This window comes from Phocoena sinus, chromosome 5 (assembly GCF_008692025.1).
Source record: "Phocoena sinus isolate mPhoSin1 chromosome 5, mPhoSin1.pri, whole genome shotgun sequence".
NCBI lineage: Eukaryota > Metazoa > Chordata > Mammalia > Artiodactyla > Phocoenidae > Phocoena > Phocoena sinus.
This window is the reverse complement of record NC_045767.1, coordinates 73634276-73778454: the sequence shown is the minus strand read 5'-3', so window position 1 is coordinate 73778454 and position 144179 is coordinate 73634276. Positions and strand designations below refer to the sequence as shown.

The 144179-nt window shown below is 43.2% G+C and overlaps 1 protein-coding gene, 2 long non-coding RNA genes and 2 other non-coding genes across 7 annotated transcripts; 3 read left to right on the top strand and 2 right to left on the bottom strand.

The window, feature by feature from the left end:
- The first annotated feature begins 1032 nt into the window (after nucleotides 1–1032).
- LOC116754062 lies at nucleotides 1033–15796 on the top strand. The gene is made up of 4 exons (XR_004349935.1): nucleotides 1033–1185; nucleotides 2181–2292; nucleotides 6172–6233; nucleotides 14866–15796. It is a non-coding gene; the product is annotated as an uncharacterized LOC116754062 (long non-coding RNA).
- Nucleotides 9993–10114, top strand: LOC116754839. The gene has a single exon (XR_004350176.1). It is a non-coding gene; the product is annotated as a small nucleolar RNA SNORA26 (small nucleolar RNA).
- A 20008-nt stretch (nucleotides 15797–35804) lies between the features above and the next one.
- Nucleotides 35805–39560, bottom strand: LOC116754061. Of its 2 annotated transcripts, XR_004349934.1 has the most exons (4): nucleotides 39501–39560; nucleotides 39066–39203; nucleotides 38298–38346; nucleotides 35805–37363 (listed from the first exon to the last, which is right to left on the bottom strand). It is a non-coding gene; the product is annotated as an uncharacterized LOC116754061 (long non-coding RNA). The 2 variants fall into 2 exon arrangements; XR_004349933.1 differs by having other exon boundaries at nucleotides 35805–38346.
- On the bottom strand, nucleotides 38678–38799 carry LOC116754838. Its single transcript, XR_004350175.1, has one exon. It is a non-coding gene; the product is annotated as a small nucleolar RNA SNORA26 (small nucleolar RNA).
- Nucleotides 39561–60545: 20985 nt separating the features above from the next.
- USP46 (ubiquitin specific peptidase 46) lies at nucleotides 60546–122610 on the top strand. 2 transcript variants are annotated; one of them, XM_032632158.1, is made up of 9 exons: nucleotides 60546–60722; nucleotides 86607–86687; nucleotides 89184–89397; nucleotides 90785–91014; nucleotides 105149–105225; nucleotides 112782–112865; nucleotides 114911–115108; nucleotides 118316–118394; nucleotides 119244–122610. In XM_032632158.1, the coding sequence occupies exons 1-9, from the start codon at nucleotides 60687–60689 to the stop codon at nucleotides 119343–119345; spliced, it is 1101 nt and encodes a 366-aa protein (XP_032488049.1). In that variant the 5' UTR covers nucleotides 60546–60686; the 3' UTR covers nucleotides 119346–122610. The 2 variants fall into 2 exon arrangements, with proteins under 2 accessions (XP_032488049.1, XP_032488050.1); XM_032632159.1 differs by lacking the exon at nucleotides 60546–60722 and adding an exon at nucleotides 63234–63291.
- Nucleotides 122611–144179: the final 21569 nt, after the last annotated feature.

Below are 144179 nucleotides of genomic sequence, written 5' to 3'. Positions count from 1 at the left end.
GACACACAACATTCAGGAAGAGGAACAGACCGTGTGCCAATGGTTCTGTCACCTATAGAGATTCTTTCACCTGGATGAGCAATTGGTTTTTAGGTAGAGGGAATACACCGCATTGAGGCTGTGTCACCAAGAGAGATTCCCTCTCCTTAACGAGCCGTTTATTTGTACTCTCTGGCTCCTGAATCTCATAATAGCGTGGCTATTCCTTCTTTCCCATTGCCAGTGGGCCAAGGCTCCTATGCAGGTGATCAGGACTGTAAAGGCAAGTCCCTGGAGATTCCTGACAGGCTGGCGATCGGCAAGGTCTGGTAAGTGATGGAAACTGTTCTGGGTGGCTGAGGGGAGGAAGAGTTGGTTTTCCTTAGGGACCATGTAAAACAGATGTTTGAGACGACAAGGAAAAGAATGAGGGGATCCCAAATTAGAGCGGTCTGGCCAAAAAGTGGTGTATGGAACTGCTGGAAGTCCTCACAAATATAACAGATTGGGTGTTTGGGGCGGCCATCAGCCTGACCTATCCACAGAAGCTCCTTCGAGTCTCAGAAGAGGAAAAAAGGGCCCCGAAATGAAAGTGGGAAAAAGACCTCCCAGAGTCCCACTGTTGATCTCGGTTCCAGTCAGTGACAGAAAAAATGATTAGGAGGTCTAGTAAGCTGAGCCAGAGAGAGGTGTGAAGCCTTCTCTATAGCCGTGATTCAAGGAAGCTGATCAGGGAGGTCGATTTGACAGGAGAGGTGTAAACACTTAACAGAGTCAGAAGGTGGCAATTCGTCCACCGTTGCTGCCGGCAGTGGTGAAGGACGCAAGTGAGAGGCCGGGAAGGAGAGTTGTAGGAAAATAAAACAGCATTAGGGCCATTTCACGTTAGCAGCGACAGAGTAGTCCTTTCTCAGGTGAATGAGGCAAGGAGCAGAGGCATGTAAGACAGGCGAGGCAACTGACATGCAAATGGACGAAACCCCGGGAAGGTGCTACTCAGCCGGCGGGCGCAATCCTACCTTTTTCGAACATGAAAGCGGGGAAAGCCGTAAAGCAGGCTGCGGGAAGCTGCAAAGCAGGCGCGGGGAAGCCGCAAAGTAGGCATGGGGAAGCCGCAAAGTAGGCGTCGCAAACATACCTCTGATCAGGAAGCCGGGGGAGCTACTAGGCCGTGGCCCAAACGTACCGTTGCGGATTCGACTCACGGTAAGAGCAGTGTCACGGGGTGGACGGTAAGAGCAGTGTCACGGGGTGGACGTACGTTATAACAAAATAGCTTGAGCCGAGGAGGTCAACGGAAGGCCCAGACCAGCAATCTCGGTTCACGATAGTAAGCAAAGAATTGCAAACTACCCCGTTAAGCTTAAGCACAAAGCAAAGTTTATTTAAGCATAGGTACACTCTGGGAGGGGGGCGAGAGAAGGCGGGAGGAGGAGGGGGAGGAGGGGAGAGAGAGACAGAGAGAGACAGAGAAGGCTGTTTCTGAGAGCGGGCTGTTTCAGCGAAGTGAAGCAAGGCCAAAGCAAATTTTATCGACCCAGAGGTACACTCTCAGAGGGAGAGAGAGCGGGCTGTTTCTGCGAATGGAAAACAGCATTCCTATACACGCTTAAGGGTGCTTTTAAGGAGCATTTTGCAGGAAGGCGGGGGTGAGTGACAGGGGATCATTATTTGATTGACAGTCGCGAGCTATGTAACAAGTTTACTGCTGCGCATACTCTCACCCTTGAATCGCTAAGAAACGCCCACGGGGTGGGGGTGGGGCGGCAAAACCACATGTAGATTTTTTTATAATTATGGTATAATGAGTTTGGGTTTACTATAGGTTATACGCCTATCTGGTCTGGGCATGCGCAGCCGGGGGACCTCCCCTTGTGTTACTGTGCCCCTCTATTATAAGGATAAACTGCCCACCACACGACCATAGTTTTACCTGTCTGGGTGGTGTCAAGGGAGAGTCCCCAGATGACTGCGTGTGTGACTTGATTTCGTCTTGGTTTTCTCACCACTGTCACCTCCTTGCTGCTAATGTCTAACTACCTAACAAAAGTACTACTTCCACCTAGGTATATCAGGTTATAAATTAAGCAGAGGATAATATTTGTAAGAGACAGCCAGATATAACCAGAACTCATCGATGCTTGTGTTAATACAACATATGGAATAATTGTAGTTATGTGTGTGAATAAATTGGTCCTCAGGTTCTCTACCAGGTTTCATCCATATCCTTTGATGAATCCTCTCTGGCATCTTCAGCATCCATGGCAACAATGAAACACATAAGCCAATATCATACCATGAAGAGCTGGCAAGGTAGGGCATTTGGGGGCATTTAGTACACTTAAAATTCATACCATATCCTTTAAGACATCAGTTAAAATTTTGAGAAATGACTGTTTTGCTCAAGATCGACATATCTACCATTTTGAGCATGCACTTATATATTAGGCACCTTAACTATGTAATTGCAGTTAATCCTAACAGCAATATTATCTCCATTTTATTTATGAGGAAGCTGAGAAGATGTAATTTGCTTGAAGGCACACAGCTAGCAAATAACAGAGCCAGGATTCAAAGCTGAGCCTGTCCGGCTCCAAAACTCAGTCAGATTCACATCCTTATACACTCCCACTCCAACTGTACTAAAGCAAGTGTCCCCCCCATCCCCCCACCAACCTTTTTATTTTTTCTTTGCCATCTTGATACATTCATTTGCAGTGTGTTAAACTGGCTTTTTACGTAGACTTTGTTTGTTAATGGATGTTAATACTTCTATTCTAGAACCAGCTTTCCCTCCAGGGGGCCCAGGAACATTTCAAAGCCACATTGAGCAGTAACAAATATTTTCCTTAACAAATTTCTCACCTAGTCATAAAGTGATTGTGGATGTTGCCAGTGTATATTTGTGTTTACATCCTGACTGTGAGCATTAGGGCAGGAAAACATCAAAGTTTTGTGGGTGACAAAGAATCACCTCTGATCTTCACTTCAAAGACAACCAAACAAACAAAAAAAAGCCCTTCCCATCAACACCTTTGGGATTAATGTCAATTAAGCTTTCTCCTCAACTTGTTTATACAAGTATGCACGTTATAATGAATGAAGCTTTTTAAGAAACCATAAACCTCCTCTAAAATGGCAGTAAAATACCTAAAGCACACACATAATTTTTCCTGATGTATTATAAGAATTTTAGTAAATGGACCCTTTTTATGCCTTAGCCCTGATTCTCTAACCCCAATTTTAAAAAAGTGCCAATAAGGCCCCATCAAAAAGAGGGATGAGTGCTGTTTCTAAGCCCCCAAATCTAAACTGACATTTTCTGTAACGTCTGCAGAACTTTCCTTTCCTTCCTCTGCTGAGCCCACATCTAACTATTCCTCTTCGTCTGAGCACAAACTCAGCTTCACAAAGCCTTTTGTTCTGGATCTGGAACTTGTTCAAAATTCTCAAGTCTCAAGTCAGAATGGCCATCATCAAAAAATCTACAAACAATAAATGCTGAAGAGGGTGTGGAGAAAAGGGAACTCTCCTACACTATTGGTAGGAATGTAAATTGGTATAGCCACTATGGAGAACAGTATGGAGACTCCTTAAAAAACTAAAAATAGAGCTACCATATGATCCAGCAATACCACTCCTGGGCATATATCCAGAGAAAACCATGGTTCAAAAGGATACATGCACCCCAATGTTCATTGCAGCACTGTTTACAATAGCCAACACATGGAAGCAACCTAAATGTCCATTGACAGAGGAATGGATAAAGAAGATGTGGTACATATACACAATGGAATACTACTCAGCCATTAAAAAGAATGAAATAATGCCATTTGCAGCAACATAGGTGGACCTGGAGATTATCATACTAAATGAAGCAAATCAGAGAAAGACAAAGATCATATGATATTGCTAATATGTGGAATCTAAAAAAAAAGTTATACAAGTGAACTTATTTACAAAATAGAAGCAGACTTAGAGAACCAACTTACGGTTACTTATGGTTACCGGGGTGGGGAGGGAATAGTGGGGGGGGGAGGGATAGTTAGGGAGCATGGAACTGACATGTACATACTGCTATTTTTTTTTTGGCGGTACGCGGGCCTCTCACTGTTGTGGCCTCTCCCGTTGCGGAGCACAGGCTCCGGACGCGCAGGCTCAGCGGCCATGGCTTACGGGCCCAGCCGCTCTGCAGCATGTGGGATCTTCCCGGACCGGGGCACGAACCCGTATCCCCTGCATCGGCAGGGGGACTCTCAACCACTGCGCCACCAGGGAAGCCCCACACTGCTATTTTTAAAATAGATAACCAACAAGGACCTACTGTAAAAAAAAAAAAAAATAGAAATTAAAAAAAAAAAAATTCTCAAGCCTACCTCCACCTCCATCTCTTCTGGGACATGGCAACCTGAGGAAGGAGGCCCTGCTCCTGGAACTCTTCTGGGGCTGGTTTTGTGTCTCATTTCTGTCTCCACAGTGCCTGGTGCTACCTCGACCACATCACTTACTGTCTGACCATCATCCATGAACTCTTGGAGAACCAGGACTATGTTTGGATCATCTTTGTATCCCAGGCATGTAGCCCGGTGCTCAACACAGCTGGTGCTCAGTTAGTGCCTGTTGCCCAATTAAGTGCATGAATGGAAGTGAGACCACCCTTCACCCATGAGGCTGAAAATGAGAGTCCCCAGGAGTCTGGGGAAGGAGAAGGAGAACCCCTAGCGGGGGTTAATAATAGCATGGCCAGAAGCACAAAGCAAATATGTTACATGGACTCAGTTGCAGTAAACAGAATTCACATCAGCAACTGCAGCTCAGCTGGCCTCAGAGCCCTGGAGGTAGGGAGAGGCTGCCCCTTCCTGCTCTGCTCCTTCTTCAAACTCATCCAGGAGAGAAGCCCTACCTTCCCTGGGGAAGAGGAAGGAAGGGAGCAGAGACAGACAAGCATGTTATTCTACTAGAAATACCTCCACCTGGAACCTATAGGCATAGGGAATTAAGCACTTCCTACTAACCAGCTGTGTATTTTGAAATAGTTGGTTTTGTTCCTTATGATTCTGACTTAGATTCTGTCTTTCAAAAACAAGTAAATCATAATGTGTGTCTGACCTAATTGCTGAAATAAGGACTGCATTCTCCTACAGTGATGTAGACCAGTAACATTGCCTAGGATGGAAAAGATATTCTCTGACTAGTCAGAGCTCTGCAAAAGCACCACGTTTAAGAATTTTTCTTCCTTCATGTACCATCAATCCCAGGCCTGCGGCATCAGTATTGGGATTGATGGAAAGATCTCACAGTGATCAACAATCATTTTAAAGCAGATTATCACAAACTTCTCAACTGGCTTGACATGTAAACACGTGGACCATATCCTGACACGCCAACTTACTTTTGGCATGTTTTTTCCAGCAAGCTAGCCTCATTCAACATGGCTTTAATAATGTATTTCAGTCTTACTAATCTTACTGAAAATAACAGTTTTGAAAAAACAAATAGACCTCAATTTATAAGGCAACCCTTTCACTTCCTACTGTTTTGATTATCACTTGAAAGATTTATCTTATTCTCCTTTTGTTTAAATTTGGATACTGGAATTTTAAAGAGCAGCTGATAAAGTACATATTCCAGACTTTAAAGTTTTAGCCTAATATTAACTCGTCAGGGAAAAAAAAATCCAGATTTTCATTTTTCATGAAAATATAGCAATAAAAAGGCATCTGCAGTTCCAAAACAGGTCAAGGTCATTTGTGGCTCTCATTAATCCTGCCCCTCCTGTGAAAAAGGCTAAAAGCATTGCCTACATTTTGCAGATGGAAAAAAAGCAGGTTCCATCTTGCTCTGGGTATAATAGCAAAGCCTGTGTGTGGTAGAGCCAGAAATAGAAGCTGGAGGGATTTGTGTTCCTTTTCTGATGTAGAACAGGACTCATCTGAAGCAGTCTCATTAAATTGTGCTACTGAAGAAGCAGGTCTAGCTCTTCACTCCATTTTCTTTAATAGAATTAAATAGTCCATTTTTTGCTGTTCTTTCAATTGGATACATTATGCTAATTAGTTTAACTGGCCAAATATAATTTATATACTACTTTCATAGAGTACATTGGATGCTAAGCATAATGGATGTTGACTAAAAATATATATTCACAACCTAAAAGTTGAGAGTTATGTATTATTTGGTGGAACTTTTTAGGACTTCAAGCCCGGGAGGTAGCATCTCAAGTAACCCTGAGAGAACTGCTCCAAGGAGATGAGGTAAGGGCCAGGACATATAGGAGTTTTGCAACAAAGGGCAGGTAGTCTGAATGTCAAAAGATGATTGTAAATTAAAGAAAACCAGATATCTCAAGTTAAGGAATTTAGCGCTTTTCTATGCATAGTAAGATGCAAGAATCTGGGCTCACTGAAATCATTCCTTTGATATGCAGCTCAACTCTCGGGCCAGTATCCAGTGTTTTCACATCGGTGTTTCCTCAGGACTCACCATAGGGAGTGGCTGCAGTCTGATGGCTGCTAGATGGCAGGTATTCTTTTCCTTCTTGAGTTCCCTCGGGGCTCACCAGGTTACCTTCGGCTGCGGCTGCAATCGCTGATGACTGTGACATCCTTTGTTTACTGAAATGGCAGGCAATACTCCATTTCTCATGGATAACATGTAATTATTTTAAAGAGCGCTTTTTTTTTTAAGAAAAAGCAATATTTAAAATCCTGTATAATCAAATACTATAGGACAGCAAGTACCATTGTTCAGGTTCAGCTCGTCAACATGCAACTTCTAATATGGCTATCAACATAATTCTAGATTTTCTCAGAGTTCTAATTGAAATTCCACAATCACTTTTAGGGAAAAGCACGTTCAAAGTTACAGAAATTGAGAATTCCATGCTGCCATCCTGTGCCCACCATTTGGCCATTGCAGCTATGATTTCAGTTTCCTTCCCTAAGGTTATGTTTGTGTACACGTGTTGGGGAGGAACCTGACCCACTGTTTGGATGTGCTCACAATTCCTAATATGTTTACCAGCCACCTAAACTATTAGAGTGGCAGGAGAACAGCTCTCAAAAAATATTAGCAATATGTGGGTCCTCTGGTACAAAATGAGAAATTGTGTACCCGGTAGGTGGCTGAAAGGAGTAAATAAGCTAATCTGTGTAGAGCAGTTTAAGGAGTTCAGAGCATGTAGTAAGTGGGCAATAAAGGTTAGCTCTTACTGTCTTCAACATGCTGGCCTGAACACATGCCAGCCTTGCAAACATCAACTTTTACTGACCTGCATGTATACAACACATTGTTAATGAGCATTAATATATGGGCAATTTTATGGTCTACAAGTTCTGACAGCCACCAGCATCTCCAGATAACCCCGCCCTCCACACCCCAGTCCCCTACCCCCAAGCCCAGTTTATATCATGCCTATCCTGCATCTCTCTCCATCCCCATCCCTTGGCTTTTTGTGCAGAAGTCACAGCAGCCTTCGTACATTCCCATCAATGCACTGAGCTCCTTCCTGGAGCCCACACTCTGCACATGCTCTTCCCTCTACATGGAACTAAACCCCAGGCTCCTCTGCTTTGCCTCATAAACTCATCTTCAATTTTCTGCTTAATCACCCCTTCCTCAACCTCACAGCTGAGTCTCTGACCTCCATCTTAGCTCTTAAGTGGTAATTTCACATTTTAAGAAGGTGATTCTTGTATTAATATGTTTTACCCACTAGACTAAAAGTTCCACATGGGCAAGGTCCATGATTTGTTCTGTTTGTTTTTCTTTTTCTTACTATCTGTGTGCCTCTAGGTCTACCACAGGGCTTGGCATATGGTAGTTCTCAATACACATGAGTTCTATAAATGAATAAACACAGCCCAACAGGAGGCAATTCCTTCCAAGGACTGAGCATTTCTCTCTTTCCACTTTATTTCACAATCACTGTTCCCCTCACCCCTGGCTTTACTCAGCTGTACTGTGAAAACACACATGTTTTGGAAGGTAAAAATAGCTTGGGGAAAATAAAAGGTAATTTAATTTAGAAGGGAGAGGGAGGAAAAGAGACATCAATGAAATAAACAGTTATAAATGGGGCAGTGAATCAGCATAAGCAAAGGGCAGTGTGAATAGTGGTTACACCCATTTCTTGAGCCAGACTGAAGAGCAAAAGAGAAATTTGAAGAGGCAGGAGATAAAAAATAAATAGCCTGGGAGGGCTGAGGAAGCCAATAGGACTGGAGCCCAGACCAGAGCAGTGGGATTGGTGCTGCTCTGGGAGAAGGGTTCCCCCCAGCTGAGAGAACACTGGGAAGGATAAAGCAGGCTGCAGGCCTATTCAGGGCTGAGAGAGGAGACCTGGGAATCTGAAGGGTTTGAAGACCACTATCCCATCCCCATGACAGTTAGCCTCCTTCCCGAGCAGCCTCTCACTAGTGACTGCCACCAGGACTGTGGACCATGTGTCCCGCAGCCCAGGGCCATTGTCCTTGTCCATCTTGGTCCCCTCTGCAATATGGATCCAAATAGGACCCTACTCGGGATCTCTGGTAAAGAGCCTTCCATCATATTCAGTTATTTCTACAGTGAAATATATTTTCCAAAGCAGCACAGTAACGCTAGTCATGATAAGTTTTGCTTCTTTGTTTCTTAGTGCCGTAAGGGGCATTTGTTCACAGCAAAGACTACTGTCTCTATCTTTAGTTTTCCAAGTTGTAATAAAATACTTAGGTTTTTCTCCTTATCACTTATTAACCCTACGACATTTTATTTTTACAACTTGATTCTGTTTTTGTTCTCCACTAGAATATCAAAGGCCTTTGTTTCGCCTTTTTAAAGACTAGAAGGGTGCATGGCACATAGTAGGCACTCAAACTGTGGCATAGGAACGAGCAGCTCAGCATTCTAGGGGGTTGTGTGACCGGGAGCCCTGGACCAGGCGCTAACCTGAGGAGAGGATACAGGAGAAGGCCTCGCTGGGAGAGTTCTTGTGGAAGGAACGTTGGCCTGGGAGAACCAGATGCACGAGGGCTAAGGCCTGGGGAAGCGCCAGATAGATGCGGTTTCCGCGCGCGGACTCCCTGAGGCCCCAAAAAGCACGCTCGGCTCACAGTCAGCTAGCTCTCCCGCCGCAGCCAAAGTCGAAAGGCCGGGGGCCCCGCCCCTCTCGGCCAGAAACTTCCCTGGGATTGGTTGCCTACCCCACGGCCCTCCTCCCGTCCTGCCCCCTCCCCAACCGTCCCGGGGGTTGGCTGCCCGCCCCGCAGCCCTCCTCCAGGTCCCGCCCCACCTGCTGGGTCTCTGCGGGTCTCTTTGTCCCACGGAGTTGGGCGGTGAGTGTTACCCTGGTATGCGGTCTCTTGGCCTCTTGCGGCGGGGAGGATTCCCGGCCGGTCCGCGGGCCCGGGTGGGGCTGGGCTCGCCTCGCGTCCCCTCGAGCTTTGCCCACCCGGAGCTCCGCTGCTCCCGGCGGTCAGAACGCAGGAGTAGAGCAGCCCTCGGCGGTCCAGGGAGGGGTGGGAGGGAGGGGACGGCAGTGCCCGTCCCGGGGCCGCACGAAGCACACACACTGCGCCCAGCCTCCCGGAGGCTTCCCGGCCTGCTGGCCCGCGTGTGGTAACAAGTTTAAGCTTTGCTTCCCCAGGGCGCAGCCGCGGCTACTTTGCAGCGGGTTCGGGCCAGGCCCAGCCTGCGGCGGCAACAGCGGGTCTCGGACCGACTGTGAGCCTGGGGAGTTTGTCTCCAGCGACTGCGGGTGCAGCGGCCTGAGTTCTAAGCGCAGGTATGTGCCTGTCTTTGAGTGAAATGAAATGACGCGGGCTCGAGCACGTGGTCAGTGACCACCGGAGGATTCCCAAGCACGTGTCTCCGGCTCACCTTTAACAAAGGAAACGGACGTTCACAAGCAGAACAGCTGCTTCTAGTGGGTTTTCAGACTCGGTTAAAGAAACTGCTGAGGTCCACGGACATTGACGAGAGAGGAATGCAGGAAATTGTAGAGAACCCTGTGAAAAACCAAATCACCCTTTCCTGTGCCCTTTTAAGGTTGACGCAGTGCCTTAAGAGGCTAACACAGAAGGGTAAAGAAAGTCTCCGTAAAACCCAGAGAAGAGATTGTAGAACTCCTCTTTGGATCCTGTCTGGAGTCACAGCTGAACCAGAAGAAAATTTCCTTTCATTGTGAGCACCTTTGTGATATTTTTACACAGCTCCGAGCAGAAGCGGTGGATTCAAACTTAACCTTAGCATTGATAGTACAAGTGTTGGTATTTGTCATTGAAGGCAGTGACAACCCACTAGAATGATATAAAGACTATAAATTGAGAACATCTAAATGCACCAGCTGACAAAGGTCATAAAACCTCCAGAGTCACACTTCACTGGGTAGAAACAAGAGTTACCTCCTCCTGTCATGAAATATCTCAGGGTATGCAAAAACTCACCCCAAATGCTTTGACTCAATTTTGTCCATCCCTCTCCCAAAGATGAACGATTATGCAAACCTTTGTGGGTAGCTGGCTCTTGCCACCAGTGGATTACCAACTTTGCTGCCCCTGCCAAACCCTTATATGCCTTCCTCCCAGATACACCACAGAATCCTTTACTGAAGCATTGAAATTCACATTGTCCATCTCCTAGCCCTCAGATTACTCAGTTTTGACAAACCTCTCCACCTATATTGCCATGAGAAGAGTGGGATAGATGCAGGTATTCCAGGACAACCTTTTCCCTTTCACATACACCCCATAGAATATTTCTCATGTCAGTTGGACCCTATGGGATCAGACATACCCCTGTGCCTAAGTACATTAACTTGGCTGCCACCCTGATTCACAAGCCAGTAGCCTTACACAAGTTTCCCCTTTTCACCTTTTTGTTCCCATGCTGTATCAGTCCTTCCAAGTCCGTAAAACACAACACCTCTCTACTCAATGACAGACCACCTATGAACAAGCCCGTTAATTACCCCTCCATCATCTTGGACCTCTAATACTCTTAAACCCCTCATGATAAAGAGCCATTCCACATGGTTACCTTACAACCATTGAGATGATTTCTAAACCACAAGAAGACCTCTTGGACGTGTCCTTTAGCAAGCCAGACATGCTCTTCTATGTGATGGTTCTTGTAAACAAAATTTTCAGGGAAGCTGGCTATCCCAGAGCAAACATTTGCTGCATGCTGCCCACGAGAAAATCAGCCCAAGCTACAAAACCCATAGCTCTTCCTAGGGCTGATACATTGGCAAAAGGGAAGGCTACAAACATTTATACCGACTAGATAAGCCTTTAGGGTCTGTCAGGCTGTTAGCACACTTTGGCAGTTCCACAGATTCTTGACCTCTGCAGGTACTGGTACTTATTATTTCCCAGTGTACCACCTATAAATCTTACCAAGTTTCTGGAGGGAACCAGTGTAGCTCAGGAAGTCCTCCAAGACCCACACTGTCCTTTATGGCACTCCAGGTGGACTTTTAGACTTACCTCCAGCCCTAGGCTCTTTTCACTGTTTAGTTATTGTCTGCATGTTTAGTGGATGGTCTGTGCTAGCCAACTAGACATACTGATGCCACAACAGATGTAACAAACTAGTACCTTGGATTATTCCTTGTTTTGGCATTTCTTTATGAATTGAATCTGACGAAGGAACTTTTTTTTTAATTTTTCATACAATTTTTAAAGGTTACAGTCCATTTACAGTTGTTGCAAAATGTTGGCTGTATTCCCCGCGTTGTGCAGTGCATCCTTGCAGCCTACAAACCCAATAGTTTGTACCCTCCAGTCCTCCATCCCTATATTGCCTCCCCCCGCCTCCACTGGTAACCATTAGTTTGTCCAAGGAACTCATTTTACAGCAGAAACAAATCACTTGCTCACAAAGACTCTGAGAGGATATTTGTTAACATTTCATAGTCCCTACCATCCCTTATCCTCAGGGGAAGGAAGACCTTAAAATGTAGACATAAAAAAGAATGCCGAGGGGAAAAAAAAATCTATCTAGAAACTAGACCTATATGGCTAGAAGCATTATCCCTGGCCCTTATACAGATCCAGGATACTTCAAATGGATCCCTTTTGAAATAGTTTTTAGTCACCCCAGTGCCAGCTGGCATCTCTAAACCTTCCATTCCTGGATTGGGCAAGCAACATGGGGACTTGAGTGAACTATTCAGTACTCTGACTAGTTATGTACAAGAACGTCTATACTTGGTGCATCTCATCAACAGGTGGAAAAAAAGCATGGTCCTCACTGACAGGCCTTGCCATCCCTTTCTTCCAGGAGATGAGTATACATCAACATTTTTAGAAGAAAACATACATTGTCACCTTGCTGGGAGAGGCCTTAGGAAGTACTGCTAACCGTCTACCCTGTCATCAGAATAAAAGTCCTCCTGCATTCGCATGCGATACCAAGCTAGATCCATGTCATCACCCCCCCGCCCCGGACAATTAGAAGGCCATCCCTATGCGTGACCTCAAATTGAGGATTTCAAGAGCTTACTCAGGCTCCAGAAGCAGACGACACCACAAAGTAGACAGCTTTACCCAAGATCTCTGATCAAGAATTTTGTTTCCGTTTATCTTCCCTTGCAACCTCTGCCTGACCTGCAAAATTTTCTGACACAGAAATTTAAACAAAACTCTTCCTCTTTCAGTTACAGAAGGACTGACTGGAGGTTGCTTGTCTAAACCTATCCTCCCTCTGTTCCCCCACTGCGGGCTCCCTTTCGGACTATGTCTTGCTTCAGCGAATTCTTACTGCTTTTTCAACAGTTTTAGCATGGCCACAGCACCCACTCACACCAATCTTTCAGACCCTGGCCATCTTAACTAATAAGTCTAATTGCTGGTTATGTCAGCGTCTAAATAACGCACCAGAACCTGAACTAGGTTTTGTCCCTGCCAGTGCAAGCACCTGGTGGACCCATTCTGGACAGCGGATGTATGGAAGGCACTCTGCTTCCTCCTGTGGCAGAGTGACTTGGCATTGGGGAACCCCCATGGAGGCTTGAGGTCTGTCCTTCACTCAGGTGAGGGTATTGGAGGGAAAATTTTCTCTTTGCATTGAAAATAAAAACGGCACTGGACCTTTCCTAGGTAACATACCAAAACAATACTGTAATCAAACACTGGTTTGATTCCACAGATGACACCTTCAAATCCTCCAGAGACGTTATAAATGAGTTCCAGACTGATTATTATAATGATACAAATGTTTGCATAGTCACTGGACAGTATTCCTGGCCTGCAGGCCACAAAAATAGGACCTGGAACAGCTCAGCCGTTCCCCTGGTTGGTCTGCCTGATACCCCAGGCCTCAAATGGGTCGACCAAAATTCTGGAATGACCTTGCTCGGTAGCTGCTAGAACCAGAACCAGAAGGTCTCCTCTTACCCGATATTTCGTAGCCTGTTTTGCTCTTACAGCCTGACAGAGGCACATGGGAAATGGAGATATACAGATGCCAACATAACTAATGACAAAGGCCACCATGGACACCAGACTCCAACCTGGTGGGTCACAGGTTCCACTCTGACCTTGTTTGTGAACACCTCTGGTCTGTTTATTTTATGTGGCAATAAGGTATATCAAGGGTTCCCACCTAAATGGTCAGGGCGTTGTGGACTCAGCTACCTGGTACCTTCCCTCACTAGTTATCCCACTTTAAATGCTAGCCGGATTATAAACCTGGGCTCCTTCAGGCATGAAGTAGCACCACGTAGACGCATCCAACCAGACATTGTAGGCAAGCCACTCATGTATCGCAATACTGATTCAGTAAGGACCCTTTTTCCAAGCTTGAAAACTTCTGATCTAGAAGAAGCAATTCTGAACGTTTCCAAAGTCATGGAACAAGGATTCACTGGCACCCCGCAGACCTTGAAAGCACATCCGTCAGGGGTTAGCAGTTTCGCCTCTGTGCTCTGAAATCGCCGTCTCCTGGCTACACAGGCTGCCCAACAGGGAACACTGTGCCATCATTGGCAGACAGTGCTGCTTGTATGTAAATAAATCGAAAGAAGTACAGGACAGTTTGAACCGTATAAAGGAACGGGTTGACATCCTACATAAAATGAGTGAAGCACCGTTGATTAATTGGACTGACCTCGAGAATAAGAGACTGGTTCAGTGAAAGATGGGGCTGTGTGTTGGGATTTGCTCTTTTATGCGTATTCATCCTTGTTATCTTGTGTTTTTGTTCGCAGATCTCTTACCTCCCGACTTCTAATCCATGTCTCCCCACAGCAATCGCCCCAGCTCCTTGCTTGTGAAACTTCATGATAGGTTATAACAGGGAAATGAAGGGACTAACCTCACCAAAATGGCATAATGACTATTGAAACTGAGGCCATCTGAACAAACAGCAGCTGCTGGAAAAAGAAAAACACCAAAAAAAAAATTTTCTCTGAACTTCCCTTTGATAAGTAAAGCAGGTCTTTCTAAGTATTCAGCTGCTGTAAGCCCTGTCTTGCATCAGGACCTGCCAAGGAACTGTGTAAATACATCCTGGGAGAACCTTCCATACTTTCCCACTGAGGCCTTAATACCTTTCCCCACCCCGCCCCCATCCTATTAAGCTGGTATATAAATCCTTACTCCCTACAGCATGCTTTTGCCTACATGTATAATAATCTTGGCTCCTATTAATCCGTCTGTTAATTCACAGGCCCCCAAGTACTTCACCGTAAGTTGGTAAAGAAAAAGTTTTCGTCCCAGTAACACTTTTTAGACTTTTCTGGATACACCAGAGAATGTGTTCAAATACAAGGGAATTTGGAAACCTTGATTTTGTTGGAAGGTGAAAGAATCCACTGTACATGTACACAGGCTCTGTGGAAATCCTTTTAAATTTGTCTCAGTGTGTTTAATAACTGACTGAAAACTTTCTCTTTATTTCCCTTAGGGAGAAAGCTGTAGACCATTTAATCTGGGATGATCTGCTGTACTCTCCTGATTTCCCGTGAGCATTTAATCTATGGTCTAAAGGGTCGTTTGTCTGGTATGAGTTGTAGCTGTCTTATGATTATGGACAGCAGCAGCGAGGGGGGCTGTAGGAACCAAGTGGAGGTAGCATTTATCGTATTGTACGTGTCACTCCGTTGCTCCTGTCCTTACATTATTCTGTTTAATTCTCACACAGCGTTCTTGCCGTTTTACAGATGAATAAATTGGAAGGGTAGATAACTTGCTAAAGATTATACCATTACTGGGACTTCCTGGTGGTCCAGTGATTAAGACTCCGCACTCCCAATACAGGGGGCATGGGTTCAATCCCTGGTTGGGGAACTAAGACTATACCATTACTGAAAATAAGAGCAAGCTGCAGAACTGGTATCTAGTGTGCAACCTTTCATAGAGCAGAGGAAAGAAGAAAAACTACACAGTCATTCCTTGGAGATATTGCGGGTTTGGTTCCAGACCACTGCAATAAAGGGAGTCGCACAAATATTTTGGTCTCCCTGTGCAAATAAAAGTTACGTTTCCACTATACTGTAGTTTATTAAGTATGCAGTAGCCACATGTCTAAAAAACAATGCACATCCCTTTATTAAAACTAGTTTCTTGCTAGAAAATGCTAACCATCACCTGAGCCTTCATCAAGTCAATCTTTTTTGCAATAGTGATTTCACAGATCACCGTAAGAAATATAATAATAATAATGAAAACGTCTGAAATATTGCGAGAGTTGCCAAAATGTGACACAGATGCGAAGTGAGCAAATGCTGTTGGAAAAACAGAACCAACAGACTTGCTCCACACAGGGTTGCCACAAACCGTCAGTTTGTAAAATATGCAGTATCTTCAAAGTGCAATAAAGTGAAGCAATAAAACGAGGTATGCCTGTATGTATACGTCCATATACTTAGCTTTGCAAAAAGACAACTGAAAGTTGAACATAAACGAACTAATGAACGTTATAGCAAATTGACAACTTCACATAGAGAAAATTATTTCAAAAGTTATTTCAAGCTGTGCCAAAAAATGAACAGGATTCTGGGTACATCCTTAGAGGTGGGTTTATTGTTCATAGTGATATTGGTATCAAAAGAAGATAAAATATGAAAACTGTTCCCGTGATACAGGGCATAGTAAGAGGGGGGCCTCCTGAGCAGAACTCCTCTATTGTTCCTTTCCTGTGTGTGTCAGCAAACAGTAGTTAAACTCTTGCACTGAAGCTAGAGAAACCATTAAAAGATGAGCGTTCCGCTTTCAGTATTGGGTATTTTGTGGTACCTGGATAGATGAGGGTCATGGGATGCTGAATTAGAGTGGCAGGAGTGTTCTAAGCAATTGGGGGAAGTGATCGGAAAAGAAATCTAGATTCTTGACACAATGTCAATTTTCTTCTGTAAAATGGAGAAAAACGGTAAAGGGTTGATAGGCCACCACTGCTTTCTCCGTGGCCTTTTTGACAAAAACTGATATAAAGTTTATTGTTAACGAATTTCCTTTCAGGAGAAGATTGATAGCTACTGACCCTTGGGATTCAGTGCTCAAGGGTCATTTTTAAAGAGGTTTGAGACACACTAGATTATAAACTTATTTGTATACCTGTTGTCTGTTCCCTGGTAGAATGTAAGCTTCACGAGGACAAGCATATTTGTTGAATCACAATGAAGAGGGTTGTGGTGAGGATTAAGTAATGCATGTAAAGCTGACCTTGGGCATTGCTTAACTAAACGTAAGATAGAGCTCACTTACAGCCAATATGAGTAGCAGGTTTGAACTTTGGCACTCGTTGTTGTCAGATGTAAATTTCCGAAAACTTATGAATAAAGGTGATTATATGCCATTTTGGAGTTCTGATCATGGCTTGCTTTGTTTCCCTTTTCAAGTATTCGGGTATTAGAAACCTTATGCATATATGCAAATCTACTTATTCAGCCGTGGTTTCACACCATTGAGTTCTAACAAAGTTAGGAGGAAAAGTGAAATGAGAGTGTAGTAATTGGAATGTTAGAAAAAGTCTCTTGGAAGGATAAGGTCTTACTCTGTCAACTGGCATGAGTGATTTTGAGGTGTGTTTAGCCACACAATATTGCGTTAAAGGATATGCACCTTTTCTGCTTCCTTATGTAAAGTTCGTAGGGCAAGAAAAGTTATAGAAAATAGTTTCAAAATTATTAATGGACACATTTTTGATACTTCGATCTTAAGTTATTTTGTAGGACGGATACTCTCTTTCCATCATTTTGTAACAGATGGAGCACAAGATTAGTTGGCAAAAGAGTTTATTCGCCGACTGAAAAGCCTCAAGATGTTTTAACAATTCATTGAATTATTTATCAACATTTACCAAGACTCAATGAAAGATGCCAGATAGCAGGGGCCATTGTAATCAATTCTGTTAGAATTAAGAGTAATCCTTTGAATGATATTTGTTACAATGATAAATGATTTGAACACCTTAATCTACAAATAGAATTAAGATGGGAGACAGCTTCAAGAAGCACTTGAATTGTGTTCCACCAGACTACCAAATAGGGAAGACTTATTAAGGCAAAAACTGCAAGGTTACAGTTGTTACATAACTTGTTTATCAAGAATTATAATGGGAGCTGGCAGGAAGTAAGGGTGCTTGTTAAATAAGGATTAATTGGGGTCTGAAATGGTTGCACAGTTACACGGGGGAACAACCTTGAGATAAGGTTGCAGCTAGCAGATGGTTTAAAAATGGCTGGTGGGAAAGAAGATACACAGATTGCCAACAAACACATGGAAGGATGCTCAACATCACTAATCATTAGAGAAATGCAAATCAAAACTACAATGAGGACTTCCCTGGTGGCGTAGTGGTTAAGAATCTGCCTGCCAAGGCAGGGGACACAGGTTCGAGCCCTGGTCTGGGAAGGTCCCACATGCCGCGGAGCAACTAAGCCCATGCACCACAACTACTGAGCCTGAACCCTAGAGCCAGAGAGCCACAACTACTGAAGCCTGCGCACCTAGAGCCCATGCTTCACAGCAAGAGAAGCCACTGCAGGGAGAAGCTCACGCAGCACAACAAAGAGTAGCCCCCGCTCGCTGCAACTGGAGAAAGCCTGTGCACCGCAACGAAGACCCAATGCAACTAAAAATAAATAAATAAATAAAAATTAAAAAAAAAAAAACAAAACTACAATGAGGTATCACCTCACACCAGTCAGAATGGCCATCATCAAAAAATCTACAAAAAATAAATGCTGGAGAGGGTGTGGAGAAAAGGGAACCCTCTTGCACTGTTGGTGGGAATGTAAGTTGATACAGCCACTATGGAGAGCAGTATGGAGGTTCCTTAGAAAACTAAAAATAGAACTACCATATGACCCAGCAATCCCACTATTGGGCATATGCCCTGAGAAAACCATAATTTGAAAAGAGTCATGTACCACAATGTTCATTGCAGCACTATTTACAGTAGCTGGGACATGGAAGCAACCTAAGTGTCCATCGACAGATGAATGGATAAAGAAGATGTGGCACATATATACAATGGAATATTACTCAGCCATAAAAAGAAACGAAATTGAGTTATTTGTAGTGAGGTAGATGCACCTAGAGTCTGTCATACAGAGTGAAGTAAGTCAGAAAGAGAAAAACAAATACCGTATGCTAACACATATATATGGAATCTTAAAAAAAAATGGTTCTATATGGAACCTAAAAAAAAATGGTTCTGAAGAATCTAGGGGCAGGACAGGAATAAAGACAGATGTAGAGAATGGACTTGACATGGGGAGGGGGAAGGAGTGAGAGAGTGGCATGGACATATATACACTACCAAGTGTAAAATAGGTAGTTAGTGGGAAGCAGCCACATAGCACAGGGAGATCAGCTCGGTGCTTTGTGACCACCTAGAGGGGTGGGTTAGGGAGGGAGGGAGGGAGACGCAAGAGTGAGGAGGTATGGGGATATATGGATATGTATAGCTGATTCACTTTGTTATAAAGTGAATTCACTTTGTTATAAAATTCACTTTGTTATAAAGTGAATTCACTTTGTTATAAAGTGAATTTGTTATAAAGCAGAAACTAACACATTGTAAAGCAATTATACTCCAATAAAAATGTTGGAAAAAAAAAGAATAAAAGTGACCTTTTGGTTCTCCTGGTCTTTTTTTTTTTCTTATCAAGTTGATTTCTTAATTATTCCCTTATGTACTCATCCATTTGTTCAACAGTCAGGAAACATTAGTTGAGTATTTCCCATGTGCCTGCCATTGTTCTACGAGCTGAACATACCCCAGTGAACAAGGCAGACATAGGTTTACATTCTGTCAAGAGGAGACACAATGTAATGTAATGTGTTTGTTTGTTTGTTTTTATAGTTTGCATGAAAACACACCTTCTGTAGGCAGGGTTTATTACCTTCTCACTGGCTAAAAGCATGAAGTTTTATAGTTTTCATGGACTTTTTTCTTCCCCTTTTAGACATTTCTGAGAAATTAAAAGAGAATTTACAGAAAGGTACAGAAGTTTCTCCAGATGTTTGATGAAAACCAGCACATTTAGTGTTAGTGACAGAGCGAGTCTGGAGCCCACACAGAATCACACTGTGGAAAGTGCTGTAGTGATATGATTGTGAGTAGCTGGCACTACTACTCTGATAAGCTACTTTCTTGCAGTATATTGGGATTTACATACCTTTGCTGGGATTCAGTTTCCTTACTGTAAAATGGGAATGATAATAATAGAGTCTGTCTTGTTGGGTTCTCGTGAGAGTGCTTGAATTTTGCATGTAAAGTGTCCGAAAGTGCCTGACATACAGAGAAACACTTCTCAAATGTTAGTTTTTTATTTTTTACCTTAAACTGGGGACTCAGATAAAGTTTCTTGGAGGAAGACATATTTAAGCTGGACCTAAAGGACAAGAAGGACCCAGCCTCGTGAAGATGGGCTGAGGAGAACAATCTAGGCAGAGGAAACAGCTGGTACAAGACTCAGGTGGGACCGTTCAAGAGCAGAGACTGGGGGGAGGTGAGTGATCACATGCAGCCATGTGAGCCTGACGAGGGATTTAAATTTTAAAAGCCACAGAAAAGCAAGGGAGAGTGTTAAGTGTGAGAGTTGACCAGGTCTTATTAAGATCTTTAAAAAGGATCACTCAGCTTGTCATTGCAGAGAATGGATTTTTAGGAAGGCAAGGGTGGAACCAGAGAGACAAGTTAGAGGAAAGGCTATTTCAGAGGTCAAGGTAAGAGAGACTCTGAGCCAGGATCGCCGAAGTGAAGACTGGGAGAAGTGATGGATTAATTCTGTGTCATACTTGATTTTTAAACTTCCTATTCTGTTATTGTGCTTTTGTTTTCCATTTTACAGATATTTAAAATTCAGATGTCTTTTTTCTATTGAGTTCTTCAAAGAAGAGAGAAATTGACTTTTCTTCCACTGATGTGTTTCAAAAAATCATTCTCTAATAATTCTCCATTAATTTAAGCTTTTACGTTTAAATTCTTATTCTTCACATTTCTATCCAGTTATCAAAATGTATTCATGAGTTTCCTTTATCCCTTTGATTTTGAAAACTCTTACACAGCCAGGTTTTCTGTTTTTTTCTTCTTTAAACTTCTTGGGGTTGTGCCTGTTTCTGAATTCTTCTAAATTGAAGTAGAGTTCTACTATACCATTACTAGTCTGTAATTGCTGCATAATAGGCTATAAAAGCTGGTAATAGCCCTTTTCTTTCACATATATTATGTATAATATATATTATATTTGAATCCATTTATTTTTCCATTTAAATTTATATTTAGTATTCTCTCTATATTTAATTAGAATTATATTAAAATCTAAATGCTATAATTTACACATTTATGCAATTATAAATTAAATAGGGTAAACAGACATATAAATACTTAGTCTCAAGGTTCAGATTTCATTTCTTATGCACCCAGTGATTCATTATTTTCTGTCTTCCTTCATCCTTTATGCTTGTAAACTCACTCTGTTCAAGAATATGCTATAGTTCTCCATCTGTCCAATTCCTTTTTCAAAAGACTGCCAGTAATAAAGTTAAAAGCTAGCACAGAAATGGTACTTACTATGTAGCAGGGACTGTTTAAGCACTTTACATTTTCAAATCGTGTAACCTGTTCAACTCTATGAGGTAGATACTGTTATCATCTCCATTTTACAGATGGTTAGACTAAGACTCAGAGAGGTTAAATAACTTCCCAATTTCTACAACTACTAAGGGTGGAAGCCAGGGTGGGCACCAAGCAGCCTGCTCCAGAGGCTGTTCTCTGTAGCACTACCCAGTATAGTTGATGACTAAACAAATAAATATGTACTATATCTTTTGTTGTTTTAAGTATTATATATTTTTGTGACTGTTTTCAATTGGATCTCTTATTTTTCAGCTGGTTATGACTGGTTATACAAGGATCCTATTGACTTTCTTTTTTTTTCTCACGATTAACCTATTTTTATACCTCCAGGATTTTTTTTTAAACCTAATTCCTTTGGATTTTCTAGGATTATCAATTGCATCACCAGCAAATAATGGTGCTTTTCTCTTTTCATGTGTAATTACATTAGCATGGGATTTCCAAAGCAATATTAAATAATTGTGTAAGTGGGAGCTAATTTTTATGCCTGAAATGAAAGAAAATGTGTCTAGTTTTGTTATTAGATCTAATTGCATAAAAGTTAATTTTTGTATTCTTGAACGTATTCATTTTGTCTGATAGGAGCACACATTTCTGTACTAATGGTAGGTACATCTGAGATTTCCCCCCCACCCACCCCCCTGCCAAACTTAAATTATAAGTGCTCTGGCTAGAAGACCTTAAAAGACCCTAAAAATATAAAGATGAATTTAATTCAGCTAAATTGGATTTGAAAGTATGGGAAATCTAAGTGTGATTTAGATATTGTAGGGAAAGGAAGAATACTTTAGATGAAACAGTGTTTACTAGCTCACTGTTTAGGGCACTAGTTCTCAAACTGGGCTGCACATTGGGATCAACTAGTAAGATTTACAAAAAATACTGATGCCTGCCTCCCACTCCCAGGTAATCGGATGTAATTGGTCTGGGCTGCAGCATGGGCACTGGAAAGTTTTTAAAACACCCCAGGTGATTCTAATGTATGGCCAAATTTTATAACCACTAATTAGGGAAGACTTTAAACCTGTTTCTCACCCTGCACAAATTCTGGTTAAGTAGGTTTGTATAGCCTAGTAGTAAAATATGCCTCTGTTGTATACCAATGTTCCTAGCAGTGTTAGTCACAAGAGCCAAGAGATGGAAACAATCCAATACCCACAGATGGATGTGACTGGATAAACAAAGTGTGGTATATACATATAATGGAGTATTATTCAGCCTTAAAAATGAATGAAATTCTGATAGATGCTGCGACATGTATGGACCCTGAAAACGTCATGCCGAGTTAAATAAGCCAGATCTTGCATGATTCCACTTATATGAAGTTCCTAGAAGAGTCAAATTCATAGAGACAGAGAGTGGAATAGAGGTTACCAGGGGCTGGGAGAAGGGTGCCTGGGGAGGTATTGTTTAAGGGGTATAGAGTTTCAGTTTGGGGATGATGAAAAATGTCTGGAAATGGATAGTGGTGAGGATTGCACAACGTTGTGAATGTTCTTAATGCCACTGAATTGTACACTTAAAAATGGTTAAAACGGTAAATTTTTTCTTATTGTGTGTGTTTTTTGCTGTTTTGTACAATATTTATTTATTTATTTTTGGCTGCCTTGGGTCTTTGTTGCTGCACGTGGGCTTTCTTCAGATGCAGTGAGCGGGTGCTACTCTTCGTTGTGTGCGCAGGCTTCTCATTGCGGTGGCTTCTCTTGTTGCAGAGCACGGCCTCTAGCCGCACGGGCTTCAGTAGTTGTGGCGCACGGGCTTCAGTAGTTGTGGCGCACGGGCTTCAGTAGTTGTGGCACACGGGCTCAGTAGTTGAGGCTCGCAGGCTCTAGAGCGCAGGCTCAGTAGTTGTGGTGCACGGGCTTAGTTGCTCCGCGGCATGTGGGATGTTTCTGGACCAGGGCTCCAACCCGTGTCCCCTGCATTGGCAGGCGGATTCCTAACCACTGTGCCACCAGGGAAGCCCTAAAATGGTAAATTTTATGTTATGTATATTTTATTACAATAAAAAAATTTTAAACAAAAAAGTTGCCGGTGGTGGGCTATGGGCCACCTTTTCCAGCTGGTTTTAGAGTGTTGATGGTAAGGAATGTGATACAGAGTGATTTAGTAATGGCCTTAATAGAGTTTGTTTAGTGGTGGTTTTCTCTCCACACCATTTTTGAAGAAGGTAGCTCTTTTATTTGCCTAACAATTATTAACTGTTATAAAACCTCCGCACGTGTGCAGACAGGTAGAGGCAGTAAAACTGTAATCTGCAATGCAATGCCGTGAAGACTATCGTGTGAGGATCCTTCTGAAGCAAACATCAGAAGGGCCTCTTTCACCCTCACACCTTTGACGTACTCCTGCCTGGACTGCACGTGTACACAGCAAACAAAAAGACATCGAGATCACTATTACGTGAGGCATTTAGCAAGAGAATATAATTTGTACTGGACTTGACGATGTTTCTGGTGTTCCAAAGAGAAAGATGAATTGAAGTAAGTCTCTTTGGTATCAAGTTTCATGACAAAAATGAGGCCATTTATAAACTGTCTTGACTGTTTGAAAGAGGTGGATCACGATGTCAAAGAAAGGCCTTGATTTATGAGTCTGATAATCTGCTTGAGCAGAAGACAGGTGAGCTTTCTTAGCTTGGTTTTCCCATGCAAAGTAATTGTATCAGAAGTTCATCGTGGGTGCCAGGAGCACATTCAGAGTTTCTAAATTCTGAAAGATGTATTGTCCAGGAGATACGCTTCCTCACCAGGCAGAGGATTCTAGAACTGCACTGTCTAGGAGTGTGCTCTTGAAATGAGGCTAGTGCTGCTGAGTATATTAATTTCCTATGGCTGCTGTAACAAATTTCACGAACTTGTTGGCTTAAAGCACACATTTATTATCTTACATTTCTGGAGGCCAGAGTTGGAAGTCAGTTTCACTGGGCCAACATCAAGGTGTCTGTAGGGCCACGCTCCTCTGGAAGGCTGTAAGGAACACTGTTTCTGTGCCTCTCCCAGCTTCTAGAGCTCCATTCCGTGCATAGGTTGGCTCGAGGCCCCTCCCTCCCTCTTCAAAGCCAGCAACATAGCATCTTGCTTCAGCTGTCACATTGTCTTTTTCTTCTGTTCTGCAGTCAAATCTCTCTCTCTCCCCTTCTTATAAGGACACCTGTAATTACATTTAGGGTCCACGTGAATAATCCAGGATAATTTCTCCATCTCAAGATCTTTAGTTTAATCGCATCTGCAAAGTCCATTTTGTTATATAAGGTACAACTAATAGGTGCTGGAAACTAGGATTTGGGTCTATTTGGAGGCCATTGTTCAACCTACCATACTGAGGACTGAATTTTTAATTTAGTTAAATTTAAATATCCGTGTGGCTAGCGGCCACCATATTGTATATATGAAACATGACATATGAAACACAGAACATTTCATCCTCACAGGAAGTTCTGTATACAGCATTGCTTTAGAAGACATCTAGCAGCCAATTCTAGATGCTTCATTTCATAGCTACAGGCCATCTTTTATTTTTCCAATAAATTTATTTATTTAGGCTGTGTTGGGTCTTCCTTGCTGTGCGCGGGCTTTCTCTAGTTATGGTGAGCGAGGGCTACTGTTCGTTACAGTGTGCGGGCTTCTCATCGCAGTGGCTTCTCTTGTTGCGGAGCACGGGCTCTAGGCATGTGGGCTTCAGTAGTTGTGGCACACGGGCTCAGTAGTTGTGGCTTGTGGGCTCTAGAGTGCAGGTCAGGGTTGAGTTGCTCCGCAGCATGTGGGATCTTCCTGGACCAGGGCTCGAACCCGTGTCCCCTGCATTGGCAGGTAGATTCTCAACTACTGCGCTACCAGGGAAGTCCTACAGGCCATCTTAAAGTTAATTGTTGGGCTGCTCTTCAAAGAACAAACAAACGAACAAAATCTATGTAAATCTTTTTTTTAATTTTTTAGAAATTCAGAACACATCTTCCCATAGGTGGGCCAAGGAAAATCCCTGGTGATGCTTCATCATTGAGCAAAGATGTAATGAGTATTTATGATGGGTCAGGCACTGAACTCTAAAAGTAGTTCATAATCTACAACATAATTAATAAACATTGCGATAGCAGGAAGCACTGGGAGCCTGGGATCAGAAGCCAGTCCCAGTGAGGTCAGGGAAGGATTCTGGAGAATGCAAAAACCTAAGTTAAGAAGTTGCCAGGCCAAGAAGGGTGAGAAAGAACACAGGCAGAGTGTAAGAAAGATGTTATCGGCAGAGGGAGAAGCATGCACAGAGGAAAGAGCTTAAGAGAGGGCTTTGGGAGCTAAGTAGTGCCATGTGACTGAGTATGTGGGCTCTAAGGGGGAAGGCGGAAAAGAAGGCAGGGGACACGTCTTACTGGGCCTAGTATGTCATCCTAAGGAGTTTGATCTTTACCCTTAGTATCAGGATTGGTTTTAATGCAAATAACAGAGGCCCAGTAATAGTGCCTAAGGTTCTGATCACCAGTTAAGATGTGGGGGGATTTCCCACACACATCCAAGTAATGCTTGGATACCAGCTAGCTGTCCTGCAGTTCAGCTCTATTCTGACACTGTCTGCCTGGAGGGAGCATCAGATCCCACAGCTGAAGGACTCAGTCCCTCAAGACTGCCCCCACCCCCCATCCAATGCCAACTGTGAGTCTAGGTTGTTACCTGTGCTTTTGACCAGCTGGCTTAAATCAAATGTTCTCACGATCCTAGCCTGGGGTTTGACTGATTAAAGTGGCTCACAGACCTCAGAGAAACATTTTACTTACTAGATTACCAGTTTATTATAAAAGGATATAACTCAGGAACAGCCAGATGGAAGAGATGCAGAGGGCAACATATTAAGAAGGGGGTGGAGTCTCCATGCCCTTGTTGAGGCATTCTCCCAGAATCTCCACGCACTCACCAACCCAGAGCTCTCTGAACCCCGTCCTTTTGGGTTTTTATGGAGGCTTCATTACTTAGGCATGATTGATTAAATCAGTGGCCTTTAGTGATTGAGTCCACCGCCGGCCCCCTTTCCTTACCCCGTGTGTGTGTCGGCGCGGGGGAGGGACTAAAAGCTCCAACCCTCTAACCACAGGGTTGGGTCCTCAGGCAACCAGCCCCCATCCTTAGGTGCTTTCCAAAAGTCACTTCATTAACATAACGAAAGACACTTTTAATTGATCTCACACTTAAGAAATCCCAAGGGTTTTAGGAGCTCTGTGCCAGAAACAGGGACAAAGGCCTGATGTACGTTTCTTATTATAAATCACAGTATCACAGGGCCTTGAACAAGGCAGATGTTTATCAGGACCAAGGCTGATGCGGAAGTTGTGGTCCATACAGTTCTCAGGGGCTCAGATTCCTTATACCTCATTTCTCTGCGGCCTTTAGTGTATTAGTTTCCTAGAGCTGCTGTAACAAAGTACCACAAACTGGGTGGCTTAAAGAACAGAAAAGTATTGTCTCCCAGTTCCGGGGGCTGGAAGTCTGGGATGAAGGAGCCGACAGGGTTGGTTCTTTCTGGGGGCTGGAAGAATGCATCTCATCCAGGCTTCTCCCCTAGTTTCTGGTGGTTTTCTGGCAACCTTGGGCATTCCTTGGCTTGTAGAGTATCTCTTCCTTCATCTTCATATCCATATAGTGTTCTCTGGCTGTGTGTCTCTTTGCCCACATTTCCCCTTTTCATAAGGACACCAGTCATATTGGATTAGGGGCTCCCTCTACTTTAGTATGACCTTCTTACCTAATTACATCTGCAATGACCCTATAACATCACATTCCAAATAAGGTCACGTTCTGAGGGGGTTAGGACTTGGACATGTGAATTTAGGGGAGACACAATCCAACCCATAACATTGAGGGTATGGTCAAAGATAGCAGCTAGAGATCCAGCCATCACATTTACATTCAGGGTCTTCTTAAAGGGCCCATCCTTGCAGGTCCTTTTGCACATTAATTTGAATATTTGCTCTGGAGGGTGTCTCAAAGCAGCCTAGCACAAACAGATTCTGGTTCTGAGGTGGTCATTGGAGAGTTGTTCTCCTAAAGAGGACACTGGCCACTTGTTAGCAATGCCTCCTCTTCAGAAGTGGGGGTCAGAGAAAAGCCTCGCTGAGGATTGAGGAGAGGGAGAGGGAAGCTTGTTGCTTCTCCTCAGATCATTCCAGAAGGACTTCATGGAGGAGAAAGGATTTCAGGAGGCATTTACAAGACCAAGTTGCTAGGGCCATCTGGCTCATTTCCCACAGGTTAGTTTCAACTATGACATCCTACAGACCTGCCAGCAGGATTCATTGCCACCTTTCATTTCTTCTGTGCTTTCACCCCCTCTCCCTTTTGTAGTATCTGTTCTGCTGGGGGTTGTGGTTATTGTGGGCTTGCCTCCTCTATTAGACAATATGTTCCTCAAGAGGAAACAAAGTGCCTTTGAAGTCTGATAGCTCTCGTAGAGGTGGTGGTGGTGGGATTCGTAGCTTCAATCTCAGCTCCAGCACTTATTAGCCATAGGAATCTGACCCCCCAGAACCTTAGTTTTATTATCTGAAAAGTGTGGTAACAGTATTTACCTTACAGTGTCATTATGATCATTAAAAATAACAAATGCAAGTGCTTGGGCTAGAGCAGATGCTCAATGGTAACTATTGGGTTGGGCCAAAAGTTCATTCGGGTTTTCCTTTACAGCTTATGGAAAAACCCGAACGAACTTTTTGGCCAACCCAGCATTATTGGTTGTCAGCGTTTATCTCCAGGGCCCAGCACAGGGCATCTTGTAGAGTAAGCGCTCTATAAATATTTGTTGCCCCAGTGGAAACTTAGATCATGACTATAGCCCTGTGCTATCCTCAGATCTGGAAACGATAATTAAAAAAGCCATCACAGTAACTATAAAACACAAGACGTTGGAAAAGAAAGGTATCAAATGTGGGGAGAAATAAATACATTTAATGTAAAAAGAAACACCCGAAGGACATAATAAGTACACATGTATCATTTACAAGTCAAAAGACTCTGGTGTCACTGATGGAATAAACAGGACAATATGGCTTGAGGAATCCCTTACACACAGGAGCCAGATCTGACTCAGACCTCTGATTGCAGGTCTGAGGGCAAACCCTCAAACACAGCTAGTGACAGCCCAGGAAAGCCCTCTGAAAGAGAATTATTAAGTGTGACCTTGGATGATAGCAGATAATAAACTACAGGTAATGGTACTAGAGTAAGAATCTTTCCCTGTGATTTGGGGCTACAAATTTTATGGTGTCTGATCACAGGAAATGTCTCCCAAAGCATTAAACTCTCCCACACTTGAAATAATATTTTCATTGCTAAAAGTGCAAGGTCAAAAGAGCTGGACACCTTACCGATCTTTGGGAAGATGCATTTTGAATTTCTTTCAAAAAGATATTACACAGATACTGTTGAAGAGCAGCCCAGCCATAACTCAAGATGGCCTGTGGCTATAAAATGAACTATCTGGTATTGGCCTCTAGATGTCTTCTAAAGCAGTGCTGTCAACAGAACTTCCTATGAGGATGTTCTATATCTGCTCTGTCCAACATGGTAGCCACTAGCCACATAGCTATTTAAATTTAAATTAAATTAAAAATTCAGTTCACTGGTACACTATCAAGAATAATCATAAAGCTGTAGTAATGAAGACCATGTGGTATTGGTGCAAAGATAGACAAAACCAACCTATCAAACAGAATAGAGTGGGAAATAGGTCTACACATATGTGGTCACCTGACTTATGATAACTGCAAACGGAGGGAAGTGATCTTTTAAATAACCACGCTGGATTCATTGGATAGCCACATAGAAAAAAGGATGTGTGGACCCAGTTTTATATCCCATCACTCACAACAATCAGTTCAAAATGGATTACAATTCTAAATGGACAAACTAAAGCTTTTGGAGGAAAACAGAGAAGGAATATTCATAACCTGGAGTACGCAGAGATTTCTTAAATAAAACCAGTCACCATCAAAAGTTGATACATTGGAGTATTAAAACTAAGAACTTTTGGGGGGCTTCCCTGGTGGCACAGGGGTTAAGAAACCACCTGCCAATTCAGGGGACACGGGTTCGAGCTCTGGTCCGGGAAGATCCCACATGCCACGGAGCAACTAAGCCCGTGCGCCACAACTGCTGAGCCTGTGCTCTAGAGCCACGAGCCACAACTATGGAGCCCACGTGCCACAACTACTGAAGCCCATGCGCCTAGAGCCCATGTTTCACAACAAGAGAAGCCACTGCAATGAGAAGCCTGCGCACTGCAACGAAGAGTAGCCCCCACTCGCAGCAACTAGAGAAAAGCCTGCGTGCAGCAACGAAGACCCAACGCAGCCAAAAATAAATAAAATTAAAAAAAATACAACTAAGAACTTTTCCCCTCACAGGACATCCTTAAAAGAATGAAAAGGAACTCAGAATTGGAGGAGATATTTGCAACACATACACTTGATAAAGGATGCATATAAAAAAAGTCCTCTTATAATGGATAAACTGGTATACTTATCCAGCGGAATACTACTCAGCAGTAAAAAGAAATGAATTACTGACACATGCAACAACATGGAGGAGTACAGTATGCTGAGTGAAAGAAGTCACAAGAGAGCACATACTGTATGATTCTAGTTATATGAAATTCTGAAACAGGGTAAAGCTAACCTACAGCAGGGAAAAAAATAAATCAGAACTGTCATTGCCCCCAGGAAAGTGGAAATGGAGAATGACTTGGGAGGTGGCATTGAAAAACTCCTTTGCTCAAAACTCAGCAGATCTACACTGAAGATTTGTGCATTTAATGTAAGTTTTACATTACACTAATTTGATGTAAGTTTTACATCAAAACAAACCTTAAATACTGAATTCTAATTAATTACATATATGCTGAAGTGTTTAGAGGACATGTATTGCTATCTGCAATTAACTTTGAAATGCAACAACATGAAGATGGATAAAGAGAAGGATAGAAATGTAATAAAGCAGGTTCTATAGAATATTAATGGTAGAATCTGTGTGGTAGGTTTACTTGTGTTTACTGTAAAATTCCTTAAACTTTGCTAAATACTTGAAAATTTTTTATAATCAAATGTTAGGAAACATCAAATAAAAAACAACTCAGAAAAATGGGCAAAGAATTGAACAGAAATTTCATAAAGGTATTTCTAAATAACCAGTAAACATATGACTAGGTGCTCAAATTCATTAATCAGGGAGATGCAAATTAAAATTACAGGAGACATAATTGTCAGCCACCAAAATGGCCAAAATGAAAAAAGATGGGAAATACCCAGAGTTAATGAGACTGTGGAACGACTGGAACTCTCAGATGTTGCTGATCAGAGTGTAAATCGGTGCCAACACTTTGGAAAACTGCTTTAAGATATCTACTAAATTTGGACCTGGCACAACTATGATCCAACAATTCCATTTCTGGGTATATACCCAACATGGCTTGTGTACTTATCTGTAGGTGTGAATACTTCAATAAATAGCACTGTCTGCCAGAGAGTGGCAATAAGGAGCCACAGAAGGATTTGACATTTCAGAGACTTCAGAAGGATTTGAGAGACATGATCAGATTTGCATTAGGAAGATTAATCCTTGGCTTTGTAGAGGATGGCAAGGAGAGGAGTTAAGGGGCTGTTTGTAGAAGTAATACAGCAATTATGAAGTCCCGAAATAAAGTAAGGGAGCTAGGGATAAAGAGGACAGAGTATAGTTCCTATTTGGAGAGCAAACACAGAACTTGGGCAGGTCACTAAATTCCCCTGTGCTGCTGGTTTCTTCACTTGAAAAATATTAACAGTACCTACTTCACTGATGATTATTTTGATGATTTACTGAGTTACAGGAGGATTAGCGATTGTTAAAAAAAAAAAAGCAATTTAAGTTTAACTCTCACTGCATACTATGCAGAGCAAGACGTAGGTATGGAGATGGAAAGCGTTTAGAGAAATATTTTTATTTGGCAAAGTCCATGGAAGCCTGTTTTCTCCCAAGCACAGGTAAAATCAGCTCTCTGCCCAGGACTGGGTCAGTCTGGGGACACAGGGTAGAATGCTGAGCTTAGGAAATGAGACAGGTCATGTCAGAATCTGGGCGTGAAATGGTCCTAAAATGCCATTTCTAGGGTGAAGAGCTGGGATTCTACTCAGGTAGCCTGAGCTCCTGCACTAGGAACTGGGGGGAAGCGTAGGCATTTCCCCTCCTGCTCCCCACCTCCTCAGCTGAGATACGGGGCCGCTAAATGGGGCGGGGATTCAAGCTGAGGAGGTGAAGTTGGGGCCGGAAAAGATGCCAACGGGACGCGAGCTTTCCCGTGTTTAGCCAATTGGGTGCGCCCAGGACCGCCTCCATCTGGTGATTGGCAGACCGCGTCCCCCAGGGCTCTCGCGGCTTGTGGGGGCTTGTCAGAACTCTCGCGAGGGTGCGGGTCTTTCTCCGGTCCTTGGGCACTTGGTTTCGCTGCCGAGGGGTTTGCCCACTTCCGGTACCTCGGACCCCGCTGGTAGCGTTCGTCCGCTCCCAACCTGGGCCGAGTGGCGTCGAGGGACAGTGGGCGCGGCCAGGGAGTTTGACTAGCCGCAGGCAGGTAGCTGCCTGTCTCGAACCCCGGACCCGCGGTGCCCGAGGCGGAGGTGAGGCGGGGCCCGGGCCGTGGAGTCTCTTAGCCACCCGAGCTCGGGCTTTTCCTCAAGTTCCCATGCCTTCTCCTCCGCCGGGCGGAGATTCGCGGTCCGCGCGGCTCTTCTGCCGCTTAGCAGGAGGAACCCAAGGTAGTAAAGCGCGACCTGATTGGGCCTTGCCGGGTACTGACGCTCGCTCCGTGTTGAACGGTTTGCAACCTTGGAAGGGACATTTGAATTAAAAATAGTGGGCGAGTTTGTGGTTCTATGGTTAACGCACTTTTGAGTGCACGCAGTACGGTGAGATACAGTGAGTGCTTAGAGGAATGAACTGCCTTGCTTAAATGGTCGGTTCTTGTCCCAGCCTGTTTATAGCTCGTGCTTATTCGGCTGCTGTACACATAGTTAAGGGAGGGTAAGGTCACATCTACATTTTGAAGTTCGTTTCTAATGCAGACACTTAAAAGCAGCCCTATTCACCTCCTAAAAAGGTAATGCGGATTCCTCCAGTAAAGGAGCGTGTCAATATGTATTGAATTCTTGCGCATGGCAAACAACAAAGTTATTTTAAAGTAGTTTATACTTAATATTAACTAAAAGTCTTGAGCCTGAGTCTGTATTTTCGCTGAAGAAAAAGCACTGCCAAGAAGGGGGGAGGGGGGAAAGGCAGACGAGGATTGCGAAAATACTTACACCTGTAGATACCTGAATTTTCATGTACCACTGTGAAACTTGGTAGAAAATAACACGTTGGCGAGGAGCTGGAGAAACTGGCACCCTTGTGCGTTGCTGGTGGATGTAAAATGGTGTAGCTGCCATGGAACAGTTTGCTCGTCAAAAAAGTAGTTATCATATGATCCCGGAACTCTGCTTCTTGGTATATAACCAAAATTGAGAGCAGACTGGAGACAACAGCATCCATTCTCTTGTTATATATTTGGGAGTAAACTATTTTGGTATCTTGCATTTGGCCTATCAACTAGAAAAAAGATCATTTTGAACTAGCTCATTCTAAATATACATTCAAGCCAGGTGGCAGCTTCCATGTCATTAGGATGTATTTTTATCTTAGGTTCTTTGGGGGGGGGAAGGGGAGGGGTAAATGCTCCTTGCACATAGTTAATGTAATGTATTTCAAAGATTATTTGCACTCTTCTGTTTTAATTTTGACTAAGTTTTCATGTGTGGCTTTTTACATCAGAGGAGTGATTGCTGCATGGATATTATTATAACACGTTTCAGCTGGCCACAACAGTGCTTTCAAGGTTGCCAGCTATCTTTGTGAGTAGGTATGAGTTTTTTTTCCAACCATAAAAATGAGTGACCGTAATTTAGAGCAAAGAATGCACATTAAACTTTGTGTAAAGTTAAGTAAATCTGCAAGTGAGACACCTGAAATGTTAAATGTAGTTTATGGTGAAGTAATGTCAAGAGCCAATTGTCTTTGGCATAAAAGGTTCAAAGAAGGCAGAGATGATACCCGCGATGATGCAAGAAGTAGCTGGCCAGTCACCACGGGACATATGAAAATTGAGAGGGTCGGAATTTGGTTTGCTCAAATAACTAACTAAGAAAAAAACGGGTAAAAATTTAGACCAACTCATTCTGAAAGAAAACTTGCACCTGAAGAAATTTTCTGGCAAGATGATCTCTCCTGCTGTTGTGGTCAGTGATCCTGTAGAGGCCAAACCAAAATAGAGCTGCACAGGAACCTGCCACTTGGGTGCATATTCAGGGCAGTCCTACAATTATTGGTTTTGGAGAAACTAAAATGAGCTGAGCTTCTTCAGACACTTTTCATTGGCTCTGTAGGTTTAAGCCACTTAACAGTGATTTAAGCAGAGTGAAACCTGTAGAGTAGAGTGAGTGTGCAAGTAGATGGCATGGAGCTAGTTTACTAGGAGGAACCTAGCAAATCATTAGCTCGGAATGAGGAACTCAACATGGGAGCATTTCTATCTTATTTCAAGTTGAGTTCATTTGAATAATCGGGTTACCTGCAGGCTGGGAGTTAAACCTTCAACAGGGAGCTAGAGATCAATGTAACTATGTGGAAACATCTCAAAAAACAGTGGCCACTTTTAGGCAGAAATATTCAGACTTGTAATAATGAAACTTTTTTGTTGTGGGAGACGTTGGAAACAGGTGTTCAAGTCTGTTAGCAAGAAAGAAGCAGAAGAGGCTGCAAGGAACGGTGGGCAGTTTATGACACTTTCCTCCTCTACCCCCCCTCCCCCAAGCCCCCAGTCAGGACCTGATTTTGGTCAAAAGTTAATGAAACCTCCTATTCGTTATGTAAATTCCAATTTTAAATAAATTTTCAGATATAAACTGTTCAGGTCTGCAACTTGGTATGAAAGGTAGACAAACAGGGCTCAGTTTTGATCCTAACTTCTTTCATCAGAATGAGATTCCATAGGTTGAGAAGAGTTTCAAAAGGCAATACTGTAAATAGCAACATGTAAACAACACACAATCTTTTCAACAAGGACTGAGTTTTGACCTTCAGGTTTTCCATGTTTTATTTGACTGAGTGTGATGGTCCCATAAGAATACTGAGTTCAACAAGTGTGAATTTCTGATTCAGAAACTTGGGTCTTTGCCCTAGTTTCCTTACCAGTCTCTAGCATGAAGCTGCCATTATTCAGTATCAGTACTGTTGTAACCTAGATACTCAGTACATCAAAATTCCAATGTATGGATGACAAGTCATAGCCCTGTGGTAGTGACCCTGAGAAAACTAGTTCTATTAGTTAATACTGTTTTTTTTAAACCTCCCAGAAATTCAGTTTTACATTTTGTGGAAACATGAGACAAGTCTGTGTTACCTCTGGGACGCTGCTAGCCAAAGCTGTATGGCCTACAAGGCAAAAATTATATAACCAACATAATTTTTTCCTATTGTTTTAGTTTCGTTACCAGATTTTTACAACTTGAACTTTGGATGGTGTTTTGTACTGTGTAATGAAATTTATTAAAAGTATACATAAAGTGACACTCCAATAAATCATACATTGATTTCTTATACTTGTTTTGATAATCTGTATTTTATTATGAAGTATTTGCTAACCCTCCATATTTTAGCTACATGCTGATAACTCCTGGGATTCAAATCTAAGTAAATTTTAACTTAATTGCCATACCTCTGAAAATTTTTAAATTGACCAACAGTTAAGATCTACCCTCACCTACCCACCAGTAAGGTACTAGTGAAAACACAGCATAGGAGGTGGTGTGGTGTGGTGTGGTGTGGTGTGGTGTGGTGTGGTGTGGTGTGGTGTGGTGAGGTTCCAGCTCTGGCTGTATTTGTGATCTTAAGCTTTCCATCAGTATTAGATACCTGAGGCTGCTGTAACAGATTACCGCCAACTTGGTGGCTTACTGAGACAACAGAAATGTATTCTCTCACAATTCTGTGGGCCAGAAGTAAGAAATCAACTCCACTGGATCAAATCAAGTGTATGCTCCCCCAGGAGGCTCTGGGGGGCCGGGAATCAACATGTTCCTCACACCTTCCAGCTTCTGGTGGCTGCCAGCACCCCCCAGCTAGAAGCTGCATCACTCCAATCTCAAGGCCAACATTAAATCTGCTTCTTCACATGGCCTCCTCCTCTGTTCACGGAATCTCCTGCCTGCCCACAGAGGTGATCAAGGACAGTTTCCCCATCTCAAGACCCTTAACCTAATCACATCTGCAGCGACCCTCTTTCCAATACGGTAACATTTACAGGTTCGAGAATCTGATCTCTTTGGGGCCGTTAGCCTACTACACCATCTCTCTAGGTTTTCCTTCTGTCTTCACCATATAACCTCTAGAACAGTACTGCCAATAAACTTTCTGTAGCAATGGAAATGTCCTGTATCTGCTGTCCAGTACCGTAGCCCCTAGCCACAGGTGGGCCAGGGGCTTGAAACGGGGCTAATGCAACTGGGGGCCTGATTTTTTAATTTTAGTTTTGCCTTAAATAGCCACGTGTGACTAAGAGCTGTCCTACTGGGCAGCGCAGTTCTAGTGTTTCTATAGTTCTAAACTCTGGACTCCGAAGCAACTAAAAAGGTGTTCTGTCTTTCCTCCAAAGTTTTACCCCTGGCTATAAAACTGCTCACATCTTTCACCTGCTATTGTTTAGTCTAGTGGACTTCAAGCTTTTTAGCCAGAAGCCTTGTTACTAAAAAAAAAAAAAAAAAAATTATTTGGAAAACCAAAGTATGAACAAGACTGTAACTGGCTGAAGTTGGTTAGTGGGAGGGGGAGGATCTGTGGCAGACCCAGGGTCTCCACCTGTCTACCCAGCCCAAGGAACTCCTCAAGGGGCAAAGAACCAACACCAGGACTCAGTGGAGTGGAGCCATTTGTGAAACCAGTGGTCATCCTTGGGATCTTTGCTAGAGCCTTCAGACTTTTGTAGTTAGCATTTGAAGTCACCTCATCTAGGCTTTTAGCCTACCGAATACCCTCTCGGCCACCACACTGCTAACTAGTCACAGCACTCAATTAAGGAAGCATCACAAGCCTTTACACTGGAGGCCTCCGTCAATGGACCAGTCGCAATCACATCCACTGATCTGCTTTGTTCATGGATGTGTTCACCTAGAATAGTACCTGGCCCTAGTAGGTGCTCTGTTGTTTTTTATGAACATTAAAGCCAGCATTTTAGTACCATATAAATATCAAATATCAGTATTTTCATTTTGATTCAGTATTAACAGTGATCATACGGTATTGTCAAAATGGCCCTATAGCACTACTAAGTGCTTACTACTCACCAGGGTTTTCTTAGGAACTGTCATGATTATCAACTTACAGATAAAGAAACTGAAGTTAAGAAGTAACTGGTCTAAGATCATACAGGGTGGGGATCTGAATCTAGCTCTTATGCCACTTCTAAGTAAGCCACCCACTTGAATGCAATTTATAATTCATTCCAACACAATTAACGACAGTACTAAACTTAATTATAAATGATACTGCTCCTTGTACTACAGTCATCATGGGTTTAGGGCTCAAGTTAAATATCTGAGAACCTACAGTATGCCAGGCACTTGGTTAGACCCCAGGAATATAGTGGGAACCAAGAGGGACTTTATGGGCAGGGGCAATTAGGCAAGCTCACAGGCAACTACAAAATGTGCTTCCAAGTACGATAAGGCCATTACAGGGTGCTACAGAAATCCATAACAAGAGCACTTGGGAGGGAAGATAGTGCTTATAGAAACGTGGGAAACTGTATGGGTGCATTCTAGGTTAAGTTACAGCATTCTGAGGCCTGAGAGGCCAGAAAGCAAGCTGCCATCTTAGAATGGTCTAAAACATCCACCTTAGACCTGCACACAAACTGCTGTCAGATCCTCCCGTAAGGTCACTTCTCTGCAGCTTCACCTTGCTTCCCCCCCAAACCTTTAAACACATCCCTCCCCAGGGCCTTTGCACTTACTTTTCCTCTGCCTGAAATGCTCTTCACCCAAATATATGCAGTTGACTTTTGCACAATGCAGGGGTTAATCTGAACAATTTATAGATGGCCCTCCATGGACCATGTAGTGCTGTAGTACTTACTATTGAAAGATATCTGTGTATGAGTGGACCCATGAAGTTCAAATCCATGTTGCTCAAGGATCAACTGTATATAACCATGTTATCTCCCGCAGCTCTTTCAGGTCTTCTGTAGTTAGTCATTCTCCAACCAGCTCCATCTGAAATTATCATGTCCTTCACTCACAGTTGCATATACACGCCCTTCCTATTTCCCTTATCTTGTTTTCCCTCTAGCAATTACACTAACATTTGTTCAATAAATTTCCTATATTAGGAAGCTAGATTTTACAGAATAATATGGAATATAAAAAGAAATGAAGTTTAAACAGAGGCTAAAACAATATTTTGAAATAAGCATTAAAAATGAACCCAAGGTGAATACCTTTAAGACTTCTGGAAAATGAGGTATTTGTAAACATTCAGAGCTGATCAACAGGAATGACTCCTAGCACACACTGGGCTGTTAATCTTGCTACACTGACAGATTTCTTCCCATATGAAAACTTTCCCGTCACCTCCAATACTTTCAAATTCTAACTATCTAGCATCATTGTGTCCTTTAAATTCCTTTTTACAGCTCATTATGCTACATTCATCAGAAGCATTTAATATGCTGATGGATGCTCCTTTTGTATCAAATTTTGACTTCTTTTAGGTTCCATGTAATTATATACTATAAAGAGCTTATATTCTCAACAGTCAGTCTCTGGTCCTTAACACTCCCCGCCCCCAAACTGACCTAATCCCCATCTGAATACTTCTACCCTTTAACCAGGACACTAAATCTCAAGAGAGATAAGTGACTTTTCATAGTTTACATAGCCAAAAAGGTACATATGAGGCTCCCTGTTCAGGGCTATGCATATGTGATGGAATCTCAATTCACTACCTGAACTACTGCTTCATCTGTAATTTTACAGTATCCACTTCACAGAGTTGTGAGAATTAAACCACCAGCACTACCCCATTGCCCTAAACTCCCAAGCCAGTGCAGATACATGGTTGCTACAAGTTATGTGAGAATAGTTGACCTCACTGGAGGCACTTGTGTGTTGTCAACTGCAGGGTGATAGTTGGTGTAAGTTAAAATACCAGTGTCAGGGCATTCCAGCTTCACTGGCTTGTACCTGTCTTCTTCAACCTATAAAACGAAAAGTTTTAAAATTACCTTTCTGAACAAATTGAGAAAAATAAACAAACAAAAAAACCTTTGAGGTATTCTTTTCAGTTTGTCTCAAAGGATATCCAGAAAAAGCCTTTTGTACACCTGTTCCATCATCTAGATTTTTTTTCCACCTTCAGAGATGACCACAAGATCCAAATACTCTATTTGAAAACACTGGATGGTATCCCTAGAGGAGTCTAAAAAGCAGGCCTTAAGGTACTGTCAAACCTAAGGTTAAGTTTATCACTTTGTTATAACTGTACAAATATCACTAAGGTGCTAAAGCTGAATGAAAACCTTTTGGTTCAGCTGTGACTCCAGACAGGATCCAAAGAGGAGTTCTACAATCTCTTCTCTGGGTTTTATGGAGACTTTCTTTACCCTTCTGTGTTAGCCTCTTAAGGCACTGCGTCAACCTTAAAAGGGCACAAGAAAGGGCGATTTGGGTTTTTCACAGGGTTCTCTACGATTTCCTGCGTTCCTCTCGTCAGTGTCCGTGGACCTCAGCAGTTTCTTTAACCGAGTCTGAAAACCCACTAGAAGCAGCTGTTCTGCTTCTGAACGTCCGTTTCCTTTGTTAAAGGAAAGCCGGATTCGGGCCTTTGCACCAAACACGTGCTTGGGAACCCTCAGGTCGCCATTGGCCACGTGCTCGGGCCCGGGTCATTTCACCTCACTCAAGGACGGGGACATACCTGCGTTTAGAACTCAGACCGCTGCACCCGCAGTCGTTGGAGACAAACTCCCCAGGCTCACAGTCGGTCCGAGACCCGCTGTTGCCGCCGCAGGCTGGGCCTGGCCCGAACCCGCTGCAAAGTAGCCGCGGCTGCGCCCTGGGGAAGCAAAGCGCGAACTTGTTACCGCGCCCGGGCCTGGCCGCCGGGAAGCCTCGGGGCGGCTCGGCGCGGCGCGTGTGCCTAGCGCGGCCCCGGGACGGGCACGGTCGCCCGCCCCACCCAGGCCGCCGAGGGCTGCTCTACCCCTGCGTTCTGGCCGCCGGGAACAGTGGAGCTCCGGGCGGGCAAAGCTCGAGGGGACACGGGGCAAGCCCAGCCCCACCCGGGGCCGCGGACCGGCCGAGTGCCAACCCCCCTACCCCCCGCCCCTCCACTGCGCTGACCCACACTCACCGCTCAATTCAGCAAGACTGAGGGCGATGCGGGGGTGCGGCGCCGAGACATTGCAGTCGGGGCGGGGCGGGGCGGGGCGGGGCGGGACGGGAAGAGGAGAAGGAGAGGGTAGGGGCGGGGCGGGAGGAGGAGAAGGAGGGGATAGGGGCGGGGCGGGCAGCCAATCCCCGGGAAGTCTCCGGAGGCGGGTGGTGCGGGTCTGGCCATTGGTGCCCGCGGTCCCTTGCCGGCAGGGGTCTTTCTGGTCTTTCCGTGGCGGGAGCATGAGCTAAGCCTACGCGGAGTCGGAAGCTCCAGGAGTCTTGACACCTCCCCAGGCTTTGGCGCTCGTGGATCTGGTTCTCTGAGGCCAAAGTGCCTTCTTCCTCTGGACTCTCCTTAGGAGGCTCTAGCCGTTACCCCAGGGCTGAGGCAGGACCCAAGAGATTCCCCTTCTTACGACTACACAAGTTCAGTATGTGTTTAGAACCTGTCCTGCTAAACTGTAAGCTTCTTGAACACGCTCACCCCATGGTCCCTCCTAAACCTGGGAGGACCAGCCTCCTTTCTTCATGCTCTCTGTTCATTCATTCGCAGCGTTCAATAAGTAGGTTGGAGGGGTGGGAGTGGCGCGGGGGGGCTATGTTGGGGGTGAGGTGGGAGGTAGGGAGGGAGGCACTATAATCCTTCCCGAGGTGACGGACTCAAACTTGGCAGACGATTAAGTGGGTTTAAATTGGAGTATGTGCTAAAGTGAGAACTTCTATTCCTGTTCTAAGAGTTTACCTTCTGTTAACAAATTTAATCCTCAAAATATTTTTAATCATCCCCACATTATAGGTGGGGAAGCCGAGACATGTCGAGTAACTTTCCAAAGTAAAAGAGAAGCTAACAAGTGGTGGATTTTGGATTTGAACCCTAACAGTTTGAAGGCAGAGCCCCTCAAAATGCTGTACTACATTGCTCTCCTCATGGGGGTGGAGTCGGGAGCGAAGGGAAACAAGTGGCCTGCGTTTGATTGGCTGATCAAGGTAGGCATCTCCAGTAGAGTTGGGGGTCTACAGGCACAAAGAACAGCTTATGGTAGAGCCCGGAGGTAGAATGGAAAGCGCTTGACCTGTTAAGGAACCCAGAGTGTAAATGGAACTTAAGGATGTAGGAGCAGAGTGGCCTGATAAGAGATTGGGGCTAGACCATGCAGGAGGCCCTGATGGAGTTTGTGTTTTATGCTGAGAACAATGGAAAGCCGTTCAAGCATTTTATGTTATTAATTTTTTATTGGAGTATAGTTAGTTTACAATGTTGTGTTAGTTTCTGTTGTACAGCAAAGTGAATTAGTTATACATATACATATATCCACTCTTTTTTTAGATTCTTTTCTTGTATAGGTCATTACAGAGTATTGCGTAGAGTTCCCTGTGCTATACAGTAGGTCCTTATTAGTTATCTATTTTATATATAGTAGTGTGTAGATGTTCAAGCATTTTAAAATGGAGGATGATAGGACCTGATGCAAGCTGTGGTTTATTAATTTATTTATTTTTGGCTGTGTTGGGTCTTCGTTTCTGTGCAAGGGCTTTCTCTAGTTGCGGCGAGCTGGGGCCACTCTTCATCGCGGTGCGCGGGCCTCTCACTGTCGCGGCCTCTCTTGTTGCAGAGCACAGGCTCCAGACGCTCAGGCTCAGTAGTTGTGGCTCACGGGCTTTGTTGCTCCGCGGCATGTGGGATCCTCCCAGACCAGGGCTCGAACCCGTGTCCCCTGCATTGGCAGGCAGATTCTCAACCACTGCGCCACCAGGGAAGCCCCGAAGCTGTGGTTTAAAGATGTGATTAAGATGATTTGAGGAAAAGAAATGTAATAAAATTTATCAGTAAATCCTAGCAGCCAGTCACTACCTTGCAGATATTCATAAGATCATAGTAAAATGGGTTAAGGTGGCAGAGGGAACACCCGTTCACTGTCCCTTCATCCTTCTCTCAGAGTCTTCTAAACAGAGACTCTGTAGCAGGGAGCAGGCTCTGGATTGCCAAGCTGAGATTCAACAACATGACCCTGGCTGTAGGAAGATGTTCCTCTTCTTTTTTACTGCCTTGCACAGAAACACATTAATCCTAGTATCTTCCTCAGACCTTTTTTAAAAAAAAATTTTTCTGGGCGCGCTGCGTGGCATGTGAGATCCCAGTTCCCTGGCCAGGGATTGAACCCGCGCCCCCTGCAATGGAAGCGTGGAGTCTTAACCACTGGACTGCCTGGGAAGTCCCCTTCCTCAGACCTTCTTTAATCCACTTTTTTTTTTCCAATGGAGAAAAATCCTAATAATAAACCTGAAGCTCTCTTAGTCCCATTTTTGTGGTAAAGCCCAGCTCGTTCATAGTTGATAAATGTCAGAAGAGAGGCTGACACCCATGTATAAAGAAAGAAGTGGTCCATGTTAAAAGTGAGATGGATTTAATCAGCAACATAAAAATGACTTGTAATATTTTTGTATTTGTTTTGATATTTGTAATTTTTAATAATTTATTGTTGTTCATTCATTTATTCATTGTTTATATCCCATTTTAGTCCAAAAAGAATATGAATGTAGTTTATAAGACTATATTACAATGATATTTTAAAAACAGTGAGGAAATTGGATTGCAGGAAAAATAAGATAAAAGTCTGGGGCTAGTACACAGCCCCATATAACCCATGAAGCGCTGTACACTTGCTGAAAGAAGGCCAAAAATTTTGCTCTGAGCCGCTTAGCAGTCAATGCGAAAATCAGAAAATGGAAACAAATCAGACACTCAAGAGAAGCACAAAGATTCCGGAAGGAAATTTCCTCCACGGATCTTCATAAAGAGGGCACTGCAACCAACTTCCTCAATATCAATAACCTAAAAAAATGTCTGTAATTCACATGTCCGAGATTTCTGACACCCAGGCAGAGGATTTCCTAGTCAAGGTGATTTCACATACTTAAACCCACTTAAAACAGTTTTTCCCCAAGTCCTAATTATCATGTGGCAAGATGGTTATCAGTCAGGCCAGGTGACATCTGAGAAGGAAATTGCATCTGATTATGAAGCAGATAGGCCACACTCTATAAAAATACTGAAATCAGTGATCGAAAACAAGTAGTATGCTCCCATAAGAAAGATATGGCAATTTGGGTTAATTCCCTGGTGAAAGATTCAGCATTAAGTTGTGTGTGTGTGTGTGTGTGTGTGTGTGTGTGTGTGTGTGTGTGTGTACAGTATTAGATTTTTAAGACAACTAAATCTTTAACAAGATTATAAAATTAGGAAGTTTTCAACAATAAAATCCTAAGTCCAGCACAGCACATCAAAGTACAAATTTCTTTTGATGTGAAGTTAATTCATTGCTTAGAGTAAATATCAACTGAATATTCAGTTAACAAGAATTTTATCCTCTTAGAACTTAAAGTGGCCTTTAAAAATTTTTTTTTATTCATTTATTTATTGGCTGCATTGGGTCTTCGTTGCTGCGTGCGGGCTTTCTCTAGTTGCGGCGAGCGGGGGCTACTCTTCATTGTGGTGCAGGGGCTTCTCATTGCGGTGGCTTCTCTTGTTGCGGAGCACGGGCTCTAGGTGCGTGGGCTCCAGTAGTTGTGTCACATGGGCTCAGTAGTTGTGGCGCATGGGCTTAGCTGCTCCGCGGCATGTGGGATCTTCCCGGACCAGGGCTCGAACCTGTGTCCCTTGAATTGGCAGGTGGGTTCTTAACCACTGCGACACCAGGGAAGTCCTGCTTTTCTCTTTTTTAAAAATGACCAAGGAACCTTGAGCTCAGTGCCTTTCTAGTCTGTCCATTAATTTCTCTGAGTTTATGGAATTATTCTCAATTCTCCCTCTGACCTTTTCCTGTTGAAAAGCTAAAAAGTAAGAACCTGCCTCTAATATTTGCCATTCAATCTCACCCTAACACTGCAGGTACAACTGAAATTTTTGGAATCGAAACACATTAAAATAATCAAGAAGCCCTGAGTTCCTTCATTCTTAAATTTTTATCATGAAAATTCCCAAATATGCCCAATGACAAAATTCAGCAAGTCCCTGTGTATTTATCTTCCAGTCAACAGCTATCAACCAAAACCAGCATTTATTTTGCATACTTGTTCCATCTACCTTTTCTCTTGAAGTATTTTAAAGAAGACCCCCAGATATCATGTTATTTCACCCCTCAATGTTTCATTATTAATCTCAAAAGAAAAGACATAATCGTACCTGACAACAATGCTAGCATGATTGTTAAGAAAGTAAACAATAATTCCAAATTCATATTCGACTTCCCCCATTGTCTAAAAATGTCTTTTACAGTTTGTTTGAATCAAGATTCAAACAAGGTTTACTTATTGTATTTAGTTATGTATTCAAAGCTTAAGCCTCTTCCGGTGAAGAAAAAAATGTCCTCCTTTTTTCTTTTCTTTTTTTTTTTTATTCCAACACCTTTAACTTTTTAAATAACAGTTTTGGAGATATAATTCAGATACCATAAAATTCACCCTTTTAAAGTGTGCAATTCAGTATTTTTAAAAATATATTCATAGAGTTGTACAATCATCACCATTATCTAATTTCAGAACATTTTCATGGCTCCAAAAAGAAACTCTCACCCACTAGCAGCCACTCCCTACCTCTCTCCTCCCCACATCCTCCCTCTGGCAACCAGGGCCTCTCACTGTTGTGGCCCCTCCCGTTGAGGAGCACAGGCTCCGGACGCGCAGGCTCAGCGGCCATGGCTCACAGGCCCAGCCGCTCCGCGGCACGTGGGATCTTCCCGGACCGGGGCACGAACCAGTGTCCCCTGCATCGGCAGGCGGACTCTCAACCACTGCGCCACCAGGGAAGCCTATGTTTCGGGCTTCTTTTACTTAGGATAATGTTTTCAAGGCTAAACAAACAAGAGTAGTGCTTTGCAGTGCTGGACTTTATTCCTTTTTATGGCAGAATAATATTCCATTGATTGGACATACTAAATTTTGTTTACCTGTTTATCAGCTGGTGGACAGGTCAGTTGTGCTGTGGTGTGTTCCACATGCTGGCTGATTGCTTTCTCCTGCTGCTGTTTAACTTGGGTCTTTATCCTCTGTTTTTCTCAAAGACTTGAGAGAAACTCACATTCTTGAAAACTTGGTTGTCAGACTTTAGTGTATGAAAGAACTACCTGCCACGCTTGCTAAAGGTGCAGAATTCCAGGCTCATCAGCGGAGAGTCTGATGTAGTCTGACTGGAGAGGGGACCCAGGAATCTGCATTTTTTAACCCACCAGTTGATTCTGATGCAGGTATTCCCAGAATACACTTTGAGAAATTCTGCTAGGTGTCCCTAAACCTTGATTTTAATAGCACTTGACATTTCACAGAAAAGCCATAATAGCAACTGGTAGATTATTATTATTATTGTTTTTTTTTTTTTGGTATGCCGGCCTCTCACTGTGTGGCCTCTCCCGTTGCGGAGCACAGGCTCCGGACGCGCAGGCTCAGCGGCCATGGCTCATAGGCCCAGCCGCCCTGCGGCATGTGGGATCCTCCCGGACCGGGGCACGAACCCGTGTCCCCTGCATCGGCAGGCGGACTCTCAACCACTGCGCCACCAGGGAAGCCCGCAACTGGTGGATTATTGACTAAGACTTTTAAAAAACAAAGTTGGAAATATTACTATAGACTTACTGTAATAAAAAGGGCCTAAGTTAATACCCTGGCTGGTGTCTTCTGGGTTGGAGTTAGACGTTTGCAGGAATGATGGCCAGGAGAATTGTGTTGTGGTTGTTAATTAGCCACCCTGGAGTGAGTGAAGTAGCCAAATTTAGTTTTAAAGGCAATGAAAGCCAAATAGCCTCTAAGAATTAAATTACTGCACCAATCTTTACAGTATTGACCTCAGCATTTACAAATGTGCTCAGATTGATTAATTAGAATACTTCTTGATTCAGGAAATTTTAATTCTTAATCTGAAGCCATTTTCTGTTAGGTAACCGAGAACAAAGTAGGTTATAAATATTCTAAGAAGACTCCTCTTTTCCTCTAGACATAGGCTACAACAAAGTACAACCATGTTTGCTTCAACACTTTTTCACTATCTAAATAGTGCATTTTAAACACCCCAAACTCCTGAGTATGAAGAGTGGTTTTCCCTTAATTTAATGACAAGGGTTTTCCTCCTTCCTTCCTCCCTCCCTCCCTTCCTTTCTTTTTTTTTTTTTTTTAATTTCTTTTGATGTTGACCATTTTTAAAGTCTTCATTGAAGTTGTCACAATATTGCTTCTGTTTTTATGCTTTGGATTTTTGGCTGCATGGCATGTGGGATCTTAGCTCCCAGACCAGGGATCGAACCCTCATCCCTTGCATTGGAAGGTGAAGTCTTTAACCACTGGACTGCCAGGGAAGTCTCAAGGATTTTCTTTCACTTAATAGATGAGTGATGATTTAAAGGTCTTTTAATGGTTCTTGAGCAGCCAAAGTAGCAATAGCAAATGGAGTTCCATTTATTCTGTGCATGTCATTAAGCTATTACAGAAGACAGTAATGTGGGGAAAAAACCACCAGTGCTTTTTTGGGCTGTGAGAGAAAAAAATGGATTTCAGGATATGAAAACTTAGTTCTGGGCATTTATAGGGGAGTTGCCAGTAGAAGGGAATGCTTAATTCCTGAGTAATAATAACCTCAACTTCTTGACTCATTAGCCTGACTTGTAATGGGTGAGTGCCTACAGCAAAAGTATATTTTAAAAAACTTTTTATTATGAAAAATTTCAAGCATACCCCCAAATAAGGAGAAGCTTCACATACTCAGCACTCAGTCTTCAGCAATTAGCAATATTTTGCCAATCTCATTTCATCTGCCCACCCACCTTTATTTTTACTCAGTCATTTTCAAGGAAATTCCAGACATTATGTCATTTCACCAAAAAATTTAGTATGCATTTCTAGATTGATAAAAACATTTTAAAACATAACTATTTGCCATTATTACACCTAATAATTTTTTTTTATTATTCTCTAATACCAGGTCTATGTTCAGATTTTCCCGATTGTCTCAAAACTCTTTCTTTACAGTTGTTTTTTTCCAATCGGAATCCAAACAAGATCCACACATAGCATTTGGCTGTGTCTTTAAGTCTCTTTTATTTGATAACGATCCTCCTCCTTCACCTGATCACTGATTTGTTGTAGAATTTGGGTAATTTCTCCTGTAAAATGACCCACATTCTGGATTTGTCTGTTTCCCCTTACTGGCATTTAGTGTGTTTCTTTATCTTCATTTAACTTCTTTCTTTTTCTTTTTTTAACTTGTTTGTTTTCTATAAACTGGAGATTCAAGTTGAATTTTGGGTCGAGAAAACCTTCCATACTTCTGATGTATCACGTTGCAAGGCCCGTAATGGCACACTTGTCCCATTTTTCTAGGTTTTATTAGTGGGTTGAGGTGGTGTCCTCCACTACCAAGTTAGCCATTACCCTTTCACTGAATGGCTTGAGCTTCCACTTATGCTCATTCCTTAAACTCTTGTTTCATAGCTGTAAAATAAATTACAAATTTAAAAAAATCACTCGTCTTTCTCTCAAACACTATTTGATTACCCCCAAAAAACAGGTCATATGGGAAAGGCAGGATAAACTCTTTTTTTTTGCCTACGCCCCACCCCCCAATTTCAGAGTTATACAACCTCGATAATTACAGGAGGGTTTCATATTATCATGAATTCAGGATTTTTATATTCAGGTTTTATGTTCATCAAAAGTATGTTTTTAAAATTGATGTTGGAGATGGAACCATGAAGCGTTGGCATCAGCCTTCTGAGACAGCATTTCTCAAAGTATGGCCACAGACCATATATATCAGAATCCCCTGGGGCATTGGTTAATATGTAAATTCCTGGTCCCCATCAAGACCTACTTGGTCAGAGTCTCTGGGAGTAGAGCCCTAGAATCTGCATGGAATCTGCATTTCTAACAAACTTCTCTAGGGATTTCTAAAATAGCTATGGAATGGATAGCCTTATGGGATTACCTCATCAGAGCTTGGGGACAAAACACCAAGTGGGTATACACCTGAGCAGTTACTTTAAAATAAGGTCACAAGGGCTTCCCTGGTGGCGCAGTGGTTGAGAGTCTGCCTGCCGATGCAGGGGACGTGGGTTCGTGCCCCGGTCCGGGAAGATCCCACATGCCGCGGAGCGGCTGGACCCGTGAGCCATGGTCTCTGAGCCTGCGCGTCCGGAGCCTGTGCTCCGCAACGAGAGAGGCCACAACAGTGAGAGGCCCAAGTACCGCAAAAATAAATAAATAAATAAATAAATAAAATAAATAAGGTCACAAGATCAATGACCACTGATAATTCAAGAAAAGAGAGGATGGATACATTAACTCCTTCAAGAAGGGCCCAACAGACAAGAGTAGTACAATGCAGTCCTGGACCCCATACAGTGCTCTACCCTGGTTGAGACAATCTAGGTTCTGACTACCCATTGTTACTAGAACTCTGGGAAACGTTCACAACAGTAAATCCTGTACAGCGCGGCTCTACACGACATTGAACCAATCTCTCCTGTGGATTCCCATGGACCACTGTTGTTCACATCTGCAGCCTCAGATCCTGCACAGCTGCTGTCCACTGGGCCCCAGAGACTCCCACTGCATGGTATGTGTCATCACATCAGGTCACATGGTTCTGTATCCATTAGGACGTGGGGTGCCATTTGTATTTGAAGGATCACTTAGTACTGTTCTCATATGTCCTATTTTTGAATTGCTTATCTCCTCTAGGGAACATACTTTCAATATTTTATTAAAGTCCCCGAATGCTTGACATTTTGAGCAACAGATTTGTTTAGTTGGTTTTTTATATAAGTGATGATCCATTTTTGTAATTTCATTTGCCTTTATTTATTGAATTTTAAATAGCATTGTTGAATGCACTGACTCATGGGGGTTGGGGGGTGGGGAATACAGATGCTTAGAAGAAGAGCCAAGCTTGCAGACCTTGCCAATTGAATTTTCTACAGATTAGAGAAAGCTAAACTACGTCTCTCAGCATGTTTCTACCCATGTACTTGGGAAGAGAAAATGGGAATCAGGCTCCTGGGGCATAACAGAAGTCCCAGATCTCCCTGAATGAACGCATCCCCATTGTCTGTCAGTGAAGCTCTGTATTATGCCAATATCCAGCCCATGGAAAGAGCATGGCAAAGTACAGCATTGGGCAATCCAGCAGGGCCCTGCAGGGGACCGGAATTACACGCACAGCCTGTTTTGAGATTCTTCAAGTTGCTGCCAAAGCCCTGGCATGGAGCTCCAGGCAGAAACCTGGCCTTGATACCATTTGATAAGGGCAGGAGTCATAAATTCAAATGCCTATGGGGGCCAGGAAGGCAGCATAAAGGAGTGAAGAGGCCTGGACAGGAGACTGGTGGATTAGGGAAATATGTCCCCACCGAAGGAAGCCACCCATCAGCTTCTCCTGGCTGTTACCAGGAACAAGGTCCCTGAATGGCTAGAGCTTTTGATATTTCAAGAAAGGCAGATAATCTGAATTTTTACGTGAATTCTCTAGATTTCAAATGTTGGCATTAATTCAAATAGATTTTAAACACTGCAATGGTTAAACTAAATATGTCTGTGCGTCATTGTTTTGGGGCTTTTGATTTAAGGAAATACAATACCTTAAATTAATACTGCAGTGAAATAGAGGAGAGCTTGTATTTCCCAGACCAAGATGGTAAAAGTTACAGTCTATAGATGGTTTGCTGATGCTGTTAGCAGAGACTCAGACAATGAACTTTTTTTTTTAAAGAAGACAAGAATGTCTTCTTTTCCTTCTTTTTTTAAAAATAAATTTATTTATTTTAATTTTGGCTGTGTTGGGTCTTTGCTGCTGCGCGCGGGCTTTCTCTAGTTGCAGTGAGCGGGGGCTACTCTTTGTTGTGGTGCGTGGGCTTCTCGTTGTGGTGGCTTCTCTTGTGGCTGAGCACGGGTTCTGGGTGCGCAGGCTTCAGTAGTTGCAGCACACGGGCTCAGTAGTTGTGGCTTGTGTGCTGTAGAGCGCAGGCTCAGTAGTTGTGGCACCTGGGCTTAGTTGCTCCGCTGCATGTGGGATCTTCCCAGACCAGGGCTCCAACCCATGTCCCCTGCACTGGCAGGCGGATTCTTAACCACTTTTCCACCAGGGAAGCCCTCAAACCATGAACTTTATAGGGATAAATTAGCTATACTTTGGTCAGTAGCCAGAGGCTAGACATTTGTAATTGTGTGCCATTTGTCATCTAGAAGCTCTGGATCAATGTATATAGATCATTGCAGAACCATAATTCAAAGTCCATGGTCTATTGATTGTGGGTCAATGGTGACATCTTCCTACAAGAAAGCCATCACATTATAGAGCTAGCCCCCTGACCCCCTTGAGTCCTCAGAGGAAGACAGAGCAGAGTATTTACATGGATTGCTTTATAAAACTCTAAGCCTTGACTTGCTGGCAAAGAAAGTAGTGAGAATTTAGGCAGACTGCTTTGCCTTTCTGAAGAGTGATAGCCAGATAGCATGTTCTGTTGAGATTGGATTTCAGTGTTGAGTTGTCTTCTAATTAGTCAGAGAGAGAAAGCATGGCTATATAATTACAACATGTGGACAGAGTATTCTTTCATGGTTAACTAAGTGCACTTACAAAATTAATCTGGACTCTGGGAAATTAAATTGAGTTTAAAGAGAAATTTTAGACTTAAGAAAGCACATTGAATAAAATTTTGGGTATCCTATAAAAGACCAGGGGTGTATTGACTAGAATTCTAGTTCTACCTCTGTCTGCAAACGATATGGGTCTTGATCATTTAACCTCTCCTGGTTCCAAGTTGGTTGAATTAGATGAATCTAACTGTAATATTCAATTGTTCTACAACTTCATTTTTTTTTAAAAGCTGGTTGTTTTCTGTTACTGCTTATAGTCGTTGACTATTCATTTTTCGATCTTGTTTCATTTCGAGGAGATATTAGATGAGTCCTTCTGTTTGCTAGGAAAAAAATGGATGGACCTGTCACATATCCATGTTATTATTTTTATACTAGTTGGGACATGGACTGCTCATTGAGATGGGCTTAAAAGGAAATAGGATGATGTGGACTCAGTACCAAAAATATTTTGATGAGCATTATTAAGTTATATATGGTTCCCTCTGTTCTGCTATAAAAGGAAACACAATCGTTGTTTATTAAAATACAGTATTTTAATACCACAATGAAATATACACACACACACACACACACACACACTCACCAAAATGGCTAAAGTTTAAAAGTCTGCTAGGTCTCCGGCCTCGCTCCTGGGATACCCATCTCGGCTAGGGGGTCACTGCCGGGTGCCCGCGCGGGTTGGCGCGGTGGCCTTGGGGTCTGGGCCCGGCCACCGCCTCCTCCTTCGCCGCGAGCTCCGCGGGGCCGCGAGATGCAGCCGCGGGGCCCTCCCCCCGGCGTAGTCCCCCACTAACGGGGACTTCACCTCTGTCTCCTCAGCAGACGCGGAAGACCAGCAGCATTGGCATTACTGGGCTCTAGTAATGCAGAATCTGCCTTAATCATAATTTACATTCTGACAAGATAATCCTTCAGTGATTCATATACACATTAAAGCTTGAGAGGCGCTGATTGAGAATATTATGAAAGATCAACAAAAAGAGGAAAATTTTTTATAGCTGAAAGATGAGGGGCAGTTTGATATTGGTAATATTTTGCCACATTTTGAAAGATAGGTAATGTTTTGTATATGTAGGACGGAGGGAGTGTGTCCATATGCAAGGGGCTGCCTATGAGGAAGTCCCTAACACCAAGAAATGGCTTAATAAGAATGGGATTTTTAAAAATTCATCATACATAATAAATGCTATGAAAAGGAGGTTCAGGGACTTCCCTGGTGGTGCAGTGGTTAAGAATCCGCCTGCCAATGCAGGAGACACGGGTTCGAGTCCTGGTCTGGGAAGATCCCACATGTCGTAGAGCAACTAAGCCCGTGCGCCACAACTACTGAGCCTGCACTCTAGAGCCCGTGAGCCACAACTGCTGAGCCCATGTGCCACAACTACTGAAGCTCACGCACCTAGAGCCTGTGCTCCGCAACAGAGAAGCCACCACAAGGAGAAGCCTGCGCACCGCAACGAAGACCCAATGCAGCCAAAAATAAATAAATAAAATAATTAATTTAAAAAAAAGAGGTTCAAAGGTGGAAATGGTTAACTGCAGGAAGGGATCAAGGAAGCCTTCAGAGACAGATGAGGTACATTTTGAAGGAAAAGGAGGAGTTTTTCAGGTTGAAAAGAGGGAAGAGCATTCACTTAAAAATTATGCAAATGCAATAATTGGTCGAGGCAGTCCCTGTATTTTATACTTCTCAATCTTCACAGACCTAAAACAATGCTGATTTAGACCATGAAAAAAAAAAAGTCTGATAATACTAAGTATAGGTAGGATGTGAAGCAACAGGAACTCTGACACTCTGCTAGTGCAAGTATTAGTATGACCGCTTTAAAAACCGCTTTGGCATTATCACCCCATTTGAACACATGCCTACCCTATGGCCCAGCAACTTACACCTAAATGTATATCCAACAGAAATGTGTGCCCATGTTCACCAAAGGACACATATAAGAACGTTCATAGAAGCATTTTTGTTTTTGTTTTTGTTTTTTGCGGTACGCGGGCCTCTCACTGTCATGGCCTCTCCCGCTGCGGAGCACAGGCTCCGGACGCGCAGGCTCAGCGGCCATGGCCCACGGGCCCAGCCGCTCCGCGGCACGTGGGATCCTCCCGGACCGGGGCAAGAACGCGCGTCCCCTGCATCGGCAGGCGGACTCCCAACCACTGCGCCACCAGGGAAGCCCCATAGAAGCATTTTTGGTAATAGCCTCAAGCTGGAAACAAACCAAATACCTGATGGTGTTGAATTTGTATATAAACTGTGACATCTTCGTACAACACAATACTATACAGCAACAAAAACTAACAAACTGCAGCTTTTCTGAGCAACATGGCTGAATCTCATAATACTGAGCAAAAGAAGCCAGGCAAAAAAGAGTTACACACTGCATGATTTTATTTATAGCAACACAAACAGAAAACCCAGGCAAAACTAAGCTACGGATTTAGAAGTCAGTGTAGGGGTTACCTTTGGGGGAGAGAGCACAGTGGTTGAGAGGAGTGTGGGCGAGGACTTCAGGGTGCTGGTTATGTTCTATTTCTTTACCTGGGTGGTGGTGCACAGGCGTGCCTGTTTTGTGACAATTCACTTAAGATTTATGCATGTATTTATGTTTTAATTAAAAATTAAAATTTCTGAATGTTTGTTTTAATTTAAAATATTAAAAACATAGGAAGGTTTCATGCTTTGTGCTTAGACATGGTATCAACAGCTCTTTTAGTAATAACCTATAGGAATCAATAATAGCTGTTGCTGAAACATTATTTTATAACAGTGACTTCAACTAAATGGCTCATAGTTACCCACCCCCAAAAGAAGATAAGTAAGCTATCTTGAATTGTCCTTTTTATTCAAAAGTAAAGTCTAAACAGCAATGAGTAGAGTGTGCTTCAAATGGAAACATCTACAGTATCATTGTTTCAAAGGTTCCAGTTGAACCAGAATTCCATCAAAAACAGCATAAATCACTTGTAATCATTTGAATCAATTAGTACTCTTGAAACTTTTGAATCTATTTACCTAGTTCATGCTGAGATTGAAAGGCTTATCAAATGAGTATGTATAGCATTCAGAGCTGTCAGCTCCTCAGAGCCTATCTCTTTTTGGTCACTGGTAACAGCGAGTGATGACTGGCATGTGTATAGTGCTTTTCAAGGTACATAGCACCACAGCCACCAGTAGGAGGATCTGCTCATGTGGCCTTATCAGTGTCACCCTTCATTTGGCTGTCTGACCCTATTTTCTGAGAAGAAATGCAAGAGTAGAACCCTAACCCTTCACTGGGGACAAAGTTGTACAGTGAGAGAGTTCAGGACAGTCTTATCTTGTTTTCGATGAACCACATGGTTGCCAGCTTTCTAGAAGGGCATGATCACAAAAGGAGAATTACAGGTGTTGCTGCCTGAGGGAAGTCTCATTCCAGGTGCCACTTGTGAATCCCTGCCCTTCCACCAGGTGGCAGTGGTGGTCGGGAGGCTGTTAAAACTATGGAAGTGATCACATACGGGCTGGGAGCATACTAGGGTATAATCTGGTGAGAAGGCATACATCTTTCCTTTATTGTAAATAGTGTTTATGGACATGGAAGGAATGTAAATGCCCCCAAAGAAAGCCTGTTCGAAATCTGATTAGGCTATTAGAACAACTATTCTCTTACCCTAGAGAGTCTTCTTCTAATCTTATCCTTTCAATCGCCCATTCAACAAATATTTATTGAGTGCCTTCTATGTGCCTTACTATTCTAAAGGGTATGGCAGTAAACAATGCAGTCAAAACCTCTCAGGAGCGATGGAGCGTCTATTCCTGTCTACTAGGAAGATGGAGGCCATCTCATGTTAATTTCCTCAATCTAATAGATGTACTTCCTCCTTTCCAAAGCTCTTGGGCCCTTGACGTGACCCGTACCCTTCTAATAAGGGCACTCCATCAAGCCTTACTTGTAGATTCACTAGCTCCTCACATTTTGATGACTAATGTACTAATAATTATGGTAAAAGGGATAAATAAGATGACCAAACCCTTCCATTAATTCCCTTGCCTCCCTTAAGGTGCTGAGATCTCTCCTTATTTTATGACCAAATCTCTCTAGAAGTCTTATTTCTAAATGAGGGAAGCTCATTTGCTTCAACTTCCTTGCCACACACTTACCTTCTAAACCCTGCCCTCCTCATACCCATTAGGGCTGTAAATTCTATATAATTCAGATCAGAACTTGGAGGAAAGAGAAAACCACCAGGAAAGCAGGGTGGTGAGTAAACTGGTTCTGATTAAGTGAGCCAAGTGTTGTAGGTAAAGAATTAATTACCTGTTAATTATCTGAGAGACTCCTGTGTGCACCTAGCATTGTGCCAGGCATTTCAGGTTTCTAAAGAAACGTCAAGGGACTTCCCTGGCAGTCCTGTGAGTGAGACTTTGCCTTCCAATGCGGGGGGGCTAGGGGTGTTGTGGGTTTGCTCCCTGGCCGGGGAGCCGGATTCCCACATGCCTTGCAGCCAGGAAGCCAAGGCATGGAACAGGAGCAAAGTTGTAACAAATTCAATAAGGACTTTAAAAATGGTCCACATCAAAAAAAAAAAAAAAAAAAAAATCTTAAAGAAACGTCAAAAGTGACCTCTGATAAAAACCTACCAAGAAAGGTGAAACTGGGAAGTCTTCCTCTGGAAGTGAGCTTTGAATGGAGTTTTGAGGAGTGAGTGGACTTGAAATAGAAGGAAGAATAATCATCGGAGGGTGAGGCTGCAGGCCTGGAAGCATGAAGGGAGAGTGATGTAAATATTTCATTTAAAGGAGGTGCTTGCAAACCAGGCAGAGACCCATTCCATGAAGGTAATTTTGAGCTCTTCAATTGTCTAGTTCCCTATCTCTTCTTCCCTTGAAAGCCGAACACCTTTAGTCTGTTTTCTCACCTCCCTCTTATTTATGAATCCATTCCAATATGGATTATCTAATATCCAATATCCTAACTGTTCCATGCAAACTGCCTTTGATAGAATTCAAAGAACTTTTGAGTAATAGGTTCTGGTGAAATAATGCTTAAATGAATCTGGGCAAGTTACTTAAACTCTCTGGGCTTCAGTTTTCTCTAAAATGAGGATTATATATATGCCTTCCTCATAGGGCTGTCAGAAGGATTAAATGCATGTTAAAGTTTTGGTCAAGAATTGAACATTGTTACTATTATTAATCATCTTCTTTGATCTCTCAGCTGTATTTGATACTTTTGACTACCTCCTCCAATCTTAAAATACTCTGGAGTTTGCGATGTTGCATGTTTGTTTGCTTTTCTTCTACCCCGTTAGCAGCACTGTGTTAGTTTTCTTTGGCTGCTCTTCCTCCGTCTGATCTTGCATGGTGGAGCTCTTTCTGACTATCCCTTTATCTATTCTCAGTCAGAACTCCTTGGCAGGGCTTCCCTGGTGGTGCAGTGGCTGAGAATCTGCCTGCCAACGCAGGGGACACGGGTTTGAGCCCTGGTCTGGGAAGGTCCCACCTGCCGCGGAGCAAGTAAGCCTGCACGCCACAACTGCTGAGCCTGTGTTCTAGGAAGACCCAATGCAGCCAAAAATAAATAAATAAATTCATAAAAAAAGAAAACCTCCTTGGCAAAACTCTTCCTAGGCAATTTCATCCATAACCACATGTCCTCTGTTATCTTCTATATATTAATTACCTTCAGGTTTATCTCCAGTCCAGACATCTCTTCTGAGCCCCAGTGGTACCTGACATAACTTTTCAGGTGTTTCATGGTTATCTCCAACTCAACACCTCTGAAACCAAGTTCACTTCTCAACCACCTACACCTGCACCTTCTCCTCCAGCATTCCCTATTATAAAAAATGACATTCCTTTTCATTCTAGTCAGAAACTTGGGTCTCATCTTTGACTTATCCTTGTCCCTCATCCGAGTAAATCACCAAATTCAGCTAACTACCTCCAAAAAAAACGTCTTTGATCTATCTGCTTCTCCCCTTTCCATTGCTATTCCTTACCTAAGCCCAGGCTCCCAAAAGCTCTGGGACTCCTTCTCCACAGATTTCTAACTGGCCTCCCCTAGAGCCCTTTTGCTCTCCTTCAACCCTCTTTCCCCACACAGTAGCCAGCTACAGTCATCTCTTCTTTCAGTTAATCAAAATGTATTAACAAATAGAAATCGAATCATGTTCCAACCTAGCTTAAGAGTCCTTCAATGGCATTTCAATCGGCACTTCAAAATAAGCCAATTGTTTCAAAGACTTAGGGACTCTTAACCACGCATAAATAGACGCATGATTTTAAATGCAGTTTCCCCGTTGTAGGAACTCACTCCAAAGTTAGCTTATCCTTATTTTATACTAAGTGCGTGCAAAAAGTAGTGAAGACATTCATAAACAGTTTCACGTTAGAAATTGAGCAGTACGAGTGCTGTGACTGCCTTCTCTTATCCTCGGACCACCGGCGCCTCACACAGCATCTGGCCCAAAGCATGTCTTCAGGATTTGTTTGATACATGATGAAAAAGGGAAAAGGCTGTCATAAAGTTCCTCACAGAGTTGAAATATAATCCTCAGAAACCAGTTTGGTTTTAAAGTACAGTCAGGAGAATGTTTTCCCCTGAGACAGCCAAATGTTTACTAGCACTTGCATCTCACATGAGCTGCGATAACCTATTTGGCAATAAGGAAAAAAAGGAAAGGAACGAATGTGCCAGACACAGTGCCTGAGACCGGATGAGATTTTTTTAAATGCACAAGACAAGGTTCCTTCCCTCCAGGAGCTTCCAGGCCACTTGGAGAGAGGCAACTGTCCAAATATTGAATATCTGATTTCTTGGCTGCTCTTACGGACAAGGCGCCGTGTCCTTCTTAGGTGTAAAATGGTGAGCAAAAACAGACCTGTCTCTCACTTCACATCTAATGAGGGTTGGGAAGCACACGTTAATCAATCAATCACATGCACAATAATGACAGCAGTGTCACGTATGTAGTGGTTAGTGCATGTCAGGCATATTTTCTGTACTCTATATAATAACACCCTATGAAGGTGCCTCTTCTTGTGGATACAGAAGTTTCCACATAGAGAAGTGAAGACACTTGCCCAAGATCATACACCTATTCCAGAGAGTCTGGATCCAGGATTCGTTTTTTAACCACCCATTCTACTGCCTCCATGCTGTGTGCTAGATGGCATAAGCATATTCACAAATATAAGGTCCGTGAAGGGAAGACTGATGGTGCTGTAAGAACATACGACAAAGGCATCCCATCTTGTCTCAAGTCATCTGAAGGCTGAGTGGTGTTAACTAAGCAAAGAGGGGAAGCAGGAGGGGGCACTGACACAAAACTGGTAATGACAGAAGGGTGAGCATGGAAACACCTGGATATAGTTCATTGGTGGCAGTGGGAAGCAATCTTGGACGGCATCACGGAGGAGGCAGATCTAGAGGAGGAAGACCTGGAAAAATCTATGGAGTGGGTAGAGAAGAGAGGAAAAGGAAACACCATGAATTCAGAATGAACCTAATGAATTTTGGACACAGGGAGACAATGGTGTATTAGAATTGTTTCAGTTGTGAGCAGCAGACGCTCAATTTGAACTACCAGAGAAAACAAGGACTTTACCACCTTGAGTTGCTGAAGAGTCCAGGATACAGATCTGGCAGCCACAGGATGAATGATGTCGTTAGGATCTCTTTTACATTTCTCAGCTTTATTTTTCTTCATTCTCAGCAAGTGGGAAGATGGCAGCTCTAGATTTTATCATATCAGCTCAGCGAACTCAGGAAGGGGAGCACTTCTTTCCCCAAAGACCCAGGGCCAACTCTCATTGGCTCAGTTTATATTACGTCCTCCTAGCTGAACCAGTCATTGTGGCTGGGCCACGAGGTGCTCTCATTGGCCAGGCCTGGATCATGTGCCTTCATCTGTTTAGTGCTAGCCTATGTTCCGTCTCTCCATTTGCCCACTTTTCCCAGTTTTAACTCTATACCTTTATACCAGCTGGCCCCTGTATGTGGACCGCTTTTCCTCAAAGTTCTCTCATTAGCTTGTCAACATTTTCATCATTTTACCTCTTACCACCTCCAAGTAATGTTTCCTCCCTGAACAAGGCTGAGGTTACAATTATTCTTCTTCAACTGATGCCTTTTCCAATTTAGATCTGTGAATACCAACCTTGTAGTGGTGTAAAAATGTATTTAATTATTCATGAGTCTGACAAGATCTGCTGTGTTAAATTGATTTGCTGTGTTTGTAATTCACTGCCTGAGTTTCAATCTGGATGTTTGTCTATATTGAACACTTCAGTTTTAGGCTTTAGGCTGTTAAAAGGCATGCAAAGGATGCCTTGCTAACGTAGCACTCAGTAATGGAGTGATGTTCAGCTTTCATTATGTCAATGGCATTTTCAATCCTGTGGACTTTGCTATCCATTATGCCAATGTTGGCAGAAATACTGAACTCTATTATGGTATAAAATTTCCATATCATTTAAGGTTTTGGATTAATGCCTTCATAGTGGAATGTCTGTGAAATTGAGTCCCAAGGCCTGAGTTTCAGCCTTGAGGTTGCTCCTGAACTTGTTTTATGACTTTCTTCAAGTATTTAAACCTTTCCAGGTGTCAGTTACCCAACTGGCCATAAGTTGGGTGTTTTGCTGCCTTCTCCTCTCTTTAAGGTGCTTAGCCAGATTAGCACGCTAACTTCAGTTGTAACATTTGGTGAACGTGACTGAGGTAGGATACTTGATACCCTAAGCCTTATTTTACTGATCTACAAAAGGCGATTATAATAGCATCTATTACCTGATGATTATGTTGGTGCCTGAAGATTATGAATGTAAAGAGCATCACGATTGACAATGGTAAAAAATTAAAGCGAGCTATGATCCTCAGGATCTGTTTGGAAACAAGATGTAGGCAGAATGACTCAACATAAGCAGGAATTTATGCCTTAAATCCATTAAGTATACAGAGCCAAGATGACCCCAAGGAAACTTCAGTCGCTGTTGTTTGTCTTATTTCCATCCCAGGTCCTAGGGATGTTAGCAATGGATGGTTCTCAAATCTTACAATGCCTAACACTAAATAGATAATGGAGGACAGGAAGCGTGCTATTTTCCCAGTATGTTCCTCTTGGTTAGATAAAAGCTATCTTCAATTATATTAACTTCTCCTCTAATTCGATTTGTCATTAAATATATTGGTTTAAGAATTATCATGCGTTGCGCTTGTACAACTTCTCTGTTGAAAGCACTGAATTGCAACCTTGTATGAGAATTGTTTCACACCTTCGGAAATGGGCTCCTCCACTTCACAGGAACGTAACTGCTAAATGGTGTGGATTCGCGCTTTGAGTCAAAACCCACGACCTTTTATGCAGGAAATGTGTATAAGCCGATACAATGACCCTTCTCAAAACCTAAAGAGGTTGGGTGCCCGCATGAGAGGTAGGTATTTCTAGAAGACGCGGAAAAGTTTGGTGTTCGTTCTTTCTAGATTCAAATCGCTCCTTGGACCGTCCCTAGTCCTTGTCCAGAACCGAGACTTTCCCTTTGTACCTGCTAATGTCACAAACTGGCCGAGCGCGCCGTGGCTGGCTTCCCCTCAGTCCCAGATTCATGTCCCCTCCCGGCGCCCTCGATCAGGCAGCCGGCCCGCGCTGTCCAGGGCTCTGGACACTCCCGTGTCCTGACCCCATTTACTTCTTGGGTCCCCGCGGGTGCCATTTGGCTGGAGCCACGGGGAGAAACGAAAAGTTGGATGTAGTCACCCCTCCCCCTTGCCTCCTCCACTCGCCCAAACATAAAAACCTGGGGCTGCTGGGGGCCGCGCGGCAGGAAAGAAGAACAAATGAAGACCGAAAGCGGCCCCCTGTCCCCGGCGACGTGCCCCGCTTCCCCGGCCCGAGGGCAGCCCCTTCCGCCGGCCGACACCCCACGCGGGCGTGGTCCCTGCTTCCCGGGCGGTGTCGCGGGCCGGAGGAGGCCGCCGACGCGTCGGGGTCCGCGCTGGGGACCTGCGGCAGCCGCGCGAGCGAAGGCCTGGCCGCGCATTCCAACCCGTTCAGAGTGAAGCAGGACATCAGAAGAGAAAAAGAAAAAAGGCCGAGCCGGGGTGGCCGGGGGCGCGGGCGGGCGGAGGATGGAGGAGGAGCCGCGGGGACCCGGGCCGGGTCCGGGTCGGGGCTGGGTCGAGGCCGGGCGCGCGGCGGGAGCGCCCGGGTCGCGGGCTGCACGCGGCGCTCGGACCGCCCCTCCTCCCGGCGCCGCCGGCCGCGGCCCAGGCTCCCTCGCTCCGCCACTCCCCGCCCCTCCACTCTCCCTCCCGCCTCCCGCCTTCCCCGCCCTCCCCTCCTCCTCTTCTCCCTCCCGGCCTCCCTCTCCCAGCCAAACTGAAAGCCGGACCCCAGGCCGCCTCCCCGCCGCCGCCGCCGCCGCCGCCGCCGCCGCCGCCGCCGCCGCGCCCGGCCTCCCCGCGAGCGCTTCACCATGGCCGGTCCTGTTTTCACCTTATAAAGATGGCGGTGCGGGATCGCTGTAACCTTTAGACTAATGACTGTCCGAAACATCGCCTCCATCTGTAATATGGTGAGTGGCCGCCGCCGCCTCGGGGGTCGCGCCCCAGGCGCGGCGAGGCGAAGAAAGGGAAACCCGAGTCGCACGCCCGCCCGGCGGCCGGTGGGGGTGGGGGCGGCGGGGGCGGCGCGGCGCCGCCTGAAGTTCCCGGCCACCGGGCAGGGCGGGCCGGTCGCGGCCCCGAGCCCCCCGCCCCCTTCTCGGCCCCGGGACCAGGGACCCCGCTTGCCGGTCCCCGGGCCGAGCCGCTGCGCCTCCGCCCTCGGGTTGCGGTGGAAGCGTCTTGGGGGGGAGGCAGAACCCGGACGTCCCGGGGGACCGGGTTGGAGGAGAAGCTGGTGGGGGGGGGGGCACCCATCCTGTCCTTGCCACAGATAAGCCCTGCCGGACTCCCTGACCGCCCTCATCTCATTTTTTAGTTCACTCCTTAAACTGTATTTAAGATTCACTTTGCAGAGGCAGTAGGTGTATCTGGTGAAATCTGAAATGTGATAGAGCTGTAAAAAAAGTGCAAAATTGTGGTTAGGGAAGTGAACTTCTACCTGGTTTAGGAAAGCATGGCATTTGCTTTGGATGCCTCAGTTTTCCCATCTGTTAAAGGGGGACAAGGTTATAAGGCAGTAACAATTAGAGGCCCTAAGGGTGGGGCCGGCTGGGGGCGTGGAATTGGTCTCCAGGATTATCCTGCCTGATCCACTGTAGACCTAAGCGCGGACTGGTGGGCGTGGACACCTCAAGGGGACCTCGCTGGGCTCCAATTTGGACTGGGTCCATGACGTGGTGATCACTTTAACTTAGGTTTCTCCCATTGCTTTCCCTTCGTTTTCATTTTCTGCAGGAACAGCCTCCAGCCCTTGGGTCCCCAGGGTGCATCCTGCTGGTACCTCTACTTGTGAGAGCCTTGGAGAGCACAGCTCGCCCCCTGGAGTAAGGCATTGCCTTCCTGTGCAGGATGAGAGAGTATGTGCTTTGCCTTAGCTCTCCAGGGTTCCCCTGCCCCGCATCAAGTCTCCCCTCCCCCGCATCAAGTCTCCCCTCCCCCCAGCTGAGTGGAACACATGCTCTTTTAATGCCAGTTTGGGGGAACCTCCCTTGAAGCTAATAATACAGGCCACTAAAGGGAATCTGAGGAGGCTTGATTGAGAAGCCTGGGAGTAAGGTGATCTGGCTGCCCTTCCCCCATCACCCAGCTTTATAAATCTTCTGTCCAACATTCTGTTGCAAGATTAACACATGGGAAAGGAGCATTAAGGAGCCATGTGTTAGCTCAGGGGTCAAACCAAGACCCACTGGTGCTGGCTTCAGTTTTCAGCACCGTTGGACGCGGCTACCGCTGTGGTCAGCAGAGCAGTTGCTGCGCCTTCCCAGAGTGATAGCTGCAAAGGTACTGGTGCAGGACCAGATGTGGTGAGTGGCTCCTGGCACGTTTACATTTCCTCTCTTCCTTCCTTCTCCACACAGAGACAGGTCTTCTGCTCCTTCCTGTCGAGTGGCATTAATGTCGCTTGGTGCAGTGAAAAGATGATGCCTTTCCTCTCCATCTCTCTGTCTGCTAAGACCAGCTCCTGAGGGGAACTCTGAAACCAGAGCATCTCCAATACTCTCTTTCGTGCCTGCTGGGGTGGCCTCGGGCTTACAGGGCAGTGAAGCTCTTGGTGGTGTTCCTGTCCTGCTTGTGTGTGGCGACACCTCTCTGTATTGAAGCAGGCTGGAAACTTGAGAGCTAGCATGTCCCAAGATGAAGTCAGTCCCCTGCTTTTTTTTTTTTGGCCCTCAGTGCAGTTGGGGCTTCTTGGCACACCTGAGTAGAATGTCACAACCTGTTTCCAGTGAAACTTGGCCAGGGAGGCAAGCTGCAGGGAGGACATGAGAGGAGCGGGCTAGCACTGTGTCTGGAAAGTTGGCACCTCATATGGAGTCCCTAAAAAGGCCCCAAATTTAGGGTCATCACCCAGGTGAGGTGAGGAACCAATAATTCATAACTAGGGAGTCTTACGTTTCTAGTTTCTATATGGACACTGTGCCTGGAGTAAGTGATATGAAGAGCTTGGGCTCTAAAGTCAGACTTCCTGGGTTCAGTGACCTGCTTCTAACATATACTGGCTTTTCGTCCTTGAACAAGTTGCTCTCTCTACTACTTTCCTTATCTATAAGAAGGGGATGATAATGGTTCCTACCTCGTGGGACTGTTGTATTAAATGAGTTACTGAGCCTAGTATGTAGCAAGTACTCATTGAGTGTTAGTTGTTATCAACATCATCTTTCTCGTTACTATGTCATCTTCAGTGGTTTAAAGGACAATGGGTTTGATGTCTTCTTGTACCTGATGGAAGCAGCCACTAAGATAACCCACATGTTCATTTATGCAAACCAAGCTGACTGCATTATAGGGAGGCTGGGACGGGAATCCTTAACTCCGCCCCTTATAAAAGGCTGCTCAGGTCATCGTGGCCCCTCCCAGTCTTGCTTCCCACAGAGGAGGCTCCGTGATGAGGAGACTGCTGTCTTTTCGCTTGATCAAACATACGTTTTTCATTGGACTTCTCTTTAGATTCTTCACTTGATGATGCATTGTTTCCAGGTAGGTTTTCTATGGGTCTCTCCTCACTGTTCCATTTCTCTCTGGGGCTCTTACTGATCCTTCCCACTCCCAACTCCATTTGGTCCCAGCTGGTCTGAGTCGTAGTTAGAATGAGTGGCAGGTTTGTTTTTTTTTTAAGCAGGTCATTTGGCTTATTTTAAACAGCTGATGTGTGTCCAGAAAGAGTGTTAAAAGATATCATCCTTCTAGGTAAGACTTGTACAAACCGACCCAGCATTGAGAAGTGGATTTGTTTCATCCAGCGGACAAGAAAGGACCCAGCAGAGCAGGAAAAACCTTGTAGCAAATCCTTTGTGTGATTGAAAAATAAACACCTTCTCTTTTCCCCACACTTCTTGTGCCAGTTTTAGATACAGGGGTTGTGGAAAATATTCACATCCCCCGACTTGTCCCCTACCCCACTGAAGTTTTATATTCCATTGGCAGTTTAATGCGAGTTCCCATTTGTTTTAATTTCACTTCATGTGAATTCCTGCCATAGTGATTCTTGATCAACTTGCTTAGGGCTTGTCAGCTTAGCCACACAGCGTGTCTGGTTCAGAGATAGTAAAGCTTGTTTGGCTGGTGTGTTGTAATTTTTAAAATGTACTAGCCGCTACCAAGCATAAGGAAATGTTCCTTGTTGATAATCTTGTGACTTTTGTCCAGACCAATGGATTTAACTTCCTACATATTTTTATGGCCCTACAAATGGAAGGTTTTTTGGGGGTAGATTTTCTGTTTGAAGAGCCTGAGGAATTTTCTAAAGAGGAAGCATTTGTTAGGAGAAACCAAATGTGCCCTCTAGAAATGTGACTGGTACTGATGCAAATTGGCCTAAATCATCAAATCTTAATTTCACTTGTTACTAGCGCTGTAAGTTGTGCCATGGAAGAAATGCTGTGTATCAAATAGATTACATTTTGTTCCTGAAAATGGCCATCTGTTGAGGACCTTTATGTTAGTGTTGGCACATATTATGTGCAGGTACTTAATTGAATGAGGTGAGTCCCTGTCCCCAAGGAGCTCAGTGGTTTCTTATCTTGTGGGTAAAACATTGGTAAAGATGAAACAATTTCAATGCAGTGTGGTATCCACAGGGTTAAAGGTTGAACAAAATCTCAGAAGCGATTCAGTGGACTGATGAACACAGCAGGATGTTTCTGTAATATAATTTGCATTTGACTCAAGTTTGACTATTTTTTTTATTTGGTATGAGAACATGATTATAGTCAGCGTAACTTAGAACTGGAATCTGTGCCATTGAGTGTCTCTCCAGCTAAGCCTGAGTCTAATGGTGCCTCTGGACAAATTGTTATATTTCTTGGGACCTTAGTTTTTTCCTCAGCTTGTAAAACTGATATATATTTTTTTGGTTGTCAGAAACTTCTTAGTGAGTAGTAGTTTCTGGAGTCTTTACTTGAGTGGCTAACTACTTTGTTTAAAACTGTATTGAATCTACCAGATATTACCATTTCAGCATTCATTGAACAACCCCAGGATATTATTGGACAGCACTGTGAGTGCCAGATTTGAATTCTTGTACATAGATGAAGTCACCTTGATATGAAGGGGAAGTAAAATTAGTAAACATTTGTAACAACGCTAGAGGATTTTTATAGAGATCACTTTATGTTGGTAAGTCAGTTACTTATTTGAGGCCAGTGTTTTGAGAATAGTTGAAAAAACATTTTTAAGTTATTTAAAAATATGTAAATCTCAAAATTTGGAAGAGATAACTTGCTTCTTCCTCTATTACTGTTACTCCTTCCCGTTGTCAAAGATAATTGGAAATCATAAGTTGAGTTTAATATGTCAGCTCGGAGAGGTTAAGGTCATGTGTGAGCGTCTCCACTGATACTTGTCAGATTTAGAAATTGCAGCCTGAGGTGGCATGGGTTAATGTTTAAAGAAAAACTCTGTTCTTCTGGCCTCTCAGATCTAATATGGAGGAGTTTGTGTTGGGTTAGGACCTGACAATTAGGTCTACAGATTCTTCTTTGTTTTTCTTGGACTCGTAAGGGAAAACAAAGCTGAATGACAATATTTAGTTAGAATTAATGTGATACCATTTTCTGGATATCAACTATGTGTGTTCCAGTTCACCCAAACAATAAAACCTATTTATTTATTTTTCATTAATGTGGAATTTTGGTGTGTTTGGGTTGTAACTGAAAGTAATTTTCAGTTTTGATTCTCTTGAGCAATTAAGAGAAGATTGTCTAGTTCACATCTTCCCCCTCCCTCTCCCCGCTGCCCCAGTCTGTCTAGTTAGTTTGAATGAGTTGAGGTTTTATGATGGTATTTAATTCTGTGGTATCATCAGAAAGGTATCTCTTGGTGGTTTTATCTCTGGCCTACCCACGGAGCCAGCCCAAAGCAAATCGATTGGGAGAGACGTAAAAAAATGGTGTCTTTTAGTCTAGTTAACTTTTCTGGCCTAAATATTTTAATGTAACTTCTTACAATAAACCTTCAGTTGTGGTGGAACCAAATGCTAGTCTAAGGGTTTGAAAGGCCTTGCTGATCTTTAAAGAGAATAGGCCACCCCAAAATGAACCAGCAAAAACGTTTCTTGAGGCAAATAAATTCTGTGTCAGCAACCAACCCCGGCACTAAAGGCTTTTTGGAATATTTCTGTTCTGGGATTGTGGCTTCGAATTTTGGGGATGTCGTAGGTCCTGTACGTGGAATTTTACCACAATTCTGAGAATGATTATTTGCCATGGGTAGTTTGAAGAGTGAGAGGGGAACCCTGTTGGTTCTCTGAGCTTTCCATTTGTAGGTTTACCCTTCCTCCTGCCCATCAAATTCTTTAAAAAAAAAAAAAAAGTATTTATTTGGCTGCGCCTGGTCTTGGTTGCGGCACGCGGGATCTAGCTCCCTGATCAGGGATCAAAGCCGGGCCCCCTGAGTTGGGAGTGCGGAGTCTCAGCCACCGGACCGCCAGGGAAGTCCCCATCAAGTCCTGATTCCACTCTCAGAACTCCCAAATGCTTTCAAGTAGCTCAGACTTGGGACCCTTTTTCTAGGTGGTGATAAATTTCAGGCATACAGAAAAATATGGAGACTGATAAGAGTGAACACCCAGTATCTTCCATCCTGTGAAGAAATAAAATATTACAAGTGAACCTTTCCCCATCTCATTCCCTTCCCCCCAGACAATGGCCACTATTCTGAATTTGGTGTTTATCACATGTTTTTATACCTTTACTAGATATGTAGGTCTTCATAAACCAGGTTTGAGTATTGCTTTCTCATGTTTGTAATGCTGAACAATTTGTTTGCTTTTGTTTAAATAATGATTTTGAGGTTTATCCATGCAAATACATGTAATTCTGGGTTATTTTAGCTGCTGTATAATATTCCATCACATGAATGTGCTACAATATATTAATTCATTTTATTGTTGGATTAGAATTGTGTGTGTGTGTGCCATGAACCTGTCAGTTTTGAACCTGTCTCCCTGTGCATCTGTTTAGAGTTTCTCTGTGGTGCATACCTAGAAGGGAAATGGCTGGGTCAAAGGAAATGGGCATCTTTGACTCTAATATATTGCCTTATTTCTCTCCAATTTGCATTCCAGCCAGCAGGTTTGGGAGTTTCAGTTGCTCCACATGCTTGCAGACACTCAGTGTTGTTAGACTTAATGTTTTGCCAGTCTGATGGGTGTGAAATGATATCTTTGTGGTTTAAAATTTGCAATTTCTTGTTTCCTAGTGAGGCTGAACATCTTTTCATGTGTTTATTTTGCTGGGTTTTTTTTTTTTTTAAGAAGATGTTGGGGGTAGGAGTTTATTAATTTATTTATTTTTGCTGCGTTGCATCTTCGTTTCTGTGCAAGGGCTTTCTCTAGTTGCGGCGAGTGGGGGCCACTCTTCATCGCGGTGCGCGGGCCTCTCACTGTCGCAGCCTCTCTTGTTGCGGAGCACAGGCTCCGGACGCGCAGGCTCAGTAGTTGTGGCTCACGGGCCTAGTTGGTCCGCGGCATGTGGGATCTTCCTGGACCAGGGCTCGAACCCGTGTCCCCTGCATTGGCAGGCAGACTCTCAACCACTGCGCCACCAGGGAAGCCCTGCTGGGTTGTTCTTTTCTTTCTTTTATTATTAATTTTTTTTAACATCTTTATTGGAGTATAATTGCTTTACAATGGTGTGTTAGTTTCTGCTGTATAACAAAGTGAATCAGCTATACATACACTTATATCCCCATATCTCCTCCCTCTTGCGTCTCCCTCCCACCCTCCCTATCCCACCCCTCTAGGTGGTCACAAAGCACCCAGCTGATCTCCCTGTGCTATGCGGCTGCTTCCCACTAGCTATCTGTTTTACGGTAGTGTTATATATGTCCATGCCACTCTCTCCCTTCGTCCCTGCTGGGTTGTTTTTATTTTTTAATTTTATTTAAAAAAAAACTTTTTATTGAGGTATAGTTGATTTACAATGTTGTGTCAATTTCAGGTGTACAGCAAAATGATTCAGTTATACACACATATATATATATTGTTTTTTAGATTCTTTTCCATTATAGGTTGTTACAAGATATTGAGTAGAGTTCCCTGTGCTACACAGTAGGTCCTTCTTGGTGATCTATTTTATATACAGTAGTGTGTATATGTTAACCCCAAACTCCTAATTTATCCCCCCCCTACCCTTTGTGCTGCTTTTTTTTTTTTTTCTCTTTTTTCTTTTCTTTTTTCTTTTTCAGCCGCACCACACAGCTTGTGGGATCTTAGTTCCCTGACCAGGGATTGAACCTGGGCTCCTGGCGGTGGGAACGCCGAGTCCTAACCACTGGACCTCGAGAGAAGTCCCTGTGCTGGGTTGTTTTATTATTATTACTATTTTTAATTTTTATTTATTTATTTTTGGCTGTGTTGGGTCCTTGTTGCTGCACGCGGGCTTTCTCTAGTTGCTGAGAGCGGGGGCTACTTTTCGTTGTGGTGCATGGGCTTCTCATTGCGGCGGCTTCCCTTGTTGCAGAGCACGGGCTCTAGGTGTGCAGGCTTCAGTAGCTGTGGTGCTCAGGCTCAGTAGTTGTGGCACACGGGCTTAGATGCTCCATAGCATGTGGGATCTTCCCGGCCCAGAGCTCAAACCCCTGCATTGGCAGGTGGATTCTTAACCGCTGCGCCCCCAGGGAAGCCCTGGGTTGTTTTAAATCCAGGGGCTCGAATCCAGGGGCTCGAGAGCAGTTTTCTAGGGCTTGAAGGTCAGGATTGCGGTGTTGGTTTTGTCTGCACGTAGGGAAAAGGAAAATGAAGGGGAGCCTCAGGGAGACCAAAGAAAAAGTCAAGCAAGATAAGGATGGAATGGAAGATAGGCTGAGGACATGATAACAAGGTGGGGAAAATGTAGCAAAAGGATTATAGACTAGAATGGAGAAGATAGTCTTGAGTGTTGAGAGGAAATTTGGAATCTTTTACTGTGCCAGCCAGGCCTCAGTTCAAGTTACATCGTTCATGCCTTGTTTAATCGAATTTGGCTTTGGTGAAAATCGTGTCTGGGGCCTCTTCCCGTGAGAATAGCAGCAGCAAGGCTGGGCCTGTGGAGCTTTGTTTACCCAGTTGCTTTTTGAAGTTCTTTTAGAAAGGCAACGTGAAGTTATGTTCTTCTTCCTGAAATACATTTCTTTGTCCTTCAGGTTAGATACACTGTGCAGGAAACCAGTTTTTATCAGGATCTGCTTGAATGTACTTGTGGAATTATGATCTCAAGTATTTAGAAAACATTCCCTGTGCTTTATTTTAATTTTCAGAGTATGATGAATGTCACCTTATTGAATGCAGACACGTATGGTTTTAAAAATATGAGTAACATTAACTTAAAAAATATACTTGAGTGGTTCTTCGGTGTACGAAAGAATTGTGCCCACAGGTGCATTCTTTTATTAAAAATTCAGCCTCTGGGCTTCTGCCCTCAGAGATTTTGATTAAGTAGGTCTAAGGCAGGAAACATGGAATCTGCATTTTAATAAATATTCCCTCCTCTTCTCACTCCCACTTCCTTCTGTTGCAGGTGAGCTAAGGATCACAGTTTGAGAAATGTTGCTTTCCTTGGGTAATAACCTTGGCCTCCTAAAAAAAATATATAGCCTATAGAAATTATCTTCCATGTGAAAGGTTTTTTTAAATCTATATAAAATTATTTAAGGTAGTAATTTAACTTCAAGAGCTATAGATCGTTGCCATTCTGTAGATGTATTTCCTGATATTAAATAGTAGAGTTTTATTGCTTTATATTCCTATAACAGGGATTCCCAACCCTGGCTATATATCACAGCCCCTGTGAAGCTTTTGAAAGTAATTTTAAAGAAGTTAAATCACAAAACATTAGCACCCAAAAAAGTATGGAAAAAAAGAATGTAGTTTAATATATGTTATATACCCAAACGCCAAGCCTTCAGATTTAACGGACTTATACTTTAATCATATTTGGTTAAGATCATTTTTTAGATATGCTACCTTAAAAAAACCACTAACCACCCCTATCTCTTTCCTATCCCCTCCTCCTAGAACTGACCATTTTCCTGAAGATGGTATGTGTTTACCATGCATGTCTTTATACTTCTATTTATGAATCCGTAAGCAGTATATCTGTGTGTGTAAAACTGTATAGCCTTTGTGACTATCTTTTCACTCAATTATATTAGAGAATATGTTGACACATATACATCGATTTATTTTCTATTTATTCATTCTAAGAGCTCCTTAACAGTATTTTTTGACTTCACCATGGTTTACTTATTCATTCCCTTATTTAGGGACAGTTGGATAGTTTCCAGAATATTCTGTCTGGAAACAGTGCTGCAGTGAATGTTCTTGTTCCTGTCTTCTTTGCACACATGCCTCCATTTCTCCAGGATATAGTCCAGGAAGTGGAAATGCTGCTCTTAGGATATGCTCAACCGCAGCTTCCCTAGGTATTGTTGTCAAATCGTTCTCCATGGTAGTTGCATGAATTGGAGCTTGTCTGATAAGCAGCATCTAGGGCTTCAGCCTCAGTTTCTGACTGTATGGAGGTGTAGGTAGGTCTGCAGTGGGTTTTAGGCACCTTCATTTTTTCCTTAAGTGCCACCCTTGATTCTGATCAGCACCCAAGGTTGAAAAAAACCACTGTGTTAGACTGGCAACCCCACGAGGGCAGGAGCTACGTTTATCTTATTCACTGGGGATTTCCCAGCATTCAGCACAGTGTGGTCGATTCACAGTAAGTAATTATTGGATAAATGAATGAAGAGGTGTAGCATGGGAGAATGGAAGGATTGCCTTGCAGTAAAGCAGTGCTCCTCAAATTGTCTTGTCTTTTTTTTTTTTTTTTTTTTCCCCCCTGTCATGCCGTGCAGCACGCGGGATCTTAGTTCCCTGGCCAGGGGTCAAACCTGTGCCCCCTGCAGTGGAAGCATGGAGTCGTGACTCTTGGACCGCCAGGGAAATCCCTCCTCACATTGTCTTGTCTGCAGGAGTTACCTGGGGATCTCGTTAAAATGCAGATTCTGATTCAGTAGGTCAGGAGTGGGGCTGAGATTTTGCCTTTCTAGCATCCTCTCTCGTGACCAGGTGCTCCTGGTTTGGGGAGCACACTTAAGACCCTAGGGAGAAAAGGAAAACAATTTCTTTTTTCCATACAGCTCTAAAGTGGAGCAGTTTGGGGTTTAAAATCCTGCTTGGTAAATCTCAGGGCCCGTTTCCCCATCTCTTTACGACACAAAATGGCATGATGAAATACCCTCCTCACTGCTTTTTTTTTTTGAGAATCAAAGGATATCTTGCCTGCGGAAGCGTTTTGTGAGCTGTGATGCCCTCACGCATATTACTTTTTCATAATTCTCTTTCAGCGAATGAACATTTTCCTTCAGTTTGTTCAAAGCACAGAGCTGTTGGTATTGCAGGAGCCAATGGGATCCTTTCATTTTGACCTGCCATCTACATTTAGTGGGCATTTTGGGAAAAATAGGATTGGGGAAGGAGGTTGGGCAAGAGCAGAGGCAAAATTCATCAGATGGTGCGGTTCTGACTGCGGGTGCTGGGAAAGTGGGTGTCCCTTCTCACTGTTTCTTGAGTGTGAAGGGCTAGAATGAGGTCACATCTCTCCCAGTCAGCTCTCCAATTTCTTCCCCAGGTCAGACACTTAAAGTGAGAGGGGGCATGCTCAAACTAATTATTTGATACTCATTGATCTATAGGTGTAATCAGAGCTATTCAGGGCAAACTAGGCCTGTGGTCAACCCAAGGTTAAGCCACCACAGGACACTGTCATTTAGATACAAGTTTTCAGGATGCTTTGGTAACTGGGGTCCTGCCTCATCCATCTGAGAGAGGCCGGCTGGTGTGGAGAGTGGAGGGCGGATGAAAATAAAATAAATAAAAATAAAGTGACGTTTAGAACTCTTGTGTATTGTGTGCTGGGGTATTCCCAAGCTTCTCTTCCTCTAGAGAAAAGCCATGGACTGGATCCACTTCCTTAGACCAGTGATTCTCAAGTGTCAGTTTGTTGTCCTCCACGGTTTTCATTATATCTCAGAACCACCTGAACTTATTTATTTAGTAGTTGTCCTTAAATCTGTTCAGCTTCTTTTAATTTGGCCTCATTCTGTGCTATGACATCTGTGAAGTAACGGGTTTGATGAGCTGGTTATGCGCTTTTTAAATACGTATCAAAAGCGTAGTTGCTAAAGTTAAAAATGTTCATATTCGTGCCACCTAAGATTATCTCCCCTCCCTTGGGCATTCATGGTCTGTAGTTCGGGAGACATCGGCTCAGATAAGAGGTTCTTTATGGTGGTTCACCTAACTGGCTCTTGGAGGAGCCCTGTTAAACTGGTTTGCAGATTGCAGGCTGGCGAGCTTCCTCCCGAGGCAGGTCAGCATGTGGATGGGATCCGGTTGGTTGGTTGTGAGAGCTGGCCATCATCCACCCTCTCAGAGACTCTGCTTCTCATCCATGGCATGTGGGTGATGAGAGAACTTCCCTCCCTGGGGCATTGTGGGGCGTAAGTGGAATCATTTGTGTCTAGCGCTTAGCCCGGTGCGTGGCCATTTTATTGCAGTTTTCTTCTAGAGCCCCCTCCTTCCCACTAGCAAAGGAGTCCAAAGGCTGTAGTGGAAAGAGCCCTGATCTCGGTATCCGAGGTCCCGGGTTCCAATCTTGATCCTGCCACTTTGTCACTTTTGTGGCATTGGGCAGGTGAGTTTAGGTCTCTGGGTCTGTATGAGAGCCATTCCTCCTGGTGAGCGGTGCTGAGAAGGTAAGCTAGCATGTTGTAAGCTCACTGTGGCTTCCAATCTGAGACAAGCCCGGGGAGGGGAAGTGCGTGGAGAGGACAAAAGGAGGAAGAAGCCGTGATTTCCGACTGAGATGTTGTTGGAAGACGCAGGACTGAGGGTGTGTGGCAAAGCTTCTGTAATCATCAGTCAGGATACTGTGTTTTTCCTTTCCTGGTAATGAGGGCACATCATGTGGTAAACGATTTTCAGTCACCTGATAAGCATAAACATACCCTCTTGTGTTATCTGGTGTACAGTTAGGTATTCCTAACAAAAACACGCGAGGCGACTAAGCTCAGTTTCTTCCTTTTTTAAAAGAATTTTTAAAGAAAGTTTTTGAAAAGGTGAATATGAGTTACATGGTAGAAATTTTAGATTGTACAAAAGGATGTATGTTGCAATTATACCCACCATCCAATTCTTGTCTCTGGTATCCAGCAGTATTTGCTGTTTCTTCTGCTTCTCTTCAGAGGTATCTTATGCATACCCAAGCAAGAATGTTCATATTTCTCTCCTAGTTTTTAAAAACACAAACAGTGCTTGTAGCATATACTGAACAGTCTTGATCTGCCCTTTGCTTTTTGTATCTTGGGGTTGGGTCTGTGCTAGTAAGTACAGAGCGTCCTCATTCTTTTTTTATGGCCGCAGAGTATTCAGTTGCCTGAACATATTGAATTCACTTAACTAGCCCCCAACTGATGGGCTTGAAGGTAGTGTTCCAGTCCTCGGTTTTTTTACAAACAAGGCTGCAGGGAACAACTTTGTCCCTGCATCATTTTGCATACTTTGGGGTGTATCTTGTCAGCTGACTTCCTAGAAATGGATCTGCATTTGTAACTTTGATGCATTTGTAACTGCCAGATTGCCCTCCACTCTCAATATGTGTGACTCTCGTAGCCCACAGCCTTGCCAAAGTCGGGTGCTCTCCAAAAGCTTTTTTATCTTTGCCAGTGGGGGAGAAAATGGCGTCTTGGTATATTTTTAGTTTGCCTTTCTCATATTAGGAGTGAGCTTGAGCAGCTATTCACACATTTCAGAAAACAAGCTCAATTTCATTTAACTGTTTTGCTGTTGGCAATTATTTTCAAAGTCTGTAGGGAAGGACCAGTTTTATTTTTATTTTCAATCTGTCACAGACTAATACTTTTGTAAAATACAATAGAACATTAATTGCAAAATGGAATAGAAACCCTCAAAGTTGCTTAAAACACCAGGTCCAGTTGTTTTATTACTAAACTCTACAGGTGCAAACTTACCCGGTCCATTCATCGTACATGTTTTCAGTTTCTGAACTTTGCTCCCGGGCAGAGCAATAACTCTTTGAGCAGTACCGCTGTGAAGACCTCCTGCTACCTCTCTTTTCTCCCCTTGCCATCCTGTCTGGGGAGGGGAGAAGAGAGCACAGAATTTTATATTTTGTTTCATAATCAATACATTACAGGGTGGTTTCAGTACATTAGACTAAAATATCTCTGGTAGTGCAGTACCGATGCAAGGGCAGGGATTCCACACTGTGAGGTGGGGATACTGCTGTCCTGGTTTTTCACTGATGGAGACCTTGAGCTCGAACTAGAGAGGGGGATGAGGGAAGTACTTGAAATCACCCTATTAGTTAAATTTGAGGACTTGGCCTCTTTGACCTGGGGCTTTGCCAGGACCCTGTGACACCAATGCTGCCTTTCAGGGAAACGATGAGAAGGGTACCTTTGGGTAAAGTAGGAGCTTAAGAGACCTCATCGTCGAGGAGGCAGCTTGGTGCCTTTGCAGAACACTGGGTTGGGAGTGAGGTTCTTGGTTCCAGGTCACTGGAGTCAGGGACTGGGGTAAACACTTCCTCCTCCACCTTCTGCTAGAAGACAGACCCAGCTCTTTGTTCTCCTTTTTTTTTTTTTTTTTTGCGGTACGCGGGCCTCTCACTGCTGTGGCCTCTCCTGTTGCGGAGCACAGGCTCCGGACACGCAGGCTCGGCGGCCATGGCTCACGGGCCCAGCCGCACCGTGGCATGTGGGATCTTCCCGGACCGGGGCACGAACCCATGTCCGCCGCATCGGCAGGTGGACTCTCAACCACTGCGCCACCAGGGAAGCCCCTCTCCTTTTGAGTTGAAATGTCATCTCTGCCTGAGGACTTTATTATGCTGTGTCTAGCCACAAAGAGAGTTGTTTTACAAGCCAGAGGCTCTAGCTGCTGTTTACTGTCCTTCCTATGATGACTTGGGATCATTATGTATCCCAGGGTCATCTTTCTTCAGTTGCAGACAGTTTTGCTTCCGCGTTACATCATTCAGTGAAGTCACGTTGAGGTTTTTTCCAGAGTTGTTTCTCTCTCCCCAGTATCGTATAAGGCATGGAAATGACGTGCTATCCTGGCGCAGAATGAAAATGCCCTTTAACTGCCTTCCTGTGGAAGCCTGGAGGAGGGCAGAGGAGCATTGTTGAGCCAGGAGTTGGAGTCGTGTGGTATTAAGATTGTGGGTTCACAGCTGACCTCTGCCTCATACTAACACTTGACCTTGGCCAGTTACTTAACCTCCATTAACTTCATTTCCCTCACTTATGAAATGGGGATAGTGAGTCTGAGTGTGTGACTTATCTGGAGGGAGGGCGTCAGTGTTGCTGGATGGGACCAGGTGATGTGTGTGCTCTCTGAGCAGGATGGGCGGCATCCATAGCCCCTCTGGGTATTGCCCGCCCGTGGTTAGGTGATGTGTGATGGCCAGCAGCCAAAGAGGACACTCTCAGAAGCAGCGGCCCTCTGCGCAGTCTCTACGTCTGCAGCTAAGGAATTACTAAAAGTATGAATGAGAAGACCATCTTCTCTGACTTGTGGTCAGGAGCTCAGGCTCTGGACCTGAATGGCCTGGGCTTGAGTCCTGGCGCTGCCTTTACTGGCTGAGTGAGCCCGAGCAGGTTCCCTCTGTTCTTGCATGAGTGGCATGGGGACAGTAAGTGGGACTGCCTTGGTGGCGGACAGTGGAGTCGATGGATACAGAGACGTGAGGTTCTCTGAACAGCGAGTGGCACATACTGCTTACCCTGTTTACCAAGTTTATTCAGTCAGCAAATTTAGTAAGTGCTTTTGTATGCCAGATGTTCTGCATGGTCCTAGGAGACCAGTCAGTCACAACCCTGTCCTCATAGAGTTTATGGTCTAGTGTAGGGGTTGACAAGCTTGTTGGTAAAGGGCTCAATGGTAAATATTTTGGGCTTTGTGGGCCATGATATCTCTGTCGCAGCTATACAACTCTGCTGTCGTACTGTGAAAGTAGCTACCATAAGTAAATGAGTGATCGCAGCTGTGTTCCAATAAAACTTTATTTACAAAAACAGTTGGTGGGCCACATTTGGCCCATGGACTGTCATTTGCCAACCTGTGGTCCAGTGGGAAGACAGGTGTTAAATAGTCACAAATAAGGAAGTTATTACAAATTGTGATTAGTTGTATGAAGAGACACACAGGATTCTGAGAGAGGGAAGGTAGCTGTGAAGAAGTGACATTGAAGGCAAATGCTGAGTAGGAGATGGGGGGAAAGAGGGGACAGCTCTGAGGGGCCAGAGAACTGGCCACACTAGTTTTGAGCCAAGGGGCTCAGAATCGCAATCTGCATTTCTGTCTCTGTAGAGGCACAACAGATGCTTTGCCGGCTTCTTTGGATAAGAAAATAATGGCAGTTTTTTCCCTGATACATAATTTATACTACTTCTCCCTACTCACCCGTCCCAAATAATCCCAACACTGAGAGATGAGCTGTATTAATATATTAACACACTTTGTTCTGCATACTTCTGGTGGGTCCTTTCTCTTTCTGTTCTTTTTTTTTTTCTTCTATTGTCAGTATCCAAAACTTTAGAAGTTAGGGACGTGAGAGTGCACATTTTTCTAGTATTAGGTGTAAAATGGTTTACTTCTTAGAACTCATTTCTGCTTTTTGATCTTGTTTTCACTTACTCCTATTTTAAACAATATTATTTTCTTTTCCTATTTGGCTAGATAAAAATCCACAGCCTGAAACCATTTTGAAACAAAAACCTATTTCCTCTGGACTACATCTCAAGTTTCTCCTGATTTTCAACCTCAATTTTATATTCTCTTAAACAGGTTGCAGTGTTCTGTGGTGATTTTACAGAGGAGGACACCTGTGCTCCTCATTCTAGAATATTTTGAATGGTGCCTCAGAGGTAGGGGTTTACCTGTATAACTCTGTGACCCCTTCTATTTCCTCGGTTTTTCATTCCTGCACTTCTGGGACTCTGAGGGGACCCTGCCACCTTGAGAGTCAATATTGTGTACTGCTTGGGAGCATACACTCTGGAGTCAGATGGTGTGAGTTCAAACCTAGTTCCAGTACTTATTAGCTGTGTGGACTTGGGTAAAGTTACTTACCCTCTCTGTGCCTCAGTATTCCTATCTTTACATTTTTTTTTTTTTTTTTTTTTTTTGCGGTACGCTGGCCTCTCACTGTTGTGGTCTCTCCCGTTGCGGAGCACAGGCTCCGGACGCGCAGACTCAGCAGCCATGGCTCACGGGCCCAGCCGCTTTGCGGCATGCGGGATCCTCCCGGACCGGGGCACGAACCCGTGTCCCCTGCATCGGCAGGTGGACTCCCAACCACTGCGCCACCAGGGAAGCCCTTTTTTTTTTACATCTTTTTTTTTTCTTAGTTTTCCTATCTTTAAAATGGAGACAATAAAGACAACCACCTCACAGCATTATTGTGAGTAAAATGAGTAAAATATACATCAAGTCCTCAGAGCAGTGACTGGACACAGTAAGTGTTATTTTTGTGATGTCTGTTATTATTACTCATTATGTGGAAGCCAGTGACTATAATTCCACCTTAACCATCCTTGAATTCTGGCAGGTGCTCCTGACTCATCCTGAAATCTTGAGCTGCATCACTTCATTTTTGCTTCACTTTCTCCTTAAGGCTCTAGGAATGACCTTTTGTCATCAGAAGTCTGGGAATACTAGAGCTTCTGAGAATTAGTCCTCTGTGTACTTTTGTACTTTGAAAACGTACTTGATAAGTAAAATAGCCATTTTTGAATATAGACTTAAAACTGTAGTTTTAGCAACAATATTCACCTCTCCTGTCGTACACTTTAATTCATGGTTTATAATCAGTGACTTTTTCTCTGTGTACTTAGAAATCCTTACATGTTATTTCGGGCCTTTCTCCACTTTGTACAGACTTGAAAGAGATCCTGCCTGCCTTAGGATGCAGAATTGGGGGAGGAGGTTTATGTTTCTGGGCCTTGGTTTTTTTCATCTGTGGAATGGAGCTGATCTCCAAGACCCCTTCCTGGTCTCTGTTTTTGGTGTAGGCTCCTGCATATTATACAGTGTTCTCATTGGTTTTCTTTTTTTTTTTAACATCTCTGTTGGAGTATAATTGCTTTACAATGTTGTGTTAGTTTCTGCTGTATAACAAAGTGAATCAGCTATACATATACATATATCCCCATATCTCCTCCCTCTTGCATCTCCCTCCCACCCTCCCTATCCCACCCCTCTAGGTGGTCACAAAGCAGGGAGCTGATCTTCCTGTGCGATGCAGCTGCTTCCCACTAGCTATCTATTTTACATTTGGTAGTGTATATATGTCCATGCCACTCTCTCACTTCATCCCAGCTTACCCTTCCCCCTCCCCGTGTCCTCAAGTCCATTCTCTACGTCTGTGTCTTTATTCCTGCCCTGCCCCTAGGTTCTTCAGAACCACTTTTTTTTTTTTTTAGATTCCATATATATGTGTTAGCATGCGGTATTTGTTTTTCTCTTTCTGACTTACTTCACTCTATATGACAGACTCTATGTCCATCCACCTCACTACAAATAACTCAATTTTGTTTCTTTTTCTGGCTGAGTAATATTCCATTGTATATATGTGCCACATCTTCTTTATCCATTCATCCGATGATGGACACTTAGGTTGCTTCCATGTCCTGGCTGTTGTAAATAGTGCTGCAATGAACGTTGTGGTACATGACTCTTTTTGAATTATGGTTTTCTCAGGGTATATGCCCAGTAGTGGGATTGCTGGGTCATATGGTAGTTCTATTTTTAGTTTTTTTAAGGAACCTCCATACTGTTCTCCATAGTGGCTGTATCAATTTACATTCCCAGCGACAGTACAAGAGGGTTCCCTTTTCTCCTCACCCTCTCCAGCATTTATTGTTTGTAGATTTTTTGATGATGGCCATCCTGAACGGTGTGAGGTGATACTCTCATTGCCATCATTCTGATGATATCCTCCTGGGCAAGAATCTGTCTTCTTCCCCCCTCCCCAGAAGGAAGGCATTCTAACATGTTTTCCTATAAACTGCTTTTAAAATTGCTTTAAAAGAAATGCCTTTCTATACCCATCTTATACATTTATGATTCATCCTTCACAAGTTGTTGTTATTGTTGGTTTTGTGTTTTTGTAGCACCCCTTGGCAATCACACAGTTGCTTTCAGAAGTGCTGTGAAGAGCTAGCATTACAGTCTTCTTGTTGGAACTTGTCCCAGCCCAGATTCTATTTTTAATAAAGTGTGGTGCATTGTTTTCAAAGGTTACCAATTTTTTTACTGACGAAATTGAGAACTGTGTTTCTTATACCTCCAGACCCTGTGATTTACTGCTCTAGATTAGTTTTTTGTTCAGCATCTGGTCAGTTATTCTCAGTGCCTCCCGTTTGCCTTATGTGTCACAGTGCTTGGTGCCCGCGGTAGAACTGCAGGCTCTTGGGTTTGCAGCACACCTTGCAGTTTACATAGTGCTGATAATGTTGCCCGTTGTGTTTGATTCTCTCTGCCACCTGAGCCATAGGCAGGCTGAATACCCCACCTCTCAGCCAGGAAACTAAGGCCAAGAGAGGGGAAAGCAAATTCATTCCGGGGGGAAAAATGGCCACATAAAGCTCTGAGTTGTGTGCTGTGGGCCTTAGACAACTGGTCTGCAGGATATTAGTTTGCTAACTTTCTTTGACATTTTTTATGACAAAAATAATACATGCTCATGGTAAAAACTTTGAACAGTTGAGAAAACAAAAAGCCCCCGGTGGCCTGTCATCTGCCAGCCCCACTTCCCGGACACTGGTGACAAGTGTTAATAATTTCTCAAGTATTCGTTCTGGAATTTCCATTAGAATGTAGGTGTTGAAGGCAGGCCCGAGCCGCTCTGTCCCTTTGTGTCCCTCAGAAGTAGAGTCGTGCTGGACACGAAAAGGGCTCAGCATCTGCTGCTTGAAAGGAGGACATTTCCAGTAATTGTCCTGTACACACACTTATTCTCTCACACGTTTTTATTGATACTTATCGCTGTATCTTGGACAAATTTTCATAGCCATACCTATAGAGTAGCTTTACTTTTTTAAGTAGCTACATGGTATTCCATCCTGTTTATTACTGTAATTATTTGACCAGTTATTTCTAACGTTTTCCTCTTGCAAGCCTTGCCGGGGGGGACCATCCGAGATGTTGCCTGCTGCTCGTTCCTTCAGTATCCTTTTTCCATCTCTAATTTTGGCTGGTAATAGAGCCCATTTGCCAGGTTCCCCTGGCAGCTAGGTGTGGCCGTGTGGCTGGGTGAGATTCTGGCCATTGGGATCACGAGCAAAAGTGATGTATGCGACTTCCAGGAACATTCTTGGAAGAGAAGGCGCAGTCTCTCCCCGTCTTGTCTGCTTCCCCCTGGCGGAGGTTGTTTGATGATAGGGGCCGGAGTGACCATGTTGGTTCCCAAGATACATTCTTGAGGACGACAGAACAACAAGATAAAAGGAGCCCGAGTCCCCGGCCCTGCAGAGCTGCCTTGTCAGGCCTGTGCTGCTTCCTCTTGAACTAAACTTCCATCTTGTTTAAGCCAGGCCTGGATTATTTTGGTCCTTGCTATAGTCTCTGTATCTTTTCTACCTGTGTGAGTATAGATGTGGAACAAATTGCTTAAAGAAGAATTGCAGGATTGAAGGATGTACTCATTTAAAATTTCGATTTATACTGTCTAGTTGACCTTTAAGCTCCCACCATCTCTCATGAAACGTTCCCCATCATGTGTGTGTCCTTTTGTCATACAGAGATTTACATTTAACGTAGAGAACTCCAAAATCTGTTAAAGATGCACAAAAATTCACGTTACCAATGGAAAATGCTAGCATGTGAAGCAAGAGGTTGGTTCCAGATGTCAGTATCAGTGACGTTCTGTATCCATGGGAAGGAATTCCTAGGGTGTATATTTATAAAAGGGAAGGGAGAATGGGGAAGTGGAAGAGGGCACCATGTAGGCCTCACTGAGCAGTAGATCGGGAGAGCTCACACACCTGTGTCCAAATGATCATGGACGGGGAAGCAACTTGCACAGCCCTAACCATCCCCATCTATGCACGCGTGCATCCATCCATCCAACCAACCATCCACTCATTCGTCCATCCATCCATCCATCCACCCACCCACCCAGCAGGCCTGCGCCTGATCTGTGCTAGCCACTGAGAGTGCCGTATTAGGCAGGTCAGACATAAGTCATTGCTCCTGTGAGACGTGTAGTTGAGGGGATAGGAAACATATTAATAATTACATAAATAAGAATTGGAGTAAACACTGTAAGGGAGACAGTATGCTATGAGTGGAGAGTGGAGGTTGTTGGGGGAGGGGTGTGTTAGTTTCCTGTTGCTGCTGTAAAATAGGACACAGACTTAGCAGCTTAAAATGACAGGAATTTATTCTCTTCGAGCTCTGGAGGTCAGAACTCCTAAAATCAAGGTGTCGCAGGGCTGCACAGCTTCTGGAGGCTCTAGGAGAGCCTTTTCCACTTTCTAGGGCCTGCCTGCAGTCCTTGGCTCTGGGCCCCTTCCATCGTCAAGGCCGGCAGTGTAGCATCTTCCGGTCTCTCTGTGAACTGTGCTTCTGTCGTCACATCTCCTCTCTGACTCTGATACTCCTGCCTCTTTCTCATGAGGACCCTTGATGACACTGGGCCCATTGAGGTCATCCAAGATAACTGCACCCCCCCATCTCAAGATTGTTAAATCAATCATACCTGCAGAGTCCCTTTTGCCACATAAGTTAACATATTCACAGGTTCCAGGGATTAGGTGGGGACATCTTTGAGGGGCCATTATTCTGTCCATTACAGAGACTACCTGAATCTAGGGGTGGCCGGTAAAGAACTCCCTGAGAAGGATGATAGGGTACAGCCAGGTGAAGAAGCAGGGGAAGAGCATTCAGGTGATGGATGGGAGGGAACTTGAGGTACTTGAGGACCAGAGCAAAGGCCATCCTAGCAGGCCAAGTGTATGAGAGAATGGGTGGCAGGAGGTGACATTGGAGACAGCAGTAGAAGTCACTGGAGCATTTTAAAGCAGATTTGTATTTAGAAAGAGTTTTGCTGCCATGTTGATGGTGGGGTTAGAGGTGAGCAAGGTGGGTGTCGGAGGCCATTTAGGAGGCTGTTGTAATTCAGATGAGAGATGCTGGTGGCCTGGTCCCACTGGTGGCAGGAGGTTCAAGAGAAGCGAAGGGATTTGAGAGATTTAAGGAGAGTGAATCAGTCAGTAGTGTGCTGTGGTGGATGGCCGTCGAGTGTGGAGAAGGACGTTAGGCGTGGCCCTCAGGTTTCTAGCAGGAGCCAGGTGGAAGGTGGCATCGTCATGGACAAGTGGGGAAACACCAGGAAGAGACTGGATTTGAGGGGAAGGAGAAGTGGAAGCTCTAGTTTCGGGGTAGAGTGATTTTGAGGGCCTGTGAGACAAGCAAGTGGAACTGTGTCTTCACCCCGCCTGAATGGGCTCAGAAGTGAGCTTTCTGGGATGAAGGGGAAGCGTTGGAAATGGTTGGCACGTAGCTGCTGATTGAAGCCTGGTTGTTGCCTGGACCCTACAGAAAGAGGCATGGAGGGAGGGAAGAGGGCCTTAGACAGCACCTGGAGAAAGCCAACAGCTAAGTGTGTCTTCCTGAGTTGACCATGTGTGGAGCTCATCAGGGGTAGAATCCAGAAGGGAATATTTTCAGGAGAGATGGGGAGGTGAGGAAACAGAGACAGGTCTTAGCGAGTATTATGGAAAACTTCAGACGTATTAGTCTATTGCTGCTGTAACAAGTTACCGTGAATTTAGCAGCTTAGACAGCCCAAGTATATTACCTTATAGCCTGGAGGTCACAAGTCTGAACTAGCCCCACCCGGGCTAAAATGAAGGCAGTGTGCGGCTGTGTTCTTCCTGGAGGCTCTAGCGGAAACTGTGTTTTTTTTCTTGCCTTTTAAGCTTCTAGAGACTGCCTGGTTCCTTGGCTCCCGGCCCCTTCCTCTGCCTACAGAGTCAGCGAAGGCAGGTTGAGTCCTTCACACATCATAGCGGTCCGGTCTGTTGTTCTGATCTGTCTCCCACTTCTAAAGATGCTTGTGATTACGTTGGACCCAACTGGATAATCCAGGGCAGTCCCCCTATTTTAAGGTCAAATTAAGTCCTGATTAGCAAATTAAGCCCTTCTACAATCTAAATTTACCTTTGCCATGTAGGGTGACGTCATCACAAGTTCTGGGGATGAAGACCTGGGCATCTTTGGGAGACCATTACTCTGCCTGTAAACATATATGTAAAAGTATAAATGGAATAGTATAATAAGCCCCGCACACCCACCTCCCACTTCTCCCCACTGGATCATTTGAAATGAATCTTAGAAATCATCTGATTCATTTGTAAATGTGTCAGAACAGACAATTGTTTAAAGAAGTTTAGCTATGAAGGGGAGGTGAGAAAGGGGGTGGGGACTGGGAGAGGTGGGAAGAAGACGTGTATGTGTATTTTTAACATGAGAGACAAGGAGGCATGTTAAATTCCGCCGGGCAGGATCTGATAGTGCGGGAGCAATTGACCTGCACGAGAGCGAGGTCTCCATCATTGGGAGAGGTAGGCGCATAGGTTTGAAGGTTTGAGAGTGTGAAATTAAGAGAGTTCCTCTCTGCTGGTTTAATGTTTTTCTTTTTCTTCTTTTTCCTGTTGAGTGGGAAGCCAGTGAGAGGGGCAGAGAGGTATATAGTTTTGAGGCATTTGGGGAAATTTGGAAAAGGTCGCTGTGGAGTGGAGATGAGTGCCTCAGAGAAAGGCTCTTGGAAGGTGGGGACGTGGGCCGCTTGAATTTGGTGAGTTCGAGCGAGTGCAATCAGCCTGAGGTGCAACTTCTCCCCGCTAGCGCCGCACATCTGTCTGGGCATATGTTCAGAGAAGGTGAATAATTTGGTTCCCATTGGGTGGGTTTTTTGCCAGGTGGTGTGAGCAAAGTATAAGGTCAGGGGTGTTTATAAGAGCCACTGACATCATGATCCATGGACTCTAAGCTGAATGAGAAAGGAGAGGAGTGACGGGTCCTGGCAGGTGTATGAGAGGCTGTGATGGGATGAGCCGACAGACAGAGTCCAGCCTGGCTGGGTTTTGGGGTGGTGACCAGGTCCGGGGTGCGTCTTTGGGAGTGGGTAGCTGGAGTGGAATGAAATAAAAGACAGCTAGAAAAGAGGGCATGAGTTGCTGAGAGAGCAGGGTATGGGAAGGCACCGCCACGTGGATCCTGAAGCCACCCAGCACAATGGCAGGAGACAGGGTGTAAAGGTAGGTCGTCGGGGCATGGAGGGGTCAGGCGAGACGAGGAGAAGGGAAGGGGTTTGTACGGTGCTGGGAGGCACGGGCTGCACAGGGTGGATGTTTTGACGAGATGGGTGACGGTGCAGGGGTCTGGAAGCGATGCTGGGGATCAGAGCACGGTTGACCTCCCCTCCTGACCCTTCCAGACCTTGTGTGTGCGGGGGCTGTGAGAGGGGGTGAGCAGACCTGACCGGAGGGAGGGCCAGGTTTCGCTGAAGACGCAGCTAGCTCACTTTCTTCTCCCCCGAGCTGTGCTGTGGGTGCTCCTGGCCTGCTACCTCCATGGTATTATCATATTATTATAATTATTATATTATTCCTCCCATCCAGGTATTATTCCTCTTAAGCACGGCCCCTGGGTCACTGTACTTAGCCTGAGTCACAGCCAGCCACCCCCCACCAGCTCCCTCTCCAGTGGGAAAAATATTAAGATAGAAAAAAGCACTCCATCCAAGAATTCCCGAATAACAGAAGTCATGGATTGAATCTTTAGATTTAATGAGATCTGTCTCCATGTGCTATACTTTTATATCTGACATTCCTCCTGGGCTCTAAGCCATATATTCTAATGTTGTTTCAAAAATGGCTGTGGGTATATTTAATACACATTATTTACATCGATTTATGATTGAGATGTAGCTTTATTGAAAACTTTTAGTGATTTTTGTCTATACCATAAAATCCTGCTTTCAGATAAGTATTATTTTAAAAATTCAGCCTGTATATGGAGTCACATTATTGTGAAGGCAATGAAACCCTGCCTCCCCCGCCCGCCCCCATGAAAACATAGTGAAACTGTTGTGCACAAAGATGACCGCTAAACTCAAGGTCTCCGATGACGGGTAAAGGAATTTAGATTGGTGGAGCAGTATCATGGACCTAGAAAACAAGTGGAAACAAAGGATATTATGATAAGGGGATGGAATGTACTATTTCTGCTGAGGTTGTGTTTGCTTAGAATTGAGTTATTCTGCATTTCATGTTTGCTTGTTGACACGTGACCGTTTTAACTGGTTCTCAACCCACCTTCTGGCCATTTCTTTCTGGGATGGGAGATTCTAGTTATATGAGCCCAGAATAAGTAGCAGCAGCCGATTTAGTTTTTACAAAACATAACAGTCTCTTTTTAAAATACCTGTCTCCCAAATCTCTGAGATTCTGTGAGCTGTGAGTCTTCCGTGATAGCCTGAGGACGTGAGAAGCTGTAGGATGATGTTAGAGCCACGGGTATACGTGGGGCCTGTGGTCCTACCCACCCCCTAACTACTCACCTGATTGGACTGAACTTTGGTCGCTTTTCCTAATCCCAGCAGACCCCTCCAGGCCTTGCGGGGGGGTGGGGCGCAGTGATAATCAGTGTGCTTTTGCCAATGACCCCTTGGCCCTTAGCGGGCCTCAGTAAATGGTTTTGTCGTAGGATTGCTCTGCATAGCCTTTGGTTAAGACCGTGGGCTCCCAAGTCTGACTCCTGGGTTCAAGTCCTAGCTCTGCCACTTACTGCCTTGTGGTCTTTGGGCGGGTTCTTAACCATTCGAAGCCTTAAGTTCCTGTCTGTTAAATGGGGATTATGATAGTAAGTACTTACCTAATGGGATGTGGTGAGAATAAATAGTGCAGTTCCAGGCATATACAGTGGGAGTACCCAGGAACTTATTATCGTCGTGTTGGAGTGTTGAACTTGAGTACACATGGCTCACCAATTGGATGCATTTGGGAACTGTTAGGTTTTAAATTGTATTTCTCCATTATTTACAGTATTCCTTGGACGTTTCACTTTCTCAGTAAGGCCCCCCCCCGACCACCCTATTTAAGCGGCAATGATCTACCCTCCACTCCTTCCCCCTCCGTGCCTCCCCTTCACCCCCTGCTCCCTGGAGTCCCCACCCTCACTTCCTGCCTTGTTTTTCCTCACTGCACTTGTCACCTTCTGATGTACTGTCCAGTGTACTTGCTTTTTCTTTCAGCCTGTCTTTGTCCCCTGTTCTGTTGTCGGAGCCTAGAATAGTACCTGGCACATAGTGGGTGCACGGTAGATAAATCTTTATCAGGATGATACTGTTGACTTTGAAAGTGGTGGTACGATTCTATACACCAGTAGTATAAAAGCTACTGCAGCTGCCTGAGCTTAGAATGTTTCATTCGGAAGTTCTGACTGATGATTTGCTGATTTGCCTGTCCCAAACCTCCTTTCCTAATAGAGGAGAATTGAAGCCGGGTAGAACAGGTTTGAGGGGATGATGAAGTTGGATGAGGAGAGGAGTAGGCTGACGTCATTACCTCTTCGACGGTTTACTTCTGACACCTGTTCTTTCAGCGTGACCGTCACCAAACTCCAGGCCACCCGAGGAGATGCTGGTCTCGATAGTGGACTCTCTCAAGTATCATTTTGCTTTCTTGTCTATTTTACACACAACAGAACTTTTGTTATTTTTCTCTTTTAGGGCACCAATGCCTCTGCTCTGGAAAAAGACATTGGTCCAGAGCAGTTTCCAATCAATGAACACTACTTCGGATTGGTCAATGTAAGTATTTTAAAATGTACTATCTTAATCAAATGTTTTAGAGTTCTTGAAGCAACTCCATTCCCATTTTCATTATTATCAAGCTTTAAATAATCGTTCATACTCCTTGGTTACCATAAGTGGCAAATATTGGGGTGGGGGAAATTTAGTCCAGTTTTTGAAAGTATGAGCTGCCCCAGAAGAAAGTGTTTAATTAGTGCATTATCGGGTCAGATTCTCAGTTTTTTCCCCTGTGCTTTAAAAGATTTCTGCCGCACCCATAACTTCCACAGTGATATTATTAGCCTTTGTAGTAGTATCTGCTTTTGTATGTTCTCCCTTCACCATCTGGGTGGGCTCCTTGGTAGCTTTTTTTCAGTATGCGTCAGTTCAGCCAGAGCATCGAAAGAGTTTCCAGCTCATCACCAGTAGCGATTTAACAGCACAACTTGGTATTCGAAGCATGGGTGGGGAGTCAGGGGAAAACTGGGGCCAGTTTACCTCAAAATCCCTTGGCCTCATTTTGCTTGTGCTCAGCAATGGTCCCCTTGTAGATGGCCATACTTGCCAGGGCCTGTGTCCTAGACAAGTTGATTATGACCAAGTAGTAAGGCCGTATTGCCCACCACCCCCGTGAGCTTTCTTCCCCACCTGATCCTTTCTCTCTGGGGTGGAGGATTTAAGTGACATCTGGTGTTAACTCACAAGCACCTGGTTTTCTGGAACAACTGCTCTGAGTGTGGTCTGTCAGTTCAGGTGTGATAGGTGGTAATTTCCGCTGGGACCATTCTCTGAGTGAATGCCGCCTGTGGGATAATGGAGTGGACATTGGCTTTGCGGTAGTACAGACCTAAGTCTGAATTCTGCCTATGCCGTTCACTAGCTGTGCGATCTTGGGCAAGTCACTTGGCCTCTCTGTGTCTCCATTTCCCCCTCTGTAAAATGGAGACCATAATGGTTTCTCCCTCTTGGCCTATGACGAAGGATCCATGAGAGCTCCTATTGAAGGTACTGACATGAGACTGAGGCACATTTGTGGACACTCGGTCAATGTTAGTTCCTTTTCTTTCCCAGACGTTGTCCACTGGCCCAGGGCCAAGTGTTACTAAAAGGTGTCTGGCTGAAGGTGAGGTACCGAGTAACAGAGAAAAGAATGGTAGGAGGAGGCTACAGTACTGGAATATAGGACATTGTGTTGATGAAATACTGACTCCTAATGTTAATGCAGTTGTTTTAGGCATAGCGCAAAGGCCTCTTGCTTAAGCTCTGTGAGGATAGTTATTCAAGTTGCTGGAATTCTACCTTGTGCAGGGAAAAGAGAAGTGCAGACTATGGAGGAAAAAAGAACTAAGGCCATCTCCTAGTCTGTGGAAGCATTGTGAGACCTAAACTTATTAATAGTTTCATTTATGTTTATTTCGAATGGTAATTCATGAAAGTTACAGCTTCTCTTTAAAAAAGAGGTTTGTCTCATTGCGTAATTGCGTCAAAGTAGATTAGAATATATAAAAATAGGAAGTGTTCTATCTTAACCTACGTAGAAATGTCACGTTAAGGATGGTGGTGCATCTGCCTTGCTCTTGGGCAGACAACACACAAGCCAACAACCAATCTTGAAATGCTCCTGCTCTATTTTAATCTTACACAGCAGTTCGTAATCTGTTATTAATCTTCTGATTTCCTTAGTTTGTTTTCCTTTTCATTTTAACGTGCATGAAGAATTCTAAAGTGAATGTCTCGGCTATGTGTTCACCCGCAGAGTTGGTTATTATATCGTCGGTTGAAAACCGGGGAGATGATGACTTACTTTTTCCCTCGTTAACCATAATCTTGAGTATCCGTGGCTTTTGAGAGGTCATAGTATTACTCTGTGGGCCCTAATCAGATTGCAGGAGACCAGGAACTGGGTGGTACCATTGTATTGAGACAATTGCTACTTTGGCGGAAATAAGATTGCTCTGGAGAAAGTGAGGAAATGTGGTCTGAAGCCAATGGCAGGCGTGCTGGAATCTTGAAAGCGAGAAAGTAAAACAAGTCCCCATTCGGTGAAGACTGTTTCAGCTGAGCGAGTGGTCCCTAGTTGCTGGATTTCTTTCTGATTGAGATTTTTATTTTCCCTGTCATAGGAGTTTTGATGTGTTGCCTTGTGACATCTTTTGTGTAGCCAGCTGCTTTTCTGCGTCTCCACATCATGTCGATTTTTTTCTTCTTCAGTGTCGCTCTCTTTTTTAAGCACCAGAAAGTTTCACTAGATTTTTAAAAATCAAGGCCGAGTGCTTCTTATCATTTTAGAGACTTTTAATGGGCTAGAGAGCTACCAGGCTTGCATATACTAGCATTCATTTCCCTGGTGATGTTCAGAGTGCCATACTGGGCTTCTACCACCGTGAGCAGGGCTGTGATACGCGGAATCTGGGCTGGTTCACACGGAGGGTGGCCCTCTCCCTCTCCCCACCTGGTTCGGAGGTGGTGCAGCCCCGGACCCTGATTTGAACCATCCCTGTTGTCCTTTGGCAGTTCGGAAACACATGCTACTGTAACTCCGTGCTTCAGGCCTTGTACTTCTGCCGGCCCTTCCGGGAGAATGTGCTGGCATACAAGGCCCAGCAAAAAAAGAAGGAAAACTTGTTGACGTGCCTGGCAGACCTTTTCCACAGCATCGCCACGCAGAAGAAGAAGGTTGGCGTGATCCCACCAAAGAAGTTCATTTCGAGGCTGAGAAAAGAAAATGGTGAGTAGCCTGGAGACGAATGGGTGTCAGGCTCTGAAATAAGGAGAATTAACAGTTCTGTATATCCTCAAAACGAAACCTTTTTTTTTTTTTTTTTAATGGGAAAATAGTATGGCCAACTACTCAACTATCATTTGAAAAGATATTTCTCCTTTTCCACCCAGTATATAAAACAAAACTGAATTAAAAATATACTTAAAAGTTCAAATTTATCATTCCATTTTGGAATGACCTTTTCTTTTTGCTCCACATTGGAAGGAGTTTTTTCTGGGTAGGATCATTGTAAGAGGAGAAATTGCCCAAGGCAGGACACTGATTGGAATACATAGGTTGATGCAATAATTGAATAAAATAGTACTATCTTATAAACTTGTCATAAGTGATTAAACTAAATGCAGATTGTCTAATCAGAGCCTCTGCCGTTTTAAAAATAATACCTTTGGTTTTTATTTGCCTAAGTTGAAGGATATCAAAATGTCCTGCTGCCATCTGATTTTCTTCTTTTTTTTCTATATTCTTTTTTTGTGTGTGTGAGAAGTGGTGGTAGAGATGAGGTTATTCCAGAAGTTCTGCATGGGTAATTTTTATGACTGTAGAAATATTTGATATGGCAACTTGTGTTTAGCCTAGATTTCAGCCTTACTGCAACAGACTTGCACAGTTAATCAGATGTTTGTTTTATAAAGTCTCATTTAATTTGATTGCCGTCTTTTGAAGTTGTTGTAGTTTATACACACCAGAATAGAAATCATCTGAGAAGGAAGCAGAGCCCTCCCAAGTCTCCTTGTGCACATGATTAATAATGAAGTTTCACAGCTGCATTCATCTCTTGATTGTTTGTCCTTATGGCAGGGAACAGGCTGCTGGAATCATTTGTATTTGGTTTCAGAACACTATCGGATAGATACATTCTTATATATATCCCTCATCTCCCTTATGTGTTTCATTTAAGCTGCTTCCAGGGTTTAACACGATCTTTGGGAAGAGACCCTGTTGCTCTGCATAAATTACGAAGTGAATACTTGATCATTGGTGGTCACATCATATTGAATACTGATACTTTATCAGGGAGTTTATCAAGTAATTCCTGTTCTTTTTCTTTCTTTTTTTTTTTTTTTTTTTGTAGAACAAATAAAAATGGTGGTAGCTTTTTATATATATGATGACTTCAGGAAGATATGGGAAATTTAGTTCTTGGTGGGTGGTAAAAAGTGGAAGTGAACAAAAATTTTTTAAAAACTTACCCATTGAAGTTGCAAAATAGAGGTGAACGTATTCCATGTGTGTCCACCCTTTCAATGTGAAAATGGAAGTGTGGTTTGTAAAATTAGCATTTTCTTTGCTTCTCAATAGCCGGAGATTGAAATACCGACCCTCTCCTTTCCAGATCTCTTTGATAACTACATGCAGCAGGATGCTCACGAGTTTTTAAATTATTTGCTAAACACTATTGCGGACATCCTGCAGGAAGAGAAGAAACAGGAGAAACAAAATGGAAAACTAAAAAATGGCAACATGAACGAACCTGCGGAGAATAATAAACCGGAACTCACCTGGGTCCATGAGATTTTTCAGGGAACGCTCACCAATGAAACTCGATGCTTGAACTGTGAAACTGTAAGCATCAGGAGGGCTTTCATGTAATTTGCTTGTGCATAGTTGTACTAACTGTGTTGTGCGTGAGTGTAGTGTGGTATCGTAGCACCTAGCAGTTGTCTTCAGCATGTGCAGACCGTTCTGTGTATGTGTATGAACCTCAGATGCAGACTTTTGGAAGCATGTCTCCATCTAAGACGTCTCAGCTGGCTGAAGTAGAGTGATGAGGGAAAATCTCAAAAACTGGATTGCTGTGCATCATGGACTAATTTTAGGGTCTACTAATTGGAAGTATTGAACTGGACCTCCACCGGTTATCTTGAAATGAGTTTGGCCACGGGGAGGTCATGTGTGACTTAGAACAGACCACCTCCCCAACATAAAGGGAATCAGCTGTGTATGGTGAACTTGAAATCAGAAGATAGGCTTGACTTTTTTTTTTTTTTTTGGCTGCTTTGGGTCTTCGTTGCTGTGCGCGGGCTTTCTCTAGTTGCGGCGAGTGGGGACTACCCTTCCTTGTGTTGCGAGGGCTTCTCATTGTGGTGGCTTCTCTTGTTGCGGAGCAGCACTAGGCGTGGGCTCAGTAGTTGCGACACACAGGCCCTAGAGCGCACGGGCTTCAGTAGTTGTGGCATATGGGCTCAGTAGTTGTGGCGCACGGGCCCAGTAGTTGTGGCGCACAGGCGTAGTTGCTCCATGGCATGTGGCATCTTCCTGGACCAGGGCTCGAACCCGTGTCCCCTGCATCGGCAGGCGGATTCTTGACCACTGCACCACCAGGGAAGCCCCCAGGCTAGGCTTCTGATTTTCTAGCAGTTAGCTGGGTGTATGGGACAAGTCCCTGACAGCACTGTTGCCAGGGCTGGGTTAGCTTATGTGTCTGGGTGAGTCTGGCACATGGTAGGTAGGCACTTAGTGTTAGTTGAATTTGAAGACATTTTCCAGGGCGTGATTCAGGATGTTGCCTTGGCTTTCTGTATTTGATTTAACTCTCTGAGTGGCCTCTGAATGTGGTAGTTAAAAGCCCAGCTTTAACTTAAAAAAAAAAAGCTTTTTAAAGGCTTTAGGGCCAGGCTGCTGAGTTTGTATGCTGGCTCTGCCAGTCAGCCGCTGTGGGACCTTGTGCAAATTATTCACCCTCTCTGACCTCACCTCATCCGTAAATTGGGGATGATGAGAGTGCCTATCTCGTAGGGTTGCTAGGAGGATTAAATGAGTTAGCTTTTGGAAAGCACTTAGAACCATGCTTGGCACATACCAACTGTGCAGTAAAAGCCAACTCTTTACTATTTATGATGACTACTAATAACATAGAAAGTATGGGTTCATCTGAGGTCTCAGAGTTTCTTGGTAACATCGTATGAAAAATTCTGTAGGATTGTGCATCTTTCTGGGGAGAGAGACAGTAGTTTCATCAGATTCTGCCAAGGGACTGGCACCCAGAAATGGTTAAGGAATGTGGATTTAAGTGGGAGACTCTTTGTTTTTTGGCAGTCTTCTATCCTTCTAAACAATTTTTGAAGCATTTGAAGCATTCTGGTTTGTTCATTGTAGAAACAATTAGAAAACATAGCTAAGCAAAAAGAGACTAAAAGTTACCAGTAATCTCCCCACCCAGAGATGATACATTTGTAACACTTCCTAAAAATTGTGATCACGTTAGCCCGGAGATAACCATTTAAACATTTTGAAATATATCCTGCCAAAACATTTTCTACACATACTTATCTATCTAGAGATCTCTCCTCCTCCCCTTTCTCCTTCTGTTCCAGTAAAATTCAAATGCATACAGAAATAGAATAGTATAATACATCCCATATGTGTATTACTGAGGATCAATGATTGTTAACACACTGGCCCATCTCAGTCATCTTTCCTTTCACGCCCCCTCCCACTTCACAGAACTGGTCTATTTTTAAGCAAGTCCCAGGTAACATCATTCCATTTGTAATTTCTTCATTACTTTGTTATATATCTCCAAAAGGTAAGAAATCTTTTTTAAAAAAACATTGGTACAATGCCATTATCACACCTAAAAAGAATTCCTTTAAATCGTTGTTCACTCAGTGTTCGTTTCTCTGATTATGTCACTTTTTCTTTAAAGCAGCTGGTTAATTCAAATCAGTATCCAAACGTGGTCCACACATTGCATTTGGTCAGTATGTGTCTTAATCTATGAGTTGCCACCCCTCCTTTTTTTCCCTTGTAGTTTAGTTGTTGAAGAAATCAGGTTGTTTGAAAGAATTTCCCACATTCTGGAAACATCGTGTGGTGTTTAACTTGTATTGTGAAATGGCAGTACGTTTCTACCATCCTATTCTTTGTTTCTATTCAACCCACCTATTTTATATTCTTTTTTTTTTTTCCTCTTGCCTTTGTATCAATGAAACGTCTGTCTTCCTTCCTATTTTTTTTTGTTGTTGTTGTTAGTTTTAAATTCTTTTAGAGGTTACTCTAGAGACTACAATACACATCCTTAACTTGGTTTGTTTTTTTTTCCACTTTCCCAGCAATGCTAGAACCTTTGGAACCCTTCATCTTCTTTTCCTTCTTTTGCATTGTAGTTTTGTGATGAACTCCTGAGTTTTAACATTTTATGTGTTTTAATCCATTGCAGTTTTTTTATTCTTTTTGGTACTAAATTTATTTTTAGAGTAAATTCATGTCCTTTTTAAACATCAAAATTAGGGCCATATTGTACGTAGTATAATCTGCAGACTTGCAGTCTTTTTGCTTTCTTCCCTTCTTTTAATAAGGGAGTATCCCTTGGTACCATGCTCACCTTACCTCTTGTATCTATTCTGTCACCATGTCCTGTCTTGTTGTGTCTCTTTAATCCTCTTCATCCCTCCTGCTCCCACCCTGGCTCAGGCCACCCATCACCACTTTCTCCTGTTAATGTCTCATGCCCTTCACTTTTTTAGAGCAGCCAGAAGAACCTAGAAGGGTAGAGGAACCCATCAGCTCGTGACTGGCCGTCTCAACTAAGCTACAGCAGTAACTTCCTACTGGGTTTTCTTGCTTTTCTCTTGCCCTTTTCCATGTTACTCTCCTGCCCAAAGTAGAGTAGTGGCCTCCAGTTTCTTTATCTTCTTTGAGAGAGTATGTGTACGTTTTGATTTATCTGTTCTTTGAATGTTCGCTAGAACTCGAAACTTACCTGTGCATCCCTCAAATAAATAGCCGTTTGGATTTTTTTTGCTCTTTAGATGAATGGAATCATGCAGTGTGTATTCTTTAGTGTCCTGGTTTTTTTTTTTTTTCGTTTTTTTCCCTCACTATCGCATGTGAGATTTATTTGTGCCGTTGCATGAGGCTTAAGTTCATTCATTTTCATTGTCATATAGTATTCCATTGCCTGAATATACCACAATTCATGAATCCATTTTACTGTTGGTGGATATTTGGTTGTATCCAACTTGGGGCAACTATGAACAATGCTGCTATGAACATTCTAATACATATACAATCTAGTGTACATAAATCTAGTTCCTCTAGGATATATACACCGAAGTAGATTTGCTAGGTCATAAGATAGGCTTACCATTAAACTCATTAGAAAATATCAAATTCCCCCAAGTGGTTGTACCATTTTATACACCCAGTGCGTGAGCATTCTTATTCTCCACATTCTTGTCTGTACCCACTATTCTCAGATGTCTCTTCACTTTGGTAGTATAGTGGCTGTTGTATAGACAAGTATTCTTTTATTCAATAAATACTTCTTTTTTTTTCTTCCCACATCTGCTAAGTAAAGGTATAGACACTGAGGATGCAGTGAGAGCCTGGCCCTTCTGAAACTTTGAGCGTGGAAGACAGACATGAATAACACAGTGGATAATTCATTTCGTGGTTACAATTGCAAAGTTCCGTGAAGGAGTACAGAGTATTCTGTGAGCTTAGATACAGGAACCAGAACAATGGGGCATCACATCTCTACATTTAGCCGGGAAACCTGCCCCAGACTGTACAGCTGGTCTAATTCTTTTGGTTATCTCTGAAATTAACAGTTCCTACATCCGTCTTGTGATTCTCTGTGTAGATTTTCAGAAAGGCTCAGTCACATTTGTAGTTTCTTTTTTTGTCTGAGAGCAGGTCAGTTGATCCCAACAAATGCAAATATTGCACCCGCAGATAATTGCATTGCAGAAGCTGTTACAGAGCCTGTTTTCTCGTGGAGGGTTACCACAGATCGGAAGCCTGTGCCCAAAGATGCCTCCAAAACTTTTGGGTCACACCATAGAGTTTGTTTTAGCGGGATTCCAACCATTTATACTATGTTTGTGGGAGAGAATGAGAGTGTGTGGGTGTGTCTTTGTGGAGGATGGTGCACTCTGAAAAACCTACATTTATTATCCCCTGAAATGATTACATTTGAGGCAGGAGTGCTTTCCACCTTCCCTGCTCTGGAGTTACTTGGATAATCACCTCCATTTTCTTAGATCCTTTAACTGGACGGGATCCTACGAGTCACCTAATCCTTCCTCTCCCAGTGCCCGAGTCCCTTCTGTGACGTCCTAGCCAGTTGGTCACCAGCATCTGCTGGATCCTGTCCAGAGATAGGGAACTCAATCTTCCCAGGCGATGCCTTCCATTTTTAGAAAGCTCTAATTGTTAGAAAGCCCTCTACTTTCTAAGAAAATGCATAGTCTGCGGGCTTTTTAGTTGTTACTGTAGAATGTCGAGAACTTAGTGTAAAGGAAGACCTACGTTAAAAGTTTTCCTTCACAGGATGAGAAATATGGGGCCCCGTTTAAGTAACGTCCTCTGCCCAGGGCAAGCAGCCTTTACAGAGCGCTTCCGGCAGAATTGCCAAGACCATTAGTGAACACTCACAGTGGGAATGAACTGCACTAGATCTGGAGCAGCAAATTAGCCCCTGGGGGAGCCTCGCTGTAGGGGCGGCCTCAGCTGGTAGTTCCTCCAATTGTGCAAAACCCTTTGTGCCAGTCTTCATGCTTTCAGACGATAATTTTTTTCTTTTTCTGGGTCTCACCCTTTGTAAATGTTGCCTGTGATTGCAGTGCAGATGTCAACTGAGGGGTTCATGGAGACAAACGGTTTCATTCTGCAGTAGACTTGGAGAGGCAGTTTTAAGGGGGTCATTCAGTGCTGACTGACCCAGATAACCGTAACCAAGGCACTCCAGAACGGAGGCCTGGGTATTTTCCAGTCTAGCCTCCCTTGGTTGGAGCTTAATTTTGTTGTTGTTGTTAATTCCCACCCCCCGCCCCCACTTTCTCTTTCAACTGAGTTTTTGCTTTGCAGATCTGTGGTTCTCAGTGCTTCTCAGTGGCTTTAAGACTGAGAAGCCAAAAGGTTGTCTAAAGAGCTGCTCTATTAAGTACCAATTGTATGCCCCTTCTTGTTTTGTCTGCAGAGGTTAAAATTGACTCAGTAGAGCTTCTGAGCCCTTCACAGAAGAGGAGTGGGGATGGGCGCTGTGGGCAGGCGGCGTCGCTCGCTGAGGGGTGGTTCTGAGTCCCCAGGACTCAGGTGGGCTGTGGTTGCCACTCTTCTTGAGCCCAACAATTTGGCACCGACTCTGAGCCAGCACGTTTTCAGTCCCTGGCTGAACAGCGTGGAGCTGCCACCTGGTCACCTTTTCCGCTAAGCCCAGCAAAGGCGGCTGGGGATTTAGAAGCACATTTGAATGGGATTTTAATTACTCAGGAACTTAGCAAAGCTCATGATTTTTTTTTTTAATTACTCAGGAACTTAACAAAGCCCTGTATATTAATTTGTTCTATGAATTGATTTGTAATGAATTAAAAACAAGAACAAGTAGGGTCTCTTCCACCCTTTTGAAACTAGTTTTGGGGGAACTCCATGCCCAAAATCAGGGGAGAAGAAAGGAGAATAAGATGTAGCCTGTACCTGCTGAGGGTATCAGAGTCTTGGTGATACATTTGTTTCCTTGGAGACAAGCTGTGTTTTCACTTAGACCAGAATGAGATCCTTGTGTGTGGGAAGAAAATGGTTTTATTTTCTGGCAGCTTTCTGGGAAGAGATAAAAGGAAAAAAAAAAAAAAAATTGCTTGATCACTCATTGCTTTTGACTATGTCAGTCTGAGACGGGGAGAGAGAAAAGTCCAAATGGAAGGGTTTAGTGCCATGTTTTGATGTCACCGGTGGGGCCATCCACCTGAGCAGTGCTTTCTCACTCTTAATTCTGGAAGCAGTTTGCACTGGGAATGGAGAAAGTTACAGTAACTTTCTCCAGTTCTTTAATTAGATTTGTACCTTTCTTCCCGCTCCCTGAAACAAGTACAGGGAAAGATTTGCATCTAAAGGGAGACCGTGTTTCTTTGTTTTCATCCCCCTTCAAGTACAGGACCTTTAGTAGAACTATCTAAATTATGTATGACTTCAGTTGGCTATAATTGTTTTACTATCTCTCAGAGAAAGGCCATTTAGGTTTAAAAAAAGGTTTACTAATTAAAAAATATAATACCTGTGAGTTATTTTTTAAAAAACAGACACAGGAATGTATAAAAAGAAAATCATTCATAATTCTTCCACCCAGATGCCATTATTGGCGTTTAGATATCTTTTCATTTGTTTAGTCTTTTGTTCAGTTATATATTCATTTATTTAGTGAATATTTATTGTGTACCTATTAAATACTGGAAATTGTTTTATGTACTAGAGATATAGCAGTTAAAACAAACAGAAAAGATAGTCCCTGCTCTTTTATTTCCTAATATACACATTTAAAGCTATACATTTTCCTTTTAAAACTGTTTTAGCTGCATCTCTCAAATTTTGATATGTTTTCTTTGTCATTAGTTCAAATTATTTTCTGATTTCTCTTGTGACTTTTTTCTTTGACCCATGTATTACTTACAAGTGTGTTGTTTAATTTTCAAATATTTATAGTGTTTTCCTAGGTATCTTAATATTTTCCAATTTCATTCTGTTTTGGTTAGGGAATATATTCTGTATGATTTCAGTCTTTTACAATTTATCATGACATGTTCTGTATCCTAACACACGGTCTATTTTGGTAAATGTACTTGAAAACAGGGTCTCTCAACCTTAGAACTATTAACCTTTCAGATCAGATCATTCTTTTTTGTGGGGTGCTGCCCTGTGCATGTTCAGCAACATCTCTGGCTTCTACCTACTAGATTCCAGTAACATCCCCCGAAATGTGACAACAAAAATGTCTCCAGACATTGCCAAATATCCCCTGAAAGGTAGTTTCCCTTGTTAAGAACCACCGAGTTGAAAATAATTTATATTTTGTAGTTGTTGGGTATAGTATTTTATAGTTATCAGTAGGTCATGATGGTTGGTAGAGTTATTCAGATTGTCTGTGTTTTTCTTGATTTTTTTCCCCCATAGTTTTATATTATTTGCTGAGAAAGTAGTGTTAAAATTTCTAACTATAATTGTGGGATTTGTCATATTTCTCCCTCTAATTCTGTCAGTTTTTGCTTCATGAATTTTTTTTACTTTTTAAAAACAACTTTGTTGAGGTGCAATTTAATTACCATGAAATTCATCCATTCAGTGATTTTTCTGGGGGTGGGGAGTGATTTGCTAAGTTGTGTAACTATGACCAAAGTCCAGGTTTTTTGGGGGGGTGGGATTCTTACAGCCATTTATTGCTTTTTTTTTAACATCTTTATTGGAGTATAATTGCTTTACAATGTTGTGTTAGTTTCTGCTGTATAACAAAGTGAATCAGCTGTATGTGTACATATATCCCCATATCCCCTCCCTCTTGCACCTCCCTCCCACCCTCCCTGCCCCACCCTTCTAGATGGTAACAAAGAACCAAGCTGATCTCCCTGTGCTATGCGGCTGCTTCCCACTAGCTATCTATTTTACATTTGGTAATGTATATACGTTAATGCTACTCTCTCACTTCGTCCCAGCTTACTCTTCCCCCTCCCTGTGTCCTCAAGTACATTCTCTATGACTGTGTCTTTATTCCTGTCCTCCCCTAGGTTCCTCAGAACCACTTTTTACTTTTAGATTCCATATATATGTGTTAGCATACGGTATTTGTTTCTCTTTCTGACTTCCTTCACTCTTCCTTCAGTCTGTATGACAGACTCTAGGTATATCCACCTCACTATAAATAACTCAATTTCGTTTCATTTTATGGCTAATATTCCATTGTATAAATGTGCCACATCTTCTTTAGCCATTCATTTGTTGATGGACACTTAGGTTGCTTCCACGTCCTGGCTATTGTAAATAGAGCTGCAATGAACGTTGTGGTACATGACTCTTTTTGAATTATGGTTTTCTCAGGGTATATGCCCAGTAGTGGGATTGCTGGGTCATATGCTAGTTCTATTTTTAGTTTTTTAAGGAACCTCCATACTGTTCTCCATAGTGGTTGTATCAATTTACATTCCCACTAACAGTGCAAGAGGGTTCCTTTTTCTCCACACCCTCTCCAGCACTTATTGTTTGTAGATTTTTTGATGATGGCCATTCTGACCGGTGTGAGGTGATACCTCATTGTAGTTTTGATTTGCATTTCTCTAATGATTAGTGATGTTGAGCATCCTTTCATGTGTTTGTTGGCAATCTGTATATCTTCTTTGGAGAAATGTCTGTTTAGGTCTTCTGCCCATTTTTTAATTGGGTTGTTTGGTTTTTTTTAATATTGAGCTGCATGAGCTGCTTGTATATTTTGGAGATTAATCCTTTGTCAGTTGCTTTGTTTGCAAATATTTTCTCCCATTCTGAGGGTTGTCTTTTCATCTTGTTTATGGTTTTCTTTGCTGTGCAAAAGCTTTGAAGTTTCATTAAGTCCCATTTGTTTATTTTTGTTTTTATTTCCATTTCTCTAGGAGGTGGGTCAGAAAGGATCTTGCTGTGATTTATGTCAAAGAGTGTTCTTCCTATGTTTTCCTCTAAGAGTTTTATAGTGTCTGGCCTTACATTTACGTCTTTAATCCATTTTGAGTTTATTTTTGTGTATGGTGTTAGGAAGTGTTCTAATTTCATTCTTTTACATGTAGCTGTCGAGTTTTCCCAGCACCACTTATTGAAGAGGCTGTCTTTTCTCCATTGTATATTCTTGCCTCCTTTATCAAAGATAAGGTGAGCATATATGCGTGGGTTTATCTCTGGCCTTTCTAGCCTGTTCCATTGATTTGTATTTCTGTTTTGGTGCCCATAATCCAGTTTTAAAACATTTCCATCACACCAATAAGATCCTTTGTATTGGGCAGTTAATCTCTGTTGCGAGCCTTAGGCCACCGCTAAGCTACTTTCTGTCTTTAGATATTTGCCTTTTTTGGACATTTCATATATATGGAATCATACAAGATCTGGTCTTTTGTGTCTGATTTCTTTCACTTACATAACATTTTTGAGATTCATTTGTGTTTTAGCATGTGGTTCATTCCATTTTGTTGGTGAATACTGCTCCAGCTTCATATATTTTTGAGGCTCTGTTATGAGGGACTTCCATATTTTTGATTATGTTTTTCTAGTAAATTGACCCAAGTATTAGGAAATACCAGTTTTATTTCTCATAATTTTGTCTGAAATCTATTTTCTTATATTAAATAGCCCACTGTATATGTATATTAACTCTTTACATAGTATATTTTTTTCCATCCATTTTTTTCAGCTTACCTGTTTCTTTATATTTAAAGTATAGCTCTTGTAGGCAGTATGTAGCTGGTCTTGCTTTTTAAAAAAATTCAACTCGATTTCTGGCTTTTACTTGAAAAGTTTATTACATTAGTGTTTAATATAATTATTGATATGGTTGGATTGAGGCTCCCATTTTATTATTTGTTTTCTATTTATTCCCCCGGAGCTTTTTGTTTCTCTCTTTCTCCTTCTCTGCTTTTTAAATGTTTTTCCCTTTTTGGATTATTTGTGTGTGTGTATATTACATTGAACAATTCCATTTTAATTTTCCTCTTAGTATATCTTCGTACGTTGTTTTTTAGTGGCTGCTCTGGAGAGTACAGTATATTCTTCACTCTTCACAGTCCCCATACAATTAATAATGTTCCATTTCGCATAAGACATAGTTAACTTATAACTGTGTAGGTGCGTATTCCTTTCACCCCTGACCTACCTTGTCCTTGATGCTATAGTTGCTACATGTATTATATTTACGTATATTATAACCCCCAGAGGACAGTGTCATAATTCCCATTTTTGACGCTCTTCACTTTTTCTTGAGGATCTGGATTTCCATCTGCTAGCTTTTCCCTTTGGTTTAAAGAATTTCCTGTAACCTTTCTTGTAGTGCAAGTCTGTTAATAATGAATTCTGTTCACTTTTATCTTCATTCTTGAAGGATCTATTTATGGGATGCAGGAATTCTGTTTTGATAGCTTTTTCTTTTAGCATACTAAAGATGTTCAGTGTCTTCTGGCCTCTGTAATTTTTGATGAGAGGCCAGCTTCCAACAGAATCATTCTCTTGTAATTTGTCATTTAAAAAAAAAAAAAAGTTTATTTATTTATTTTTTAGCCATGCCACGCAGCTTGTGGGATCTCAGTTCCCCGAGCAGGGATTGAACCCAGGCCACAGCAGTGAAAGCCTGGAATTCCAAACACTAGGGCACCAGGGAGCTCGCTGTAACGTGTCATTTTTCTCTAGATGTTTTTAAGATTTGCTTTTTTACCTTTGGCTTTCAACAGTTTGACCTTGGCTGGCCTTCTTTGTATTTATCCTGCTTGGTGTTTGTTGAGTATCTTCAATTTATAAATGTATGTCTTTCGCCAAATTTAGGGAATATTCAGCCATTATTTTTCAAATCGTTTTTCTGCCCTATTCTCTCTCCTCCCCATCTGGGACTCCAGTTATGTGTGTGATATCTAACAGGTTTATTGAGTATCTGTTAATTTTTATTTCAGTCTTTCTTTTTTTTCCTTTATTCTTCTCCTTGGATAATTTCCGTTGTTCTCTCTTCAAGTCCCCTGGTGTCTCCTCTGTCATCTCCAGCTCTCTGTTAAGTCCATCCAGTGTATTAATTTTTTAGTTCTGGAATTTCCATTTGAGTCTTTTTTTTGTTTGTTTCTATTTCTCTGCCGAGATGTCTTATGTTTTGGTTCATTCACTGTGAATATATTTCACTTTATTGAAGATATTTATAAAAGCTTATTTAAAATCATTGTTTGTTACTTCTAACATCTGGGTCATCCCAGGATTGGTCTCAGTTGCCTCCTTTTATTTTAAGAATATCTTCCATTTTCCTGGTTCTTCACATATTGTAAGTTTGGGTCATATCTGGGACATTGAGAATGTTCAGTTTGAGAGACTCTGGGTTCTGCTGTTGTTCTTCATTTAGTTTTGAGTTTCTTTAGTTTTAGCAGGTAGTTATCTTGGTTGGACTCACTACAAACTGTTTCCTAGGCAGCAGTTTGACTCTTGGGTCATCCCTTTTGTCACCAGCCAAGCTGCTGTGTGTGGCTGTGTGCATGTGTGTGGCTCAGGGGTCAGCCAGAGATGTGGGTAGACAGAGTTGGGGATACTTTCTCAGATTCCTTCCCTTCTTCTCAGTGGACATGGTTTCCCAGATTGGTTTTTCTGGCTCCTAGACCAGAAAGACTGCATTTTCCCCCATGGATCCCGCTAAAGGCTGTGAAACCATGAACTCATTATTTGCAGCTCTTTTCCTCCACGTGTGGACTCCGCATCTGCCTCCATTGCCTTCAGGTAGTTGCTGTTAGTTTATAGTTATTTGAGTTTATACTTTTCTGGAGTAGTGTTGGAAGGGCAGGATCTTAGTCATTACAGAACTTTTGAACTTTCACTTTAGTAAGGGGGAAATAGACAATAAATGAATAAAAATAAAATATACCTACAGACATACCTTGGAGATATTGTGGGTTTGGTTCCAGGTCACTGCAATAAAGTGAATATCACAGTGAAGCGAGTCACACACATGTTTTGGTTTCCCAATACATATAAAAGTTATTTTTACACTATATTGTAGTCTGTTAAGTGTGCAATAGTATTATGTCTAAAAAAATGTACATACCTTAATTGAAAAATACTTAATGCTAGAAAATGATAACCATCATTGAAACCTTCAGTGATCATAGTAGTAACACCAAAGATCACTGATTACAGAGCACCGTAAAGCATAATAATAATGAAGAAGGTTTTAAATGTTGTGAAAATTACCAAAATGTGACACAGAAACACGAAGTGAGCAAATGTTGCTGCCAGTAGACTTGCTCGACACAGGGTTGCCACAAAACTCCAAATTGAAAGAAACACACTATCTGCCAAGTTCAGTAAAAGGAGGAATGCCTGTCATGTTAGTTGTATTGGTTATATTTGTTGCTTTGTTACAAACTTCCCTAAAACTCTGAGACTTAAATCCACTCTGATTCTTTTACTGTAGTTCATGCAACCATGGGTTGGTGGGGGGGTCGCCTGATCCAACTGGCCTTGGCTGAGCCCGTACGTCTGCGTTTCAGCTGTCTCACGTATGTGTCTCAGGCCGGTGGGGATGGTGCTCCTGTCTGGGCTTGGCTGGGGCACCTTATAGTGAGAACAGCTCTCCTCTGTGGGTCTCTCATCTTTTTTTGGGAAGCAGTGGGCTAGCCTGGGTTACCCTTCTCATGGTGACGGTGGAAGTGCAGGAGAGCAGTCTCATGTTTCATTTAATGTTTCATTTAATATGATACTCACAGTGTAGTAACCCGTTCCCAACTTTTTGACCACCTTAGGCCATTTTAAATGTTTTTTCCATCCTTGATTTGTTGAATGCTTACTTACTTCTTAAAGCACTTTACATGTATTATCTTATTTCATCCTTACAACAACCTTATGAAATAGATACTCTTACTGCTCCCCCTTTACAGATGAGGAAGCTGAGGTACAGAGAGGCTAAGTACCTTGCCTAGTGTCATCCACTTTATAAGTGGCAGAGACGGGATATGGAGTTGGGCAGTCTGCCAATACCCATTCTTAGGTACACAAATGAAAGTATAAAGGATTGTGTCCACATCTCTGACTGTTGGAGTGTTGGGTCATAGGATAGTTGTCTCACAGGAGTATGATTTTTGTTTTGCTGCCAATTGACTGGGCATCTCAAAGTTCCTGCTGGGCTAGTTTGTCCCTCCCACTCCAAGACAGTGAAATGCCAGGCAAGCTGGTGAGCTGCAGGAAGGCAGGCACCACTCGGTGAGCTTTGATAAGTACAGACCCAGAATTGGTGTGGTGTCAGCTGTGCAGGCCAAGAAACAGCCGGGGCTGGGGATGGGTGTGGCTGAGAGCAGTCCAGTCTGCTGGGCCCGTGTGAGCCCAGGCTCCCGGCCAGCTCCAGGTCTGGCTGGTACCACAGACAGCATGGGCGTGTTCTACAAAGGACAACACTTCCTGGGCCAGAGGACAGCTCTGTGTGTGTGTGTGTGTGTGTGTGTGTGTGTGTGAGAGAGAGAGAGAGAGAGAGAGAGAGAGAGAGAGAGAGAGAGAGACCCTGCAGCCCATAGCACATTCAGCGCCCGGGCCCCCCACACAGTTTGAATGACTAGGCACAGGAGGAAGGGAGTGATTTCTGGGGACTGGCAAGAAGTGCAGACAGCTGAATGGAGGGTGATCATCTGAGCATTAGGTTTTGTTTTTGTTTTTTTTTTGTGGTACGCGGAGCTCTCACTGTTGGCGGCCTCTCCCCTTGCGGAGCACAGGCTCCGGACGCGCAGGCTCAGCGGCCATGGCTCACGGGCCCAGCCGCTCCGCGGCACGTGGGATCCTCCCGGACCAGAGCACAAACCCATGTCCCCTGCATCGGCAGGCAGAGTCTCAACCACTGCGCCACCAGGGAAGCCCTGAGCAGTAGGCTTTTTAAGGCTCTTGTCCTTTTTCCATTTCCATTGTTATCATTCTGCCAGGCTGAGCTATATGGATACCTGTTTGATATTTCCTGCTTTGAAACAATGGGGGCAGTGAAAGGACAGGAAGAGAAATCTGGTTGAGTTTTAATTATGAAAAGCCTGAATCAAAGCTGGACACAGATGAGGTTAAATGGAGAATTTAGGATTTTCTCTTGTTCTGGATTGTTTTCAAGGTAACTGGTAGCTAGAGAGTATACAAAGCCATACCTGACGTTGACTGCAGTTATGGTTTTTGGTTACCTGTAGGTGTTCAGAGTTTTATCTACTTGTCTATTATGTATTTTGTGCCTAATGCTTTTTTTCTTTTTTTGCTCCAGGTTAGTAGCAAAGATGAAGATTTTCTTGACCTTTCTGTTGATGTGGAGCAGAATACATCTATTACCCACTGTCTAAGGTAACCTCATGCATTCTGACAGTGGTCTGAGCTTTTGATCAGGCTAGTAAGTACATGGGGGGGGGAAATCTTGTGTTTCTTCAGGACATAATCTTCCCTTCTGTTAAACGAATATAATCCTATTATTTTCTATTTCTTCTTTCCTGAGAGAGATTTAAAAATAAGTGTATGTGGTCTGGAGAAGAGTCCTGCTGAGGAGAGAGAGGATCAAGTGGAAGTCATTAGTCATGACGTTTAAAAATAAGGTTTTGATCTTTAATACAGATGTGTGCTTTGGGCTCTCGTCGGCCTCTCTCCCTCTCACACACAGAGACGCACACAATCACAGAGTCACACAATTAAGTTAAAAAGTGCTACAGATGCCTACCATTACTTTCTTTTTCTAAGCTAATCTATTCTGTTATTTAAAACATTATGGGAATTCCCTGGCAGTCCAGTGGTTAGGATTTGGAGCTTTCACTGCTGCGACCGGAGTTCAGTGCCTCGTCAGGGAACTAAGAATCCCGCAAGCTGTGCAGCGTGGCCGAAAAGAAAAATTATGCACTTTTGAGCTGAGAACCAATGAGGGCATTACCTTTTCCTCCATCTTTCAGCATTGTATGGAGCTCACTTATGGAAAAAAACTTCCTCTTAATTCGGGTTGAGGAAAGGCAAGGAGCCCAGAGTATAAGAGCAACACATGCCCAGGATTACTGTAGCTATTGTGCATTGACTCGTGTGTTGAAAATGTGCTCAAAGTTGATGTAGAGGCACAATTCCCTTCTCCTGTCCTCCCTGTCTTCTCCTCCTTTCGACAAGTGGTCATGAGCACTTACAATTAGCCCAGCACTGTTCTGGACACTGGAGGTCAAGGGTGAGCAGCAGGTATGCATCTCATGGCGCTTACAGTCTAGTGGGAATCCATGGACAGGGATCAGTGCTTTGAAGGACATTAAACACGTCTAGAAGAGTGCCTGGTATTGGGGGTGCCAGTGTAGACCAGGTGGTCAGGTGGGCCTTCCCATTGCTTATAATACCTCAGCTCAGAGATGTTTTATTGTGTCACTACAAGGCACTATTGATTTTTATTTTTTTGTTTATTTTTTAAAATTTATTCAAGTATAGTTGATTTACAATGTTGTGTTAATTTCCGCTGTACAGCAAGGTGATTCAGTTTTATATATATATATATATATACACACACACATTCTTTTCCATTATGGTTTATCACAGGATATTGAATATAGTTCCCTGTGCTATACAGTAAGACCTCGTTGTTTATCCAGTCTCTCTATAATAGTTTGCATCTGCTAATCCCAAACCCCCAGTCCATCCCTCCCCTCCTCCCCTCCCTCTTGGCAACCACAAGTCTGTTCTCTATGTCTGTGAGTCTGTTTCATAGATCAGTTCATTTGTGTCACATTTTAGATTCCACATATAAGTGATACCACATGGTATTTGTCTTTCTCTTTCAAGCCACTGTTGATCTTTATCAGTGGGAATTGTGTAACAGAATTGTTCTATCAGGAGTTCAGGTTACTTAGAACTCTTTAGACTAGTAGATTAAAGAGACTTGCTGTGGCCATTTGGCTGTTAGAAAGTCGTTTTTCAGGGCAAAGGCACCAACTCCAACCTGGAAGAGCGTCCTGGTCCATCTGAGGGTCATGTATCGTGTGAGCTGGGGGCTGATTACTCTCCAGTTCCCAGGATTCTGAGCCTACCCTCACCCCTTAGAGTTACTGCAGCACCTCCTGTTGGTCTGACGTTTCATCCCTTGTCTCCAGATGCCTTGGGTCCAGGTGTCTAGGGTACATTTGTTACCTCTCTGTTTGCAAAGCGTTTTGTGGGCCTGGATGGCCTTTCTTTCTTCTGAATGGTTCAGTTTATGGCACGGGCTCCTAATATTCCTGTGAAAAGCAGCCGGTTTTGATTTCCTCCGGGTTTTGTGTTCACAGGGAGTCGAAAAAGGTAAGGTTGTGCCAGCGCCGGTCGTAGGTGAGGGGGAGGGAGGAAAGGTATTACTTGCCCATTTCTGCTTCTTTGAGAAGGGGAGTTAGTTTGGGAGGCTGACTGTTTCCCTCCCCTCTAAGAAATTCTGGGCTGTTCAGAAGGGCAGATGGCAGTGACTATAGCTTTGAGACCAACCAGGTAAAGGGCTAACTCTAGTTAGTTATAATTCCAAACTTTGGGGAACCTTGTTATAAACAAACGTAACCCAGAATTATGTTTCCCCCCGCCCTTTTCTTTTCCTTGGAGAAATGTATATATTGGCGATGCATACCTGATGAAGGCAGGCTAGAGGCACGTGGAGGCGTTAAAGCAGGATGGGTGGGTACGGAATAGCCTCAGAGTACCTTCTAAACAACATCAGATTCTCATCAGACTGTCCAGGCTGATATTCCTGAAGGGCCTGCCCCACCCCATCTTACCTCATCCTTAAAATAGACCTTGACTGACTTACCTAGACCTGTCCTCATATATGCCTAAGGTCTCACCTCCCCAACATAAAGAGAGGCCCTGCCAGGTGTCGCCATTCACCGCTGAGAGTTCTGTGATGGGGGTGGCAGCTTTCCAGCCTTTCCCAAAAGAACCAAGTGCAGGAGAAAGTTCCGGGGAGTCAATGACGCCAGCTGATGCGTTAGCCTTTTCTATTTGAGGCGACAGAGGAGGAATGATTGTGATCTTTTTTGGCCCCTCTCATGGTTTAATTTGCTTTGCATTCTTGAGGGTTTCTTTCTCAAACTAGAATTAGGAGTTTTCTTCTTTAACATCATGCCTGCCTATCTCTTCTGATGTGATACTTTATCATTTGTTTTGATTTTGAGAAAAGTTAAAAATCAAGCTAACATTGTAGGATTTAAATGTAAGATCTCTGCCACCTCCTTCCTGAAGGGCTTTAGATGATCAATTACAGTGTGTTTTCAGTGAACTTTTGTCCCAGAGAAATGATGATATAAATGGTGGTTAATTCAGGATACAGGTCTAGAGGAGGCACTAAAGCCATACTGTAGCTGAGCTATGATTCTAATATTTCACATCTCAGCACCCTGTCTTAGGCAGAGTGAGCCATCTGTATCATAGGAGGATACTGAGAAAGTTTTTTTTTTATTCTTTTAAAAAGTTCAGGGATGGCCTCAGGCAAAAATATGTGACGTTTATCTTAATTATCCCCCCCATGTCCTTTTTGGTATTTTTTTGTCTTTTGCTTCAGGGCCTTAGTCCCTCCCTGTGGTTCCTGCACAGAAATGTACCGTTCTCCTCAAAGGGCTCCATGTTCTGAAACCACTCTGCTCTTCCTGTGTCCTCCTGTCATTAAGAATTCCCATTCTCCCAGGGCCAGGGAGGTCAGCCTTTTAGTTCTCCCAAAGCTCTATTTTGTAAATTACTCTATTTTTAAAGAAATGTCTTTTCTATTCATTTTGGAAACTTCCTCTATGTGCTAAGTTTACACACATCCCCATCACACATCCATTGCCATATGCTCATCTATTAGTTTCTCTGTTTCCCTCACTTATGTCTTGGTTTTGGTTATTATTTATATATGGTGCTTGCTAATATCTGACATGTCTTTCTTTCGGATTTCTTTTTTTGACCTTCTTTAATGCTCTAGTCAGTAGTTCTCAATCTTTGGTGCATATCAGAATCACCTGGGGAAGTTGGTAAAAATGGAGGCCCAGGCCATATTCGACTTTTGTGAGCCTGGGCATCTATTTTTAATTAATTTTTCTGGGTGGTTTTGATACCACCAGAGTTTGAGAACCCCCGCTCTAGATCTGTGCTACTCAAGCAGGGGTCTGTGGACTAGTGCCGTTGATATCACCTGGGATCTCATTAATACGGCAGCATCTCAGGTCTCCTCCAAGAATGAGTGCGTGACTCAGAGCCTGCGTCTTGACAAGATTTCCCGGTGCATGAGTGCATGTTAATATTTGCAAAGCATTGTGGACAGTGGCTCTCAGCCCACGCAGCATACTGGAACCACCTAGGGAGCTTTAAGAACAATAGTGCCTGGTTCCACCTGGAGAGATTCTGTTGTAATTAGGCTTGGGGGAGGGTGAGGGGCGATTGAGATTTTTTTAAAGCTCCCCAGGTGATTCTGATGAGCAGCTGGGTGAACCACTGCTGCAGGTTCTAGAACAAAGCTTCCCAGCTGGTGTGCCCCAGAAGATGGGTTACAGGTGCATGTAGATCCCCTCAGCTTCTGGGAGGCTGGGCAGAGCCTGGAGCTGCCAGAGAAGCAGTCACATCGGTGTACCCCAGCTCATTTCTACGTAGCACCATTATTTTATGTGGGTCATGACATGAAAATTACTGGGAAGCCTAGCTTGAGAATTCTTTTAAATTCAATTTTTTAGCTATTGTGTGGAGTGAAAAGTTAAGATTTTAATTAAAAATGTATCAAACATAGACATTAAACACGGACATGGTAGCTATCTTTACAACCTAGAGCCATCTTACCCAGGAACATAGTTTTTCTCCATTTTTTTCAAGTTTTCTTGCATACATTTCCATTAGGTTTCATAGTTTCCGTTTAAAGGTGTTTGTTTCGTATTAGAATTGTTTCCAAAGTGTATTTTTAAAAAGTGTTTCATTTCCACTTTGATTCTTTCTAAAGAACTACAAAGAGTTTTGTGCTTTCCCAGTAACCTCTCCTCTGTGCTTTGTTGTAATTTATCCCGTGTCAAAAAGACCTCTCTACTCTCTCCTCTTCTCTTTGATTTTCTCATTGAAAAGTTTCCTCAACCTTTGTTGCCTGCTTTTGTTCCCACAACTGTATAGCATCACCTGACAGATCTGCTGTGCCTCAGTTTCTTGCCAGGGCCACTCTATCTTCCTAACTTAGCCGCATTTTCCAATTCTCAACTCACAGGTGCTCTAAAAGCGTCACCCTGTCTCTCCTGTGTCATTGAGCTTCCAGCCAGCTAGGGCTGGGCAGGATGGTGGTTTTTTGTGAATCAGGTCTTCACGTTAGGTACCAACTTCTGCTATATTTCTACGTAGTGGGTCTACAAAAACTTCTGTGTTTTTTTGGCAGGGGGCGGGGAATAAGAGAGAGTAGAAAGTGTTTAATTCCTTATTTGTTGTTGTGCTTGCCTTAGTTATTCTGATTCTTTAGTTGGATAAAGAGATTTGTCTGTGGTAGACATTCCAAAAATGTGAATCTCCACCGTCACCCGGGCTCATCCCCCACTTCTCTTTGGTTGTTCCGTTCCACCCCAATAAACCGTGTGTGGGCCAAGAAGAGATTTCACATCAGTTACTCCGTGAAGAGCTGGCTAGTATGCATTCAGCTAAGTTTGAGTCTGTTTTAGGCACCAAGCACTTGAAATCTGGGGGTTGAGTGTAATTGCCTTCTAAATTGTTTCCTTGCTTCTCGAGCCCCTCCAGTCCTTCCCCCAGAGCGCTGCCAGAAGTGATCCAAAAAGCACTGTCTGATGCTGTCGCCCCTGCAGAGACCAGTTAGAGAGCCACACGGTCCACACAGCTTCTAAGAAGCGTGCTCTGTACCTTGCATTCATGCCTTTGGGCCTCAGCCTTCACTCTGTCTGGGACCCTGGACTCTTATTCCCCTGGCTCACTTTCCCTTTTTGCGAACCTGACTCAGATATCACCCCTCGGGGAAACGTCCTGAATAATCCCAGTTCATTTCTCTGTCCTCTGTGCTTTCCCCTGGACTTTATACACACGATTCTCTCTTTGTTCCTTTGTTCAGCCAACACACGTTATTGAGGGCCATTATGGGTTGGGCCTGTTCTCAGTGCTGGGGTTCTAGCAGTGAGTGAGACAGACAGGGTCACTGCTCACACAGAGGGGAGGCGGGTGATGCAACAAACAGGAGGATGCTTCAGGTAGTGATAAGTGCTCAGAAGAAAACAAGACAGCAGTAGAGTAGGGGCTGGATGGGTTTGGAGAGAGTGGCTGGGGAAGTCCTCTCCAAAGAGGTGACATTTAAGCTGAGCTCTGAGCAGTGAGCAGGGCCAGCCATGGAAGCATCTGGAAAGAAGCTGTCGGTGCAGGGGAAATTGCAGCAGCAAATTCCCCGAGGCAGGGAGAGCGTGGCACTCTGGAGCTACACAGAAGGCCAGTCGGCGGGGCTGGAGCAGAGTGAAGGAGATGGGGTGGGGCGGGAGGTGGGTCAGAAGAGCAGTCAGGACTCTGAGGACAGGCGGTCTGTTGGCCATGGTAAGAAATTTGGATTTTATTCCTGATTGCACCGAGAAACTATTGGAGGGTTTTAGGCAGGGGAGTCAATCGTGTGAAATGATTTATGTTTAGCCTTCAGTGAACACTAAGTGTTGCAAGTGGCTTCTTGCATGTGTCTCTGGTAGACTGTGAGCTGTGTGAGGGCAGGCGTTCTCTGCGGATCCCCAGCCCCTAGCCCAGGGTACTGTCTGTAGCCACTGGGGAATTTAATGAATGAACAACCTATGTGTTCTCTTGATAAGCTCTGTTTAAGTGGTTGAGTCATTGATACCATGTAAATACCATTTTCTATTTAATAAATCTGATCATTCTGGCGCTAGGACACTCCCTATGAATAAGGAAATGCCCTAGACTTTTTCAAGGCTCTGGGGTATTATGATATTCTGAATGTTATTCAGCCTTTGAAGCAGTACCACAGGAATGTTAAGTAGGATCTCAGTGACCAGAGAAGAATGAAAAGCCATGACATTTAAAAAATGAAAACCACAGGTAGTACAGTAAAACCTCATGGCAAGGTGAATACAGATATAACATCCCAGTGGCATTTGTTCTCAGGAGGCAGGCTGACGTTATCTTCCGGCGTGTGGGGAGGTGGGGAGTAAGGGCTTGGTAGACATCTCCTGATCATCTGGGACTTTCTTAGTTCAATATAAGGGCCACTGAACATGCTTTAAATTTTATTATCTTTACTTTTGTGCTCTTTGAAAATACAGACCACCTGAGACAGACCATTTTTCATTAACCATGTAATAAGGACACCTTGCATTTTGTATGACTGACATTTTTGGACTCGACTTTCACTGAAATGGTTGGCTTTTACTAGAGTTAGTATTTTTCCATTGTAATTTTTTAAATTTTATTTTGTATTTTTTTTTGCGGTACGCAGGCCTCTGTTGTGGCCTCTCCCGTTGCGGAGCACAGGCCCAGCGGCCATGGCTCACGGGCCCAGCCGCTCCACGGCGTGTGGGATCCTCCCGGACCGGGGCCCAAACCCGTGTCCCCTGCATCAGCAGGCAGACTCCCAACCACTGTGCCACCAGGGAAGCCCTCCATTGTAATTTTATTTCCAATTTACAGGTACTCTCTGTTAAACCCTGAATTTTTTTTCTGAATCAGTTGGAAATCCTAATTTAGATCTATCTATGTCCCATTAAATAAAGCTATACTTGAAAATCTCTCGTGGTGAAATCATAACCCAGCCCAGTGGACATGCTCTAATGCATCATAGCACCTGCTTCTAAGAAGGATCTTTTCTCATTACTTCTTTCCCCACATTCACTTAAAAATTACCCTACAGGTAATAGGGGGTTTAAAACATGGTAAACTGAGTGCATTTTGGGCTTCTTTTAAGTTGAAAATATTTTTCTCCGCAGAGACTTCAGCAACACAGAAACACTGTGTAGTGAACAGAAGTATTATTGTGAAACGTGTTGTAGCAAACAGGAAGCCCAGAAAAGGTACGTAAAGGGTTTAGCTCAGGGGGTGGCTTTGTGATGGTGGAGCCCGACAGATCTGATTTTTGAATCCCAGTTCCATGGGCTTGTAGCCAAGTAGCTTTGGAGAAGTCAGTTACCTTCCTCACTGGTAAAATAGGATAAGAACGCCTACCTGGGGAAGTTGCCCTTTCGTCTGATTGTTTGTTCATTCATTCATTCAGCGTGCCAGATACTTGTGCGGGGTAAACAAGTGGTGAGCAAGTGTAAGCACTCTCCTCTTGGAATTAAAGACAAATTATAAAACGGATTTAGCATAGTACGCAACACACGGTGGTCACCCGATAGCACTGCTCGTACTGCCTAAATATCGGACCTTCTTATTTAGAAGACAGGCAAAAAGAAAAAAGAGATCACTTAATAAGGAAGCATGAGGAAATCAATATCATCAGTTTGTGGATAGGTGATAAGAAAGTTATCAGATTCTGAGTTGATACAGGACCCAGAGTTGCCCATCTTTTTACCAGCACCAGCCAGTTCCGGCTCTTGGACAGTGTGAAATAGCCAGTCCTTCCCTGTATTCTGTCGCCCAGAAGCCAAGAAACTTGACATTTTCATTAGCCTGTGAAGCCTTACTGTGAGTTAAGTTTACCCTGCCCATGGTTGTGGTGTATTCGGGGTAACTCACAGACGCCCATTCCTGCCGCCTAAAACCCTCAGGGGTCTAGAGCTGAGGTCGAAATAGTTTCTCTGCCCAGTCTCCCAGCCCTCCATCCTCAGACATGCACATCTTTTCTTGGTGCATCAAAACTTAAGACAGCTTAGTCACTGTGGTGGCAGGCAGGAGTTATCACTTGCTAGTGGTCGAGGAACTCACCTCTGCTCCCACCCATGTAATCTAGGTCTTCCTATGGGTCGTGAAGGTGTTTTCTGTTTAGCCCTGGAGGTTTATACATTAAAATGTCATGTTTCTGAAAAATATAGGGTTCACTATAAATCTTATGTTTCTGACGATGATGTTATTTTGCTTATTTTTATGAACAGGGTTTTTACTCCATAGATTTCTGAGTAATATTCTCTTAAAATGTGTCCTTTACAAATAATATGCATTGAAAATGTGCACAAGTTGAACAGCATTTACACTGATTCAGGACCTTCATAGAGGGGGTCCTGGAAGGCAACCAGGAAATCCTCTATTCTAGGAGCGTTATCCACGTAAAACTGTGGTCTTTGTGACTTCCTACCGAGGAATATTAATGGTCATCTAGAGAAAAAAGCTTTCCGTGTTTATGTAAGTTGGAGAAATGCTGCATCAAACCCAAAAGAAAATCCTTTTCTGCAGGATTTCTCAAATCCCTCAGTGTGCTAATGTGCGAGGAGGACCTTCAGAATAGAAGGGAGCATTGTGCAGACTTGGCCCCGGAAACCCCACATCCGTTAACATCTCCAGGGCTCTCATGAGCCTGTTTGGGTAAATGTAGCCCTAAGCCAACCCTTGCGTTTACAAGCGAGGGACCTGAGAGCCAGAGAAGGGAAATCACTTGCCCAGGAGCACAGGGGTAGGGAGGGAGAGTGGGTCCAGCATGCCTGGTTACCTGAGGCATCCCTGCCTGGTCGGTCCTCAGAACCTGTGCGTCCAGACTGCACCTTTCCGCTTGTCCTCTCCCCAACCTCCTTCTCTCAGAAACTCTCCCCCCTCGTCTCCATTATCTCAGGGTGAGGGGGTTTGTCCAAATACTGTTCTCCCTGGGAGGCAGAGGGCAGTGATGCAGAGCAATTGCACATATTTTCATTGGTACGAAAGTTCTGGGATGTCTCCTTTGACCAAACAGAGACACCCCCCCCCCCAACCATTGCGCTTTTCTCTGCTGGCTAGGCTCCAGCTAGCCGAGCCTGTAGAAGTCAGCTCTACATAAGCGAGCATCCTTTCATTCTTGCGAGTGGTTTGGCCGTTTGCTGGTTTGAATTTTGTTGGACCCCTCCTGCTCTCCATTTGTGCAGGTGGCGTTGTATTCTCTTCCTCTCATGGGGGTTGGCTACCACTGATTTTCTACGTCATGGTTTCTTAGGATGAGAGTCAAAAAGCTGCCCATGATTTTGGCCCTGCACCTCAAGCGATTCAAGTACATGGAGCAGCTCCACAGGTACACCAAGCTGTCTTACCGGGTGGTCTTCCCCCTGGAACTGCGGCTCTTCAACACCTCCAGCGACGCGGTGAACCTGGACCGCATGTACGACCTGGTCGCGGTGGTGGTCCACTGCGGCAGGTGAGGGCAGGTGGGGAGCGCGGCGTGGGAGAAGCGGGAGGGCTGTCCCCGGGCCAGGTGGACCCCGCCGCACCCTTCCCGGCTGGTGAGACTCAGCGGTAATGGTGCTTTGGGGAGTCTCCTCCAAGCTCTGGTTTATCTGTCACATCAAAATGAATCTAAACGTACATACATAAAATCAGTTAATAAACAAGTAAAAAATAAAACAGTTGTGTTATAATAAAAATAATCTAAACGTTCTCTCGTAAGGGAACTACTAAGTCTCCATTGGATATAAATGACGCTTATGGAGTTTGAAATCACATGGAGAAAGAAATGTTTATGCTATGATTTTAATTGAGAAACCAGGTTACACGTATAGCATGATCTCAGAAATGGTTTAAGATGTGTGAATAAAGACTGGAAGCAGTAGATGGAATTTAAAATTTTTTTGGCATTTTGAATGATTGAAATGTACTCTTAACAAATATTCTTTATTCAGTTTTTAGTCTTTCCCCAATATTCTATAATAAGTACATAATCAGAAAAAAAAGGAGTAAGAGAGAGGGCCCCTCGATGTAGAGAAGCAAAGTGTCTTTGCTGGAAGTCTTTTGAGGAAGTATTTTGTATTCCGTAATTTGGTGTAAAGCCTGGAAAAGTCTGCCGGAAATTCACCTCTTTGCTATCCTTTGCTCGCTGGGACGGGTTTGTGTCCCCTCCCTGGGATCGGCACGCCGTCACCCTTATAGGTTTCAGATTAGGGCCTGTCACAGAGCAGGTATCTTTTCCTCTCCATTCTCCTGGACTGGGTTGTGGTGAACAGACCATTACCAAAAGGATGCGTGGTTCCCCGTGGAGGGATGGATTGATTTCTTACCCTGTACTGAGTGGATGGTATCAGAAACTGTGGCTTCACATCTGAAGCACCTCATGTTTTGTCCCATGCAGAGTAACTTTAAGTCACGGGTTATTGCCTTACGTTCTCAGAAAGTTGTATTTGTCGGTCAGTTGTAAGCCGTCTTTCTGTTTCCCCTGAAGAATACTTCTAGCGGTTAATTCTTTTAAAGAACATAGGGGTTCAGCGATCTGGAAACTAGCCATGAACACTGGGTCGGGAGGAGGTCTTGGGGGCAGGCAGAGCCTGGTACCTGGAGGGTCTCTGGTGGCCGAGGTGGGCAATGTGGACAGGAGGTGGAGAAGCAAAAGCAGTCAGGTGTGTGGGGTACGCAGGGGTTTTCAGTATGGATCTCTGTGGGTGCTGACTCTGGTCCCTGGGAACGCTGGTGAGGGCAAGGCAGAGACCCACTTATGAGAACTGGGGGACAAGTAGGAGGCTGAGTTCTAGAATAGTCAGCCTCTGTAACTGGGGCACAAGGTCAGAGCAGCCCTGGCAGCAAGGCTGAGCTGGTGCCGAGTCACGCACGCTACTGATGAGGATTCTTTAAATTCCTCCCCACTAGAGGTGGAATTGTTCTCATACACGGAGCAGGTAGCTTCTGGCTGTGGGCTCTGGAAAGCTCTGAGGTTAGGGAGCTCAGCCCTTCCTTCTTGTGCCGGGACCCCCGGCCCACAGTTGCCTCAGGTGCACAGCCTCCTTCATTGATTTCTCCTGCAAGCATTTTTAAACCCTCGTTCCCTGGGTTCCGGAGCAAGATCTGAAGTTACAGCAGTGAACGGGACACACAGGGCCCTACCCTCACGAAGCTGGGCATCTAGTGGGAAAGACAGATAGTTAACAAGTAAACGCACCAGGCTGCTACCACCAAAACCAAACCACCGCAAAGTCACTTCATGATTTTGATCAGTACTATGAGGAACGATCGGGGCAATGACAGAGAGCAATGGCGGCGCCTCTTTAGGGAAGGTGGTCGGCAACGATTTATCTACCGAGATGACGTTTGAGCTGAGGCCTAAGGAATAAAAAGAGCCAAGAAGGCAAACATGGCTGAAGACAGTTTCAGGCAAGCTGCAGTGGGCACAGAACCGAGATGGGAACCGCGATGTGTATGAGAACAGAGGCCTGTGGACTGGAGCTCGGGGGGAGGGGAGAGAGTGGCCTGACAGAGGTGGGAACAGACCCTTTGGGGCATGTTGTATTTAAAGGAAGCAAACTAAGGCAAATTCAGCTTTCCAGTTTTGACGGTGCATCGAAAAAACACAGAACTCTAGATTTAGAGTTAAAAATTCCCTCAGTTGTGCACACCCAGCTACATAGTAGCAGCTGTTTGGTGGTTCTTTCTGCTTTGTGTAATGTATCTTTCTGTTTTCGTGCTTGTTATTATACATTTTAGTGTCACATCTTTCTAAAACTTGAACCAGATCACGTCATTCCTCAAAATTCCCCAGTGTCTTCCTGGCTCACTCACAGCAGAGTCCAGAATCTTCGCCGCGATATCCCATTCCCGTCCCTCCTTCACCCCGGGCTCCCTGGGCTCTGGCTGCCTTGCTGCTGGGGGAACACGCCAAGAACTGTTCCCACCCTTGCGCCTCCCCCAGACCTTTGCACTTGCTTTTTTCCATTCCCGACACTTCCATCACGTGGTCACATGGCTTCTCCCTCCCTCTTTCTCTCTCTCTCTCTCTCTCTCTCTCTCTCTCTCTCACACACACACACACACACACACACACACACACACACACACACACACGCCCCTTCCCCTTCCGTCAGGGAAATTCCTTCTGTTCAACTCTCCTGTCATCAGAGAGGCCTTCTTTCACCACGTTATATCAAATACCGCCTTCCCTCTATCGCTCACCATCCCATTGCTCTGCTGTATTCTTCACGGCACTTACCACCAATTGAAATATATTTGTATTTTAGTTTGTTTATTACCTCTCCAACCCTCATCTCAAGCAAGTGGGGACTTCGTTTCATTTTCTGCTTTTTAGCCCGACAGCCAGGATGGGTCTGGCACATAGTGGGTGTACCAAAATTATGTGTTAATATTCGTTGAATTTGAATGTCTGTTTCCCCCAGCAGATTGCGAGTCCTTAGAAGACTAAGATGAGGTTTTTCTCATCTTTCTCTTATACCCAGCACAGCTCCGGCCCCTGGGTGTCCCTCCGTGAGTTATGGCCAAAGGAATGTGGAAATAGACATATATACCAAGTTCTCTGTCCTGAAGATAGAGGGTTTTTTTCCCTAGTAAATCACTGCATGTAGAGAGCTACATAGAGTTTTATGGAGAAATAAATGTTAACTTGGTGACTTTCTTTGTTCTTTTCCAGTGGTCCTAATCGTGGGCATTATATTACTATCGTGAAAAGTCATGGCTTCTGGCTTCTGTTTGATGATGACATTGTAGAGGTTGGTATGCAGATGATTGTATCAGAGAGAAGTGGGGCAGAGACGGTGTTTTGGGATGTGTGTGTGTGGACATTTTCTAAAGTAGGCCTGTTTTCCCATAATCCGACTTGAAAACAACTTACGTTTCTCTCAAAACTAAATTCTGCTGCTCCCCGTTCTCTCCGGAAGGGGAGAAGGGGTGTGATCGTGGACTCATCAATACTGCGTTCTTGTTAATTGATTAGCCGGAGACATGGGATCTCTTTGCCGCCCATGTGTAAGTCCTGTTTCCTACAGTGACTAAAGCCCTCTCTGGGACCAAATAATCAACTTCAAAGTTCTATTCAAATTCTTTTATTATACCAAATTTTTCTTGTATTGATTATTATTTTAAAATGTATATTTTTTCAATCTGTTAAACCTGGAAATCTTTATAGGATACCAAAGTATTCCACGTATCCATTTTGTTGTAAAGGAATACTAGCTGGAGAGAATTCCACACTCAAAGACGTGGTCTCTTTTAGCCCACTTAAGGTAGCACTAAAGGGAAGAAACTCTGATGGCCTGAAAGAATTAAGGTTATTCCCAAGAGCTCCCCCAGTTTACCATTTGAAAGATGGAAGTCCTGGCTTCTTCCAAGAGCGCCCACCTATGGTTGCTGATAGATTAAAGGGTGACTTTCTTCCCCAACGACATGCAATGTATGTAATCATGTCCCTCTGTCAGGTCTGTGGAGCTATCCATTTGCTATTGAAAGTTCCCAATTTTATGATAGTGTTTCTTACATTTTCTTGTGCATTCCATTAGTGTTTCTTTCCTTCTCCCAGGAATCATGTTAAACCGTTGAATTGTTTTCTCTTTTGCTTGCAGAAAATAGATGCCCAAGCTATTGAAGAATTCTATGGCCTGACATCAGATATATCAAAAAATTCAGAATCTGGATATATTTTATTCTATCAGTCAAGAGAATAACTTAAAGGACTGTGGGACTAATTCGAGTGGGGAAATGTTCAAAGCACTCTTACCTGGTTTCTCTGCAGACGTCCCTCTTCCCCAGCGGCCCACCAGCGGCGTGGCTCCGAGTTCAGGGGTCTGGCTGTGTGACTCTCCCCCTTCGTTTTTCTACATGCAGCACTACTCGTGGTTTTATGTTAGTCTGAGGTAGAGTTAACTGCAATCAGATTGTAGTAAGTTTTAGATAAATAACATTTGCTAATTTTAGGATCAGGTACATGCCATGCCACTGGCTGTGTCTGGCTGAATTAGAATGACATTTCCTATGAACGTCGACAGTCTTTTTGGGGTCTTTGCTCATCTTTCTAAATGGCTTCCGGGGTCTCCTTTCAATGCATTCCTTTAACTTGTCCCTGGAAACACCGCTTCCCGTTTTTAGCTTCTCTGCCTCTTTTCTGACGGAAGGACAGAAGAATGGGGTAGATACTCACCTTTTAGAGCTGCAACTATAGCTTTAAGTTTTGCCAGTGAAAATGTTTGAAAGTGAGTAACCTCGAAACTGAATTCGTCCTCCGGGTGGAACAGGGTGAACAGAAGCCGTTCGCGGTTGCTAGCGGCTGCCCCGGGCTGAGCTCACCCAGCCATGAGAATTCCAGAGGCTGAGGAGGTGTGGGGCTCAGGGCAGGCAAAGCCAAGAGGAGGTAGCTTTTGTGCACAGTGGAAAGTTGCTTTTCTTATCTTTCTACCAAAACCAAGTTTCAGGAAAATAGCTCTATGCTCTTTGTTTTTAGTGATGCTTTTCTTCTGTCCTGTGAGTTGTATCTCCTTTATCCGGCGCTGCTAAGCTTCCCAAGGTATCTTTCCGATCCTACTGGTGTTCCGCAGTCAGTGGTGGCAGAGCTGAGACACCACAGGGACTGTCTTGCGCCCAGCTCTCCTTAGCTAGGCAGCACCAACCCCGTCCTTTCCCAGGAAGAACGAAGGCTCTGCACCTTTCCTCCCATCAGCCACATTGTACAGCTGTTCACGTTTTAGCATTTCAGTCTGTGTACTGAGGCCCTGGCAAGTTCCAGGGCTAACATGGAACCTTCCCTACAGGAGATACTGGAGTTAGCTGGGGATGCAAGTGGGTCAAAGGAAGTATCAGTGGGCGGGTGGAGGGATGAACAAAATGGTGGCGTTTCTTTGGCTCAGACTCCCAGGATGCTTGACAAACGGAGTTTTTTGGAAGAACCTCATCTCACCGTAGTTACTTTTTGTTACATATGTATTTATTAAATCTTTTGAGTATTGGCACCTTTTATTAAAAGGGTCGATACAGTGTTTTGCTGTTGAGCTGGTTTTTGGTTTCCTACAAATGTTGTGAGTTGTAGATCTTGGCTTCCTTTGGGAAGACAGTTGACTTCCATGCGCTATAATATACTGTGAACCTGTTATTTTGTTACCTAATAAATCAGCGAAGGAACATGCAAACTTGTGGCATAATGTGAACTAAAATTGAAATTGAAAATGTTACTGGCCATTTTGCGACAATTAAGAGCATAGCACTTTATCTAGATGAAAACTGGATTTCTTATCTTTGAAGTATCTTGAACTGTTTGTCGCTCACAACTTACATAAGCATGCCAACACTTCATCTGTTCATGCTTGAAGTGAAATGTTTTACTTTTCACTGGAGAAGACAAAAGCAGGGTGATCTTCACGTTATTGTTTTATAAAAGTGATGAAAATATACCTTGCCTTGTTTAGAGGTGAATTCATATTTATAAATAGTTTGTCTTTTTTTCCTCCACAAAACTTATGCAGTAATGGCGTACGTGGAAGGTGTGTTTTTATTCTCTTTTAAGGAGAGACACTTTCCAGTTGAAGGTGACTGTTAGAGGGAGCTGTTTGTACTATACATAAACCATATATTTGACTGCAGGTTGCAAAGTTTAAAAAAACCCCGATTGATCCTTAATATATTTGGAACCGATACATGAGAAAAACTATGAAAATTATCTTTGAAATGACTCTTGAAGCTAATTTATTAGAAAAAAATTTTTCAGTTGGAAGTCTAAGGAAATAATACCTGAATGCTAAGTCATAGATTCAGTTTTTTTTTTTTTTGATGTGTAAAAAGTTTTTCCCAGTGACTTAACTGAAATAATGCCTTTTAGTAGAAAAGGTTAGTTAAAATTCAGTATTCACGGATAAATTCTTGGACTAAAAAAAATAAGTATCGAAGCTAACACAGAGACACTAAAATGGTTGTGTGTTGCAGGGAAAGAAGATTGAAAAAAAGACCAAAACACACTTATCCGCCAACACTCCATCAGTTTTTTAAACTTTAGAGCTATCTGGGAACTTCTTCCCCCTTCCTCTTTAATAAACGAAAGAAACACGAGGCAGCTACATTTCCCCCTCAGTCATTTCACTTTATGTGAAGACTAGAGCACATAAACACTTCTTTATTTTTCATCCCTCATTCATTGTGTGAAGCAGAGATGGTGTGGGATGTGTGAGACCATTCTGAGGTCAACAATAGCACAAAGGCTCAGCAATATTCCCTCAAGTGGCCAGGGTTTTTGTGTGTCGTTTTCTGGCAGGAGTGAGCAGGCCTGCTGTATTCCTTTTAACTGCTGGGTGTTTTAAAATAAGTTGCAGTGTTTTCCACTTTAAAAAGAGAAGGAATATTTGCTTTATTGGTTACTTCTTGTTTAACATCTAGATTATGTTACAGTGTGATAAAAACCTTCATTTGTTTGAAAGTCAATGTTGGTAGAATGCTGACGCCCAGTCCTGTTATTCTGATGCGTTTTCCATTCCGAGGCAACACGAAGTGGGCTGGTTTGAAGAGAGCCAAGGGAGCAGCCCAAGAGGGTGGTGCTCTGACTAGGAAACCAGTCATATTGGTTTTATAGCCTGGTATATTTTGGATTTCAGATGAAATGGGGAAAAGAATGACAGAAATGGTCCCTGTGCATTTATTTTCATGGATACCCTTAATTCTCATGGGCATGCCTAACAAACTATGTTCTAACTGGGGCTTAGGGCTTATTTTAGATATTGGAGTGTAGCTTTATTACAGATGGATTTTATCTTTAAACATTGCATTTTGATCAACTTTGTATATTCACGTGTATTAAAATATTGTGCACTAAATGTTTTGCCCTCGTTTGCTATTATATGGTCAAGGCATTTATCAGCACTAGTGTGATTAACTCATGTAAGTGGCATGGGTCAGGGAAAATGATTTCCTATGTTTCTGCCTAATTAAATTTGTTTTTCGGTATTGAATTAATTTATTTGGGCTTCCATTTCTGTATAACCAGAATAGTTAACTGTATTTGTGTGGCATTCATTTATTTGACTTTGTTGCTAAAAAAATTTTTTTTTAGTTTTTATTTAAAATAATCTGTACCTTTTTTTTTTTTTTTTTAATGTAACCAATTCAAGCACTTCAAGCAATAATGTCAATCTTGTGAAACTTCAATCAGTTTAACACCCTGCCTCCAAAATTGTTGGCAAAAAATAAATAAAAGAGGAATTCTCTTCCTGGAGAATTCTATCTCGGTAGCATTATACACATGGACTTAAAATCCTTTTCATAAAATGTGAGTCATTGGTAAGCCTCCTGTGCAGGTAATCATTACAAACCCAATTTTGAAGCATTGTAAAGAATATTCTGGTCATTGTAGTAATGGACGTGTAATAATAACGTACTGTCCACGTTCATAAAGTTAGTGTTCTGGAGATATCTCACCTCTTTTTTGATTGAGAAAGATCAGCACAATTAATCCAGAAACCTTTGTCTGGGAAAGAGCAAACTGAGACTATCAGTGAAAAAAAGAATTAGGGTAGGTATATTAGGCATCACAGTGAATGGCTTAGCAGCGATTTTGCATAGAAAATACCCTTTACCAGTTACGAAATAAAAGATCCATTCCCAAAATAAGAAAGTGGCTTCCAGCTCTTTGATCCCATCAGCATTTGGTTTCTAGGAAAGGGTAGGAGTGCGGTCCGGGCCCTGGTGTACTGCCAGCAGCCCCAGGCTTCTGGGCGGGGTCTGAGCTGCAGTGACCCCAGCGGGGTGCACACCGGTCCCTCCATTGGCCTGCCAGAAGTGGGGCAGTGCAGGCCCATGTTCTGTGGTCTCAGAGTGTGGCCCTCCCAGGACTGAGACTCAAGCTTGCTGTTAAAATGCATAAGACTCTTCTTCCCCCCAACCAGTCACTTCAAGGGGTCCGTGTGTGGACAGGAGATTGTCATTTGAATGCATTTTCCTGGGCCCAGTGATGGGAATAAAACGCAACAGACCAAGAGCGAGGCAATGTGCCTTGAAGTCTCCCGGTTTCCATCTATCTTCTCCCAGGGCAGCTCAGTTGAACCTGGCTGAGCTGGGACAGGCTTGCTGGGGAAGAGCCTGCGTCCGCCATGACGGCCATGGGAATGGAAGACGTCAGGAAAACGGGGTTTTCTTTTCTCGGCCTCCTGTTGTCCATCTGTCCTATAGGGCTTATAGGATAGGCCCGTCACCACCAGCACAACACAGTTTCTGGGGAATGAGAAGAGTTGCCCATTTCTCCAAATTTCCCTCCCTCTGTTCATTGAGACTTAGAACCCCTTGAACAGAGAACGAAGCCTTCCATTTCCATGCCTTGTATCCCCATGAAGATAAAAAAGCTTGCTAAGTCATTCCCCAACCCCCATCCCCGAGGGAACACTTTGACCGTGGAGATGGTACTCAGACCTTAGACTTGTCCTAGAGATGTCCCAAGTGGAGAGATTTTTAATTAAGCCATTATTTAGCACCTGTTATATGCTAGGCAAGGGGACAGGAGTTGGGGGATAAAAAGGTGAAGCAGATAGGATCCCTCTTCTAATTTCCTCCCTCAGAGAAAAAAGTTTGCCAGAGAGAAATTTAAATTGTGGAGATAACATGTGGGCGGCGAAATTCATCACAATCTGGCTCATTTTGGTATTCAGCCTGGGTCTTCCTGAACAGATGGACACTGCTCCAGCTGGTGCTGTGGGTAAAGCAGCCCGGTTCCTTCTTGACCTTGGGTCCCCTTCTTGTGTCCCACTTTCCTCCTTGCCTGCTCTCCATGTTGCCTTAGGCTGCCTTTTAGCTTCTTCTACTAGGGACGACACAATTTTTTAAAACAATGCTTAAATCCATTAGGTTACAGTGATGGACTTGAGCATTTTGCCTCTTAATTCTCATGTTAAAAGAGCCAGAATATTGAAAGTCTTAACAGGATTTTATGAATAAATTATCTAAACGATCTCTTTCCATGATTACCAAATAATTAGAGCCTCTCCGAACTTAACCAAAATCAATCCAGCATGAGTTTCTAAGCTATGTGACTAATGATTTTGTTGGCTCATCAACCTATGTTCCCTTTTTGGGTTCCCTTATGTTTTAATAGTGCATTGAATAAAACACATTAGGAGCTTACAGATGAATGAAAAATAGCTTCATTTTGGTTCTAAGACACCAGAGTCAGAAACATTAGATTTTGTAAAAAGGATTCCTAATTTTCTACTCATTTCCCACGTGATGATTCATAATAAAGTATTTATTAACAACCATGGGGGTATCATACTCATGTTGTAAGTTACATGGATGCGTCTTTCACTTTTTTCTCCTCCCTCGAGTGAGCATACAGGTTGTATCAAGGTGGCGTGGAATTCCACAGAAACTCTGCACGGGAAGGTTGGGCATTTGTGTTGTTGGTGGAAATCCTATTTTGTTCTTACCTCGTCCTGGTAGTTAGGGATCTTGGAGAAGAAAACTGAGATGCAGATTTGACTTGACAGGAAGCAAACTAATTTAATAGTAGAAACCACTATTTCTATATATTTAACCAAGTCCTCTTTCTGTGATCCAACTCAACTGTATTTGTATTTCAGAGAGTGTCTCTTAATTGACCTTGCCTGAGAGAACATTCTGTGCTGAGATAACTGAAAATAAACACAAGGAAGATTGGGGAATGAGTCTTCTGCAGAAAGCTAGGTCTCTTCACTGTAGAGCCCGTCTTGGGTTGAGAATTGCCTGTTTCCCAAGCTGAGGGGTAGAAAAATATTTTTCAGTGGGTTATAAAACCTGTATAAAGGAGAAACCCATTCTCTTGCCGCGCCCCAACCCCATAGAATAGTTTGAAAACCCTGAAAAGAAGTTGTTTCTGCATATTTTTTCCATCTTTGTTACCCCAAAGCCCAGAGAACCAGAAATAAGTATAAATTAGCCTAAATATGTTGTCTTTTCCAACTTTGACTTACAAGCCTCCAGCAGAAGTAGGCGTGAAGACTGCAGAATGGAGAGGGACCCTCCTCCTGGACATTTCATTGATTGTTCTGATCTTTGTGTCATTTGAGGGGTCTGCAAAGATCGTGAAGAACAAACTCACCGCAGAATCTGCCCTCAGATAGGAACTGGTAGAGAATGTAGAAGAATGAGGAGGTGGGGTGTGAATCTCAGGGGGTAAGAGGAGGGGAATAAGGTTGAGACCCTTCTGATGTGACCCAGCATAGCTCCTGGCCTCAGGTCTCACTGCATTGTCTGTCCCAATCTGTGCCTTTGCCCTGCAGAGTCAGGAGGGATTGCAGCAAGCCCCACAAGTGCCCCTATCTGATAGACAACGTACGGACTCTATGCCCTTTCTGTCGTTGCCCTGACCTTGATCTCTAATAGGAGAATTTCAGACTCAAGTCAATAGTCTTGTGAAAAAGCCCTACTGGACTTGGAATTGCAAGCCCAGGTTCTAGCGTGGGCTGTCACTAGCTGGTGCCATCGTCACAGCATGTGCGGAAAGCAAAGGGTCAGGAAGCAGAAGGTCTGAGTTCGAGTCCTGACTGTCGCTTCCTGGTTGGATGATGTTAGAGGTTTGTCACCTAAGTCAGACGATGGTCATAATGTTGGGTTTGGGATGATAATGAGAGGTATTTGTCAGAAGGGCCCTTCTCAGGTCCTCAGGGAGGTAGAGACACAATTGCCAAAACAACAGAGAGCATACCAGAGCTGGTTACTTAAACAGGAAGTTGTGGGGTATTGTGCTGTACTATTTCATTTAATCTAATCCCCACGACATCTTCCAGGCATAAAAGACAAGACTAAAGAGAGCTGAGGGGTGGCGGGGGGGGCGGGGGGAAGCAGCCCCCTATAGCCAGGAAATAGCCAGCGATAGCTACACCTGGGATGTTTTCTGGAGCTGGCCCAGCAACTCCAGCTGGACCATGGTGTTTCCCGGTAGGACGTAAACAACCTCACAGGACACCAACCTCAGACAAGGTCGTGGTATGACCATGATGAAGTGAAACAATAAACAAGACCACTTTGTAATTTCACCTAAGCATGGACAAAAACAAGATCACTGCAAATTGCAAAATACCAAACACCCCTCTCCTGCCAAATCCCAGTCACCGCTGCTGCTGTACCAGTGACGGCTTTAGCACTGCTCCCATCTGTCCTAGATGAGATTTATTAAGATACATGATCAAAGGATTAGCCCCCCTTCCTGACAGCACCCAGTCCAGAGTGAAACTCTGTTCCTTGAACCCTCCCCCAAACCACCAAACCAAAGCCCCAATCCTGTAAGTTCTAGCAGCCTCTTACTGAAATGCCCCCACGCTTCCCCACAGTGTGTGGTCTCTCTGAGCTTTATTTTATTTATTTATTTTTTGTGGTACGCGGGCCTCTCACTGTTGTGGCCTCTCCCGTTGCGGAGCACAGGCTCTGGACGCACAGGCTCAGCGGCCATGACTCACGGGCCCAGCCGCTCCGCGGCACGTGGGATCCTCCCGGACCAGGGCACGAACCCGTGTCCCCTGCATCGGCAGGCGGACTCTCAACCACTGCGCCACCAGGGAAGCCCTCTCTGAGCTTTAAACACAATTTTGTTAAACACAGTTTTATTCCTGGAGGTCTGGCTGGAGAGCATGGACAGAGGACTGTGCTGGACTGAGAGATCAGACGCTTCCTGGGGTCGGCCTGTGTCTGCTGCTCTCATGGTTGCGAAGGAGAAAGGGCCACACATTCAAGGTTGTCATCAGTGTCCTGAGACCTAACTGACCTTCAGTGACTCCTGCCCAGAGGGGATGCTGGTGGTGGGCTGGATGCCAAGTAACTTTGGATGAATCTGGACCTCGGTTTTTCCTAACCTGTAAAATAAAGTTAGAACAGGGTTGTGATGTGTAGAAACTGCTAGAAAGCATGAGAGGTATATAATGTGATTATGAGCAGGCTATGGTAAGACTGACAAGCTTTGTTCTTTGTTTATCTATTCCTGGCACCTCCACACCTACCCTTAGAATCCCTCAGGCTCGGGAAGAGATATGGGAACATATGTATATGTATAACTGATTCACTTTGTTATAGAGCAGAAACTAACACACCATTGTAAAACAATTATCCTCCAATAAAGATGAAAAAAAAAAAAAAAAAGAATCCCTCAGGCTCAGCTGTGTCTGTCTCTAGAGCCCTTGAATTCACTGCAGTGTCAGAACCCCTATTTGAGGCAGGGTCTGAAACCAATAAGATGGGGCCTGAGCTCCATCGGTAGGAAGGGTATAAAATCTATTTCAGGAATTCCAACTTTCTACAACAGGCAAGGTCACAGTTCTGTACGGACCTTGTGTATGTGGAAGAGGTTTTTAGAATCATACAGCTAGGGTGGCATAAGGGGCAGCGAGGGGTGAAGGCAGGTGGCAGAAGAGGTGATTGAGGACTTGTGCTGGGTCTAGTGCTCTCTAGTGGGAATGGCCTAAAATACCTCCTGATTTTTCTCAAAAGAACTGCTAGACACGTCTTGCTTTTATTTTATGTACATTATTTGTCCATGGGTTTTTGTTAGAAACAAACCCAAAACCTGACAACAATTACCTTGACTCCATGCCAAGGCTTAAGTTAAACAGGCCCTCACCTTTCAGCAAGATGGGGCACTGGAACACAGGAACCCAGGGTCAAAGGAGAGAAGAAAGTGACCCCTTTGAAGACAGAGAGTGTCCTGTTCACCTCCGAAGCTTCATGGCCAGAGAAGGGCATTGAGTGAAAACAAGAGCATGAGATCAGGCAGGGGCTGGCGTTGAGGAACCAAGTCAGGAGGGTAAAGGACAATTGATTTCTGGTCCTACTTAGCTTGTTAATGTCACAAAGCCGGAAGGGAAGAAAGGATAAGGAAGGAAAGAAAAATGGCAACTTTGAGAAATCGATGTAAGGGTTTAAATCAAAGATCTAAGAGCTTCTGTCTTATTTGGGGAAGTGTCAGGAGAGCTACCCACAGCAAGCCAGCTAAGGTGACAAGGCATCGTTTTACTCCCTACAGCCCAACCCAAGGGCAAATATACTGTTTTATTTTGTGCACATTTTGGCTAAAATTCTTTATAAGCTGCTGATTTTTGTGATAAAGATTGTGAGGCCTCACAGGGACTCAGTGGTTTTAGAATTTCTGGAAAATTCGTTTGCATTTTGGAGCAGTCTTACATTGTTTTTGTATTGACCTTTATTTGTAATCATATCTGCTGACCCCGAACTGTAAGATATGTTATAGAACTTGAATTACATCAGGCTCAGGATTTTTCTCTTCTCTGTTTGGGTATATAGGGAAGTGAAGTATTGGACAGAAAGTCTCTAGTGACGTCTGAAGAGTGTGAATAAGTGAATGTTAGAAGTGTGAGAACATTCAATAAAGAAAAATTGCAAAGCAGGGCCAAAGGGAACAGAAAGAACGTGTTAGTCTTCGTAGGCGAGGCTGGTTAGTGTGTGACTTCTGTCACAGGAAGAGTTAGATGAAGCTGGCTGATAGAATCTGTTTTAAAATAGATCTCAAGGAAGGCAGATACATTTTATTTTTAAAAACTTCATTATGGGAAATTTTAAACATGTACAAAAGTAGGATACAGAATAGAATACATTTCTGAACCTCCATGAACCCATGATTCAGCTTCACCAGTTAACTACGGCTATTCCTGTTTCAGACAGATAGAATTCTCATATTGTACTGGAAAGTCACCAAACTAACAAGCTTCCAACTTTTCAGAATCTCTAAACCTGTAGAGGATAACTATGCGAGGTGTAGTTCAATTCAGATTAAGAACCACCTCTAAGGGATTATCTACTTGGTCATTCCTCTGACTTGAAATAATGTGTCATTCCTCTAACTTGAAATGTTTTGGCATAAATGCAGAATGCAGAAACGTTTTGTGTGTGTGTGATATAGAGATGTTATGGTTGAAATAGGCTTACTGTGTATAGTGGCTAAATAATATGAAATATAGTGGAACTGAAGCTGCAGTGTTTGAACGTGACCACATTTACTTGGAAAATTATAACAAAGATAATGGCACTTTACTGTAGAATATAGAATATGGTCTTACATATATTTTCTTACGTATATTTATACAAAAGTGAAAAGGCCCACAGCTCTCCCACATGCTTTCTTTTGTAGGTTTTCACCTTTCTGTCTACCCCTTACTTCTGGAATTTTCCCAAAGAGATGGCCAGGCTCAACGTTCCTGTTTGTCTCTACCTTTTCCTGTTGGTATTTTTCCTTATGGCGTGTCATTAGCAGTTTTCACTAATCAATGGATTAAACTGAAGAATGCCAGAGAGGGAAGGAAGTTCCTGGATAAGAGTGCAAACTTTCCAGACCTGGAAGCCCTGAGATCTTAGCAAGACTGGCTTGCATTGTTTTCTAAGTCAGTATTACCTAGAGTAAGGAAGGAGAGGCTGGTGGAAGTTGCTGGGCATTGAAGCAGGGTCACTTCTGTGTAGTGGACCCGTGCAGCAGAAAAGGGTTGCAGGCTCCATTTCAGCTTTCTGAATCTCCGTCTCTTCCTGGTTCCTGCAGAGCCACAGGGGGTTGGACAGGAAAGAGAAAGAGGTGGTCTTAACATTCAGGGGTAGAGCAGGAACCAGAGGGTCTTATGCATGGAACCTCACCCTCCCCGTCCCATTGTCCAAATGATCAAGGGCTGAAGTTTCCAAACTTTCCATTTAGTACCACAATCTTTGTGAAAAATAAAATCTTATGTAGAACTTTACTACATATGTATGTAGTATTTTCTATGGTATTTTATTACTGTACAGTTATTTTATAAGTTAATGAGAACAAAGCAGCTACTTGAAGAACATGAAAATTTGGAATTGGCAGTCTGCTATTGGTCTCGGCAACCAGTTTGTATCTGAATTTTGTTTTTGCTCACAGAGGATTAAGAAAATCCAAGTTCACACAAATACATGATTGAAAGTACTGCTTTTGTTTTGTTTCTGTTGTTTTTTAAACAGTTGTCTTGCATTATCCAAGATTCTTTTCAATAAAGAAAGGTAGTAGGAGAACATTTACTTTTATTTTATTTATTTATTTTTTATTGTTTTACATCTTTATTTTTATTATTTTTTTAATCTTTATTGGAGTGTAATTGCTTTACAATGGTGTGTTAGTTTCTGCTTTATAACAAAGTGAATCAGTTATACATATACATATGTTCCCATATCTCCTCACGCTTGCGTCTCCCTACCTCCCACCCTCCCTATCCCACCCCTCTATGTGGTCACAAAGCACGGAGCTGATCTCCCTGTGCCATGCGGCTGCTTCCCACTAGCTATCTATTTTACGTTTGGTAGTGTATATATGTCCATGCCACTCTCTCACTTTGTCAGAGCTTACCCTTCCCCCTCCCCATATCCTCAAGTCCATTCTCTAGTAGGTCTGTGTCTTTCTTCCCGTCTTACCCCTAGGTTCTTCGTGACATTTTTTTTCTTATATTCCATATATATGTGTTAGCATACGGTATTTGTCTTTCTCTTTCTGACTTACTTCACTCTGTATGACAGACTGTAGGTCCATCCACCTCACTACAAATAACTCAATTTCGTTTCTTTTATGGCTGAGTAATATTCCATTGTATATATGTGCCACATCTTCTTTATCCATTCATCCGATCATGGACACTTATGTTGTTTCCATCTCCTGGCTATTGTAAATAGAGCTGCAATGAACATTTTGGTACATGACACTTTTTGAATTACGGTTTTCTCAGGGTATATGCCCAGTAGTGGGATTGCTGGGTCATACGGTAGTTCTATTTGTAGTTTTTTAAGGAAACTCCATACTGTTCTCCATAGTGGCTGTACCAATTCACATTCCCACCAGCAGTGCAAGAGTGTTCCCTTTTCTCCACACGCTCTCCAGCATTTATTGTTTCTAGATTTTTGATGATGACCGTTCTGACCAGTGTGAGATGATATCTCATTGTAGTTTTGATTTGCATTTCTCTAATGATTAATGATGTTGAGCATTCTTTCATGTGTTTGTTGGCAATCTGTATATCTTCTTTGGAAAAATGTCTATTTAGGTCTTCTGCCCATTTTTGGAGTGTGTTATTTGTTTTTTTGTTATTGAGCTGCATGAGCTGCTTATAAATTTTGGAGATTAATCCTTTGTCAGTGGCTTCATTTGCAAATATTTTCTCCCATTCTGATGGTTGTCTTTTGGTCTTGTTTATGGTTCCCTTTGCTGTGCAAAAGCTTTGAAGTTTCACTAGGTCCCATTTGTTTATTTTTGTTTTTATTTCCATTTCTGTAGGAGGTGGGTCAAAAAGGATCTTGCTGTGATTTATGTCAAAGTGTGTTCTGCCTATGTTTTCCTCTAGGAGTTTGATAGTGTCTGGCCTTACATTTAGGTCTTTAATCCATTTTGAGTTTATTTTTGTGTATGGTGTTAGGGAGTGATCTAGTCTCATACTTTTTTTTTTTTTTTTTTTTTTTTTTTTTGTGGTACGCGGGCCTCTCACTCTTGTGGCCTCTCCCGTTGTGGAGTACAGGCTCCGGATACGCAGGCTCAGCGGCCATGACTCACGGGCCCAGCCTCTCCGCGGCATGTGGGATCTTCCCGGACCGGGGCACGAACCCGCGTCCCCTGCATCGGCAGGCGGACTCTCAACCACTGCGCCACCAGGGAAGCCCTAGTCTCATACTTTTACATGTAGATGTCCAGTTTTCCCAGCACCACTTATTGAAGAGGCTGTCCTTTCTCCACTGTACATTCCTGCCTCCTTATCAAAGATAAGGTGACCATATGTGTATGGGTTTATCTCTGGGCTTTCTATCCTGTTCCATTGATCTATATTTCTGTTTTTGTGCCAGTACTATACTGTCTTGATGACTGTAGCTTTGTAGTATAGTCTGAAGTCAGGGAGCCTGATTCCTCCAGCTCCGTTTTTCTTTCTCAAGATTGCTTTGGCTATTCGGGGTCTTTTGTGTTTCCATACAAATTGTGAAATTTTTTGTTCTAGTTCTGTGAAAAGTGCCATTGGTAGTTTGATAGGGATTGCATTGAATCTGTAGATTGCTTTGGGTAGTAGAGTCATTTTCACAATGTCGATTCTTCCAATCCAAGAACATGGTATATCTCTCCATCTATTTGTATCATCTTTAATTTCTTTCATCAGTGTCTTATAATTTTCTGCATACAGGTCTTTTGTCTCCTTAGGTAGGTTTATTCCTAGATATTTTATTCTTTTTGTTGCAATGGTAAATGGGAGTGTTTTCTTGATTTCACTTTCAGATTTTTCATCATTAGTGTATAGGAATGCCAGAGATTTCTGTGCATTAATTTTGTATCCTGCTACTTTACCAAATTCACTGATTAGCTCTAGTAGTTTTCTGGTGGCATCTTTAGAATTCTCTATGTAAAGTATCATGTCATCTGCAAACAGTTACAGCTTTACCTCTTCTTTTCCGATTTGGATTCCTTTTATTTGCTTTTCTTCTCTGATTGCTGTGGCTAAAACCTCCAAAACTATGTTGAATAAGAGTGGTGAGAGTGGGCAACATTGTCTTGTTCCCGATCTTAGTGGAAATGCTTTCAGTTTTTCACCATTGAGGACTATGTTGGCTGTGGGTTTGTCATATATGGCCTTTATTATGTTGAGGAAAGTTCCCTCTATGCCTATTTTCTGCAGGGTTTTTATCATAAATCGGTGTTGAATTTTGTCAAAAGCTTTCTCTGCATCTACTGAGATGATCATGTGGTTTTTCTCCTTCAATTTGTTAATATGGTGTACCACATTGATTGATTTGCGTATATTGAAGAATCCTTGCAATCCTGGAATAAACCCCACTTGATCATGGTGTATGATCCTTTTAATGTGCTGTTGGATTCTGTTTGCCAGTATTTTGTTGAGGATTTTTGCATCTATGTTCATCAGTGATATTGGTCTGTAGTTTTCTTTTTTTGTGACATCCTTGTCTGGTTTTGGTATCAAGGTGATGGTGGTCTCGTAGAATGAGTTTGGGAGTGTTCCTCCCTCTGCTATATTTTGGAAGAGTTTGAGAAGGATAGGTGTTAGCTCTTCTCTAAATGTTTGATAGAATTCTCCTGTGAAGCCATCTGGTCCTGGGCTTTTGTTTGTTGGAAGATTTTTAATCACAGTTTCAATTTCAGTGCTTATGATTGGTCTGTTCATATTTTCTATTTCTTCCTGGTTCGGTCTTGGCAGGTTGTGCATTTCTAAGAATTTGTCCATTTCTTCCAGGTTGTCCATTTTATTGGCATAGAGTTGCTTGTAGTAATCTCTCATGATCTTTTGTATTTCTGCAGTGTCAGTTGTTACTTCTCCTTTTTCATTTCTAATTCTATTGATTTGAGTCTTCTCCCTTTATTTCTTGATGAGTCTGGCTAATGGTTTATCAATTTTGTTTATCTTCTCAAAGAACCAGCTTTTACTTTTATTGATCTTTGCTATCATTTCCTTCATTTCTTTTTCATTTATTTCTGATCTGAAATTTATGATTTCTTTCCTTCTGCTAACTTTGGGGTTTTTTTGTTCTTCTTTCTCTAATTGTTTTAGGTGCATGTTTAGGTTGTTTATTCGAGATGTTTCCTGTTTCTTGAGGTAGGATCGTATTGCTATAAACTTCCCTCTTAGAACTGCTTCTGCTGCATTCCATAGGTTTTGGGTCGTCGTGTCTCCACTGTCATTTGTTTCTAGGTATTTTTTTTAATTTCCTCTTTGATTTCTTCAGTGATCACTTCGTTATTAAGTAGTGTATTGTTTAGCCTCCATGTGGTTGTATTTTTTACAGATCTTTTCCTGTAACTGATATCTAGTCTCATAGCATTGTGGTCGGAAAAGATACTTGATACAATTTAAATTTTCTTAAATTTACCAAGGCTTGATTTGTGACCCAAGATATGATCTATCCTGGAGTATGTTCCATGAGCACTTGAGAAAAATGTGTATTCTGTTGTTTTTGGATGGAATGTCCTATAAATATCAATTAAGTCCATCTTGTTTAATGTATCATTTAAAGCTTCTGTTTCCTTATTTCTTTTCATTTTGGATGATCTGTCCATTGGTGAAAGTGGGGTGTTAAAGTCCCCTACTATGAATGTGTTACTGTCGATTTCCCCTTGTATGGCTGTTAGTATTTGCCTGATGTATTGAGGTGCTCCTATGTTGGGCGCATAAATATTTACAATTGTTATATCTTCTTCTTGGATTGATCCCTTGATCATTATGTATTATCCTTCTTTGTCTCTTGTAATCGTCTTTATTTTAAAGTCTATTTTATCTGATATGAGAATTGCTACTCCACCTTTCTTTTGGTTTCCATTTGCATGGAGTATCTTTTTCCAATCCCTCACTTTCAGTCTGTATGTGTCCCTAGGTCTGAAGTGGGTCTCTTGTAGACAGCATATATATGGGTCTTGTTTTTGTATCCATTCAGCTGGTCTGTGTCTTTTGGTGGGAGCGTTTAATCCATTTACATTTAAGGTTATTATTGATATGTATGTTCTTATTCCCATTTTCTTAATTGTTTTGGGTTTGTTATTGTAGGTCTTTTCCTTCTCTTGTGTTTCTTGCCTAGAGAAGTTCCTTTAGCATTTGTTGTAAAGCTGGTTTGGTGGTGCTGAACTCTCTCAGCTTTTGCTTGTCTGTAAAGGTTTTAATTTCTCCAACAAATCTGAATGAGATCCTTGCTGTGTAGCGTAATCTTGGCTGTAGGTTTTTCCTTTTCTTCACTTTAAATATGTCCTGCCAGTCCCTTCTGGCTTGCAGAGTTTCTGCTGAAAGATCAGCTGTTAACATTATGGGGATTCCCTTGTGTGTTATTTGTTGTTTTTCCCTTGCTGCTCTTCATATGTTTTCTTTGTACTTAATTTTTGACAGTTTGATTAATATGTGTCTTGGCATGTTTCTCCTTGGATTTATCCTGTATGGGACTCTCTGTGCTTCCTGGACTTGATTAACTATTTCCTTTCCCATATTAGGGAAGTTTTCAACTATAATCTCTTCAAATATTTTTTCAGTCCCTTTCTTTTTCTCTTTTTCTTCTGGAACCCCTATAATTCAAATGTTGGTGCGTTTAATGTTGTCCCAGAGGTCTCTGAGACTGTCCTCAATTCTTTTCATTCTTTTTTCTTTATTTTGCTCTGCAGTAGTTATTTCCACTATTTTATCTTCCAGGTCACTTATCAGTTCTTCTGCCTCAGTTATTCTGCTATTGATCCCATCTAGAGTATTTTTAATTTCATTTATTGTGTTGTTCATTGTTGCTTGTTTCATCTTTTGTTCTTCTAGGTCCTTGTTAACTGTTTCTTGCATTTCCTCTATTCTATTTCCAAGATTTTGGGTCATCTTTACTATCATTATTCTGAATTCTTTTTCAGGTAGACTGCCTATTTCCTCTTCATTTGTTGGGTCTGGTGGGTTTTTATCTTGCTCCTTTATCTGCTGTGTGTTTTTCTGTCTTCTCATTTTGCTTATCTTAGTATGTTTGGGGTCTCCTTTTTGCAGGCTGCAGGTTCGTAGTTCCCATTGTTTTTGGTGTCTGTCCCCAGTGGCTAAAGTTGGTTCAGTTGGTTGTGTAGGCTTCCTGGTGGAGGGGACTAGTGTCTGTGTTCTGGTGGATCAGGCTGGATCTTGTTTATCTGGTGGGCAGGTCCACGTTTGGTGGTGTGTTTTGGGGTTTCGGTGGACTTATTATGATTTTAGGCGGCCTCTCTGCTAATGGGTGGGGTTGTGTTCATGTCTTGCTAGTTGTTTGGCATAGGGTGTCCAGCACTGCAGCTTGCTGGTCGTTGAGTGGAGCTGGGTGCTGGTGTTGAGATGGAGATCTCTGAGAGATTTTCACCCTTTGATATTATGTGGAGCTGGGAGGTCTCTTGTGGACCAGTGTCCTGAAGTTGGCTCTCCCACCTCAGAGACACAGCACTGACTCCTGGCTGCAGCACCAAGAGCCTTTCATCCACACGGCTCAGAATAAAAGGGAGAAAAAGAAGGAAGGAAGGAAGGAAGAAAGAAAGAAAGAAAGAAAGAAAGAAAGAAAGAAAGAAAGAAAGAAAGAAAGAAAGAAAGAAAGAAAGAAGGAAAGAAAGAAAGAAAGAATAAAATAAAATAAAGTTATTAAAATAAAAAATAATTATTAAGAAAATAATTTTTTTAAAAGAAAAAAAAAACAACGGATGGATAGAACCCTAGGACAAATGATGAAAGCAAAGCTATACAGACAAAATCTCACACAGAAGCATACACATACACACTCACAAAAAGAGGAAAAGGGGAAAAAATAATAAATCTTGCTCTCAAAGTCCACCTCCTCAATTTGGGATGATTCGTTGTCTATTCATGTATTCCACAGATGCAGGGTAGATCAAGTTGATTGTGGAGCTTTAATCTGCTGCTTCTGAGGCTGCTGGGAGAGATTTCCCTTTCTCTTCTTTGTTCTCACAGCTCCCAGGGGCTCAGCTTTGGATTTGGCCCCACCTGTGCGTGTAGGTCACCTGAGGGCGTCTGTTCTTCGCTCAGACAGGACGGGGTTAAAGGAGCAGCTGATTCGGGGGCTCCGGCTGACTCAGGCCAGGCCGGGGGTTAGGGAGGGGCACGGAGTGCGGGTGGAGTCTGCGGCGGCAGAGGCCGGCGTGACGTTGCACCAGCCTGAGGCGCACCGTGCGTTCTCCCGGGGGAGTTGTCCCTGGATCCCGGGACCCTGGCAGTGGCGGGCTGCACAGGCTCCCCGGAAGGGATGTGTGGATAGTGCCCTGTGCTCGCACACAGACTTCTTGGTGGCTTCAGCAGCCTTAGCAATTCATGTCGGTCTCTGGTGTCCACGCTGATAGCCACAGCTCACACCTGTCTCTGAAGATCGTTTAAGCGGTGCTCTGAATCCCCTCTCCTTGTGCACCCTGAAACAATGGTCTCTTGCCTCAGGCAGGTCCAGAGTTTTTCCCGGACTCCCTCCCGGCTAGCTGTGGCGCACTAGTCCCCTCAGGCTGTGTTCACGCCGCCAACCCCAGTCCTCTCCCTGCGCTCTGACCGAAGCCCGAGCCTCAGCTCCCAGCCCCGCCCGCTCCGGTGGGTGAGCAGACAAGCCTCTCGGGCTGGTGAGTGCTGGTCGGCCCTGATCCTCTGTGCGGGAATCTCTCCGCTTTGCCCTCCACACCCCTGTTGCTGTGCTCTCCTCCGCGGCTCCGAAGCTTCCCCCCCAGAACATTTACTTTTGAGGTCTTCATAAAAATAAGTTAACCTCCCAAGTTATCTCAGTTGGGGGTCTCTAATGAGTTTAAATTTGATTTATAACACTCTTAAGCATGTCTGTTGATTATTTAACCTAGTTATTTTTAAAAAGTGAAATTCTAATGAAAACATTTGTGGAACCCGTGAAGCAGGGTTCCATGGAACACAGTTTGAAAACCACCAATCTGATGCTAAAAAGGTAAGGCTTCCTTTTATTCCCTTACCCAAACATCTTTCAGCCTTTAATGCTACCCTTTCATGGCTTTCCCCCCTTTTAGAGAGGGCATTGAACTAATTTATTTTTTCAGCATTACTGAGATATAATTAACATATAACATTATGTATGTTTAAGGTATACAACATAAAGATTTGACATATGTATGTACTACAAATAAATACCACTGGTAAGGTTAGTTAACACATCCATCACCTCACATAGTTACAATGTTTTGTTTTGTTTTGTGGTGAGAACTGTCTTAGCAACTTTCAAATAGCATTGAGCTCATTGTACCTCAATTTCACTAAGATAGCCCTGTTGGTGGGAAGATGGAGAGGAAGGTTGTTCTTCCTCCACAGGGACCCAGGCTTGTTCTGCCTGGGTCCCTGTGTTCCCATCTCCCTTCCCTCCTCTCTGCTCCCCTGCCTGGCACCAAGGGGGTGGGTTCCAGTTCCAAGGAGCATTGCCTAGTACATGGACTTAATTCTCATGACTTCTTCAGTCCTTCCATTAAGACTTCCCCTTTCAGTATTGCATGGCTTAGACCCTGCTTTCTTTGAGGTGTTTGCTGGCTGTATTGGTAAACTAATCTAGCTGGTATATTTACTGGCACGCTTTTGAAGTGTTAGTTATTTTGATCACTTATTTATTGAACAATTGCTATGTGCCAGATACTAAGCTAAGCCCTTTGTGTGAGTTTCCTCCTTGGGTTCTCACAACCCTGTGAGATAGGGTCTAGTATTACCATTCCCATCTAGAGATGAGAAAACTGAGGCTGGGACCTCCAGAGCACACTGAGAGTCTTTTTGGAGCATTTTGTTTTGGGACCTCTCAAGCTACCTGGTTTGAATTTCAGGTACAAATGGTGAGGTAGTTTAGGACTTTTGTTCATCTGAAGAACAGATCTTTCCCCCAAATAACACAGCAGTTAAGAGCACAGGCTTTGAAATCAAATGAACACAAATTAGGATATAGGCTCTGCCACTTACCAGCTGTGTATTCTTGGTCAGTCTCAGTTTCCTCATCAGTCAAATGGGGATGATAATAATAACACCCAGGTCTAATGCTGTTGTAAGGATTAAATGAGATGACGTACGTCAGGCACATAACACAACACCTGCCCACGTGTTCAGTGCATGCAATACATATTAATGCTGGACTGTAAGTGTTAGGTATTACTTTGTCATTGTCAGTGTGTTCAATACGTTCAATGCTGGACTGTGTTAGCTATTATTTTGTCATTGTTAATTCACTAATAGGCCTAGCTGAACAAAACAGTACCCATTAAATCTTCCACTTAAGCACATATTTAAAATAGGAATAAGTGAGGTTGCCTGGATTCATTTAAGGAAAGAAGATGATGCTAAAACCATCTAGCTTAATTCTTTGATTCTTTGGAGGTATGGTCGCCTCTCTGAGAGACATCAGCTCATACTGGGTCTCTGCCATGGCCTGGTTCTAAAGTTAATGTTTGGTATCTTCCTTTTGGGCAGGTCAGAGTCTCAGGCATAGGGGGATGCTGTTCGGGCCAGCCAATAAAAAAGAGCAGAGAGAGCTGAGATCATCAAGTTGTCACTCTTGTGTTTTGTGCAAACTTCTATAAGTCACTCTGGGAGCAGTTTGGCCCCCAGGAGCAGTTCCTGCTGCTGGCATCTAATGAAGTCAGCGTTGTCCCCTCAGGTGCTCTTTCTGTCCTTGCAGAAGGACAGTGGGGTTTGCCGGCTACAGGCCTTTGATGGGCACATACCATGGGGCTCAGTGAGGGGCAGTCTGCTTACAGTGGCCCAGACTCCCAGGTACTGTTCCCTCCTGGGCCCAAAGGGACAGGGAACAGGGCCCCGGGGTGAAGGCTTCTCTATCCCTGTAGGTCCACAGAAGGTCGGCCCAGCAAACCAACTGCTCCACACTTGTAGCAACTATGTGGCAAATTTGAAGCAAATTTGGCAACCCTTTCCTGAACCATTTAGGGATCCCTTACTGGGCTCTTTTATTCAGAAACAGCCTGGTTTTCCCCAGCTCCAGTTAGAGAATATGATTATCTTTTCTTTTTAAAAACACTTTGTATTATTTTAAAAATAAAAGTAGTAAATGCTCATTGTCTGCAATTAGGAGAACACAATAGAAATAGAATAATCTTCACAAAGCTTTTTTGCTATTTATTTTCTGTACATTTGACTTACATACAAATTTTTGGAAAATTACAGAAGTGACGTACAAATCATGATTATAATTAAAAATTCGACAAGACCCGGTTAAATAAAAATGAAAGTTTCCCCTTGCTTTCTGCCAACTCCATTTCCTTCTCCAAAGGTAAATGCTAATGAAAGTTTGTAGAAGGCCCTTCCAGACCTTTTCTTGCATTAACATACATATATATGCACAGAGATAATATTAACATGTGCATATGTATTTAGTTTTGATTTTTTAAACGTAAATGTTTTAAAATGTTATTCTGTATATCTTCTTTGGAGAAATGTCTATTTAGGTCTTCTGCCAATTTTTGGATTGGGTTGTTTGTTTTTCTAATATTGAGCTGCTTGTATATTTTGGAGATCAATCCTTTGTCAGTTGCTTCGTTTGCAAATATTTTCTCCATTCTGAGGGTTGTCTTTTCATCTTGTTTATAGTTTCCTTTGCTGTGCAAAAGCTTTTAAGTTTCATTAGGTCTCATTTGTTTATTTTTGTTTTTATTTCTATTTCTCTAGGAGGTGGGTCAAAAAGGATCTTGCTGTGATTTATGTCAAAGTGTGTTCTGCCTATGTTTTCCTCTAAGAGTTTGATAGTGTCTCGCCTTACATTTAGGTCTTTAATCCATTTTGACTGTCATACAGAGTGAAGTAAGTCAGAAAGAGAAAAACAAATACTGTATGCTAACACATATATATGGAATCTAAAAAAAAAAAAGGTTCTGAAGAACCTAGGGGCAGGAAAGGAATAAAGACGCAGATGTAGAGAATGGACTTGAGGACGTGGGGAGGGGGAAGGGTAAGGTAAGCTGGGACGAAGTGAAAGAGTGGCATGGACATATATACACTACCAAATGTAAAATAGATAGCTAGTGGGAAGCAGCCACATAGCACAGGGAGATCAGCTGCATGCTTTGTGTCCATTAAGAGGGGTGGGATAGGGTGGGTGGGAGGGAGACACCAGAGGGAGGAGAAATGGGGATAAATGTATATGTATAGCTGATTCACTTTGTTATACAGCAGAAACTAACACATTGTAAAGCAATTATACTCCAATAAATATGTTAAAAAAATAAAAAATGTTATTCTGCAACTTGCTTTCCCCCGCAGCCTAATAGTCTTAAAGATCTTTCTGTACCAGAGCTACTTCATTAAAAAGAAATTACTTTTAATGGAAAGTAATTTTCTTTATGGAAAGAAATAATTCCATAATATGGATATACCATAACTTATTTAAAGAACATTTAGGTTCTTTTTTGCTGTTATAAGCAACCTTGAAGTAAATGTCTTTGTACATATATCTTTGGGCAAACAGCATTTTTCATTTAAACTTAAAACTTTTCCTCTTAAGGCAGGAAGGATTTACACCGGTAGGCTTGGAAGAGTTAGCTGTATCTATGTGCACATGTTGAATTAGTCCAGGGAAGCACTTGGGGAAAGTAGAGGGTCTCTAAATCTCGGACAGGAATGAACACTGAACTTCAGAACTAGTTGGTTTTATGAATGCCAAAAGAGATTTCTTAGATTCACATTGATTGAATGTATGCAGAACCTAGAGCCATCATCTAAGGAGCCATCATTACATTTTAATGGACTTGATGTCTATCCTCATCTGGTGTCTGGAATTCTTGCAAGTGTCTGAGAGCCGAGAGAGGCTTGAAACTTGATAGTGTGTGTTTTTCCATTGTTTTACTTTCACCAGGGTTTGGAATTTCCAGCGGGTCCAGTTGTGAAGCTTGTCTTCTTGCTGCAGTGTTTTTCCTTGATTTGGGGTTGTTTTGTAACTGTTGCCAAAGTCACATGATTTAAATTGTAAATGCCACAACATGTATTCTTATTCCGCTATCCTTGAGATAAAATTTAGAAATCAGAAACTTGAGGAGCAGGACTTGGAGAGAGAATTTAAGAAGCTATTCTTGGGCTTCCCTGGTGGCGCAGTGGTTGAGAGTCCGCCTGCCGATGCAGGGGACGCGGGTTTGTGCCCTGGTCCGGGAGGATCCCACTTGCCGCGGAGCGCGTCCGGAGCCTGTGCTCCGCAACGGGAGAGGCCACAACAGTGAGAGGCCCGCGTACCGGAAAAAAAAAAAAAAAAGTAATAATGTCAGTGAATGGATCTTAGGCTGTATAAACTTATGCACCTTCACATGCACTAAGACTTAGTAAAAACAGGATTTCAGGGTTAAAAAAAAAATCTTTTAATTTTAGAATAATTTAGGTTTGCAGAAAAGTTGCAAAGATATTACAGTGAGTTCCTGTATCAGCTCTCAACCCTTTCCCCTAATGTTCACATCTTACATCACCTTGGTACATTTGTCAGAAGTAAGAAACCAAGATTGTACGTTATTATTAACTAAACTCTGGACTTTCTTCAGATTTTACCAGTCTTTACACTACTGTTCTCTTTCTGTCCCAGTATCGAATCCAGGATACGACAGACATCACATTTAGTTGTCATGTGCCACAGTCTAGTGTGGGGCAGTTTTGCATTCTTTCCTTGTTTTTTATGATTTTGTTTTCATTCAGCAAACTTTTATTTTTTTCTAAAGGTGTACAGTGTGATGATTTAATATACACATATATATATATACACACCATGAAATGATTACAACGATCAAATTAATTACCATGTTTTTTCATCATCTTGACAGTTTTGTCAGATATTTTACAGAATGTCCTTCAATTTTGACTTTCTCATGATTAGATTGAGGTTGTGAATTCGGGGAAAGAATTCCACAGAGAGGAGGCATCCGCCTTCTCATTGCTAGTCATCAACAGGACTTATCACTGTAGATGTTAATTTTGGTCCCTAGGTTAAGGTGGTCTCTCAGACTTGGCCACTGTAATGTTATTATTTTTCCTCTTTTGTTCCATTCTTTGGAAACAAGTCACTAAGTCCAGCCCACATTTAGAGGTGTGGTGGGGAGGGGCAGAAGGCAGCTTAAAATTTTTTAATATATTGGGAATTCCCTTGCAGTCCAGTGGTTAGGACTCTGCACTTTTACTGCTGAGGGTGTGGGTTCAATCCCAGGTTGGGGAACTAAGTTCCTGCCAGCCACAGGGCGTGGCCAAAAAAAAAATTTTTTTTTAAGTATACATGTTACTTTTGCGATTTAGAGTTTAATATTTTTTTTATTCAACTATTTCTGGGGACAGAGAGGCTATATTCCTCTGAAATATTTTAATCAAACCCTGCTTCAATACCTCCCTCACACTAATTATAAATGTCTTAATATGATGTGGTGTTTCCGAGCTGGCTCACAGCCAGAACTAGCAAGGATTTGCTAGGAAGCTTATGTTGAAAATACGTTGAATTATATAAAGAGACCCCTATATTCACTTATTCATTCGATAAATAGATATATATTGAGTGCATACTATGTGCCAGGCAGTGCTGGGGATCCATGGACACATTTCTCCATCCCTCAGTTTGGCATGGGAGAAGGAATAGAATCCCCATCATTTACTGAGTGCCTCCTAAGAGCTAGGCACTGGGCTGGGTGCTCCGTATTCATCATTAAATCCTTTTTGACAGTCCTGCAGGTAAGCTTTTACTATACCTAGTTTATATTATTTTTTTTATTTTTTTAACAATTTTTTTTTTGATGATGAGAAACAATGCCGTATTTTATTTTATCTTTTTTTGCGGTGCGGGCCTCTCACTGTTGTGGCCTCTCCCGTTGCGGAGCACAGGCTCCGGACGCGCAGGCTCAGCGGCCATGGCTCGCGGGCCCAGCCGCTTTGCGGCATGTGGGATCTTCCCAGACTGGGGCACGAACCCGTGTCCCCTGCATCGGCAGGTGGACGCTCAACCACTGCGCCACCAGGGAAGCCCTATATTATTTTTAAGATTAATTAATTTTTTTAATCAGAAAGACTCAGCATCAAAAGATTTACAATGAAATATAGGAGTTCATCACCCCTAAGCCATACACCCCCTAGAAGGAACTA

What these genes read in the sequence shown, in the direction of transcription:
- USP46 (XM_032632158.1), top strand. Translation starts at nt 60,687, where the DNA reads ATGACTGTCCGAAACATCGCCTCCATCTGTAATATG. An exon ending in GAGGCTGAGAAAAGAAAATG is followed by an intron (nt 89,398 to 90,784) that starts GTGAGTAGCCTG and finishes TCTCCTTTCCAG; the next exon opens with ATCTCTTTGATAACTACATG. An exon ending in AAACAGGAAGCCCAGAAAAG is followed by an intron (nt 112,866 to 114,910) that starts GTACGTAAAGGG and finishes ATGGTTTCTTAG; the next exon opens with GATGAGAGTCAAAAAGCTGC.